This window comes from Haliotis asinina, chromosome 13 (assembly GCF_037392515.1).
Source record: "Haliotis asinina isolate JCU_RB_2024 chromosome 13, JCU_Hal_asi_v2, whole genome shotgun sequence".
Classification (NCBI taxonomy): domain Eukaryota; kingdom Metazoa; phylum Mollusca; class Gastropoda; order Lepetellida; family Haliotidae; genus Haliotis; species Haliotis asinina.
In genome coordinates, this window is record NC_090292.1 from 26,992,335 (window position 1) to 27,136,513 (window position 144,179).

General features: G+C 40.0%; 1 protein-coding gene across 2 annotated transcripts; it reads right to left on the bottom strand.

Moving 5' to 3' along the window:
• Nucleotides 1-50,371: 50,371 nt before the first annotated feature.
• Nucleotides 50,372-116,812, bottom strand: LOC137260339 (uncharacterized). 2 transcript variants are annotated; one of them, XM_067798017.1, is made up of 5 exons: nt 116,677-116,799; nt 96,161-96,253; nt 60,549-60,653; nt 58,958-59,015; nt 50,378-51,275 (listed from the first exon to the last, which is right to left on the bottom strand). In XM_067798017.1, exons 1-5 carry the CDS (start codon nt 116,723-116,725, stop codon nt 51,173-51,175), a joined length of 408 nt encoding a protein of 135 aa, XP_067654118.1. In that variant the 5' UTR covers nt 116,726-116,799; the 3' UTR covers nt 50,378-51,172. The 2 variants fall into 2 exon arrangements, with proteins under 2 accessions (XP_067654119.1, XP_067654118.1); XM_067798018.1 differs by lacking the exon at nt 96,161-96,253 and having other exon boundaries at nt 50,372-51,275; nt 116,677-116,812.
• Nucleotides 116,813-144,179: the final 27,367 nt, after the last annotated feature.

The following is a 144,179-nucleotide window of genomic DNA, read 5'->3' on the forward strand; positions in this document are numbered from 1 at the left end:
CGTAGGGAAATGGTTGCCGACGAGAAAAGAAACGTTGAACAATAACGTAACGATTCACTCATGAAGTGCACGTGCATCATGAAATTGTGTATCTCCGTGAGCTAAAGCCTATGACTGAATGCTTTAAAATGCTCCAATGCATTGCTGTAAGCCTGTATGGACGACAAGAAAATTAATAAAAATGTGGCAGAAACTCAACGATACAACTCCATCGGCCGTTTACAAGGACGGGCGTCACTGCATGAGGTGGTAAGGCACTTTAGCATGTCCAGACATACCATCTCAAACCTATGCAACGATGCTGTGAAATATTGCTTCCATATCGGCTACACTGCCGACCTCATCAACAATAGATCCAAGTACGTATATCTGGACCTTTGTCGTCACTGATAGCTGAAATATTGCCAAGATACCGTTAACGTTAACTCACTTGCTATTATTCTGCGAGGAATAAAGCGCTACACAAATGGACTAATATTATCAGGTCACTTTAAATGATTATCTTGATATCGTTTTTCAATGAGATGAGGCTAAGGGAACGTGATAACCATAACATATCATAACAATATATCATTACAATAACAAACAGAGGTGGTCACGGTTTTAAATAGTATAAGCATGTACGCTTACTATTATGAGATTTCATTTCTTTCGAAAATTGCGTTTCTTTTGCTGATCAGTGTAGTTTGCTTTGGAGGGGAAGAGATTTTCCTCCAGAAATCACTCCAAAGTTTATTGATATATAAATTCATTCAAACATATAACATTTCATTATTTACATACAGGACAATGCCATTCATAGTTGATATTTGATGTACAGAAATCAGACATAAAAATATAAAATCATCAAACATTCACAGAAGGATGGCGTCACTTGCACACGGATTGTCTCCAATACAATACAAACTCAAAACATGGTTTCAAACGATAGACATATGGTTGTAATTACAACATGATATGTGTCCCGGACGAGGGATCGTGTGAACTGTGTATCTGCAACGTGGAGTGTTGACAACATTTAGTCGTCTTCCAACATTTCAAAATTTACATAGGTTCAGCATCAAGTAGATCAATCAGAGATGAGAAGAAGTTATCTCGTAAATAATAATAATAAGTAATAATGTTTACTATGATAGCTGGCATAATCATAGGCGTGCTTGTTACAAAGCAAACATTCTTTTGAGACTTTATTTGATTGAAATTTTCAAACAGAATTGTAAGGTTGCTCTTTGTTCAGGGTAAAAAAGAATGCTAACTTCAAAAGTATGTGGCATGTAACGACACAGTCCTGTATTAAGTGATACTTTTGTCACTTTTGATAGTGTTTTTCAAAGATCCTTAGCACCTACAATCTTTGGTGATTCCAAAAGATCAAAAGTCTATCCTGTATGCCTCCCTGTGTATGTGCGATAAGTAGACACTTGATGCCGTGAATACACCAAAGCCTGATGACAGCGATGTCCATCTTGTTGCATTGCTGTAAAACACCTCAACCTCTGAGTGCCGAGTGTACTGTAGTTCCCGCCGGAGCTCAATCTACAACCAGGAAACATAACAACACCGTTTATGTAGTCCAGCATATCTTTGTTAAGAAAACAATAGTCTGTTTAAAATACTGGCCAATATAGGCCAATGATATCAATTTACATTGTCGATGAAGGCAGCTATGGTTTACATGGGAGCTGTAGGGAAGTATACTTTACATTAGGGCTGTAGGTGTGTGTGGTTTGCATAAGGGTTGTAGGTAAATGTGGCTTACAGTAGGGTTAAAGATAGTAATGGTTTCTATTGGGGGTGTAAGTAAGCATCAGTCAGTCAAGTTTATTTCGTACCTAGGCCTTAGGCCCACGTACAATAAAAAACAAAAAACAAAACAAACAAACAAACAAAAAACCCCACAAAAATACGCGTATGTACAACATAGTGGCATTTCACAGTTACATGTATATTCATGTGTATAAAGGACTCAATGTCAATGCTTCCTTAATGTAGCAACAGTTAGTTGATGTTGAACAGTTGCTGCGTGATAATGTATGAAGAAGATATTGATTTATGTAATGTGGTAATGTTTTAAAATACTTGCAGCGCAAATCGTGACATGCAAATAGGAAATGTAATTCATTTTCTACAAAACTATTAGTGCAAATATTACAAAGTCTTTGGTGCCTGAGAACCCTGTCAAATCTACCGGCATTTTTAAATATTGGAAGTGCACCTATTCGTAACATTGTTATATTACTCCTCACATCTTTAGATTTCAATCAAGGTAAATAATGGCTCATTGCGAAATACATTTTAATATTAGAGTAACGATGAACATTTGTGCATTCCTGAAAATATGAGTTGCTTTTGACAAACACCAACCCTTACATGAAAGAGTCTTTTAGAAACTGTTCCTCGTTGCCAACACCTTGAGCTTCCCACACAAAATCGGAACCATGATTGAACAAAGTATTCCGGACAAAATATACCAACATAAGTAAGCATGGTTTTATGGGCAAAGATAGTATATATTAGTACTCTATGTAAGTATGGTTTACATAAGGGGATGTAGGTAAGCATGGCTTATATTAAGGTTGTATGTAAGTATGGATTACACTAAGGCTCTAGGTAAGCATGGCTTATATTAGGGCTGTGTGTAAGTGTGAATTACACTAAGGCTCTAGGTAAGCATGGCTTATATAAGGGTTGCGTGTAAGTATGATTTACATAAGGGATGTAGACAAGCATGGTTTATATTAGGGTTGTATGTAAGTATGTATTACACTAAGGCTGTAGGTAAGCATGGATTTTATTAGGGTTGTTTGTAAGTATGATTAGGTGAGTGAGTGAGAGAGTGAGTTAATATTTAACGTCACATCGGCAATGTTTCAGCCATATCGTGAAGAGAACATTTAATACTGAAATGAAATAAATGTCTACTATAAAACCCCGTCGACAAAGGACAGCAAAAGAACTAGAATATCACGATTATTAAAACTAACGAGAAAAGTTATAACTAATATCATTATGTGGACAGTATACCATAAACACGGACTATAGTCGCCAACAACCAAAGGTAGATCACCATACTAGTTACCATGGGGACTTAGCTACCTGCATGGACCCAAGTTGGCAGTATGGTTTAGATGTAGGTAAGTAGGTTTTGCATTAGGGATGTAGGAAAGTATGGATTACACAAGGGTTGTTGGTAGGTTTGGTTTACGTTAGGGATGTACGTAATTATGGTCTATACAGTGGCTGTAGTTAAGTATGGTTTACATCAGGGCTTTTGGTAAGCATTGTTTTATGAAGGCGGTATGGTTTTCATGTAAGTAAGTAAGTATAGTTTTCATCAAGAAAGTAGGTAAGTATGGTTTTCATAAAGGCTGTAGGTAAGTATGGTTTTGATAAAGGCTGTAGGTAAGTATGGTTTTCATGAAGACTGTAGGTAAGTATGGTTTTCATAAAGGCTGTAGATAAGTATGGTTTTCATAAGGGCTGTTTGTAAGTATAGTTTTCATTGAGGTTGTAGGTAAGTATGGTTTTCATAAAGGCTGTAGGGAAGTATGGGTTTCATTAAGACTGAAGGTAAGTGTGGTTTTCATTAAGACTGCAGGTAAGTATAGTTTCCATAAGGGCTGTGAGTGAGTGAGTTAAATGTTTACATCGCATCGGCAATATTACAGCCATATAGCGATGAGAACAAGGTAATCAATCTAAAATATCCCTCGACAAAGGACAGTAAACTAGCTAGATTATCACAGATACATTGATGTTAAAGCTAGTCATGACACCTAAAATATGTTAACTAGAGAGGACGATGCAGTGTATAAAAACAGGCTATTCACCAACAACTGAAGGTAGATCACCATACGAGGGACCATAAGGACTGTGTGCAAGTGTGGTTTCATAAAGGCTGTAGGTAAGTATGATTTTCATAAAAGCTGTATGTAAGTATGGTTTTCATTAAAGCTGTAGGTAAGTATGGTTTTCATTAAGGTTGTAGGTATGTATGGTTGTCATTAAGACCGTAGGTAAGTATACTTTTCATAAGGTCTGCAGGTAAGTATGGTTTTCATAAGGTCTACAGGTAAGTATGGTTTTCATTTAAGGTGTAGGTAAGTATGGTTTTCATTGAGACTGTTGGCAAGTATGGTTTTCATAAATGTTGTAGGTAAGTATGGTTTTCATTAAGGCTGTAGGTAAGTCAGGTTTTCATTAAGGTTGTAGGTAAGTATGGTTTTCATTAAGGCTGTAGGTAAGTATGGTTGTCAATAAGGTTATAGGTAAGTAGTGCTAGGGCAGTGTTTCAGTATGGATTACATAAGGGCTTTAGTTATGTATTGTCATTAAGGCCCTATGTAAATATGTTGGTAACATGTTGTTTCGTAAGCGTTGTACGTATATGTTTTGTTTAGGAAATAACTATTTACATTTGGACTGTAGGTAAGTATGGGTTTGCATTAGAAATGTAGGTAAGTGTGGTTTACACTAGGACTGCAGGTAAGCATGGTTTACATTAGGGGTGTAGGTAAGCATGGTTTAATTTAAGGCTGTAGGTAAGCATGGTTTACATTAGGACTGTCGATAAGTACGGTTTACATTAGGGCTGTTTGTTTACATTAGGACTGTAGAAAAGTAAATCGCCCAAATCTACATTAGGGATGTAAGGGATAATGGCTTACATTAGAGATGTAGGCAGATATGGTTTACGTTAGGGCTATAGTTAAGTGTGATTTAGAAAAGGGTTGTACAGAAGTATGATTTACATAAACGTTGCTGGTAAGTTTGGCTGACAACTTAGCTGTAGGCAATAATGGTCGGCATTGGCGCCGTAGGTTAGTATGGCTTACGGTAGGGCTGTAGGTTAGTATGGTTTACATTAGGGCCTTAGGTAATCATGGTTTTATTAGGGTTGTAGCTATGGTTTTCATTCAGGCTGTATGTAAACATGGTTCACATCAGCAATGTAAGTAATGATAGTTTACATGTTGGAAGGAATGGTGTAAACTAGGGAAGCTTGTAGCTGTGGGTTTCATTAGAGTTGTAGGTAAGTGTGGTATACAAAGGGATGTGGTAGGTTTGATTTACATCGGGGTTGTGTGTAAAACTGGTAATATTATGTATGACGGCAAGTGTGGGTTACATTATAGTTGTAGTTAGTTTCCATTAGAGATGTAGGTAAGGTAAGATGGTTTTCATTTTGTATGTAGGTACGTTTGATGCAAAACCATACTCACGCTCTAAACAAAGCCATTGGAAGCCCTCTTTAAGCAGGGGTTTAAATTCACAACAATCGTCTATTCATGTCGGGATATTTTCGTTTCAGTGAGACTGCATGTGTGTGTTAAATGGCGGACAATGATTTTACCTTTTACGCGAACCCTCTGAGCGTCATACCCATCAGATACTAATGTTTCACTAATGTTACATTCAGTATCAGTTATTATAGGACAAATTATGTTACCCTAGAATTAGAGGCCGTGACTTAGAGATCGATTATAAATAATGTGATGAAGTCTTTTTAAGAATTGATCTTTCAGTAAAACACTGCGATTTGAACGACAAAATAAGTGATTGATTGAGAAAACGGCCCAGAAATGGGCGTCACACATTGCCCCATATAGGGAATCGAACCCTGGTCTACGGCGTGATCAACGGACCTACTCCAGGCTACTCTATCCCCCGACAAACTAAGGTCTTGTGCTAATGCATGATGAGTCACGCCGACAGTACTGAAAATCAGACAGTAAAGATCCGGGTTAAATTGATTTCCAATAACGCATGGATCGGGTGGTCAAGCTCGCAGTCTTGGTTAACACATGATATATTATCCCCGTTCCGGAGATCTACGGAGATCAATGCTCATGTTGTTCATCACTAGATTATCTGGCCCAGACTCGATTAATGTAAAAGGCAAATTATATGGATGACACATTTTTGTTTATTGTATGTCAAGACTCGGATTGTTTACAGACCGCCGCCATATAATCGGAATATTGCTGAGTGCAGGGTAAAACTAAACTCACTCACTCATATTTATGCATTTTGTTTACTTGCCAATGGAGGAAAATATATTATTCAAACCTAAAAACAAAAGAATGCCATGGAAGCTTTCAACCATTAGTTGCAGATTTCGTTAAACCGTTTTAAAACTGTCTTATCACGCATCTATTCAGAAACAAATTACCTTAGAGGAGTCTCTTCTCCCATCCATTCAGAAACAAGATACCCTAAAAGTGGCTTACCCCGCAACCGTTCAGAAATAAATTTCCTTAAAACTGTGAAATGAATTTCAGCTGGTAATTATGAGACCAAATGCGTAAGATCGAGTTATAGCTGAGCATCAAAACACCTCATTGTGTTACCTCAACTGTGTACCCTAGATACATAAAACAGATATAATGTTACACAAAAATTGCTGTACCACGTGATAGAAATAGTATGTTAACTTACCCCAGTGCAGAGCCAACGTGTCAACCCTACAACGGAGTTCACTTCCAGTTTTATTTCTGTAATGTTTCCAATGGTGCAAGGTGAGGTGAACTGGAAAAGTGAACCAACTGTGTTCATTTAAAGCCACACATGTGACATGTTTACATCGTTGTGGTACAAACGTGACATACGAAGTCTGCAAAAATAAAATGCCATTACACCGCATAATACAACGCTACTGCGCTTACTTGAAACGGGGCTATGGGGTAGCCTCGAGGTAAAAACAGTGGCTCGTCACTCCAAAAGCCCAGGTTCGATTCCCTACATGTGTTTGAAGCCCGTTCCTTGTATTCCCTGCCGTGATATAAGCCCGTTAAGCATCGCCAGATGCTAAAAGGGTGGTGTAAATCCACCTATGGCCCATGCATGTAGCAAAGTCCCGTTATTCCTAAGTATGCCGATCTGCCTTCAGTTGTTGGTGATCTAGAGCCCGCTTTCATATTGTCGAGTCGTGTATACTTCAAGTGTTTTAGACCCTAGAAGGTCCCAGGGGTAGAACAGGCCTTGAGCAACACGTTTGCCATAAAAGGAGACTATGTTTGTCGTAAGAGGCGACGGGATCGGGTGGTCAGGCGTGTCATCGGTTTCCAATGGCGCAGATCGATGCTCATGTTGTTGATCACTGGATTGTCTGGATCAGACTCTATTCTTTACAGACCGCCGCCATATAGCTTGAGTATTGGTGAGTGTGGCGTAAAACTAAACTCACTCACTCAAGCGTTGTAAGTTTAATTACTGGTTGTAAAAAATGTGATAATCTACTGTCCTTTGTTGACAAGTTTCTTATTATGTATCTATAATTGTTATTAAGATGTAACTTGATACAGCAGATGTGACTTAAACTTATAACTCACTTGCTCACCTTAAACGTATCGTTTTCTCCTTCTGACATTTCATCACCTGGGTTATTCAGGTACAACGAATGAGTAGCAGCTTCACCAGTCAGATAAAGGTACACGAAGTCATTCGTGCCGGCACCGGGTTCTGCTGCAGTCTGGGTGACTACTACATATTTGCTTTGAACAAAACCATCAACCGTCTCCTTCGATGGAACTGAAACAATAAATTGTAGAACCGAACAGAAACATTATTCGATGATGTCATAGAAGAAGTTGGAATATATACGCCAAAAGCATGTTAAGCACCAAGGAAGGATAACAATACATGGATCTTTAATTGCTACAAGAGCAACGTTTCTCTGTAGGTTCCAACACCCTTATCTTATCAAGCAAGTGATGAACTGAACATCAATCATCAATTTTGTGCTTTAGGAAGTCAGACAAAATCACAAAACATTGGCTTTGATAAAAGCGTAACAAATGAAGCCTGCAAAATACACAAGGGGGGGGGGGGGGGGGGGGGAGGTAAAGCTTGGGGGTGATTATCAACGATGAGGATGTGGTCGTAAGTGGGGAATTATCATTGCAGAGGATCTTTGATGAGGTGGTAGTATGCTGGAGGTATGTCATATTCTCAGTCACGGTTGATTGATGGTTGGAGTTTTAATGTAGATGGCTTCTTCAAGTTACCTGACGCTCTCTCGAAGAGCAACCTCCTCGTGGTGGGTGCTGGGTAACGCTATTGGCTCTTCACACCTGTGTAAACCCGGGGTGCTCACAGCACCCCATTGCTGGTCGTAAGAGGCGACCAAATTGGGCGACCCAAATTGCCGTGGGTTGCGCCCATGTGTCCCTGGAACCGATGTTCAATAATCCAACACACCACTTCGACCCTAACTTTGCCATACGGGTGGTAGAATAGGCCGAGTCTACTAATTCGGCTGGTCACACCATGTCCTATGCATGGAAAGTTTATAGAAAATTTGATATTGCTCAACACTCTTGGCATGTTCAAAGTGTTTGGTGTTGATAGAATATCAAAATCAATCACTTATGCAGATCCATGCACAGAAGGCTGTGGCACATGAGCCAATCTGGTGATGTTGTCCTCTGATATCTGTATGCCTCTAATTCATTGTCATTGACCGAACCATCCTGACCTTTAATCTGGTAGGCAGCTGCAGTATCTCATGTCAACTTCGCTGTAGTATTACACCCCCATATCCTCGGTCTTTGCTGCTTGGAGATCCGCTGCAGTACAAGATCATCCCTGGTGACACTCCATGGTGGATGGGGAGAGGGGGTGCTGAACCATAATCCTAATGACATGGTTACCCAATGCCACTTTCAAAAATGAAGACATATGGATTGGGACAACTCCTGGTCTGACGGGAGTATGCCAACTCGACTCGATTACTGGCCACGCTTTTTAATCACTGAAGCTTGTGACAGGCAACCCCTGTACGTGAATCCATTTGCAGTATCCAAGGCTATCGCTGATATCCTCGGAAAGGTTGCCAATGTCACAAAACTCCGATCTGGTTCTCGCCTTGTAGAATGTGCTCGAAGACAGCAATCACTGAATCTACAGAAATTACAAGTGTTTGCCATTGTCAAATTTGCTGTCTCAGCACACAAAACGCTAAACACGTGTAGGGGCATTGTGCGTGACAGAGCTCGATTCCTGTCCGACATGATAGAGAAACAAATTGTCCAGAAACTGCGCAAACTAAACCTGCTTGCAAACACCAAGCAACTCCCTAAAGCAAACTCCAAGACCACCTCTCCTTTAGAGGCCTCTATCAAGGTCCAACCCCCTCTGGCAATCTGGATGTGGAGGTTACTCCATCTCCACCTCAAACCAATAGGACCACTTAATGGCTTCCTCACGGTCACGTGACCGATCACCAGTGTAAGCACCATGAATCCACAAAACATGATTCAGTGGAACTGCAGAGGACTAAGGAATAATTCTAATGAACTGCAGTTACTGATCCATGATTTTAATCCATCTGCGTTTTGTCTCCAAGAAACCTACTTAAAAAGAACTGTTAAATTTGAAATCCACTCCTTTTCTCCTCCCGGTGTTAAAGCTACCAGAGGCCCTTCTATCCTGGTCAGACAAGGCATCCCCCACAGCCCTGTTCCACTAAACACCAACCTACAAATTGAGGCCATCCATCTGTTAACATCGATTAACCTAGCTGGCACTTGAAGACCAACAGCCCAAAAGAAAAGAACCCAAATACTATTGACCACCTAGTGCGCCTGGAACCATCTATCAAAAATTCCAACAAACAATATGCTGCATCTATCTTTCTCGACTTGATATGATACAACATGAAAACATGGTATCTTAAAGGATCTACATGAATTTGGATTGAGGGGCAGATAACCTCAGTTCATATATCCCAGGTTTTAAACAACCGACAATTTCAAGTACGGGTGGGTTCTACTTTTGTCTGCCTATTTCCACCAAGACCAGGGCGTCCTTCAAGGCAGCAACCTGTCTGTCACCCTTTTCAACATCACAATTAACAGCCACACTAAAATGTTAAATCGTTGTGTTGCTGGGTCCATTTTCACGCCGTTTTAAGAATATGCTATAGAAAGGCAGCTACAACTCTGTCGTATCCAAAAATGGGCCAATGAAAATGGCTTTAAGTTCTCAAAATCCAAACCAAACTGTATTCACTTCTGCCGTAAATACAAAGCGCATAAGGATCCAGACCTGTCTTTAGATGGTGCGCCTATGAAGGAAGAGGCTACATTCCATCGTCCCTTGACAGTCTTGCCACACATACAATATTTGAATAGGAAGTGCTCGAAGGCCCTTGGCTTACTAAAAGGGCATATACAGAATGGAGAGGGGATCAGACTACCCTCCCTCACCTGTACAGATCATTGGTGCGATCAAAACTAGATTATGCTTCCATTGTCCATGTTGAAACCTGCAAAAGCAATCTAGAAAAAATGGATTTCTATCCACCTTTAGTACCTCTCCGGCAGACAGTCTATATCAGGTGGCTAATGAACCCCCCCTCCAACAACGAGGTATTAAACTCGCACTGCAATATCTCACTGAAATACGTTCAAATGTGTCCAGTCCAGTGTGCAACTGTGTCTTCAACCCTCCATATGAAAACCCGTCTCCTTAGGTGCCAAGCCTGGTTCAATCACTTGGAATGAGAGTTCAACCACACAGCTACATGTCATAGCATCTTAAAGTCTTCTATCTTCACCATCCTTGGCAGATGGTGAAGCCACAGATCGATCTTACCCTCACCAAACTAAAACGTCAGAAACAAACCCTCTGGTGTTCCAACACCAAGAATGCAACCAGTTACCTTCCTAGTAGAACACCCATAGATCCATTTTTTGACCCAAGGATGATGGCCAAGTTGACAATGCTACAGTCATTGGATCCGAAACTGCCTCACCTAGAGTCCCAGACAACAGTTCCATCTTCACTGCCAAAGCCGAAGCTATCACCTATATAAAACACCAGACCCAATCGAAAACCTCCATCGTGTTTACAGATTCATTGTCCTGCCTTGAAGCACTTCAAAATGTTGCTTCCTATCATCCTGGACAGTTTAGACCTTTACAACGATCTTCCTACTGGCCAGTGTGACATCGTCCTCTGCTGGCTGCCGGGTCATGTCATGCAAAAAAGGTGGGACACCCAAGTAGGAAGAAATAAACTTCATGAACTGAAGCCAACAATTGTTTATGCCAACTTGGCTTGTCAATCAAGACGTGGTGAAGTAATTTTAAGACGCTGTCATATTGGACACAGCCGTTTTACTCATGAGTATGCGCTGAAAACGGAGGGTGATGAACCTCCCATATGTATCTCCTGCAATGAGGTGTCGACCATCAAGCATGTTTTGCTTGACTGTGTGGACGTTTCACCTGCATGGAACTCCCATTATGTTGGAAAAAATCTGAAAGATCTGTTTTTTCATATGAGCGGGCACCTGATCATAAATTACCCGAGGGAAGCTGACCCATATCACAATTGCAGTTTCAAAGGGAAAATAGCAAATTGCTTGTTTATGTATTCGATGCTATTACATCTTCTGTCTTTGAATGGTGGTGAAATGAAAGCCAAACACTTTGGGACGATGCACTTAAAATGATAATGGATGCAAACTGGATCTCGTCACTATACGGCCGGAATAATGTGACGTGATGTAAACCCCATCTCAACTCAAGTGTCCAGAGTTACAAATCTTTCAGGTTGGTTGTTAGGAATTGGGTTCTATCCCACTGGATACAATAGTCAATGTTGTCTTTGATGTGGTCTGATAGGGCTTATTTTGATGCAAGTTCGGATAATGAGGTGTGGTGCTCGTTGATTCGGGTTTTGAGAGGTCTTATGTAGAAGATATTCAAGCACCCCCTGCATTTTTGCAATGACAGATTTCCAAAGTGTGCATTTAACTTCTCGCTGTTCCCACGATGGTCCCACATGATCACTTGGCTCACATCAAACGACAAGATGATTGAAATGTATGTTGACCTCATGATAATAATTAAGGAGATTTTTCCTACAAAACCATGCTTGGTACAATTATGCTACTGAAATGTTTATTGGTAAGTGTGAATAATCCAAATGTCATATGCGCGTCTTACAAGACTGAAGGTCAATACCTATTGTAACCTCCATGTGACAGACTGCACTCTCTTCTTCATACCTCCTGTCAGCCTCATTATCCTCTGAAGGACCTGCCTAAGCCTTTCGCCGCGCAAAGTTGCCAAGCCCTGTACAGGAAGATCCCTTTGATGCACACGACGACCAATCATGTCCATGAAATGCTCCAGAGTCATTCAATCGTGAGAAATCGAGTGCTTGAGTTTTTGTTTATACTTGTGACCAGCATGAGGTACAACACTGGTTACAAATTTCACCAGAAAATGGAAAGCTAATAATGTGAGATCATGGATGCCTGTTCCAGGTTGTTGTTCAACGCTGCACTGCTGTATGACATGATGATAAATGACCCCGGTCTCCATTGCAGCGGATGATCCGTTTAGTCCCCTCTTACCACAAGTATTGCCCTTTTAACCCGGACCTGACCTGATGGAATGGGAATTGTTCCAAAGTCCACACATACTCAGTTCATATTGCACTCCAGACTTTGAAATGACCAAGACTCTCTGAATGACACTCGACTCCAAGCACATCCATTCAGACGCAAAAAAACATTACTCTGCAAATTCATTTGTTTTAAAATATATACAGCCATATATTATGTTCTAGTGATTGATCATTGCATGAATTGCGGTCTCTCTCTTTGCTATGCGATATACTGACGTACATGTACTTTTAGGACATGCATGGGTAATTCCAACCCAGATCTCGACGTTAGAAATATGGTTTGACAATACATCAATAGAAGCAAACAAGGCCTTGCTTACATTATTATGAAAACAACACTTACCTTCCAGGGATGACGAGACTTGGGTCGTAGGACCTACTGCATCGAGCATTTTGCTTCCCGTACACAGTTTATCATGTCCCATTTCAGCCCCGCCCCCTTGAAGCATGAAATTCGGTATGTTAGCCAAGCTCAGTATACTTCAAACACGTACACTCACCATAAAAATTGCAATATGCTAAAATGAGAAAAAAACATGCATTCAAGAGACCGACTTTCCTTTGCTGTCAAATCTGGAACAAATCAGAAACATATACATTGTTTTACTGTAGAAAGAGCTCACAAACTGATACAGAATATTTAAAGGTCACTTGCAACCAAAAAATCAAACATAATTAAAACACATTTATCACTTATTCATGACATTTAATATACATTGCTGCTTTAAAAAAACAAATAAACAAAATTATAAGCGCACAATCGCGATTCAAAAGTGCAATATTTTGTACTTCGGCTCACTTCTCCCGAAACGAAGCCCTCGGGAGACCGAAGCGTCATAGCGGGTGGATATGCACTCAAGTGTAACGACGGCTTCCGATTGGCTGTTTCATTTGCTGACATGCTGAGGGTTCATAGTGTGTACAGAAAGATGATCTGTTTGATGGGCATTTTAGAAGTATAGCCAGTCACAAGAAAGTAAGATTCTTTACGGATAACAACTTCATTTTGTGTAGTTGATGCGTCGTTTCAGTATGGATTCATATACCGGTGTCATACAAAATCATATGCACTAAAAGAAGTCGTTATCCATGAAGAATGTATATAGAGATATTGGGTTTGGTAAATACATGTTCTCTGAATTTGCGCTCGATCCAGTCAAATATCATGTCAGTAGGGATGGTAAACTAGTGCGTGGCTGGAATCTGTACAAGTACAAAGCAGGACTTGAAACCGACAAGAGTTTGCACCAGTTTCCGTCAGATCCAGTCATCCGAAAAAAATGAATGTACTTTGTTTGCAACCCATAGACATAAAAACATGTTATGTGTATCACACGTGCCTAATTACATAATGTGGCAGACACGGGACTCGGGTGCACGAGTCATAAATCGACTTATTTTCTTTTTGTCATATAGTCTGAAAGGTGCTAAGTTCAAATTGCACGTGGTCAATGATTGAAGCTGTGTATTGCATGTTGTCATTACGTAGACAGGCAGACAGACATATAGGTGTGAATAAACCAGACACTGAGCTTTCTCTGTGACAGAGACTGCTTACCACAATCAACAAGTTTTTTTTACATAACGAGTAGATTATTTACTTGTTTGTGTGCACAACCAAGATTAGACTACTGCTCACGACTTAACACGCTGGGCATGCATACTGTTTCAAGCTCCACGAACCTATTCACTGCGCATTTATGGACGCAGCGGAGCACAGCTGTTGAAACCAGGGGGGAATTTAGTGAAACGTTTGAACTCCGATTTCGCGGGCTTTTCTTTCATCGCGTTTTTTCATAGGTTGAATTGGCATCTTTTATGATTAGTTTCGGTAAGTGCATACCGAAAGGTACCAGAATCTGCAAAGTTGTGTTTTACGTTGCATGTGACCTTTAATGAAACTATCTTAAAACATCCGTGAAGTCAGTGTCACACAATAAGACAATGTGGCTTGTAATGTCTTAGCTTCTTATTCTGCCCAGTTTGTTTCAATCACAGCACAGCAAAAATAGCTTGGTTTCAGCAATGCGGAAACCTGAAGGAAACTGGACTGAAACTTAAGTTTCCACTTGGAATCCAGTAATTTACGCATAGTGCTCAAAACATATAACTGGATTAGAAATACTAATATGTTTGTTCTTTTCAGTTATACACCCAAATATACTATCCTTATCAACCCTTTAACTGAATGGATGACGAAAAATATTGTTATTATTATTACTGATATATTTTTGTGATGTTTCACAATATCTTTCACACCTAAATTCATTTGTCAATGTGAATGAAGAATGAAGCACAAAGGACACTTGTGCTGACCTTTGGCTATGATTTGTACATGCAAGCATTCATAATTTCTGTAGATTATTCGTGCTACTTTCTGCTACTGGAAGAAGTAATTGTCAAGAATGACAGCCTACAATCACAAGGAAAAGGTTCGGAAATATGGTTGGTTTCTTCAATATTCTTTTCACATGGGTACCCAGAAAAATTCCGTACATATAACTTCCTTATATCTATTCATACAATCTGTACTCCAGTAATATTTAAAACAAGTCACATCATAAATTCACAAGATTATCTAATCATCTAGTATCTTATGTTTTGTGTAAGTTCTATTTATTCAGTTATATCAGTTAAACAATTCGATGATTTAATATTTATTTTACAACCATTAAAACCACGTTCATCATTACATGTTACATTGCATGTGTTAGCCCTACAATACATTGACATTATCATCGCACCTCATGTTTTATATTTCTGAAAGAATCATCGTGTCAATTATTTGAATTACAGATACTGATTGTGGATTATGAAGAATGACAAGAGGCCTTCATTGGTATTTATAATTTACGCTATATTATCTGTGATATCTTTTTTATAACAATATTATTTATATAGCCTTTACAATGAAGCAAACACTGTAGATACACGTTTTTTTTGTAACTGTACATGGATTCAAGCGCAATATATATTCATATATTTTAAATTCCAGCTTTTCTGTCCTCTGCCAGAAGTTTGTTTCATGAAAAGCACGTTATCTCTATCTCCCTAACGACAAGCTGTTTATCTGTCTGCAAAGAGGTTTCGGATGGATGACAATTTTTCATCAGTTAAGTCATCAAAGAATTTTTAGATTTCACTAAAACGAGTTTGCACTGTCACTTTGCTATCCATGTTTAATATATTCAATGTATGTATCATACATGTAACTGTAACTGAAAGTGAGAAAGTTGTAATATGTATTTGATATTTTTAATATATTATCATATATATTGCTGTGAATTACGTTTCATTCATTGGAAATAGATTTTACAAGCTTTTTTTCAGTGATGTTTTTTCTCAGTTGAGTTGATTCAAATTGAGTGTCCTTTTCTTTTCCAGACAGTGACCAAGACATTAGCAGCGCATTCAAGGTTTGTGAGCTAACACCACCACAAAGTGTGACTGAGAGCCTGATTGATTCGGATTCAGATGTTTTTGCCAGATGTCAACCAGGACTCGCATACACCAACAAACATCTACAGAAGCACTTTGTGCACTGTCTCGCTGCAAAGTCAGTTGTCTTCAGTGTGCCTACCTACTGAGCAACGCATGTGTGGAGAGAATTCTGTTTCAGAATGCCTCAGAATTGTGTACTACTGCAGCTGCCCTGTTGCATTAAAATGTGAGCTATTCTAAGAAATGAAACAGTTGAATCATAACATTTCCAGAGTTTGTTTTTTTCTTCAAATAAATATGTAATAAATAAAACAGATAATACATCTCATAATAATAACTCTCATTGTCACTGTCATATTCCCTGTACAGAAACCTAGCGGAAACCTACATTATCCAGGATTCACAAGGTTTCCGCAAGACCATAAAATTACGTATTCTACCAATAAAAGTTTCAGTGAACTGAAACTAAAAGGAAACTCCCAACTACAGTTTCAGTTGACGGAAACGTGACGGAAACCAAGACTTGTTAATTTCAGTTGTGGAAACTATGCGGAAACTCCCATTGTGCGTTTCCTGAAACGGAAACCTAGCGGAAACCTACATTACCCAGTATCCATCAGGTGTCCGAAGTTATTTTTGCTGTGCAGGTTGTGCGTAGGATATTCGTAAAGAGCGCTCGAAAGGAGACAACTATTTTGGGTTTATTGAAATAATGTTTGGTCAGTAGAAGGCGCAAGAGTCGATTTAATGCAACCTTGCATTCTTTCATTCGAATATTTCAATTTTATATTGTAAAAAGCTAAGTGTGTAAGTTGAGGGCTGTGCGTTAGTACCATTGGGAGGTACGCATTATGTATAATTGTTAGAGATGTATGGTGTAATATAGTGCCTTTAAATAATAGCTGTGTGGGTTTTTTTCGTTATCATAGCTCATAGCTCATAGCTCATAGCAATCCAAACAAAAATAACCATACATATTGTCCTGTTTGGCCAATATCAACATTGCCTGAGAAACAACAGAAACAAGGGAGTATAAGCTTAAGATGTTTTCAAACACACGCAGCCGCTATCCACCTTCTGGTTTCACTATCCTGGGCTGCACGCAGGCGTCTAATTTAAATGCAACACTGAAAAAATGAATAGCATTTTGGAAATGGCATGCACTTCATAGTCGGAGTGACGTTAAATATTAACTCATTCACTCACTCTTCATAGTCGGAACACATTGGGTCAAAAACAAGAAAAGACTTTTAACCACCGCTGAGGTCAACTTTCCATTTACTTGCAATCGTTTCATTAAATATCTGGTCAACCCACTGCCACATGATAAAAAACATCCAAGTGCGGTTAAAAAGAAATATTTCTGTCTGCATTCTTTAAATCAGATCATCATTAGATGGAAACTGAGCGAACGTCATTGGAAATATCACAGATCTTGGCATATATCGTGGCTCAGGGTGTAGAGGCATTGTGACGTGGTGTCTCAACACGAAACTGTCAACAATCGGAACATCAACCTTGTCGACCAGTGAACAACTGGATAAAAGAAGGCAACTGACGGGATCGTATCCCAATCGTGTATAATGATGCTCGTCATGTTGACCACTGGTTTGTACTCGATTATGTAACGACCACCACCATATAGGTGACATTATGACAACCAACCAGCTTATCTTTGTTAGGACCTAACCACGTTACTATCACAACCATGGCAACTGAGGGGATTCGGTGGCCAGGCTCGCTGGCCTGGTTACCACATGTCATCCTATCCCAATTGTGTATAATGTTGGCCACTAGTTTGTACTCGATTATGAGAAAGTATGACAACCAATCTTTGTCAGGACCTGAGAGACTCACTTTGGGCACCATTTCAACTGCATCAGCAAGGCCATGGCTATATGATATATGTTGGGACGTCAACCTTATCAGATGGGTTCATCGTTTTGTTGAAATGTTCAACAATCTATAGAATCAGAAGTCTCACCTCCTTGACTCTGTACTGTTGACATGGGCTTCTTCGACGCGCTTGAAACTGATTTGTCTGACGTTTCTGCTGAGAGAAAGACATGGCACGGCTCAGGTTAGATATTGGTCACATGTAAACATTAAAACTTGAAATGACGATGAACAGTTCCATTCAATTTATGATGCATGATGTTATTTGAAAGTGTGATGTTATTCTTAAGAGTTGTCCAGGAAGGTTCAACCTTTAACATCAATGCATTTGAGTCGACTGAGCTCTCACGTTTGGAACACTATCACTATCTGTAGGAGAACTTTCAATTCAAAGTTATTTTTGTCGATGCAGGAAATTGATTAGTCAACTTGTAAACTATTGTAGCGTGTGCCTTTACCAAATTTTGACTGGATCCTTCTGCCTACATGGGTTGGCACTCTTATCGTCGTCTTGTCCATCATACGTGAAATAGTCTTTGTTAATTTGGTTGCTGAGGTAAAAAAAAACAACCCAAGAATGTATGACTTCATGTTACGGTGAATAATCTGTCGTGACAAAAGGTGTAAGAAGTCCCCTCAGAACCAGCAAACTACAACACTGAGAAGTCTGATATTCTAAAAACATTTGTATTCAGCAAAAGACAGCAAGGTTCAAAAGTACACAACAGAGGTCAATTCTAAAGTAATGGGTCACAAATATAATGTCAGCTCACCGAAGACTTGATGTGAGAGTGAGAAACGGTTATGCAGAATTAACACAGCGAGCGGTCAGGCAGCGGTTATGTAGGTCAAGCGTTGAGGAAGGCAGTTTGATGTTACTACTGTTAATCTGTGTGTGTCCGTGTCATGAACATGACAAGCAACCTTTATACTCGTATACAAAATCACTCATTCAAGAATTTTCGAGCACATGCGACCATTACCATCAACACAGAATTCTCTCGGTCAGCCTCGTGTTTACCTCAAAACATTTACAAAGGGAGGTAACTCTAGAAAATTACCTTAAAGGCCTGTCCATAAAATGCTAACACCGCTGAACATTTATGATACGAAATGTGACCCATAATGATTATCATTCAAAACACTAAACGTTGTGACCCAATAATAATTATTACTTAACTAATAATACACTTTACAGAAAATACACTCTTGTAACAATATCGAGCATTCTTTTTACTACTTCATAATCAGAAGAATGGGTCAGTCAGAAGAAAAGATATTTGACCAACGTGATGCTGTCGACATTCTTGACTGTAATATCATTGGACAATGGGAGTCGTTTAGGAGGCACAAATTAAGCTGAACTCGATAGATATGAACGGATAGGACATAGCTTTCATATGTCCACGCCAAATGATGATCTGGTGTAGTTTGAGTTTTGGTGAAGAACGACTTATATTCACATTTAAGGTGGCCCATGAAGGTCTGGGGTCTCCGCTTGTCGTAAGACATGCTTAATTCTTTCATCACAAGGGACACAAAACGGTGGCCACTCAGGTGGAATAATTACTTTTGTGTTGTTCTGCTTTAGTAAATCATCCGAGTATCCTTGGTGCTGTGGCTGGAAACCCGCCTACTCTTAGCATTGTCCTTGTGATACTCCGTGGCGGGTGGGGGAAAGAGTGTCTGATTTGGAAGTACCAGATGGAAATAAATATTAAGCTAAAAGTTACTCAAAATATTGGTTTTGCCGAAGTGAAACAACTTGTTCAAAGATGCGACCCACAAGAAACATATGTTTCTAAAACCAAAACATTATCTGAACCATCCTCTCAAGCTTTTAAATCTTCTTCAGCTGCTCAAACAAACTTGATTTGGGTGCACACTGATTCCCCAGAGATTTTTTCACCCGCTATATCCACTCAGGCTGCTGAGCCACTTCCCTGCATGTCACAAAGTCAATCAGGGTCGGCTTCGAATCATGATTAATCACAGCCACCTGCAAGGTCTCAATCGTTGTCCAATGTACAACAAAAACTAAACCTATGCCTGATTCTTCAAAACTGCACAGTGGCAGAACTCCAAAAGGATCTGAAAACAGATTTAAGCTCTTAACAAATACGGATCACTTGAGGACATGGACTTGTTAGAAAACGTCCAATCAAGGGCGCACAGCTTGTCGCCCTAAAAAAGTGCTGGGTAGATCCCCGATCAATCAGCCCAAACGATAATTCATTCCTAACACATTGTACAGTGGAAGGCTTAAGGACCAATTTCAACAGCTGTTTGTCCAGGATTTTGTCTCCAGTAAACCTATCAGTTCGTGAGTTAGTGAATCGGTTGGGTGAAGCGATGAACACTGTGGTATGATCACAATAGACGCCGGACACAATGATGGGTGTGGTTGTGATAAAACCAACATACGTGGTGGCAACAACGATTCGCCCGCATCCCCCGAGGCCTCCGAATTACTACGACAAAAGAATCATCTCAAATTCTCAGGCCTCATTTAAAAATAAAACAACTTCGAATCAAATCTGCTGATTTCGAAGACTACAGCAGTAGGGGTGCTTTGTTTCGAAGATGACCGTCTAGCAAGGAATTTGTGTCGTTATTTCCTCGGCTTTATAGGAGCAGATTGCCCATCTTCTGTTCACCGACGATCTCTATCAGAGGACCGTCTATTAGCTACCTGCCGATACAGAGAAAACTGACGTCTAGTTTCTGTTACATTAATTGCAACGTTATGCTTCTTAGATACCTTCTCTTTAGATCCACCCATATTTATTCACAATTCCAACTTATATCTTCACAGAGACAACACGCCTCCACTCTGTGGTGCGACAAGAAAGAGAATGACACGAAGAGGGCGTCACGTGAGGTGTCTATGGCAGGGGCAGAGGTCGGGCGGTCGGAGGCCAAGAAGATTTGGCTCAATTTAGCTGACAGCACGTTTCCACGCTGGGTCGAAGAGAGGAAGAGAGATGCATCACGCGAGATAGGATAAGTTTAAAAATTTGTAAAAATTATTGTCCTCCTGAGAGGGTACGTAAGTCCCAAAACATTCGATGGAAATTCAAGTCTACCGAGTTTTTAATCGTAGTATTCTTGTTGTTTTAATTTTGGCTAGCATTGCTTACTCTCGCCAGCGGCTGAGGGGATGGTGTAAATCCAACTAGGGTCCATGCAGGTAGCAAAGGTACTGTAGGTCCCCATGGTCCCTAGCATGGTGATCTATCTTCAGGTGTTGGTTCTTATATTGTATCGTCCTCTAGAGTTAAATTGTTTTATTGTTGGCGATCTATAGCCCATGTTTTATATGGCACTGACCTCTTTAATCACTAGAACATTTTACGTTTCCATGCTAGTTTTATATCCATATCGGTGATGCTCTAGTATTTTTATTGTCCATCGTGACAGGATATATTCTTCAAAATGATTGTTTTTTTCGCATATATGTTTTTGTCACGATATGGCTGAGACATTGCCGATGTGACGTTAAATAGTAACTCACTCACTAAATATCACAAAATATTCTTATAACAAGAGTCAGTCAAGATCCGTTTAGTCCTGATCAGGCGGTTTCATTATTAGAGTAGGGATGCACTGTTTCATCCCAATCAGTCAGCTTTGATTTTTGGGGCGATTGGAGACGTGAGTGAGTGAGTGAGTTTAGTGTTACGCCTTACTCAGCAAGTTTCCAGCTATATGGCGGTGGTCTGTAAATAATCGAGTCTGGACCAGACAATCCAGTGTTCAACAACATGAGCATCGATCTGCGCAGTTGGGACTCGATGACATGTGTCAACCAAGTCAGCGAGTCTGACCACCCGACCCCATTAGTCGCGTCTTATGACAAGCATAATCGCCTTTTATGGCAAGCATGGGTTGCTGAAAGCCTATTCTACCCCGGAACCTTCAGGGGATGATTGGAGAAGTAGGCGAATAGAGATGTAGGCGATTAGAGACTAAACCCACCTATCACCATTTTCAGTGTTCAAAGAACGTTGTACCTATCACCGTTTTAATACTCAAAGAACAGTTATACACATCACCGTTTTCAATCGGAGTGCATTTGAACATGTTATGGCTGGACCTCTCTTCACGATATGGCTGCAATAATCTTACGTAAAATAAAATATTAATTTACCACATTCTTAATAATACTTAAGTGATGAACAGATTGAACACTTTCATTTTCTGTTGTGACAAAAGCACGCACATCATTGAAAGGAAAGTACAGTAATGATTGATTAATGTCAGTAAATTGTCCTTGAAAGTAGAAGGTAATGTTCAAATCAAAATGTAAATGTATCCACTTTCGTTGAACATATAAAACGCACAAAGACCCAGAATGAATTTTAGATGACAACCATTAAAAGGAAACAAAGATCCCGAAGATTCCATGCCATAAACAATGTATGTTTGAAGGCACTTCATATATCAATAATTATGCATATTCAAAACATTTCAACAGTAAAATCCATTTGTTGTACTGTATGGTTGATGACCCGTGTGTCATCCTCTTAATATGATCACCCGCGTGTCATCCTCTTAATATGATGACCCGTGCGTTATCCTCTCAATATGACCCGTGTGTTATCCTCTCAATATGATGACCTGCGTGTCATCCTCTCAATATGATGACCCGTGTGTTATCTTCTCAATATGATGACCCGTGTGTCATCCTCTCAATATGATGACCCGTCTTATCCTCTCAATATGATGACCCGTGTGTCATCCTCTCAGCGTGATGACCAGCATGTTTGTCCGCTCAATTGAGATCAAGGTTAGTCAATCTCCCCTCGACATACAATGAATTCATCAATCAATCCTAACTGCTTGTGCATACATGTTCGATGTCTCCTGCGCTGTACGTTCCAAGGATTTATAGATGTAATCCATTGTCATCATTTTAATGTATTTCCCAGTTTCCTTCATCTGTGTTTCTTTGCTATTTATATATAACACTGCTTTCTAATTGATTTAAACGGTGTCGGTCTCATGAAGTCATTTTTTTTTATATTTTCATAAGAACCGTGATGTTGACAAGCGGTACGCTTTGAAGCTGGGTGTTATGATAGTAGTCGCAATAGCTGTGGGTCACAGAAGACTGTCGCTATGGCAATAGAATAGTAGTTGCAATAGCAGTGGGTCACAGTAGACTGTCGCTATGGCAATAGAATAGTAGTTGCAATAGCTGTGGGTCACAGAAGACTGTCGCTATGGCAATAGAATAGTAGTTGCAATAGCAGTGGGTCACAGTAGACTGTCGCTATGGCAATAGAATAGTAGTTGCAATAGCAGTGGGTCACAGTAGACTGTCGCTATGGCAATAGAATAGTAGTGGCAATAGTAGTTGTTCGCAATACACTATCGTCACGGCAATTTATGTTTACCCCTGAATAACCACAGCTAATAATAACGAACCATATGTAATTCTGTCCCTTTTGTCTGTTTATCAAATTCAGCAAATTCGGTTTATCTCGTCTTATCATAAACCCGCCTTAGTCTCAGAATGATGGGTAGGTGCCAACTAAGACTTCTGACGTCTTACGTACGTACAGACCCGTACCAGTTAAATTCGGACACTAAATTACATATGAATTTAGTGCAGCAAAAACAATTTTCAAGGATGTTTGTAAGACCCAAGTAAATATTTTGCACATTTATGAGGAATCATCTCAGACCAGAGATGTCTTTACATTTGTTTATCAAATTTTACAAAGATCCATCCCAAACTCACTTCATGAAAGATATTTTTCCTACGCTGAAATAACATGTAAGTCTATGGAAATTACGTCAAGTGTCCGAATATAATTGGCACCGGTCTGTACATGAGCATAACGTGTCGTAATGTCCTCATGTATAAATTTGGGCTTCACACTTTGTCCCTATGTGGGGAATTAACGATTTAAACATTAACACGATTTACACGTAAATGACAAAAGACAAAAATGTTCTCTTCACCACCTTAAAGATAGCGATACCATACGAAACTATGGTAATGACGAGTATTATAATGAAAGATTTCTTTGAATGAACTACACTTTTAGAACTCATTACGTTATCTGCATAGAGCTGATAACCTTCTTCATGTATTACTTTAGGATGTATTTTCAAAATGACAATCTTGTCCATGATTTTCCAAAGGATCAACTATGGTCCAGATAAGACCCAAAATCCAATATGGTCAAGAACATACATAGACTCTTCCGGAAAGGTAAACATGTCAGCTAGTCATTCTGACTAGAGACACAGACTCACCTCACCTCACCTCACAAACTCACCACTATCCACTCTGTAGATACGTCCTATCTGAACAGCTTCATCTATGATGGTGTTTGATCCGTCCCCAACAGATGCCGTCCAGCAGTCATTTCGAGATATCCTGACAAACATGCATTGACAATCACGAACGCACATCGTGAAACAATGAATTCTGGAGATACCCTCTCTTTTTCTCCACGCTGATGTTAAAGCATTGCGGGTGCAGAGTTTCAGATTACAAATAACTATGTGTCCCTCACACATGGCACCCACGCAAACTAACACTGTCAACAAAACGGCGAGAAAAGCCATGGTAAAGCCCTTCTGTCCTCCGTCCAACATCTAAATCTTCTTGGAAATTTTACAGTAATTCCATTTAATGCGTTCTAATTGTCAACCGATAAACTGATAGTTGAAACAAGCCAATGCTACATATACATGTATAATTGATATATAATAGACACCAACCATTATCTTTATTGTTGTGGAGAAACACGTGACAAGAGGTATTGCTGTACAGCTATTTGAGGTTTTGTAGTTTGATCATGGAGTTCACTTTTGCACATTTGCAAATGAGCATGATTTGTCAACAGTACATATATGTTTTGAAAGACACCACCTTAAATCTGAGTCATTTGGTGCCACATGATGAGCTTGATATATCATCTTAAATTTTTCAGATTCTCTGGTATGGTAACCTGTATCTAAGAGTATGTATGAATTATGTTTTTTCTATCGCCATTCGATCACCACCTTTCGACCTCATGTAATAAGTAAATGTTTGAGGACACTTGGTATATAGAAAATTGTGTCAATCTCAAAGTGGGGACGGGGTCTGAAAATCCTCATCGATTCGTGCAGTTAAACTAGATTACGATTAAATCACCAATCACTTATTGTGGGGCTTGTGAAAGCAGTTTTCAACTATTAGATTCAATCCACACCACGGAGTACGCTTTGCCTTTGAGTTTTAGAGCATCAGAAAGTATTTGTAGGGTAACCAGAAAATTTGAAATGGCCAACCATGTCTGGGTTAAAATCTTTCAGTAACCCATGCTTGTCGTAAGAGGCGACAACTGGGATGGATGGTCAGACTTTTGATGACTTGGTTGACGTGGATGGATGCTCTCGCTCTTGATCACTGGATTGTCTGGTCCATATTCCATTATATCAAGACCGCTGCTACATGGCTGACATATTGCTGAGTGCGGCGTTAAACAGCAAGCAGAGTATTTTGAAAGACAAGAAAGCACTTGTAAGCATTACAATGTACTCCGTGGTGTAGTGGTCAGTGCGTTCACCTCTAAAGCGAAAGGTCGCGGGTTCAAAGCCCGTCTGCGTCATACCAAAAGACGTTAAAACATGGAAATTCTTGGTCGGCATTAACGGGTACAACAAGGACTGGTGGGCTCGGAATCAGTTTAATGAGTGGAGTATTCATGTTATCTCAGTATGTTGACACGATAAAACCAGCATAAATCTGGTTAGTACAAACAGCTACACTTACACAGGCATGCACGTCGTCGTTTGAGCTAAATATTCTTAAGAACGTCGTGAAGCCCCACTTCACCCCAATATGAATTACTTTGAAAATTGCAAGGCGTCTCATTAAAATGGAGCTTTGTGGAACGTGTGAATTAATTAGCCTATCAGTTTCCCATTTCATCGTAAAGGCACGATAAAGATAATTCAAAATATCCGCTTTGGTTTTGTTTTCACTTGAACCCATATAATTAAGTTATGGTCGATTTCCGTAGATGTAGTCAGTACTGTCCATGTGTTACATATACAGCGAACTTGTACCGGGCAATGTGTATACATTTAAATCAAAGTAACTATTTGTTATGTGCAACGTAACTAACTCTTTGTTGTGAATGTCAGAATGAACTTAATATCATTGAAAGGGAAATTTATTGTTGTCAATTTCTGTATTATGCAGAACCTGGTTACTTGATAAGTATGTTCCCTTGGCTCAGTTTCGCAGAATATTTCGCTGGCAGTGGATGTTTAATGGATAGTATAAACATAAACAGAACTGAAAATTTAAATATCGACTAGCAACCCGTTCGTCCATCCAAATAGTACTTATAAAATGACATATACTAGAATCATTAACAAAACCTAACACAATCGGTATAGGACTCACACATATAACGAAATGACTCCAAATTATGCACAGTATATAGGGTTGAATCACTTAGTGTAACCTCTGTTAATCTGATGAAGAAGAAATATTGGGGAATGGAAGGAACTCTTTCCGAAAGGAATACACAAAGACATAAACCTCAAAACGCCAGAGATCATGGTCGTCACTACAACGGCACCAATATGATATCACACAGGTCTCAGACAATGTTTGTTTGATTGTATGAACTGTCAGCACTTTGTCTAGACAACCCTCTCAGTAGAAAGGTCTCCAACATGATATCACACAGGTCTCAGACAATGCTTGTTTGATTGTATGAACTGTCAGCACTTTGTGTAGACAACCCTCTCAGTAGAAAGGTCTCCAACATGATATCACACAGGTCTCAGACAATGCTTGTTTGATTGTATGAACTGTCAGCACTTTGTGTAGACAACCCTCTCAGTAGAAAGGTCTCCAACATGATATCACACAGGTCTCAGACAATGCTTGTTTGATTGTATGAACTGTCAGCACTTTGTGTAGACAACCCTCTCAGTAGAAAGGTCTCCAACATGATATCACACAGGTCTCAGACAATGCTTGTTTGATTGTATGAACTGTCAGCACTTTGTGTAGACAACCCTCTCAGTAGAAAGGTCTCCCACATGATATCACACAGGTCTCAGACAATGTCTGTTTGATTGTGTGAACTGTCAGCACTTTGTCCAGACAACCCTCTCAGTAGAAAGGTCTCCAACATGATATCACACAGGTCTCAGACAATGCCTGTTTGATTGTGTGAACTGTCAGCACTTTGTCTAGACAACCCTCTCAGTAGAAAGGCCTCCTCATACTGGCAATCAAGCGTTACATTCTGAGCATCGGAACTCTCTAAGTTCCATTTTTCATGGATTCAGATTCAGTTCCTTCAGATTGCGAACAGGAGAATGTTTATCTTGAGCATTGCATCCAAGATAGTCGCAAACACTTTTAACGTCTTTCTCTGCATCATGTTTATCTTGAACATTCCATCCAAGATAGTCCCAAAAACTCTTAACGTCTTTCTTTGCATCTTCCTTGCCATAGAAATGTTTCGACAGAGCTGTTCGTTGGCATTAGGATAAAGTTTAAACCATCATTCATGAAATGAGGGCAAAACAAAGTGATGGTTTTCAAAATATTTCTTTTCTAAATATTATTTTATCATTTTTCACTTATTTATAGGTAGAGCACGTGTAATCATTGTGTGACGTTGGTTGGTACAGTTGTGTTGATTTATAACCCAGCTGACACAGAAAGGTTTTGAAAACGTTTATACAGGTTTTGACGAAGGCTGGCGTGGTACATTAGAAACCTTCTGAAAACGTTTTGTAAACGTTGTTCCAGGGGGTTTCAAACACGAGTCAGAAACTTTAGGTTTGAAACTTCCTGTGACCGTAGAGATATCAGAATGATAGCATCATATGATATCATTGCAAGGCTACTTTACCAGCACTAAGAATCATGAGAAATGTGTTAATCATGTCATCCACTGTTATTAGTGAAACGGAAAACAAAACAATGATATGTTTTAATGATTACTTCATTTCATCAATACATATGGAAAATAACTGGTCATTTTCGACATTGGTCTTTTCCTGCGTCTCTGTTGGCGTCTTAAAGAAACATAAAGGAAGTCTGTAACAGGGAAGGCGACTCATACCAACATCGCAAGTGATGCACACAAGGAGTATCGCTATGGTCGAAGTTGGAGAATAAGATATGTTTCTTGTGCTTACAAACATCTTGGGTTTTCAGTATTACATATGCAACAGTGCAATACGTTCAGATTTGCACACCAAGTTTTCACGAAAGTGTATATTGTGTGTATATGTAAATGTATTTGCGTTATGTGTGTATATGAAAGAAGGTTGACACTGACAAAACTGTTCATCCCTGTCCTTGTTGTGCTCGAGGAGAGCATGTTGAGATGGCCAAAAGAATTTGTTAATACCACAAGTAGAGGAATAAGCATATTTTGTATTTAATTATCTCCCTTTTCACATGAATGTTAAATGTCAGTTGAATTTCTGCTGTGTAGAAAAATATCTAGCTTTACAACAGGTATTATGACATTAATCGGATCATTATTTTTCCTTTGATTTCACGTAGCCATTCTGCCCTGTGAAATGTGTCTTGTTTGCAGTATATGTAGTAATTGCTTGTTTGACCCCTTCAAAAGTCAGGAAATTATTTTTGAGTTAATATAAATCTATAATATCAGGAAAACCTTTTTGTTTTGCTGCCATCATCATCAAATATGTATGCCTGTCAATGTTTGTCTGTCTGCTGGTGAGTGTGGCGTTAAACGAGTAAACAAACACATCTTACGACAAGTCTACGTTGAATGTTCATGGGTTTGGGAATAATAGCTTTCAGGGCGTAGTCTCTCACAATATACACACATAACTGCCACAAAATTTCAGATCCATCAAAATACAGGTATTCCAACGACGCATTCACAAATCGCACTTCCTTTACTTTGGTTTTGTCTGCAGGTAAATATTGTATTGTAAATATTGACATTATTTTTTAAGGCCACGAAACCCTGTTCGTAGGTTCAAAGATGGTATCTGTCGTTCAGGGAATTATTTCAAACGTCATAATGTCTCAGAGAGAGACTTTTCCTAATTTTTCTTTTCAGAAAATCCTCTATGATAGACTTTATCCACATTTAAATACAGATAGTTTCTATGAAATAACACTATTGTTAAAGAGATGATATAGCTTTTTTATGTTAGCAGTGAAACCAGGCTATCTGTTGTTCACGGCTGGGAAGGTGAAGATCAACGTGAAGAGACACGTAACCCGACTGTTCAGTGTTCTGACAAAAGCAATGCCATACTACCGTCACCTCTTTTTCTAGAATACCAGCAGTGACACCGGGAACGAAACACAAAGGGGGGTAATCCCTCAGCTTACTCTTACCAGGTGAAAATGCTCAGCTTCAGCTCACCACAACCTGGTGGTTCAAATTCATATCCAGCGATCTAAACGTTTGTGACCAATGATACCTGACACTATAACTAACCGAAACACATCCGCATAACACCCTCCCCTTTGAGGAAAAGAAAAAATGTCACAGAATCTTCCACAATAATAGAAAGATAACTATTATAATCATAATATTTCAATATTAAATGTTCTCGTCACGATATGGCTGAGATATTGCTGATGTGACGTTAAATATTAACTCACTCACTCCACAATAACAAAATGACAACTAGCATAAACAAATGAAGATTATTGACAGATGTATTAAGTTCAATGTAGACGAGTTGGTGATGAACCGTCGATGAGAGCGGAAAGATGAATCTAAATGCCAAGTAGTCTTCCCACATTTCGACAGCCATCCCTTATGTATGTATGACACAGGTCTGGGGAATTCCAGCAGGAACCAGGCCACCACGCAATCATAAAGAAATTTCTCACAGCTTCTGCAACATCAGACGGAAGCAAATAAGCAACAACTGGGAGGTTAATTTTTAACAGGCGAAAAACACATTTGTCATTATGCAGCTGCTCAATATTTACCACAATAAGCAATGCATGAAGGTCATTATGAAACACAAGTTTTGTCCCGTCATTTTCTGCGCATCTGTTGTTGCATTCGTCACCACTCGACTCTTTCCGTGACTTCCTAGACGACTCGTCTTCCTTTCGATGCTTGTTATGTGCGAAAATATGTCACACCAATCTGAACGTACTTAATGAACTTGGATAAAACTTACTTAACTCGTGTGTGATTTCATGCGACTGCCGAAAAAAAACATGAAAAATATACATCATATTTAATGTACATAGCTACCAAAGTTGTGTTGCTAGTGTCAATTGTTTTAATAAAGGTGTCGTCATTAACGGTGAGCGATTCAAGTACAAGCACGTGATTGGTTTGCATAACGACTCCCATGGGCCCAAGTGAGTCTTTTTCAGACGAATTTGGCGATTGTACGTCCACGTTCTGGCCTTTGTACGAGTTATGAATCGCTACGAGTTTCAAAAAAATATTTCCATGTACAACTAATCAACATTTACTCTATAACATTGGGATAACATGTCACATCTCTGGTAATATGTTAGTCTGGGGTCATTCATGTTTTTAAGAGCTTTTATTGTAAAATTCCACCTTGGGTGTAGTAGCGGGGTTACACGAGTGATCACAAGTAATTTAAAGTGACGTTTGATTATCTGGGGTAGCTAAAAAAGCAACAGCAAATTCATTAAACATGTACTACTTCCTATTATGATTATGTTTGTGGAACCCATCATATGCCTGCATCTGATTTTGCTTATGATAATTATGTTTTTCACCAGTCAAATAAATCCCATCGCCTCGGATATTTGGATAAATGAAAGGAATGTGATCGTTTGAAAGTTATTTTGCTGGCGGAGGGCTGAGTGAGTGAGTGAGTGAGTGAGTGAGTGAGTGAGTTCATATTTAACGTTAAATATTTCAGCCATATCGTGACGAGAACATGTTTGATATTGAAATGAAATATGTTTACATTACAAAAACCTGTCGTGAAAGGATTGTCAAACAACTAGAATATCACAGTTACAATTAAAACTAATGTGGAAAACTAAGATCACTATTTTGACAATACAATATAAAATACGAGCTATACATCACCAACAACTGAAGGATGATCACCATACCAGGGACCATGGGGAGTTAGCCATACATTTAAGATGCACATAATCTACGATTACAAATGTGGAAAGTCTTAATTTACTTTGAATGTTTGTGGACTTACTTACCGTGTCGGGAGGACAATAATAATACAGTACTTTAACCCCCTTTGAGGATACAGTCACTAACAGCGAAGGGCTGGGAAATGAAGAGGGGTGCATTTGGGAGCATTTACGATCGTTTAGTTGTAACCCAGGTATATTATTGAAAGAGAATCTTATCAATATTTTTACTATGGACCGATACACACGACAGTTATTTCATTTTGCTTTCTGGTTAATTAATTGTCCTATCGTAATTCTTTACTCGTCTCTCTTGGATGGGCCTCAGATATTTCAAGGTAAAGCATGGGTTTCTGTGGACAGACAAGACTCCCCTAGTGTACGAAAACTGGGGCACCGGTGAACCAAGCCACGGCTGGAAGCATGATGATGGCACTCTAATCAGGGAGGACTGTGTGGCACCGGTGAACCAAGCCACGGCTGGAAGCATGATGATGGCACTCTAATCAGGGAGGACTGTGTGGCACCGGTGAACCAAGCCACGGCTGGAAGCACGATGATGGCACTCTAATCAGGGAGGACTGTGTGGCACCGGTGAACCAAGCCACGGCTGGAAGCATGATGATGGCACTCTAATCAGGGAGGACTGTGTGGCACCGGTGAACCAAGCCACGGCTGGAAGCACGATGATGGCACTCTAATCAGGGAGGACTGTGTGGCACCGGTGAACCAAGCCACGGCTGGAAGCACGGTGATGGCACTCTAATCAGGGAGGACTGTGTGGCACCGGTGAACCAAGCCACGGCTGGAAGCATGATGATGGCACTCTAATCAGGGAGGACTGTGTGGCACCGGTGAACCAAGCCACGGCTGGAAGCATGATGATGGCACTCTAATCAGGGAGGACTGTGTGGCACCGGTGAACCAAGCCACGGCTGGAAGCATGATGATGGCACTCTAATCAGGGAGGACTGTGTGGCACCGGTGAACCTAGCCACGGCTGGAAGCATGGTGATGGCACTCTAATCAGGGAGGACTGTGTGGCACCGGTGAACCAAGCCACGGCTGGAAGCATGATGATGGCACTCTAATCAGGGAGGACTGTGTGGCACCGGTGAACCAAGCCACGGCTGGAAGCATGATGATGGCACTCTAATCAGGGAGGACAGTGTGGCACCGGTGAACCAAGCCACGGCTGGAAGCATGGTGATGGCACTCTAATCAGGGAGGACTGTGTGGCACCGGTGAACCAAGCCACGGCTGGAAGCATGATGATGGCACTCTAATCAGGGAGGACTGTGTGGCACCGGTGAACCAAGCCACGGCTGGAAGCATGGTGATGGCACTCTAATCAGGGAGGACTGTGTGGCACCGGTGAACCAAGCCACGGCTGGAAGCATGGTGATGGCGCTCTAATCAGGGAGGACTGTGTGGCACCGGTGAACCAAGCCACGGCTGGAAGCATGGTGATGGCACTTTCATCAGGGAGGACTGTGTGGCATTGGCGAGTAACGTGTGTCTCGGCATCTACTGGAATGACCGTTCATGTAGGAAAACAAATACCTTCATATGTCAAGCACTTTGATTGAAATGAACCCTACATGCGGTCTGTTTGACAAGAAAGTGTCCCCATGAACTGCCAAATATATCAGTTTAGAAAGGTAGTTAATACATATTCCGTGTTCCCCACGCACACGTTGCATTGAACGCTACATATCGATACCAAAACAATATATTCACATCCTGATGCACACACGGGTAGTGTTTATTTGTTCAACAGTGCTATACATATATTATCGTTAGCATTGGAAACGTGAGCAGTTGAAAAACATGATGATTGTTTCATGAAGGAATGAATTTGAGTATGGGTTTTACGAGGACTGGTCAAAAAGTTCTACGCCTCCATAACTTCTAGATTGGTGACAGAAACTAATCCTTGGCGTGTTGTTGGGCATCAGCAACATGTTCATCCAGTTATTTTACTCAAATAGATGATCAACTGGTTCGAAAGCAACCGGTTCTTGAATAATCAGGGGGTTTACATACGAGTACAACGTGAGAGATGTTGAGGGCTGGAGTTCTGATTTTACATGACAATGCTTCGTCTCACACCTCTAGATTGACAAAATCTGCAGTACATCAATATGGCTCTGAAGACCTTCCTTATCCTCCATAATCACCTGACCTGGCCCCAAGCGACTTTCACTTGTTTCCAAAACTGAAGGAGAATATCCGTGGAAAACGCTATGCCGGTATTGGGGCGGTAAAATCTGCTGTACTCGTATGGTTACCCCAGTATGGTTCAAGGACCTGTTGATTTCGAACTATTTGCTCTATTTGAGTAAAACAACTGGCACTGCTGCTGAAGAACACTGTCCAACAACACTCCTAACATTTGTTTGTGTAGTGCCACAGATGTGCCTTCGTTTTCATACAAAAGTTCAAACCATGGTGTGTGCTTTACATTTTGGTATTCACGGTTGGAATACCCGTTCACGGTGACAATATGGCATTGATAGTACAGAAGAGAACTTGAATACCCGTTCACGGTGACAATATGGCATTGATAGTGCAGAAGAGAACTGGAATACCCGTTCACGGCGACAATATGGCATTGATAGTGCAAAGGAGAACTGTAATACCCGTTCACGGCGACAATATGGCATTGATAGTGCAGAGGAGAACTGGAATACCCGTTCACGGTGACAATATGGCATTGATAGTGCAGAAGAGAACTGGAATACCCGTTCACGGTGACAATATGGCATTAATAGTGCAGAAGAGAACTGGAATATCCGTTCACGGTGACAATATGTCAGTAATAGTGCAGAAGAGAACTGGAATACCCGTTCACGGTGACAGTAGGGCATTAATAGTGCAGAAGAGAACTGGAATACCCGTTCACGGCGACAATATGGCATTAATAGTGCAGAAGAGAACTGGAATATCCGTTCACGGTGGCAATATGGCATTGATATATCGATAGAGCAGAAGAGAACTGGGACATCCGTTCACGGTGGAAATATGACATTTATAGCACCGAGCAGAACTGAAACACCCGTTCACGGTGGCAATCTGACGAGAATGCCACGTTTCGATACAGATTCTTATACCATTGTCAACCAGCCACGTGACATTCCCGCTTGACAACGGTACAAAAACTTCGCATAATAAAGAAGTTCTTATCCATGAACTTTGTCGGATTCGTACCACAGAGGCAACCAAATTAAAGTGCGTCTGAAGTTAACGTAGGCTTCGTACTCTGCGCGAGATAGAGTCTAGAATGGCACAAACTTTCGGTTTCAATATCCTGGCTATGCCTCGTTTTTGAAACACAGAAAGAGCTGTGTGGTTATACTCTATGGGTAAAATCTGAATATTTTACGAGTGCTTCATATACTAATCCCTGCCAAATAATACATAGTGTTTTAATTGTTGAACTTATATGAATATTTCTTTAAATTTATTTAATTTATTTTATTTCTTTAAATCGTTTTGAAATCTGGAAATGCTGAACGAAGGAGGTGAAGTTGTTAGTTGAACTTGAGTCTTCAACAGAATAGGTCTTCAGCAATAGATCTGTATGTGTTACAACTGTCACTTGTCATAAACGGTAAGAATAGACAGAAAAGGATATGTTGTAATACATCGTTATAAATTCAGACCACAAATCCATCACAGATCTTAATCATCAACATACTGCTCAGCGACACGGTTCTAGATTGGCAACAAATCGGTCAGCATTTGGGTTGTCACTAAGGGGAGATAATCCATGTCTTCTCCTCCAACATTAATTCGTCAGCCTGACCGATGTGCTACTCCAGACGACAGCGTAAACAGTCGACTCGGTTTCGTCTCTCGTCTACACGCTATGTGGGGGCTATTTAAACGTCATTTCAAGCTACATTTGACCGAGTAATGTTGGACACGATGATTACACGATGCCACGTTGTGTTTTTCAGGAATTCTATAACTAAACATGGTGGCCTGGTGAGTTAGGTAGGGTTCTACTTGCAGTATTTCGCTCATATAACATCCACTGATCGATATTTCTAACTAGGAAAACATACAGCTCTATGACAACTTATACACTTGTAGTTTGTTTAATTCATCAGTCAAGGCCTTTGGTGGCGAACTACTTAAGGTGTCAGGCTAGTGATCCAGCTAGCTTGAGGTGCCTAAATCGAACCCCCCCTGTGACTGGGTGTATAAAACATGGAGTCAATTTTGTGTATAGACTCTTTAAGATGGGTCACAACAAAGTGTACAGTCCCCAACCACGTGCTCTTCAAAGAACCCACAAATCCTTTGGTAAATGACCAGATGGTGGTCACATGAATACGTATGAACTCCTAAATCCGGGTACAGCAACGTGCAGTACATCTGGAAAATGTACTGTGACTTTTTTAGGGCGTCAGTCTGGACCAGACAATCCAGGGATTAATGAGCATGAGTATCGATCTAGCAAGTTGGGATAAACTAAAACTAACTACTGGGCTACCCCAGAGTTCATGATAAAGTCAGATTTTAATCAATGTACTGACTGTTATTGGATGTACTTAACATTTGTTGATTTCTGATCAGAAAAGTATAAGACGATTTGAGTGGAAGAAATTCTAATTGGATTTAAAGGTTAAATGGAATCTCACATATTATATCAAAGTGATAGTTTTACACTAGATATGAAGATTAGATTTCACCCTGAGTAATATGAGCTTATCAAAAGACCAGTTAATAATTATGATATTATGATAATCTTGTTTGGAATTATGTCACATGTCAAATACTGAATCATGATTTGAGAGATTCAACTGGTTAATATGCGCTAATCCAAAGACCAGTTAATATGTAATCATAATCTTGCTTGGAATCATGCCGCATGTTTAATACCGAATCATGATTGGAGGAACACAGATTCTGTTGTACATGTTTCAGTTTCCTGTTCAAAAACAAAACATTAATATGATCCTCCGTTAATCAGACTTATGCTGTATATATACACATGAGCATTAATTAGGCACCACCATGAATAATTGTCGATTGTAACAAAATGGAATCAAAACAGAGAAGTCAACCAGTTATATCGAAATACACATACACTTAGCGTGAAATTCACGTTCTGACTCAAATGCATGCTTTTCATGCTAAGGTTCTGTCATGGTAAGAGCGCCTGAGGGGTACAAAAAGATGAAATGAAGTATTCTCGTTGCTTTCTGTCGCGTCTGGAGAAGGAGTAATGATGCTTATCAAAAGGGGATGATCCATGCAGCTGAACCCTTTGGCGGTGACCCTGTAATGGTGTGGGGGTGTATCTCCTATGACTGTAAATTGAATCTTATCACCATTCAAGGGACACTCAATGGTCAGAGATGCCAACAGGAAGAACTGGAAACTGCTGTAGTCCCGCATTTTAATAACCACCCCCTCGCCAGTCGGCCAGTATTTATGGGCGATAATGCTAGGCCCCATTGTTCCAGGGCTGTTATCGCATACTTGTGGAACAACGCAGTTGACATATTACCTTGGCCTGCGAGGGGAGGATACACCAAATACTGATGTCACTATTACTGTTGGCTTCGGATTGAACAGTGAACGTTTTTTGAGAACTTTGTGTACGTGGAACCACAGACATTGTCTGTGTGACCGTAGTTTTGGACATGATTATTGTCCAATATGACCGTCAATAAATTACAGCCGAAAGTAGCAGCAGTGTTGGTAGTTGATGGATTGACACTTTAGATAGTTCAGTTAACAAAATTATAACCATGTGTTTGGTTTCCATATCATGATTGACCAGTGTGTTCTGTTGAACACAATCCTATAGTACGAAAATGGAAGGTGCTTAATTAATGCTTATGTGTATACGTTGCGAGTGTTTTTAGTTAGTACCATTGTTAATTTGAAGAATAAAATATTATGGTATGATGGTTAAACATGTGCTGAAGCAAAGAGGCAGTTCAGGACGTTTATGCAAGGTAATAAACGATAATTTTGGTTGGTTTAAAAATACATATTAACGATTTGTTAGCCACTGATAGAATTATTTGTTGACTGGAGCACGGGAGGTAAAAGCTGGTTTCAATATGTTGCTTCATGGCATCGTAATTGACTTGTGTTTCTAAATTCTAAGGATGCTCTGTATTTTAAGAGCTTAACTCTCAGGCCCAGTGCGACTTTGCACAAATACATTCAGACTTAATATATATTCATTACAAGCATACTGTACAAAATAGTTAGGGATATTTGTAAATTTTGAGATTATGAATGACAAGCTATTTATTCATTGACAATCTGATGAAATGCCAACATACAAATACCAATATCCCTAGATTATTTTGTCCAGTATAAATCCATACAGATACTGCAAACTCTCGAGATAAGAAACCATAGTGTTTTGGGTGAAGTTTCTTTGCTATTAAAAGCCGCCGTTGTTGAAATAACAGGGTCTGGACAGGACAATCCAGTGATCAGAATCATGAGCATCGATCTATGCAATTGAGATATAACATTTAGTAACATGTGACCACCTGATCCGTTATTCTCCTCTTACGACAACCACAGATGAGTGCTTAAGACAAATTTCAACCCGGAATTGCAGGGTCTTTGAATGATGTGAAATTAGCTTTTGTTGACGTGAAAAGTGTTTCCTTCACAATGCTGACACTGTTGTACTGGATTTTAAGAACGATTAAAATTGCAAACAATGTAGTCTGTGCCTTCATTTACAACAAAATGGAACCCCACCACCTTCTAACCAACCCCCCCCCTCCCCCCATAAAAAGGAAATAATAAACAACAAAAATAAATAAATAAATAAATAAATAAATAAATAAATAAATAAATAAATAAATAAATTGTCTCTGCTGACAATTGTATGAAACCGGCTTTAAACAACAGTTGCACTTCTGTTATTTTGCAACATTATATTAACATACTCGTTAAGCTATTTCTCTTGTGTTTGAACTATTGGACACGAGGCCTCCAGGAATACTGAACAACGAGCTGTGATGTGATAGCGTAATCCAGCTTAGATGGTTCTGTCCCTTCTGAAGTTAAAAATACAAAGGGACATAGCTCTTTAGAATGTTGTCTGAAGCTAACATTTACAACTGATAATATTTCACAGACTGAAATACGATAATGACGCAGTGGAATTTTTACAGATATTACTTTTATTTCTGATGAAGTAATATGTTGCAATAGGTCCTTTTGTATGGATTGTAAACTTCCTTACAGATGAAACGTTTCGTTGTCCAGTCGAAACATTATACCTATTGAAATAAGGTAGTTGTTAATCCATAAAATGTGCTCATGTTCATAATACCGGTACCAGCTTCTGTATCCCACTTAAAGAAGACCAATGCTTTGTATCAATGATACCTGGACGGTGGATGAAAGTATTTATATGTAAAGAAAGCGCATTACCAACTGGCAGTTGATTACGAGCGATTTACATCGATTCGCTTTACACAGGGATGTGAGTTTTCATTCGCTTGCGAACGCTTTCTGATTTGGCTTTGTTCTCGGATCAGATGGCAAATAAATTGAGTTTTACAACAGAGACAAATTCATGACTCAGTCAACAGACATTTGAAGAAAAGATGACATATTCCAACCCCGCCAGTTCAAACTATTCAATAGACACAAATTCATCGGCTGTTCATTGACCTTCTGCTATTACTTCCTTCATTTGGGTGTGGAAACCAAGCGGTACATGCGACGCCCGTATGGAAGAGGCCACACATTTAAACCAATGAATAAATATAAATATGGAATTTGATGCGCAAGTCATTCGAACTTGTCGCGTCCAACGAGTGCAAAATCTCTAACAAGGAACGGTAGTGTCTGTGCTAGAGTGAACAACTTTCAACTTACTCAACAATGTGGTCAGTTTGGACTGGAGTCGGGACCAGACAGTCCAGTGATCAACGGCATGAGCACCCCTCTACCCAACTGGGATACAATAAAGCGTTCATGAAGTCAGCGACTCTGTCTGTCCATCCGATCCCCTTAAAGGCCTCATACGACGAACCTGGGTTGCTAAAGACAAGTTCTGACTCTGATCTTCAATGGTTGGAACATGACCTGTGTTGAACTGCGTATATCTTCACACAGGAAGCCGTCATCTTACAAGGATTATACGGGTGATTTGACAGTTGAAGGAAGATAAGTACATCTTCTGAAGTGCACAGTTTGTTTGTAGATTGTTCATAGTTTTATGTCGATGACGGAGTTCTCTAGTTGTCTGACATAAGGGTAACATACTCGATCTTCAATGAAAGATGTTTTCACAGCAGGGAGGGTTTTTGACATGGTATAAAATGTACATTTGAAGATCTTCAATTGCATCCATTGAATGGTTCACTGGTGCGATTCATATACACTGCCTATTCACTTTTGTGTATGAATCGGTGTGTGACAGTAAGTTTGAATCAAAATTAATATTTAATATTTCTTGTATCCATGGTTAAAATTCCGTATGCACGAAGAAAAGCAAGGTTAATCGTACATTTTATGGCCAAATAGTACGCAGTTTCAAAAGTTGAAATTTCAAGTGGGAGAGAGACTGTATGGAACACAACGTCTTTATTTAGACAGACACACACCGGTTAGGAGTATTCTGTTACTCTTTCATCAAATGTGGGAGTAATGAATACGAATGAGTAAGAACATACTCCGACATGCTGTGTCCATCAAAATGAAGAAGTTGTCACCCAAACATCCTTGCCTTTATGGTAGGTACAGTTGTGACAAAACACAGTCAAAATCTGTTCCAAGTCACCAGATTCAAAATGAAAGGATCGTGATTCTGCAAAAGGAATTCAGATCCCTAAGACAAACAGGAAGTTGTACTCTGTGAAGTAAACAGGCATTTTAGGCTACACATGATATAGAAGGTCAAATAAGGTCAGATGATAACGAGAATTTGGTACTTTTAGATGTCGGATCAGACTGATTGAACGTATAAACACATACAATGATTCATCATCGTGGCTCATGTTTTATTGCTTATGTCAGTGATGAATTTTGAGTAACTATCTGGCATTTTAGCAGTTGTAGAAATAGGCGGAGCTCCAAGTTATTGAGGTCATCTACAATTTGCTTTTGAATCTGTAACTGCATCTATTAACTTGTCATTAACAAGAATAACAAGTAAGTAATTTAGGTGTCACATAATATCGCCACCAGCCAATTATTTATGGTGATACATCAATAAGTTATCGCTTTGTGAACCTGAGACTTCTAAACAGTATTTGTAATTGAAAAAGAACGTCTTGATTCCCTGGTTCATTGAACATTTGATTGTTGGGGTTGTTTGTTGGCAGACGTCACACTGTGTGAGTACAGCTGTGTGATACTATTCAGGGTACGAAAGACTGCAAGAGATGAATACTCCCCACGGAGTTGAGTTGGTTAAAAAGGCCCCCCAAAGAAGACATCCGTTGTTGTCCAGTGATCTGATTATGTAATGTGAAGAAATACAATTTGGCGGTTTAAGCTACTGAAATGTCGAAAGACTTGAATTGAAGATGGTCATAGGTCTATAATTGGTGATGCTCATAATACCGAACTCTGTGTGACACTTAAAGAAGCCCTGAACCTATGCTTTAGAGGAATAATATGGCAAAATTCAGGTAAGGTATTCTCGGAAAATGTGCTATGATGTAACAAGAATTCATTGAAGACAATGGGTTTTTCAACCAATGTCGAAATTTTGATTGTAACTCTCAAATGGCTCGCATTATTTGTTGTTTTTAAAAATCACCTTGCCGGCTCGTGTCCCCAATACACTATACACTATTTCAGTTCATGTCAAAATGTTCTACTGAGGGGAACTCAAAATATGTCATATGTTCTAAATACGTTATACCATGTTATACACCCATCAACTTTGGAATATAGCTTACTGTCCATCATTTCACAGAAAGCCTTCCCTTGCAAAGCAGTGTTGTCCAAAGCAACCTATTGCTTTCCAGTGCGACAAGGCCTTGGTGCCATTCCAGGTTGTGCACACATGTAAAGGTTCCTAGAAAACACTTTCGTGTTCAAATGTCCCGTTCATGATCATTTCACACAAAGAATCTTTGAAATATTGTTCCAGATTTTCTCGCCAGTGCAAATTCCCCAAGTGAAATGGGGGAACATCTGTGGGAGTCTTGCATATGTTCATGAGAGTTTTCTGAAGGAGACGCGCCGTTGATGCTAACGAAAGAAGGAATGACGAGTATGACTGAGTAGTTATCACTGCAAATTACCGCTGGCATCAGTGATTACAGTGTTGCTGTTCGTTATACCTTGCGATCTGGACCCACTAAGTGCAAGTCCAGTACTGAAACAGACTGGCATCTATCTCTACCATCAGCACTAGGACCAAAGTGTATATAATGAGTCTCTGAAAGTACGTGTATCTACAATCATTATGCTACTGCGTTGTGATTGATGATTCTGCATTTGTACACTGTCTGAAACAGACGAATATGCCAAGAAGAAAAATATTACGTTTAACATATTGAAATTTGACGGGAGCACTCATATAACATCATTTATTTATTTATTTATTTATTTATTTATTTATTTGTTTGTTTATTTATTTATTTATCGGGAGTGTTATTTTTGCTGTATGGTTTTAATGTTTTTTTTATTATTTATTTATTTAAGTGGTTACAGTTAGGTACCTGCTTCATTTCAAGGTTTCCAAGGAAGCCTTTGTGTCATGTAAAAATAATAGTGTGTTCAAGGTGGGGTCAAGCCAATCTAAATCTGTGATATCGATTATCACGACCTAAATTAAAATAATTTAGTGATACACACATACGAGACAACGGGGCTGATTAATTTAAATAAGCATTTAGTGTATCTGCATTCTCAAAACCTGACCACCAGGTAACGATCGAGACGATTTTTTCTTTGTCGAAACTGTATGATTGTATTCTTCTGAGCTGGGATTGAAAGGAGTTTGACGAGCTGGTAATTAATAATCAAACATTTATAAATGTGCAGGGTTTTTTCAACGTGAGTTGTGGCAGTATCGAATGTCTTTGGAATATATCTTAAATGAAAATGCATGTTCAAAACACTTAACATCACTTAAGGGTAGTAGCCCGCGTGTTAAGATGCTATAATTACCCCAGTCATTAATACTAGGGCATTAATGACACCATTTCCGTAAGAATACATGCAGTTACACTCTGTCACTTACGTTAGCCACATTGATTTTAATTTAATTCAATTGCAGCAGTCTGATGCTGATCGATTGCAATTCTCTAGCAGATCTTCTTGGTGTACTCTTGAATAATGCTGCAATGAACTAAATATCTCCACTTCCGACAAAATTATCTGTCCGTTCAGAATCGATTTTTGAGGTTGAAGGAGGCATTTTTCAGGACGCAACCTTATTTCCTCAATATATACGAGCTATTTTGCTGGAAGAGTGTTTCTGATCTCTTCTGAAGACGTGTTTGTTCAAATGGTTGATATTGGAGGACAACGTGGCAGGAACCGGTGATGAAGTTGGCTATCTGGTTTCGTTTAAGTCGGGATTTGATATTTATTACCTGGGTGTAGTACCTTTGCAGTAGTTCCTGTAGTTCTGATAAGGGCGTACTAGACTGATCAGCTACTGTATAACCTGTGGTGACGTGGTGGTGTAGTCGGGCTCATAGACTCGTGATGTCAGACCCTGGTGTGTCTGGAACTGCTTCCATGAGTCCTGGAGCAGCCAACAGCCAACGATGAAACAGGACCACCCGTCTCACTGGGGTGAGTTACATGGAACCGGTTGTATCATGAACGTAAGGTCAGAAACATCTGCTACATGCACATTCCTGAGTACGGTAAATACTGGTATTTAAGTGTCTGTTTGGCAAAGGATAACTTGAGAATGATCACCTTATATTTACGTATTCCAACGACATTCTAGGAAAGCAAGTGTTTATAAGAATGAAAAATGAATACATCATTTCTGACAAAAACATTTCATGGAATTAAAGACAAAAAGGTTAGGTCACAAATGACTAGCGATATTGTGGCCTTTTGTCCACTGGGAAAGTCATACATGTTGTACGCTTATCATTGGAAAGGACCAATATATTGGACCAAGTATATTTGGATAAACACATAGACCGTTAGATTTCTCAGCTACTAATATGAGTGTGTGACTTAGAAAGTTGGATAATATAAGTTAATACTTATCCTGTGTGTTGTGAGTATATTTATGACTGCTTTGAACACTGTTTCATTGATTGTTTCATTGTGAAACTAAGATTCATCATTTCGACGTTGTCACCTCCTAGTTTTCAGAGTTCAGTGTTCAGTACACAACCCTTTGCACTTAACAGAACCTATTCAGTTGATGGCAGCAGACAATACGGTGGACACCAGAACATGTGCTGGCACCTAGTTCCATGTATAGTAACATGCAGTAGTACTGGACAAAATGTTCTGACTGTGTTTCCTAGTTCATCAAGGTGCAAATAGGTACCTTGTGTGGATGGAACCTGACAGACTGCATGAGATGAATACTCCCCGCGAGGTCGTTGAAGACAACACCCGAGAAAAGACATCCACTGGTCAAGGGAACTCTTGGGCACTATATAAATGTCTCGGGATAATGTTAAACAATGGTAATAATAATAATACTGATATTAAGACGCGGCAAATGCAGTACTCTTCATCTGAAACGTGGCATGGAGATTAATGATAGATCGTTCTTCTCTTAATCGTCTATATCTGCCCATCAGGTCGGGGGTCGGAAGCTCTTCATGATGGAACGTTATTATGTACTGTTGCACATATGTATTTATCGGATCAGGTGCTGGTGGTGCATATTAAGACCCAGGGTGAAAACAAGATACATTCCAACTCTCATGAAAACTATCAAACAACCGTCTTAATATATTCAATTTGGTTTTGATACGTAGGTTTTATTGCCTTTGATTGATTCAGTAGGTTCAAGGCACTCCAAATGTGATTCAGTTTTCAATGGAATGTTTGTTGGTCTTGTTTATAAAATTATGATGCTTGTTCCATCAGCACTATATCTGTATTGAAATACAAATAGAATATTACATGCTGTGGCGAATTCAGGAATGCTCATTGCAATAGCCCACATGCTGTTTTATAATCTTTGAGCATGTTTGGTGATTTGATTACGTGATGTGAAGAAATACAAGTAGGCGGTTTAAGCTGTTGAAACATCGGAAGACTTGAATTGAAGATGGCCTCAGGTCTTTCTGTGTTTATCCCATCACAATTATAATTGGTTTATCAGAAAAAAGTTGCAATCGATTTTTTTCTCATTGTGCTTTGATGCAACAAGGGTTCATTCAGGGTAACGGGGTTCTTTCAACCAATGTTCGCTTGTGATTCTCAAACGGCTCGCGTTATATGTTGTTCGTAAGAAGCGTCTCCCCAGCTCGAGTCTACAATACACTACACTATTTCAGTTCATGCCACAATACTCTGTACCAGTTCTACTGAGGGGAACTCAAAATATTTAATATATATTCTAAACATGAAGTACCATGTTAATATATATTCTCGTGTATCAACTGTGCACTACTCTATTTATAGAGTGTTAAGTATAGCGAAATCCAATACTATACGGTATTATTCTCACAAAAATTGCCCACATCAAAAAGTGACTAACTTGGTATATATTTCACTGAGGATCATTTGACAGAAAGCCCGCCCATGTAAAGCAGTGTTGTCCAAAGCAACAAATTGCTTTCCAGTGTGACTATATGTTTGCCATAAAAAGCCACTATGCTTGTCGTAAGAGGTGAATAACGGGATCGGGTGGTCAGGCTCGTTGACTTGGTTGACACGTGTCATTGGTTTCCAGTTGCGCAGATCCATGCTCATGCTGTTGATCACTGGATTGTCTAATCCAGACGCGATTATTCACTGACCGCCGTCATATAGCTGGAATAATTTTTAGTGCAGCGTAAACTAAACTCACTCACTGACTCAAGTGCGACTAGACTTGGGTGCTATTCCAGGCTGTGCACATAAGGGAAGGTTCCTGGAAAAGACATTCGTGTTGAAACATTCCAGTACATAGGTACTCCAAATACGGAATGTTTGAAATACATTTGAGATTTTCTCGCCAGTGCAAAATCCCAAAACGAAATGGGGGAACATCTGTGGGAGTCTTGCATATGTTCATGAGAGTTTTCTGAAGGAGACGCGCCGTTGATGCTAACGAAAGAAGGAATGACGAGTATGACTGAGTAGTAATCACTGCAAATTACCGCTGGCATCAGTGATTACAGTGTTGCTGTTCGTTATGCCTTGCAGTCTGGATCCACTAAGTGCAAGTTCAGACTTAAGTGTTGCTGTTCGTTATGCCTTGCGATCTGGATCCACTAAGTGCAAGTTCAGACCTAAGTGTTGCTGTTCGTTATGTCTTGCGATCTGGATCCACTAAGTGCAAGTTCAGACCTAAGTGTTGCTGTTCGTTATGCCTTGCGATCTGGATCCACTAAGTGCAAGTTCAGACCTAAGTGTTGCTGTTCGTTATGCCTTGCGATCTGGATCCACTAAGTGCAAGTTCAGACCTAAGTGTTGCTGTTCGTTATGTCTTGCGATCTGGATCCACTAAGTGCAAGTTCAGACGTAAGTGCTGCTGTTCGTTATGCCTTGCGATCTGGATCCACTAAGTGCAAGTTCAGACCTAAGTGTTGCTGTTCGTTATGTCTTGCGATCTGGATCCACTAAGTGCAAGTTCAGACGTAAGTGCTGCTGTTCGTTATGCCTTGCGATCTGGATCCACTAAGTGCAAGTTCAGACTTAAGTGTTGCTGTTCGTTATGCCTTGCGATCTGGATCCACCAAGTGCAAGTTCAGACCTAAGTGTTGCTGTTCGTTATGCCTTGCGATCTGGATCCACTAAGTGCAAGTTCAGACCTAAGTGTTGCTGTTCGTTATGCCTTGCGATCTGGATCCACTAAGTGCAAGTTCAGACCTAAGTGTTGCTGTTCGTTATGCCTTGCGATCAGGACCCACTAAGTGCAAGTTCAGACCTAAGTGTTGCTGTTCGTTATGCCTTGCAGTCTGGATTCACTAAGTGCAAGTTCAGACCTAAGTGTTGCTGTTCGTTATGCCTTGCGATCTGGATCCACCACGTGCAAGTTCAGACCTAAGTGTTGCTGTTCGTTATGCCTTGCAGTCTGGATCCACCAAGTGCAAGTTCAGACCTAAGTGTTGCTGTTCGTTATGCCTTGCGATCTGGATCCACCAAGTGCAAGTTCAGACCTAAGTGTTGCTGTTCGTTATGCCTTGCGATCTGGATCCACCAAGTGCAAGTTCAGACCTACAAAAGATTAAAAACCATACATTCAGCCGGCACAAATACTTTTATCAAGAATTATTATCCCCCTTCCTTGTGACTGATGTTTCCGTGTTTGGTAGAATGTTTCAAACCGACGTTTATTTGCAAAGAAATAAATACATTTATCACATTTGGAATCTGCGGAGTCATTCAATTCACATCACCGTTATTCATGTTTTTTTTGCTTGTTTTTGTTTTGTTTTGGATTACTCTAATTTGCTGTCGGGGTTTCCTGTTTCTTGTTTGTGTGAGTTACTTATGTTTGTTCGTTTGTTCGTTTATCTGTTTCCTCTTTAGTGATTTCGATTGCTTGTGTTTAGTGCATCAATGAGTTTGTCAGTAAACAAGGTTTGGGGCGCCATTCGAACTATAACATCAGAACATCAACATGTGTTTATGAATCATTACGAAATAGTTGTGATACTAGGTGATTGCCAATTAGGTGAACAAATTGTGCCTGACGGGCGTCATAAATTATGCAGTCATGTCAGCTGTTCACCAAAAACAAACGAGAACAAATGGATTGCTGTGTGCTGCAATTCCCACCTGCCATAAAAGATCAGTTTTAGTTATAAAAAAGGAAAGGATATATTTTTAACTACTTTTGAATGGCACATATCTAGGCCTAAGCAAGGTGGTTCTTGAGAATAATCGATCTTAATCAATATAAGTGGTATGCTTCTCTGAAGGATACAACGGACTGGTGTACACATTTTTTAGCAGCGTCACCCGATCCAGTAGAGCAAGGGAGAAATATTCATCTTAACGCCATATTGAATGTACATTATATATATTTTGAAGATCGGTAAGCTCGTTGCTGACTATATCACATGTTAACGTTAACAAAATGACGTCTGCCTCTCGGCTGAATTCTTTAAAAATCATTGTGACAAGTTGAAAATTGCTATAAATGGTGAATCATATCTAAGGGAGCACCTTTAGAATTCATCACCAAAATTTCTCGTGATGACGTTCCCAGCCGTAGGTCACATTTCAGTGAGACAGGCAACCAGTTTGTGAGAACCCGTCGGACGCGAGCCTGCGACCTTCGGATTGTTAGCCCGACAGCTAACCGACTGAGCTACGTCCACATTGTTGCACGATGTGCAAATTTAGCTAATCATTCCTGTGACGTCACGGAAATGAACGGAAAGAGTCGAATTGGTTGTGGACAACTACGAAGGTTACGGGTAGACTTGGAGCCTCGAGCTTTCAATCTACTGACGGTTGCCGAATGGTCCCGATATCATTTCGCACGATCGTCCTATTCCGTAATCTACAAGATACCATGCTGTGTTGAATGAGCCGATGAGGTTCGAACTGAAAACGATTGTGACGTCAGGCGTCATACGTTGATTTCATGGTGCATACATGAATGGCATGCTTGTATAAAAAACATTGTGTGCTTTCGTGACGGAAAACAGGGAACACAGTCGGGATAATGTGGATCGCGCTAAGGAATGAGTGTGTTTTTTTGTGAACAAAGTATTAAAAATGGAAAAGGAAAACAACTGGTACTCATGCACTTACCAACTACATTGGATTAGGTCCCTTACCCTAACTCTAAACCCTAACCCTAACCCTTGGAATAATTATAAATAGAATACGCTCACCGAACCGGCACGAAAATGGCTGGCGTATTCAGTGTAATGAATTCTTACTGCTTCGACAAATAAATATTTCCTTATAATGGCGCAAATTACTGAATGACAAAGATATATAAGTATATTAGTTTACAGTTATAATTAATTGGATCCAAATAGTTACGTTTGAAACCGAAATATAGAATGTATTTAGAATATTTTACATTGACCAAAACTGCGAATAATAAAACATGGCACGATGTGACCAATGTAAGTCATTCTTACTAAATTTAAAAATAGAAAATATATAAATACTCAAAATATAATACCTCAGCACCTCTTAATACCAAGAAATATGAGCATATTAGTCAAAAAAGAAAAAAGATATTTAAAACTGGTGCTTGCGAAAAATTGCTCATCCGCCGGGAACTACTACTGGAAACTCTCAACATCGTTGGGTTTCTGTAATGCCATGGTTGGTAGAGATGAAACGTCAGTGAGCGGTGCTTATACGCACTCGATGAGCTTGACGACCTTGTTGCTATGCCATCGTCATAGGGCATTGTTTCAAGAACGTGCTTTTTCAACAAAATCACTTGCAATTACGTAAAATAGTACTATGACGTGTCTTTAAAGTTTGTGGTGCTGTATTCTAAAGGTATAAACCTAAAGGTTTAACTAAAGGTTGAGTGTGCATACGATTCAATGGATGAAGTAAATAAAACAGTGAATTAAATGTGAACATAATGAACACCTAATGGAACGTGCAGTGCATACGTCATATTATGACGTCATACGATTGTAAGCGATCAGCTACTCGACTGAGCGCTTGACTGTTACCGTTATACTTTTACCAGTTCTCACCCTCTACCCAGTGTCGGCCCTTAGTGGAGAAGCTTTCTGAGAAGGCATTGCATCATATGTACATACAGTGTGTTAAACAGAATACCGACTCCTTCGCCTGTATAAAGTCGGTTGGTCTCAAACTGATGGCTTATATTTTGCTTCGTTGACCAGTGATGTCATTTTTGAACAAAATATCACAACCAGACTCGCGTGATTTTAGCTTGATCTCTATAAACAGAATGGACAAATTAATTTGTTCCATGATTCGGGAATAAGAGGCCAGCGGGACATGTGAATTAGACAATTACTGATATTTCCTGATATTAAAAGGCAAACATAATTTATATTGGAAGTAAAGGCATACTAAGACCTCCAAATGAAGATTAGATTTTCCACGTTATAAAACTCGAGCTGTGATGAGTTCCCCTATGATGCGTTCCCCTTTGATGCGTTCCCCGTTCCCCTATGATGCGCTTTCGCCTTTGATGCGTTCCCCTATGATGCGTTCCCCTATGCAGAAGAAAACTGCCGAGAATATTTGACTTGATCAAACGAGAACAGGTCTCGCTTAAACGTTCAGGATCAGAGCAATTGTCAAAGTATTGGAAGAACCAAACATTTGTAAGACATATATGAAATACTAAACTTCAGAATAACAATGCCTCTTTTTGTTTTGGCATTTTTTGTTTTCGTAGTCAACAGTTGTATCTTTCATTTTGTTTTGTTTTTGTTTTGTTTTTTTACCTGGACCAAAACCACGAAGTGTCTCTGCGTACGTGCGTATGTGCGCATGTGCGCATGTGCGCATGTAGCGATTGTGTACTAACCGTTTCTATTGGTCGTTTTATAGCGCTATCAAATGAAGATACCGTGCCACAGTGTATGATAAGGATAGCCCGCATATGTCCGTTCGTGCGCCTGTGTGCGTGTGCATGTGCGTCTGATGATGCATTGTACTGATCAGGACTAGTTGTTGTTGTATAGTACTACGCGTGAAGATGCTATGTACAACAAGGTTAAAACACAAACGTCCGCCCGTGAAGGGCTAGTGTTCGTTTTATAGAGCTCACCTATTAAGACACCATGCCAAATGTATGAAGAGGCTAAACCACATGCATCAGTGCGTCTCCGTTTGTATTGGTGTATCCATGGTAACCAGTCCATATTTCATTCCCTAATGCTCGAATGCCTACCTTCCGTTCTTTGGGCAAACATTCCTTCTGTGGTGTTTTTAGAGTTTTATTCACTTTTGGTCACGTCACAGACCCCCCGGAGAGGGTAGTTTACTGTCAGAACCATAAAATAAACATTCGAAAAATATGGATTTTGCATAAAATTATAAATCTGACATGGTTTAGGCTTTAAATGATAGAAAATAGCACGACACTGATGAGATGGGAAGAATAATTACTTACATAATTGTGATTAACTTGGATGTCGCCAGATTGAAGACTATGAAGAAGTTCTGATGTTTAGACACGTATTTTTGTAAAGGGAGGTAACTCTAAAACTATCATCTTGAGCTACCAGCGTGGCAAAACAACAGGAAAGGAGGGTGGTTCAAAACTGTTGAACCGCTAACTAGGCAAATTGAGCGGTTTTGTTTGTTTGTTTGTTTGTTTGTTTGTTGGGGTTTTTTTTGTTTTTGATGAGTTCCTTCACACAGTCCACTAGACCACTTCTGTGGTCCGTTTGATCTGTGATGACACCACGAACAAACACAGTATTGGGTTTGAAATCCTTTATGTTTCCACTCTCACCAACATGACCATCTTCAGAAGACAGGAAAACTGAAATAGGAGACTTTATTTAGAAAACAGAGCGTCGTACATCTTATAAAGGATAGATAGGAATTGTAGGTGCATGATAAAGTCTTACTTTAAGGAACAGAACTGGGGTCGTGTTATCATTATTAAAGGATTATGTATCAACTTCATGACATAGCTAGCGACACAAGTTCGTATGTCTACAAATGTTTTCTTCTAAAATTGTCTATATGATGTTACCAGCACTTGATCCTTTCTTAACTAAATAGTTCAGACGCGTCTGAATGGGTACACATACTCTCTTTACATGCTTCTTGTATAGTTATGTTTGACATAAATGTTAAGATTCACTTGAATTACCAAACAAAATACATACAAGCCTAAACAAAGTTTAACGTGTCACAAGTTGCAATAAACATTGTCTAGAAAAATATTAGTTAGAGAATTAAGATTGACGGAAAGGTTGAGGTACACATATGCAAAACGAAACAAAAATAACCCTTTCTTAACGAAATAGATCTGGCATGTCCAAATTGTCCATGAAACTCTTCGGAACAGAGTTGTATAAGAGTCACTCTCAGGCACTGTTGAAAACGGGGTTCGAAAGTGTTCAAATTCCGAAAAAAAATATTGCATCATTTCATATCATGAAATGATTGCCTTCTCCTCCATGCGGCATGTAGGTTCTGTACCAGGCTCAAACCAGCGATATCACTTAAAGGTGGCGAGTCCATGACGTCACTTCCGTAGCGATTGTGTAATCACCAGTTGCTATAGAAACCTGATGTATCCTCTCGTCGTCGTTTCGCTGGAAGAGCGAGCTTGTCGGGCCTGGATGGGGATTTTGATCGAGAGTCTCCCAACCTGAAACATGCACAGAAGATGGCTCACACAAAGAGATACGCTGGTGTTTCGGTCAGTCTAAGATCTAGTCTCGGGAATGAACAATCTGTACGACAAGATCAGAGTGTTCCTAATTGTAGCCTTGCATGAATGGGGATGAATAAATGAATGAATTGTACTCGTCACAATACAAATGATTATCAGCTCGATGCTTCTTTCAGGCCTCAGGTTTCAAGGGCTGGGCATTTTGTACATGTTAAACATAATGCTAAATTTCATATTAGATTTGCAATGATTCAGATGTCGAACTACTTCGAACATGATCTTTGTTTACTAATTATGGTTGCAGAAACTTTCCCTGAGGTGTCACCCAAGATCCTTCAATCATTCGATAAACGTCTAGTTTCCAAGGTCCCCATGTTCATAATCCAGTTGGGATAGGATAGGACAAGTTCAACGTTCAACTGGATATAACGCTATAGAGACCGTTACAAAGGAAGGAGGAGCTTGTCCACATCCCGAAATGGCGGAAGGTTCTTGTACAGAACCATTCTCATTTCGGAAAGTAGTTTGATCGTTAAGCAGAAAACCCGGGTTCGTTGTCCAGTTCATGAAATATGGTCGTATACCTACATGTAAGTAGTACTGCATTGGACATCGTTTACAACAGGTTCACCTTAATCATACAGAGTTGCAACCATACAGCATCAGTGTAAAACACACACCAGTAGAGTGATCTCTGACTGCTGTGTAATGGCCAGCCATGCTGACCACGTGACCTTGAAATAAATGACCCTTTTAACCAGTCCAGTGCAGAGACTATTACATCCCTCTCATCAACAAATATTCCAGTATAATACATGGGGTAGAATAACGGCTATGTACAGTATGCAACAGATAAATACAACAAGGACCTTAGCACTGGCTGTTAGTTCAAACACATCATCAGCTCATGGCTCTTGCATGTTTTACACAAAGTCCAGGCAGCGAATGGAAAGGATTCACTGAAGAAGTGAGTTGTCATTACCCAGACTACAAACTGAAGGCACAAAGGAAAATGAGGAGGAGGATTATTTGGCACAGGGGATTCAAACGTGACATTTCGGGAAGCAAACGTGATGTTTGCATATACAAACGTGAACACGCACATTTTCCGTGTTTTGTTGAATCTTTTCAATCATATTTGTGTCAAAAGGGGCAAAAAATTCCAATGATCCCTAAAATGTCATTATTTGTAGAAAAGTACCAAGGACGGACATTTTTCCGAAGCCGTTTATGGGAATATTATTATTGAGGATTTTTATTATTGCAATTTTCCATGACACTAATCTGGTTCACACCATGAAGGGACCTTTGGGAAGCGGGAAGTACCCCAGAAAGCATAAAACATAAAACAAGCATAAAGCATAAAACAAGCATAAATGTGGATTGACATAATGTTTCAGATGTTGTATTTTTATGTTTCCATTCTTTAAGAAAACTGATTGTCTATGTTGAGTGAGCGTTGGTATGACCAGGCAGTTCAAGCGTCAGATTAGTGTCCATTCCCAGCACAATTTCTGATATCCATTCTGGTAAAAATGGATTATTGGTAACGATGTAATACCATTGTCATTCACACTTTTGTGCTCTCCTTAAGACTTATTCGTGGGGACATCCCGATATACAAGCCAATTTAACTAAAAAGCGCTGTCGTTTATTTGAGGAATTTTCTTTCATGTTAGAAAATCTATATTTTCCATTTTGATTTATTACATTCCAGCCGTAGCGTATAGCTGCGAATTTGCTTTTGGTTGTGGATATCGTCTTCACCGTTGATGGCAAAGAAAGCAGCTGGCGATGAAAGCCTTTCAGTGCTAATTATTCCTAAACTGAACGCAAGCCGTTTCTTTTGATGCATCACTCTTAATGTAGGCTTTTAAGTATATAACATATGAGGTTTTCCTTGGGCTCTTTTTCAAATCGATCAAGTTACATAGTTTCATATGTCACAGTATGAAGAAACAGAATATTTGTCATGACATATTAATGCTCGTTTAATCATAATACATCGACGCTATTCCATAACGTCATCATGATGACATTTACTTGATGACATTTACATGGCACACTGTTGCTAAAGGGACTGTTTAATCATTCTGTTCACGTGTTTGTATTCATATGTTTTCATATGTTAAAGTCACACTTGCCTGCCCTTCAACAGAATGATCGATGTAAATGATAAAATCGCACGAGATAAACCAGTGATTGATATTATGAGCTACTTTCCTTTCAATGACAGACAGTCGCCGATCACCCTGTCCTCTTTGCTGAGGCCTATCGTATAATAAAGAACTCTTTCTGATCAACGCAATGATGCTTTCAGCATCCAAGAACCTCTGAATATGGGCAAATGGTTTTTTATCGCTATAATAGTAAATTGTAGTAAGGTTTACATCGCTCACGTATTACAGATACAATGCTCGTACATACAGGAGAGAAATCGCTGATTATCTTCCCTTACAAAGCAAGTATAGCCTGTCTTGGAATCCCGCTTTCCCCTGATTATGCTGCTGAATGTCTCATCATTATTTGTTTCAGTCCTCCTGTTAAGCCACCCGTTAAGATCAGGGTTAAAATTGGTCTTCAGCAACCAGTGCTTGTCTCTAGAGGCGACTAATGGGATCGGGTGGTCAGGCTCGCTAGCTTGGATGAGTTATCTCAGTTGTGTAGATCGATGCTCATGCTGTTCATCACAGGACTGTCTGGTCCAGATTCGATTATTCACAGACAGCCGTCATATAGTAGGAATGTTGCTGCATGTGGCGTTAAACAACGAACTAATTCTCAAACAAGAGGGCGGCTCCAAAAATAAAGCAAAACAGTTTTAATCTCAACGGTTATTTTCGTACTGCATAATCGATGAAGGTTGTGTCAATGGAATTAAGTCCTGTCCTAATTATCGATCACATGATGTCTTGGTAGAATTACTAGTGCATTAAAGACCGGACTCGTCTTGGGAAAATGTAGGGTAACTCGCTTAAAAAATCGTTTATTCAATGCGCCGAAGATGCGGGTTCGATAACCAGCTTCGTTATATTGTCAATGCTATGGACTAGCATATTGCCCGAAGATTCAACCCAAACTCACTCACTCACACGCTCCAGCTACTTCTGATCTACGTGACTGATTTATCAGAGGGGTACAAAAGGTCTGCAGTCTACACTACTTGTTTTCCTACTTCTATTTTTGTGGAGGCCGGGTTAGATGGCTGAGCGGGTTAGATGGCTGACTTTGTGTGTTGGCTATTAGGTGGAAAAAATTCCAGTGATCCCTAAAATGTTTAACTTATCATTTGCCGAAAACTTCCCAAAGGAACGACACTTTCCGAAGCCGTTTATGGGAGTATTATGATTGAGGATTTTTGTTATTGCCATTTTCCAGGACACTAATCTGGTTCACACCAAGAAGGGACGTTTGGGAAGAGGGAAACTTATCATGGCTCTTTCTCAAAGCAACCATGTAAGTATTTCGAACTTGACTTAGCCATTGAAAAGCCCCTTAGTGAATCTCCTTGTTCTGCATAATGTGAATTTCCATTAGATAGAAACTGGAATAAAATGGATGGATCGTTCACAGATGTGCCCAAAATGAATGGTCACGTGATGATAGTGTTAACACCGAGTGGTTTGTTTTGTGGAAATATTCCTATTTAAATACTATTTGCCTAAAAGTGTGAATGAATAGATTGTTTCAATTGTGTTGAATAATTGAATAAACTATGATTCAGCTGCAAATGGATTGTAATGAATAGGTTATAAAACCATGGTGCTTTGTGCTAATTTCTTTATGCATCGCGTGTACATAATATCTTTAATAGTTCCATGAATATTTTCTAATGTTAATTATTTAGTGTGCGCCTTTGACCCAGGGGTGGATGTGAGTAAATATATTGATCTGATTCTGCTCTGCTTATTCTGTAACCCTTGAAGATCCCGGTTAGAACTGAGTTGGATGGTCACAGACGTGGTTAACACATGTCATCAGTACCCATTTGCGTAGATCGATGCTCATCCTGTTGATCACTGGATTGTGTGGTCCAGACTCGATTATTTTCAGACCGCCACCATATAGCTGGAACACTGCTGAGTGCGGTGTAAAAGTAAACTCACCCACTTTTTTCTTTAACTGTTCTTCACCCTGGCATGGTCGCGGTCCAATATGCCTTTAACACGAGCTGCATCTAATTTGGTCATACACTCTTTTACCTCTATACCTATCTCAATTTGGAAATCATTTTTTCATCTTCACATGCTGCAACCTCCGACCGCGATCTTATATACCTTTAACACGAACTGCTTCTAATTTGGTCATTCACACTTTTACCTGTATATCCATTTCAATTTGAACATTTCGCTTTTTCATTTTGACAAGTTACAACTTCTACTTACGGTCCAATATACCTTTAACACGAACTGCTTCTAATTTGGTCATATACTCATAGACCTGTTTATCTATCAGAATTTGAACATTTCGTTTCTTATTTATCACGTGCCATAAATGATAATGTCTGTGCGGAAATATTTGCAAAGGAAAAAGAAACGGACCAAGACGGATGGCCTAAATGAGGTGATATAATTAGAAACACTTTTATACTGAATGTTTTCAGAACACCACTGAGACCCGCCACGTCAGAGATTGATCTATAGCCAAGGCATTCACCCAATATCTGATGACGTAGAATGCGCCCCGTAACTTAAACATAACGTTCATGTGTAGAAAGACATATAGAAATAAATAACATCCCCTGTATGTTGAACGAGATCCACAATAATCCACCTCGCGTGTAAGAAGAAGATAAGTGTCTCACTGTGATGAAAAACAATCAATTATGATAAAACACCTTCCTTATTCGCCCTCGAACGATTTACACGAGGACACATCCCCGTCCTGTCGGAGTTAGCAAAATCTGTATTTCTAAGATATGGGCTCGCGTGATAAAATGCATCCAAAGAACCCGAGACATAAAAAGCAATCGTGCCTTAATTGGCTACAACTGTATTCCGTCTATATTAAGTTAGGCTCTAATCGTATAATTATAGCTTTTCTATCGAAGGTATCGCTGTCGAGTACCGTCATGAGTGGACCCAATCTCCCAAGTGACGATCAGCTCATTCCACCCGTGAGTAATAAGCAATTAAACAGCCGAACCCCTGGCTTTGTTAGGGTAGGGCAATCAATTAACGGCTTTCGGCGTCTTGACATGAACCCCCTAAGGTATCAGGTTTCGTATAGGGTCTTCACACAGCTTCAAACCTCCTTCGCTAGCTCATTAAGAGACATACAGAACACCAGCTAATTTCAACAGGCGCTCAGCTATAACAGGGTCTGGTTACAGGAACAAGAATTGTCCCTTGGGGAGATTATATCTTGGTCTTGTGGGCGTATAGGCATTGCGATTTGCCCATCAATGTTTTGGAAGACAACGAATGCGACCTGCTGGACATCTCTTGACATTGGGCTATGGTGTCATGAGATCCCAAAGTACAAGAAGAAGGGTCTCGGGACAAACCTTGCACTTCCCATGTTCTGTTTGAGCGAAGAGTTGCATCCCGTTTTGTTTGCTCTCTTATTTGGAAAGCGATTTCGCATCCAATGTCGTGTTAACAGAGACAGTGGAACAGAGGCCATTAACAGGCTAAACATTTGCATTCAGAATGTCATTATGTTATCAGTTTTCAAAAGAAAGTGATTGGGTATTTATAGAACGTTAAATGCTATTTCAGACTGGCCAGTAATGGACTTTGTCCAGGAATGTTTGACATGACATTGTTCTTCAAGAGGGACCACCTTCTCTGTGGTCAGCCTTAACACAACCTGTGGTCAAAATCGACTGAAAGAGAGTTTACGATAATGCTGTTTTCGAAGTAAATACATATAATTAGCAGCGGTCATTGTATTTCCGATTACTTTGATGTTCATGATATTTCAACATAGGTTTTCGGCTCCGATGTCTGACGTATAGAGAAGGTGCTCTGTTTGCAAGATGACAAAGCACTCTTGTACATGGGGGTCTTAGTGAGTGTGCATAATGGATGACACTGGAGTGGACCAGAGAGTGTCAGTATCTGAGCGGTAATGTGTCCGCATTTGTGTGTTGGTGAGTCGATGTTGGTGAGGTAGTGTGTTGATGTCTGTTGTGTATATATCTGTGTTGTATTGTATGTGTGTCGATATCAATATGGTAGTGTGACGATACACACACACATGCATGCATGCATGTATACATACATACATACATGCATGTATGCATACATACATACATACGTACGTACGTACATTCATATATATATATATACACACACAGAGATATATATATAGAGAGAGAGAGTGAGAGAGAGAGTGAGAGAGAGACATCACACAGACATGTATGTGCCAGCTATATGTATATTAGTGTGTCAACTGGACGTCATAACAATCTTTAACTGTAATCACTTTTGGTTGAAGGTAAAAGTGAATCATGTTAAGGAAGATCCGTGTCATGTAAGTATTTCAGCAAGTACTTGTTACATATGTACTACTGTACGTTCGGTATTCTCATCACTTACTTACATGAATTTCTGCACTAACTTGGGGAAACCAAATGCAAAATTTATGCAGATGAATTGTGCGAGGATCATGCATCAAATTGCTAAAAGCATATGCAAATATTGTGCATATGAATTGTGGCGTTTTGATGTAGGGTTTTTGTGAAGAATTTGTCAATATGACTGATTTTCATCATTTACTGACCTCACGACAATAATCTTTTTCGAACGTATTTGTTGTATGACACACCAGTCCATGTGTGAACAGTACCTTGGTATATTTTGCAAAATCTGGTGTTAGAACATTTACACGAGTGAGTCTGAACTTTTTATGGGTAGTATATTTGTGATACAATGTCGTCAGTTTTGTTGTAGCGTGTCAGTATCTGTATGGTAGTGTGTCGATATATGTGTTGTAGTGTGTCAATATTTGTGTGGTTGTGTGATGATATCTGTGTGGTAGTGTGTCAATATTTTGCAGTGTGACGATATCTGCGTGGTGGTGTATCGATACTGGAGTGTTAGTCTGACGGCGTCTGTATGGCATTGTGACGATATGTGTGTGGTAGTGTGCCGATATAATTGCGGTAGTGTGGTGATATATGTGTGGTAGAATTTCAATATTTGTGTGGTAGTGTGATGATTTCTGTGTGGTAGTGTGATGATTTCTGTGTGGTAGTGTGACAGTTTTTGCGTGGCAGTGTGTGAATATCTCTGTGGTAGTGCGAAGATATCTGAGCGGTAGTGTGACGTTATGTGTGTGGTAGTGTGACGTTATCTGTGTGGTAGAGTGACGTTACCTATGTGGTAGTGTGACGTCATCTGTGTGGTAGTGTGACGTAATCTGTGTGGTAGTGTGACGTCATCTGTGTGGTAGTGTGACGTTAACTATGCGGTAGTGTGACGGTACCTGTGTGATAGAGTGACCTTATCTGTGTGGTAATGTGATGACATCTCCTTTGGAGCGCGTCGATATCTGTCAGGCAATGTATGAACACAAGCTGCCATTCACTATCACCGATCCAAAGACTCTCCGCATCGGACGTACCTTAGCTGCAACTGATATGTGACCTGAGATTTGAACACAAAACCACACTATCTGGCTCTTTTTAATTAGTGTAAGTTAATGAGACTCACCTAGGTGGAGACGCCAATGCGGCATATAAAGTCCTGTATAGATTCCGTGATGTCAATCCTGTAAAAGAAATGAGTTCTGATTAACCGCTAGACATATAGCTATGACACGTGAATGACCTTCTACCATGCCTGTCACAAAAAACGACTATGCTTGTCGTAAGAGGCGACTAACGGGATCGAATGGTCAGTCTCGTTGACTTGGTTGACACATGTCATCGCGTTCCATTTGCGTAGATCGATGCTCATGCTGTTGGTCACTGGATTATCTGGTCCAAACTTGATTATTCACAGACCGCCGCCATATAGCTGGAATGTTGCTGAGTGCAGTGTAAACGTCAACTCATGATCCTACCGACCTTCAAATAATCCATTGCCTTTATCAAGTGGAGTGTTAACATTTTAACGTGATGCTTCACTAATAATTCTTTACTTCCAAATTCAAATAAATATTTAAACAATAAATCGATAGTGATATCTATAGATCGAAGTATCCGTACTGATATCCCAAAGGTTCTACATTACGTAGGTCGATGTTCATGGTGCCGACATTGCACTAACATCGTGTTAATCAACAGACAGACAACTTGTAACATTGATCACTGGATTGTCCAGTCTGATCCATGTTTACAGACCCCGTAATGTGGCTGAAATATTGATGAGTGCAGCGCTATATAACTAACCAATGGAATTATTCCACGTATAAACCGTCTGAGATGTGCATGGTCGAAAGTGTTCCCTTTAATAAGTTGCACACGCAACTTTAACTGAGTACTGATCAAATACCGTCACAGTGCTATCATACTTACTGATATGACGCCACCGCTACGTGTTGAACAGTTGGTGTTATCACAGCGCAGTTCAAAACAGTAACAATGAACACTAGTATTCTCTTTTGGCCTTTCATATCGCAGACCCGTGAAGCAACCCACGCTTGCCATAAAAGGCGACTATGCTTGTCTTATGATTCAACTAAAGGTATCGGGTGGTCAGGCTCGCTGACTTGGTTGACACATGTCATCGATTCCCAGTTGCGCAGATCGATGCTCATGCTGTTGTTCACTGGATTGTCTTGTCCTGACTCTATTATTTACAGACCGCTGCCATATAGCTGGAATATTGTTGAGTGCGGCGTCAAACTAAATTCACTCATTTTTTTCTAAAAAAATATGAACAGTGCCTCGATTATTTACGGACCGCCGCCATATAGCTGCAACATTGCTGAATGCGGCGTAAAACTAAACTTACTCATTTTATATCTCATTGTAAGTAAATAACGTGTCGAACTGGGTAGGTTCCAGACATAGGATTTTCACTGTATAAGACAGCGTATTTAATGAACCTGAGAAAACCAGGCCCCCATTTCTCAAAACAAACTTTTGATTTGGATAGTTTAAGTTAAGCTGTTTGGGCTTTTTAATGCTAAAATGTAGTTGAGTTGAAATTCAGCTGTTTCAAATTGTCAAACTGTGTTTGAAATTTGAGTAAAGACTTAAGTTTGTTTCGAGAAGTCGGGACCAGGTGTTCCCCTACCTCAACGATGTCGCCAAGGTCATTACCGTTCCAGCAAGCCACAGAAAATCGTTATATTTACCATTTAAACATTCTTCACTAATCTGCCCGTTCTCTTCCACGCAGAGTGCAGACAGGATTAAGTTGGTTCGATCGTTTTCTGTTCCCATTTCCTGACTGACTGTCACTGAAAAAGACAGCAGCACATTCAAATATCATCGTTTACATTAAATCAGGTTTCTCCTCGGGTAGAAACATCCAGCGTTGCCCTGAAGGAAAGGTTGTAACAAAATCCCTCTTTTGTAGTGTTATGTTGTCACGGTTTGAAGTTGTGATAATAATAATAATCGTCGTGTGATCCAAGCATTATTATAGTAATATTTTGTTAATAATAATAACAATAATAATAATATTGTGTTGATGGCGATGTACTGCTGGACGGTACAGTGATGGGAGTAAACCAGGTGAAGTCCTTTGCCCAGAGTCGGTCCTTTGTGGAGAAGCTGTCTGAGAAGCCATTGCATCATGTGTATATGCAGTGTGTGGAACAGAACAGCAATCCAAGCGACTCCTTCGCCTGGATGAAGTCGGCTGGTCTCAAATGTGAAACTTAGGGCTTCCTTTTAGCTCCTCAGGACCAGTCACTTCCCACTTGCAATCGTCAAAATGTGAACATGAAATGTCGTCTTTGCAATGAATTCAGAGAGACAGTGGATGCCCTTCCTTGGCACAAACAGCATATCTTAAAAGCCATGATGGCTGCGTGTAGAGAGGGCGAAGGCCCTGAGCTGATGATGTGCTTTACCAGCCTGACTGTGCCAGGATCACCCGAACCCTCTCTGCTGCATTCTATCCTAATCTGTGAAACATATTAATAAAAAAGAAGAATGAGAATAGAAGTAAAACATCATATAAGTATTATAATACAACCGGGATTACCCGAACCCTCTCTGCTGCATTTCTAAAGTAGTGTCCAAAAGAAACGGTACCACTTGTTTGCAACGACATAAAATGAATAAAAAACAATAGACACGGTTAAGATTAGTGTTATTCTTTTGATAAATCATTTCTCAATATCTGTTAAGGCCTTGTTAAGGAAGTCCTGTGTCAATCTTGCTGTATGTGGCCTTGCATTGTCCTGTTGGAAAACGAATCCACGAGGTTGTTGCTGAAGAAAGGGCACCACAACAGGTCCTAAGATGTCATCACGATAACGTTGCGCATTCAAATTTCCACGAATTACGGCAAGCCGTGCCTTGACGTCGCGTCCACCTCCAAACGGCCGGACTTAATGAACACAGTTAGGCGGCAAACAAGCTGCCGTCCATCGTTTCTGAAGATGAGGAATCTGCTTTCATCCGAGAACATAGCACGTGCCCAGTTACGACGTTGCCATCGACGGACTAGCCTGGCCCACGTCAATCTGTCGTGCCGATGTCGAGGCGTAAGGAGCGGTCCACAGTAGGGATGACGGGGCCGGATTCCATACTGCCGTAGTCTCCTGTAGACAGTCTGTCGACTGATCCGGTGACCCAGTGCTGCAACCACCGTGGACGTCACTGTTGCGGTGTAGTTCCTCAGGTGAATTACTCGGATCTTCACCGAGTGTGGTTACTCGTGGTCTTCCACTTCTGGGCCTGTCTGTCTGTCGTTGCCGCGGCATCAATCTGGTGATGGTGATGCGTAGCTGCCAAACCTTCTGGCGACGTCGACGTGTGTCGCTCCTTGTTGGATCATTCCAGAGTCTCTCTCTCTCTTGTGGTTTTTTTTGTTGCTGTGATATCAGCGGGAAGACCCATCCGTTTTATACAGTTTTAATGCACGTGCAGAACATGCTAGAGCGTGAAACGTCACTTTCAGGAAATGTACGTTTTCCCCAGAAGTATTAAAGTCTTCCCAATATTTTCCATCAAATACGCTTTGTTTGGGATATGTAATACGGATTGGCACGTTTTCGTACAAAAAATCACTTAGTAATAAACTCATTTGAAAAACAGTTGGTATCGTTTCTTTTGGACACTAGTTTATGTTGATATGTAAAATATTATAATACCTGTACTATACTGCCCGACAAAGGAATTCTTTTTAAAACAGTGACACATGCAGTATAGTTAAAACAAATTATTTAAAGGTCACATGTAACTAAAACATCATACATAATTAATACACAATTTTCACTTATTCATGACGTATAATATACATTGCTGCTTGTGAAAAAACAAATAAACAAAATTATAAGTGTACAATCCCGAATCAAAAGTGCAGTACTTTGTACTTGGGCTTACTTTCCTCGAAACGAAGCCCTCGGGAGACCGAACCCAGTCATACCGGGTGGTTGTGCACTCAAGTGTAACGATAGATTCCGATTGGCTGGTTCATTTCCTGATACGTCGAGGGCTCATTGTGTGTACAAAAAGATGATCTGTTTGATGATCATTTTAGAAGTATTGCGAGTCACGAGAAAGTAAGATTCTTTATGGATAACACCTTCTCTTATTGTACCTGATGCGTCGTTTCAGTATGGACTTATATACCATTGTCAAAAAAAGCATATACACTAGAAGAAGGTGTTATCTATAAATACTGTATATAGAGATGTTGGGTTTTGTAAATATATGTTCTCTGGATATTCAGTCAAAAATCATCTCAGTAGAGATGGTGAACTACAGAGTGGCTGGAAACTGCCATTCGTCCTAGTACAAAGCAGGACTTGAAACTGACAAGAATTTGCACCAGTTTCCTTCAAATCCAGTCATCCGAGAAAAATGGATATAGTTTGTTTGCAGCCTACAGACAGAACTCCCTCATAATATGTTATATTTGGAATTGTATTTTCTTAGTACAGATTCTAGTACTGTCTAGCTGAATCCCATCTCGGATTCGAAGCTACTCTCTCAAAGCCAGGCACCTGATCACCATTAAACACAGACAGTCATCTAGCCCGCTCAGCCAACGCGGCTTCCACTTTAGTTTAAGCAATAGAGCTAGCAATGACGAACAACAGAAAACCTGCGGAAATTATTAGGTTCCGTGAGATACTCTAGGGTTCGAATATCAGCGTCAAGGCATGGCGTGAGATTAATCACATTATCCAACTCCGCCATGAAAAACAGGAAAAAGTACCTAATTCTCTCCTTGATGTCATTCAATTACCAACTTCAACAGCAATTCAATGGGGGCAAGATCGCCATAAACATCTCTGAACAGTCATATTGCAGTCGCGCTGAACACAAAGCTCAGCACAAACCTGTCACCTTGCTGCAAATCGTTGTGGCAGCAGCGGGCAATGCCCCAGTGAGATCCAGTGTGAAGCAAGTAGTGTTAACTCAATTAAGCCGGCCGCTTGAGTGCCTCGAGGCATGTTTTAGTGGCACATGGTTGTATTAGTTCGGGTTATTTCTGGTTACAGGGATTTATGCTAAATATGAAATGGATAACAGCAATGGTTTAAATTATTATGTTTTCACTCTAAATGCTGACAGGTATCTTTTCAGTTGAACTTCTATGACGACTGATTACAGATTATTTTCTTTTCAGAAAAATCTATCTATATATCTATCTATCTATCTATCTATCTGTCTGTCTGTCTGTCTGTCTGTTGGTGCCTGTCTGTCTGTCTTGTGCTTATTGAGACCGGCTGGTTGTTTTTTATTCGTTCTTTGCTTTCTTTGTCCTTTGTTTCCTTTGCCGAAAACTTGAATATTGTGAATTGCAACGTAATTCGGTAATATGATGTGTGTTTAATTGGATCACGATAGCTCTAATGTAAAGTATTCGATATTTGTGCCTTGAACAGATCCAACAAAATATGTCAAAACTGACTAGAAACAGAAATAGAAACTGCTGAAAGTATGTTCAGAAAATAACTTGAGAAAAAACATCGATTATCGATTACAGGACCCATGAAGACGGGTTTGTCTGTTTAACAGCGATTATTTTTGTGTTTCATTAAAAAAAGTGATATGCATTCCGTATCAAATGTTTTAGAGAAAAAAAGATTCTGTATTCAGATTTACGGCTTGTTTAGTTTATCGTTTATAGCTAGCTATATGTGACCGCGGTAGGTAAATAATGAAGTCCGGACCAGCTAATCCAGTGATTAACATAATCAGTATCGACCTAAGCATTTGGGAAACAATGACATGTGCCAACCAAGTCAGTAAACCTCGTCATTCGATCTCGTTCCTCACGGTAAGACGACGAACGAGGGATCGGGTAGTCAGACTCGCCGACTTCGTTGACAAATGTCATCGTATCCCATTTGTGTAGATGGATGCTCATTATGTCAGTCACTAGTTTGTCTCGCCTAGACTGTTCCAGACTCTGGAAATTTCCCAACATTCAACACCAAACAGACCACGAAGTGTGCGGTGATTAAAGTCTATCGACGAGCTTGCCAACACGACACCATCTACATTGCATTATCATCCTACATTAAACGTGAAAAACAAGCAGTTGTTTTGAAAGAAGCTGATATATTCTATGTTTAGAAAAAAAAAAATCTTCCCCAAGGCCAAAAGGCGTCTGGAACTAAACGTGACGATTTGAAATGACATACACTTTGTTTCAAAAGTTTAGACTCACTCAAAACACTCACTATACTGTTACATCGAAGATGGATTTCTTTACTAACCTGGGTGAACCTTATGTGGATGAGAATCAAGCCTCAAACTGCTGAAAAGCAGTTCATGTGTAAAAAGTACTTTTTAACATTGTAGAATATTTTTGCAAAATTTAGTTTAGAACAGGTGGTTGAAGTAAGTGTCCGTATTTAAAGTAGTGCGTCTAAACGTTTGTTGGGAAGTGTGTATCCTCTGCACGAGCTTCTCAAGGCAAGGGGTAAATGATGTTTTGAAAACAAGCATCATGATACCAAAAACAAAAACCCAAAACAAAACAAAACAAACATGAAAAGACCCAAAACTTTAAACCCCCCAAAAAACCCATACAAACAACCAAACACACATACACCCGAGTATGGGACGCAACTCTGTCCCAGACATCTCTTGAGAGATATAGTTATCTACTCGTATGTATTTTCTTTCCATTTGATATGTTTTCAGAAAGTTTTTTGAAAAAAAACCCCAAAACATAATAGCCAATAATTTAACCGGTACCAGCGTTACTCCGTGTTTTTTTTTTTGTTGTTGTTTTTTGTTGTTGTTGTTGTTGTTTTTGTTTGCTATTTCCCTAGTCTGTGTACTTTAGCTCTGCGTACTTTAGCTATCGTCCAACATATGACTGTACAAATATGCTTATTTCCTGTATTCTTTTTTTCTTCTTGGTGCCCGATATTCACAGAATTGTTGAACTAGATGCAGCTACAGTAAAAACTGATCATTGATCGCGTGAAATTGTCGTACAAGGAAAATGAAATTGATTTTATATTGAAACCAGTTGCTTTTTCTCTCTTCTTTTGAAGTCTTCTTTTCACCGAAAAATGGAAATAGATTTGTCCAGAAGACAAATAGACTGTTCTAACAGCTTAACAGTTATTCCGAATTGAAATTACTGGATTGAAGCAATTAAAATGGTGGGTGCGAGTGTGTTTACACCGTGTTTGCCAATATTGCAGCAAGTACACAATAGGTTAGACCAAAACTGGGTTTCAGACATTGTGCCCTCATGGGGAATCGAACCAGGGCCTTCGGCGTGACGAACGCACTCGCTCGCTCGCTCGCTCGCTCGCTCGCTGACCTACCCACTTACTTAATGACTCACTCACAGAAAACTGTTCTTACTCCTATATTAAACATGGATTTGTGTTATTATTATATTATTTCGGGAGATAGCAATTAATAATTGATAATGCCTATATCTCTGAAAACTTTACCCAAATACAAATATTACCAGACCCAAACACAAGAAAAGCTTGAAAATCGGATTTCATATGGTCTCAGACATAGTGACATACGCGACAGAAACACCACTATCAAACAATCTTTGTTATATTCCATACACATAGACACGTGTATGCTTTCGTTAGACAAGCAGTGCAGTAACTACGAAAGTATATTCCAAATAAAAACATTGATGTTGATAGATTGACATGCACGCATAACTGACTAGAAAAAGCCAGTTGCATAATTGATAACTTGCGCCCCTAAAGTCAGACAGCAATTTGATATCGCGGACAGGTATAATTTATATAGACCGCAATATTATTTCAAGGCTGTCGGAGCTCTGCGGTATCCAAGTACGTTAAGGCTAACAGGATTTACGACAAGCTGTTCTCCAGGCTTCATGTTTGAAGACATTTCCCAATATTGACGTACGATCACACTCTGCTGGTTTACTAATGTGTTTAGGTCCCTGTTCTAACCTCCCTAGTCGACCTGTATCAATATGGGTGTTTGACAACAAACAACAGAACATTTGATGGACATTATTCGTCTTCCCCGGCGGTGCTCTTAATTGATTTCCACTGCTTCCCGCACCGTTAAAGTGATTTAGAAACTAAACTAGGTTTTCTCTTTGATAAACCGGCTGGGCAACAAGTGAAAAGTTTTCACGTGCCTTAATCTCTGAGGTTACGAGCGTGGGGGAGGCGTGAATTTTTTTTTCTTAATCACGGAAGATTTTCGCAATCGTAAATCATCCGATGTGATGTGGCTTGCTTTTCATTATCGCTCGTGTTCATGATTGCGTCTAGAATACGTTGCTGTGGCAGTAGGTATTTATTGAGTGGACCCTGTGAAGCAACGTAATAAAACAATGTGTGTTGACAGGTTTAGGTGTAGGACAAACCAATCATGAATTATCACACCACTGTAAATCAAATACGCGTTTCTGATATAAGCCTATTACCAAATATTGTGAGTCAGGTTCAAAGCTTTGATCAGTTATGTGTGCGGATATGGACTGGGTGACTGGATGAGTACAATTTTAGCCGGTTTTAGCGATATTCCAGCAATATACCGGCGGGGAACTCCACAAATGGGCTTCACATACTGTACTCAGATGGAGAATCGAACCTTCAGCGTTACGAGTTAACGCTTTAACCACCGGGCTACCCCGTCGCCATGAATAAGAAGAGAAAAGATGAGGCTTAATTGGCGAATTGACCTTGCGAAATTTACGAATGGTATGGGTGAATATTCATGACCATAGCGAATTCGGGATTCATTGATCGGATCCTGTCAACGTACAAGGGAAGTAACAAAAGAAATTTCTCGCTATAATAGTATAGCAGAGCCGTTGATGGTTGGAGGGAATGGGGGAGTTGGGTTTTAAGCCATTTTCAGCAATACTCCAACAATATAACGGCGGGGGTGGAAACCAGAAATGGGCTTGAGGCATAGGATCCTTATGGGGAATCGGACCTGGGTCTTCGACGTGTCGAGGCAGCGCTTTAACCACTAGGCTAGCCCACCACCTCGTGGATAGTTGGATATATATCAGGCTTAGAAACTGTTAGCACCTGTATCACGAAGACTTCTGATCGAAATGAACTGGGATGCATATACACAATCGGAAAAGCACTACACGAAGTCGACCACATCCTTTGTAATCTAGTAAAGAATCGGTGTTTTAAGTGACAAACTCATACTGTCCTGTCCCTTCGCGTGTTATGTTAAAAATCCGCTAGTCCAGACCTGGGTAATCCAGACACCGCTCTTTCGGGACGAATGACACAGCAGGGAGTTCACACCATGACAGGGATTGATCTGGGAATGGTATTACCCGAGTAATAATTTAAAGTCTTCTAATTTATTGACATATATGCTATGCATCTGTCCTTTTCGTAACACGTGAAACGTGTTTGGAGTGTTGACTGGGCGATAGCAAGCTGGAGGCAGAACAAAACAGAAAGAAATTTCAGGACGAGCACCATGCTTGTACTTTCAGTGTGAAATAAAGACGTATGGTCAGTAAATGATTTGGCCATCTGTCCTCATGCTGACTTTGCACAGACGCAACTCAGATTTTGAAATTCATTTTCACTTTTAAAACAATGTAATCGAGCAAAAGTCATGAAAAGGTGGCAAATGAGGCACTGTTCATATTTTTTTAGAAAAAAATGAGTGAATTTAGTTTGACGCCGCACTCAACAATATTCCAGCTATATGGCAGCGTTCTGTAAATAATAGAGTCAGGACCAGAAAATCAGGTGATCAACAGCATGAACATCGATCTGCGCAACTGGGAACCGATGACATGTGTCAACCAAGCCAGCGAGCCTAACCACCCGATCCCTTTAGTCTCCTCTTACGACAGGCATAGTGGCCTTTAATGGCAAGCATGGGTTACTGAAGACCTGTTCTACCCCGAGGCCTTCACGGGTCTATAAAAAAACTATTTCACTGTCATTGAAGCATGTTAATGAATCCCAAAAAGCATCCAGTAAACACACTTATCGATGCATGTTAATGAATCCATTAAACACTGTTATCGAAACATGTTAATGGATCCCATGGAGCATCCAGTAAACACACTTATCGATGCATGTTAATGAATCCATTAAACACTGTTATCGAAACATGTTAATGGATCCCATGGAGCATCCAGTAAACACACTTATCGATGCATGTTAATGAATCCATTAAACACTGTTATCGAAACATGTTAATGGATCCCATGGAGCATCCAGTAAACACACTTATCGATGCATGTTAATGAATCCCAGGGAGCATCCAGTAAACACTCTTATCGATGCATGTTAATGAATCCCAGGGAGCATCCAGTAAACACTCTTATCGATGCATGTTAATGAATCCCAGGGAGCATCCAGTAAACACTCTTATCGATGCATGTTAATGAATCCATTAAACACTCTCACACCAAGGAGCATAAGCATCCATTAAACCACGAACACACAGGGTGCGGCAAACTTTAATTTGTAATGTTCCTGACTTGGTCTTGAATCCTACATCAAACGCTGGATTATCGTGACAAAAATACTTTGAATATTTTTGCCACATTTTCCACAATAATACCCACAAGCACCTGCTGGAAGCATTCATTTAGTTTCACACTTTTTTATCTTCGTAACTGACATGTTGTCCCGTTGGGAAGCACAAGCTGTTAGTTCCCAGCCCAAACTCGTTACATCTTCCAAGATGCCACAAGTGGCACTTGTAAGCAAATGAACATGTTCACAAACACAACCGTTGACAGACGGTCCATCATACGCCCAAAGGGTGGTCTTTTAGCATTACCGAGTTACACTTGAAACCTTCGTGTTAACAACAGCGGTTCGAGGTAATAGCTTGGCGTTGCATTACATGTGCGCAGAAGCCAAAAGTGTAACGATTTGTCATAGTTCATATGGCATACATTAGCGGTGGAGAGTAGGTGATGGGTGTAGGTGAACGGCACGAAAGTTTGGCGCCAAGTGCATCATAATATCAGGCTTTGGTCTTGGTTTATTGAAACGTGGTGATGTTATAAAAGGCACATTCTCGAACAGCAGTAGATGGGTACCAGATAGTATGGTAATCTGATGGTAATTAACAGCAATGGTTGGTGTGTGGAGCAATGGGTTGATGGGAATAGTAATGTCAATGCGTACCTGTCAGAAGGTGCGGTGGGGTAGTCAAGTGGATAAAGTGTTCGGTCGCCACGTTCATGTTTAATTCCCACATAGGCACAATGTGTGAAGCCCATCTCTGGTATATATATATATATATATATATATATATATATATATATATATACACACAGAGAGATAGATAGAGATAGATAGATAGATAGATAGATAGAGATAGATAGATAGATAGATAGATAGATAGATAGATAGATAGATAGATAGATAGATATAATATTCATATTCCAGTACAATATATGCGACACGTCAACATCATGCTTGTGACTGCCTATAGCACATGGGTACAATGTGAGAAGTCCATTCCTGGTGTCCCTGTCGTGATGTTACTGAAATATTGCTAAAAGTTTCGTAAAACCACCATTCACTCACTCACTCACTCTCTCAATGGCTATTAACACTCTGCAAAGGTCAGTTAAATGACATGAGGAAATTATAGACCATAACAGGTAACAAAACAGATGTATATATAATTAATTATACAAAAACGGGACCGAATACTACAGGTCCTAGACCTCATTGTATCATCGATGAGTCAAACCTCAATTTGTTCATGAAAATCCCTTGAAGGTCCTGGTTTCCCAACTACTCAGATCGATGTTCATGCTGTTGATCACCGGATTGTCTGGTCCTGACTCGATTATCTACAGACCGATACAGACTAATTATATAGCTGGAATATTGCTGAGTGTTGCGTTACGCCTAAACCCACTCCCTGCTCCTCTCGTTCATGAGAAGCTCACCTAGCAGTTGTTTGTATATATATATATATATATATGGTCTTCAGCAACCCTTGCTTGTCGTAAAAGGTGACTAACGAGATCGGGTGGTCAGGCCATAGCTGACAGGCGTCATCGTATCCCAAGTGCTTAGATTGATGCTCATGCTGCCGATCACTGGATTATCTGGTCCTGACTCCAGTAGTTACAGACCGTCGCCGACAACACGATGTCCAAGAGTCACCATGACAGCCACTCCGTCACAACCACTGGACACATGTCCAGCATATTGCCTTACTCTGTTAATAAATGCCAACGATCAATCCATCACTGGCAGAACCCTTGACACGCTTCCCTAAAGGGTTTCATTACAGTGAGACTCGTATAACAGATATGGTCTTAACTGTTCTACCATTATTTTACAGAAATACTTCTTCGCGAAAACAGAATCCACCGTAGGGGTTCGCGAACTCGGTGCCAGAATCCTTCGTTGGGCTTGCGAACTCGGTGGCAGAATCTTTCATTGGGTGCGCGAAGCTGGTACCAGAATCCTCCTTAGGGGTTAGCCATGTTAGGAATCGAAGCGAGTCTTCTTCGTGAAGGGCTAAATCTTTAACCACTTGACCACCCCACCATTATAATATGGACTTTATTGCGGTCTATTGTAGTGTATAGGTAACCTTTGCCAGTACACAGACCAGGTTGCCGTTGTTCAAAATAACCTTAGCACTAAGACTACCTTACGCCTATGTTAAGGTATGAATGCTAAAGTCACTTTAGTGCTAAGATCGCTTTGTACAACGATATCCTGGGGTTCCTTTCACGAAGCAGCCTTTACTTAGGTTTCTCCATAGCGCCCATTCTTTAACATTGCACTAAGGTTACCTTAGTGCCTTACGATCACCTTAGTGCTTTGTACCTTGAAGGTCCGGCGTAGAATAGGCCTCCAGCAACACATGCTTGCCATAAGAGGCCGCTATGCTTGTCGTAAGAGACGACTAAAGGGATTAGGCTAGCTGACTTGGTTGACACATGGCATCGGTTCCCAACTGCGCAGATCGCTGCTTATGTTGTTGATCACTTGATTGTCTGGTCCAGACTTGATTATTTACGGACCGCCGCCATATATTTGGAATATTGCTGAGTGCGGCGTAAAACTAAACTCACTCTCTTGGTGCTTTGTGAAGAGAGACCCTGAAGCATAACCCAGCGTGACTTTTATTTGGACAACGTTATACAATTTTTGTGTTTCTTTCAAATACGTGAATGTTCCACTACATTCTCTTTGCTTCAGTTTTATATCCGTTGTTTCGATTAATTCTCTTGTGTTAGTTTTTAATTTTAATGCTCGTCGGTACTCTGATTATCTCTTGGCATTTCAAATTTCTTTCAAAACCGCGTTGCGCCATTTCTTAAATCTAACAACAAGACATTTCGCTAAACTAATTATGCTACTAAAATACAAGCTTAGAGTTTAAGCTTGATTCGGCACAGAATCACACATAGCCATTTACAGATGATGAAATCAAATCATGTAACGTCCTTGAGGTTATTCTATTCTACTCATACAGAAACACTAAACCAAATCCCTTTCTCATTTGTCTTCAATAGTTTACATATAAGCCATTACATGAATATTCTCCATTAGCTAGACATTGCCGCGATGCACTAGCTTAGGTATATCCTCCGCGGGAATAGAAGAGCCAGTAAACATATAAATACTTAACAAGGAACACATGTACATGAAACCAGATATGCAGGTGTCACTACAGTCGTAACATCAAACTCCTTAATACTTGGCAATTGGGCATAAAATTCCCATAGAAATGACATGTCATTATGATCTGAATAACACGTAAATGAGCCATTTCCTGCATGTCAAGTCTGATTGGGCTCTTGGGACACAACGATAATGTGGAATGGCATGTAACTCTTCTATTATTAAAAAGGTTCATAAACATGTAAATATGACTGACACATTTGTTATTAGAAACTGTACAGAAGAGACAGGAAAATCCGAAAATCCTCAACGCATTTATCCAATGTTCTGAAAAAAATGCGATTAATCCAAGACATAAATACAACTAACGTATTGTCTCTTGGGGGCATTTTACTAATACGATTACCTTTCAGGTACCCATGTTATTAGCGTCGACAAAAAAGTTTGAAACCATATTGGAAAATGACACACATGCTATTTGAAACAATTAGTTATGAACACAGCCTGCTATTTTATTGTTCCTAGAATGCCTGGCTTATTTTTTACACTTCCAAAGCAATAACTGCGAGTTTACAGATAGAATCCAGTCCCGGTTCTTCGATGTATCTAATGTGCCCGCAGCAAAATTAATGTTCTTCAATATTTATAGAAATTAGACTCTGGTAAACATTAGGATTTGATTGTTGATTACACGTATACTTCAGTTTCATTGCTGTGAGCAATCTGCCGGTATCAAAGGAACGCAGGTTATTAATGTTCTTTAAATGTGATCCATTCCTGCTCAGTTATTGCGAAAGTAGATCCTGACAATCGATTGCAAATCACAAGCTGCAATACGCTAGCGAAGATGACACCGGACCAACATAAAAGAACACAAACCAGTGGAAGTCAATGTATGCTACGATAAGCCAGGTTTTAAGAACACCAGCACAGTTGATATTGGTTGGTTGGTTTGTTCGTTGTTTAACGCCACACTCAGGAATATTCCAGCTATATCGCGGCGGTTTATAAATCTGGACCAGATAATCCAATGATCATCATAGGAATGGAGAATTATCTTGGCAAACCCAAGTCTGTGCGGAACTGTAAACACCCATAAGAAATAGATTCATGTTACATGTATATGGCTTCGGAATATGGAATATAAAGCCGCGATACAAATTCTACATGGAATCTGTTAAAATGTATATTCATTCCTGGAAACCTATCGGCACTTTTCACTCTAGCCAATACAAAGCCAACGTTACACGCCGGCACTAAACAGGCCAACATAACTGCCTAGGACATCACTGGCCAACAGTTACCATCACAAGCCAATAAAAGTTCTGTAAACGTAATATATTTTATCTACTGATACTGAATATGTTTGTGTCTTTAAGCTTACCACTCATCTGTTGTTATTTATGTGTCGCTGACAAAATGGCTGTAGTGTATACACCGTGCGTGCTGATATATCTTTGCCTTCTGATTTTTGTACCAGCGAGTGAGACACTCAACACGTCGGTAGTGCTTCTTTCTCAGTCCGCTGTAGGGTTTTTCGAATCAGCAAAACCCAACAAGACCTCACACGAACAAACGAAAGCTAACACTCTCACGAACTGTCAAATTCCACCGCTATCCCGAACATAAGTCACCTCTCTCCCACTCGTGTCAGTGTTAGCCACCAGAATTCAGCTCAGTGCCACTCAAGTCAACGCAAGCTATTTTAGCACACTAAAAGCCCATAAAACCCACCACAACAAATCGCAAGCTAACAAAATCCATTTAAAGCCACAAACGCCATGGCAGACAGGCAGACAGACAGACAGACAGACAGATTGTTTATGAAAGTCTCACCTCAATATAAAATAGATACAACATAACAATGCAAAAAGTTAAGCCACCCCTACTAAGAATTATGCGAGATTAGGTTCTTTAGAGTGTACACTAATATAATATATAAATTATCGTATTAAATGATAAACCTTATAACAAATAAATATACATATTCATGTTTTGCATTGCAATCCACCGCCATCTGCCAAAAGCCATCACATTACAATCTCAATCCCAAAGAGCAAAGACAAGTCAACGCAACCCAAAATAGGACGCAGGGCAACAGCCGATATTACAAGGATAAAATATCAGCTTTTTTAAAAGTCTATATGACAGTCTTATTAGGGGGCGAACTTTAATTAAATAACCACAGACTCTGTTTCAGACGCGTAACCAAAAATGGTAAATATTAATCCGTAATTCCTGGTGTAACCGGGGAAGAGTATCATTTGACAGCATCGTGGTTTGCTTTGTAATAAAGACACACACTTGGGTATTATGTGGGATTTTAGTTTTATTGTCAACGTCATTGTAAATGCTCATTTCAGTTGCCGTGCCTCTCGGTCTGATAGCCATGCCAGCTCAAGCCAACACAAGCCATCGCAATCCCACACGACTTTACGCAAACCAATCTTTCTTACAGGATTTTGATTTCATTTTAAGCGGCATTGTATTCGTTCATTCCAGCCTATCAGCTTGAGCGTTAGTTTTCATTTCGCTGCATTTACACAAAGAAATGTGGGGTTACCAGAGTATTATCTTGAAACGTATTGCAAGAAATGCCAGATGTTACATGCATCACGATTGTAGCACATGATCTTCCTGATGCGTGTCATCAGTACTGTGGTGATGTAGGACATAGAATCTAACCCGATGTACTTCCTGATACCTGTTTCCATAGAAAGACAATATAGAGTAACACAGAGGTTAGGTGATCATGTGCGTGCATGCGTGTGCCTGCGTCTATATGGTTAAACGTATGTGTGACGAGTGTGTGTGTGTGTGTGTGTGTGTGTGTTTGTTTGTGTATGGTGTGACTGTGAGGCGTGTGTGTTACGTGTGGTTGGTGTGTGGCGTGAGAGTGTGAATGTATGGCGTGAGAGCGTGAGTGTGTGGTGTGTGCGCGTGTGTGACGTATGTGTACTTCGTGGTGTGTGTGTGTGTGTGTGTGTGTGTGTGTGTGTGTGATCGCTAAAGTCTGGCAGTTTTTTTTGAGGGAGCTAAGACTATATATGTTACCTCACATTCTAGTATCGTAATATCAATCTCAACTCCCTAGGAATCATACAACTCTTGCATCCACTAGGCGCACCGAGTTAATGTGCCTTTCCCATCCTGACGAGGTACCCATTCACACCTGGGTGGACTTGGACACATAGTCGGGGTACTTATAGGTTTGCTGGACTCGATTCTAGGTGTAGCACGTATTCGTGTGGCCACCATCTGGTCATCTACCAACGGATTCGTGGGTTCTTCTAAGTGCACATGTTTGCGTACTGCACACTAGGGTTTGTGACAACACTGAAAGAGTCTGCACACAAAGTTGACTCCAAGGTTTTTTACACCCGGTCACAGGTGGGCTCGATCCCGACACCTCAACCTGGCTGGATCACTAGCCTGGCGCCTAAGACAGCTCGCCTACCACACTCCCATTGATGTTACTCACACTAGTTCATAGTGATTCATAAAAAAACATCCTTATGCCATAATCAAACTCGTGCAATGCACTCTGTTTTTAGAAGTGATGACTAAAGTGTAGTGACGGGTTTTCTTTTCTAACATAAGGTAATATCCTGTATCGTAACACCTGGTGTTTATTTTAGAGGATTTACAGTACAAGTAACGTCCTTGAGGTCGAGAGTCAATACACAACCCACAACCCATCTCCTGTACAAGAAACATGATAAATTGGTTTGTTACTTCTCAGAATTTACTCTGGCCAAGTGGAGACTGTATTTAAAGTCAATGATATCTTTCACAACAATCCTATTGAAAAAAAGACGTGGGCAGAATCCTATATCAGCTGCAAGTAATAAATGTCAATCTCTAATTGGAAAGCTAATGAGACAAAACTGTCTCATTCACAGGTTTCATTACAACGCATTTTTTGGTCAGGAGTGCTTGCATGTGCAGAACGTGTTGCAATTAGCCAATCAAAAGCATTCGTGCCAGTGGTTCATTCTGCGGCGCTGGTCGATACGGCGGTGAATAAACCAAACAGCGATTACTGGTGTTTATTAGCCTAATAATTTCCATCGTGTTGAATTAGACAATTGATTCGGAACACAGGCCGTCGGAACAGAGACAGTATTGTGAATTTATTTACGAACTCGTAGAGCTTGCCGCGCTTCTGGTGATAATGATATCATGATATACACAGGTCTCCTTTGCGAACTAATAAGGTCAAATGACCCAGTCACAGCATATTAAAAACTGGAGACTTGATACTCTATATGGCTATGGCAATGCTTTTTTCAGCACGATCTTCTTCTTCTCAAATTTTTTTTCTTGTCACCTTTATTTAGTGTTGATTTCCTTCAATTGGGTGTTGCGGCGGTGGACAAATTTCACGCTTTTTCACAAATCAGACTATTTTGGTATTCAAGAAGAGATAATCTCTGTCTGAAATCTTAAGCCAGGAAGCCCAATTTTACACACGAGCATGTACTCGTTCCGCATTCAGTTTTGAGATCAATTTTATTACAAATTGGTTTCTTTATCAGGAAAATGATGCTGATTAGACAAAACCGGCGTTTTACAAGAACATTTAAAGGAAAAAGGCGGGAATGTTAACAAATATAGCAGGATTCAAGAGTTGTGACTTTATGAGATTATCTTCCTTAAATATGCCTCAATACAATACCTTTTTCTGCTTCTTGATTTTCAAGGGTTTAAAGTTTTCGTGTACAAGTGTTACAAAATGCACATTGTACAGAAAAGGTAGTTTTCCCTGACGATGGATACAGGGAAGCAGGCCATTACACAGTGTGAAGAACCCAATCAATATCTTTTCAATGTGGCGAACCCGATCAATGTATTTTAGTAGGGTAGGGAATGTGCTGTTATTTAGTGTTTTAAAGTATTACCAGCAAATGCTGGAATATAAAAAGGTTTTCCTGTGTATATTAACTCAGAAACATACCGGTAAGTCTGATACTATGGAAGTTCTCATTTCACGACACAAACTCTTCGTGCTGTACTCGACCCGTCACATTAGACTCTCATATTCATTCTGTGTGACTTGTACCACATGCTCCTGTGATGTGAAGAATTGCATTGCCTTTATATGTGTTTCTGACGGGTGGTATCGTCGGTGGGTGGATACTCTGTCCTCGCGAACATCTCGTGTCATTACTGCTATATGTTCTTTTTACATACCCGGGATCGCACGATACATACAGTGGAAATCTGATAAGTAAGCTTTCAAGGGACTCCTCAAAATTGTATACTTATCAGGTTTCTTACTTATCCAAACATATCAATATCTGCAAATGACAGAGTAACGGACAAGATTTGTAAGTAATATAACATGTCTTATTGCACCGGTCTACTCACTGATACTCCCAAGCTACACGTAACAATGAACAACTCATCAGGGCTGGCCTCCAGTTGTCAGTGTATTGTAAACTGCTTACGCCAGAGCAAGATGTAAGTGGGATGTTTATTTACCTGGTGACTGACACATGTCCCTCAGGTCAGATTATGTGGTGATCGCTAATTTAGTTATGAGGTCTCGTTTGGTCAGTAATTTACTTCCAGGGACCATGTAAAAACGTTTACGTAAGCGGTATTGTTTACTTATTGAACTTTTGTTAACAGGACTCAAATAGTGATCATTAATGAAGACGTTTGCCGGGAACAAAGAATAGTGTCTACTTATCCGATATATTTAGTTAAGCGGTTTTTACTTTGGTGGTTTCCACTGTATATTGAATGACGTACACAATGTATACAAAATGCAGCAAAATTATCATTTTCATGATATTCAACTAACAATACCTTAAAACAAAAGCATGGTGTTTTGGCAACAAGTAGGTCACAATCAAGCACTTACCAAAATATTTTCACTCGCGTAACCTTAATTCGTGGATATTATAGAAGTGCGGCTAAATTCATATTTCAAATGCATGATTTCATTTTGTATAAGTTTGTTGAAGCAACCCATTTCCAATCATCACGCATTCATGTTCTCACAAAATGTGACGTCGCCTTGTTTCGTTTACCTGGTTACATTAGACCACTATAACACCCAACAGTAAGTATTGACACCAAGGAAAGTAGACGGCGAGACGTTAGAGCTAAGAGTGTCTTTCTACTTGAAATTTTGTATTAGTGACCTGGGGCTATTTATCTCAATGATGGAAATTATATTTAGTGTACTTGTGTGTAATGCACATGAAACATGAGATTCGGAACTTTTTCGCCAGCGAGGCATTGTTTCCACGATCCACGAATCAAGGTTATCCACGAATTTAGGTTACAGTTCTGTAATTGAATTTTGGTTGGACTTTTAAAACCATATATAATTATGTGTACCATTCATTAGGCTATAATCTGAGAATAGTTCACTTTTATCGAGAGAGACATATAACATCGTAGTTGGCTTTGAAGATTGGAATTGGAAGCCTCTAAGTGACTGAGAAAAGAACCACAAGACTTGGAAAGACGTCACGCCCCTCCAGAGAGAAATGAGCCCTCAGCACAAATGCTTGACGTAACCTATGAAGATCTGAGAGAGAATTGGTCTTCTTAGGCATAACCTATGAATTGGGCCGTCTTTAGCAGCCCATACTCATCGTAACCGTGAAGATCCAAGATGGAACTGGTCTTTAGCAGCCCATACTCATCGTAGCCGTGAAGATCCAAGATGGAACTGGTCTTTAGCAGTCCATGCTCGTCGTAACCGTGAAGATCCAAGATGGAACTGGTCTTCAGCAGCCCATGCTCGTCGTAACCGGGAAGATCCAAGGTGGAACTGGTCTTTAGCAACCCATACTCATCGTAGCCGTGAAGTTCCAAGATGGAACTGGTCTTCAGCAGTCCATACTCATCGTAGTCGTGAAGATCCAAGATGGAACTGGTCTTCAGCAGTCCATACTCATCGTACTCGTGAAGATCCGAGATGGAACTGGTCTTTAGCAGCCCATACTCATCGTAGCCGTGAAGATCCAAGATGGAACTGGTCTACAGCAGCCCATGCTCGTCGTAACCGGGAAGATCCAAGGTGGAACTGGTCTTTAGCAACCCATACTCATCGTAGCCGTGAAGATCCAAGATGGAACTGGTCTTTAGCAGCCCATACTCGTCGTAGCCGTGAAGATCCAAGATGTAACTGGTCTTTAGCAACGCATATTCATCGTAGTCGTGAAGATTCAAGATGGAACTGTTCTTTAGCACGGCATACTCATCGTAGCCGTGAAGATCCAAGATGGAACTGGTCTTTAGCAGTCCATACTCATCGTAGTCGTGAAGATCCAAGATGGAACTGGTCTTTAGCAGCCCATACTCACCGTAGCCGTGACGATCCAAGATGGACCTGGTCTTTAGCAACCCATACTCATCGTAGCCGTGACGATCCAAGATGGAACTGGTCTTTAGCAACCCATACTCATCGTAGCCGTGAAGATCAGAGATGGAACTGATCTTCAGCAGCCCATGCTCGTCGTAACCGGGAAGATCCAAGATGGAACTGGTCTTGAGCAGTCCATACTCATCGTAGCCGTGAAGATTCAAGATGGACCTGGTCTTTAGCAACCCATACTCATCGTAGCCGTGAAGATTCAAGATGGAACTGGTCTTTAGCATCCCATACTCATCGTAGTCGTGAAGACCCAAGATGGAACTGGTCTTTAGCAGCCCATACTCATTGTACTCGTGAAGATCCAAGATGGAACTGGTCTTTAGCAGCCTATACTCATCGCAGTCGTGAAGACCCAAGATGGAACTGGTCTTCAGCAGTCCATACTCATCGTAGCCGTGAAGATTCAAGATGGAACTGGTCTTTAGCAGCCCATACTCATCGTAGCCTTGAAGATTCAAGATGGAACTGGTCTTTAGCAACCCATACTCATCGTAGTCGTGAAGACCCAAGATGGAACTGGTCTTTAGCAGCCCATACTCATTGTACTCGTGAAGATCCAAGATGGAACTGGTCTTTAGCAGCCTATACTCATCGTAGTCGTGAAGACCCAAGATGGAACTGGTCTTCAGCACTCCATACTCATCGTAGCCGTGAAGATTCAAGATGGAACTGGTCTTTAGCAGCCCATACTCATCGTAGCCGTGTAGATCCAAGATGGAACTGGTCTTTAGCAGCCCATACTCATCGTAGTCGTGAAGACCCAAGATGGAACTGGTCTTTAGCAGCCCATACTCATCGTAGTCGTGAAGATCCAAGATGGAACTGGTCTTTAGCAGCCCATACTCACCGTAGCCGTGACGATCCAAGATGGACCTGGTCTTTAGCAACCCATACTCATAGTAGCCGTGAAGATCCAAGATGGAACTGGTCTTTAGCAACCCATACTCATCGTAGCCGTGAAGATCCGAGATGGAACTGATCTTCAGCAGCCCATGCTCGTCGTAACCGGGAGGATCAAAGGTGGAACTGGTCTTTACCAACCCATACTCATCGTAGCCGTGAAGATCCAAGATGGAACTGGTCTTTAGCAACTAATACTCATCGTAGTCGTGTAGATCCAAGATGGAACTGGTCTTTAGCAGCCCATACTCATCGTAGCCGTGTAGATCCAAGATGGAACTGGTCTTTAGCAACCCATGCTCATCGTAGTCGTGAAGATCCAAGATGGAACTGGTCTTTAGCAGCCCATACTCATCGTAGCCGTGTAGATCCAAGATGGAACTGGTCTTTAGCAGCCCATACTCATCGTAGTCGTGAAGACTCAAGATGGAACTGGTCTTTAGCAGCCCATATTCATCGTAGCCGTGAAGATCCAAGATGTAACTGGTCTTTAGCAACCCATACTCATCGTAGTCGTGAAGATTCAAGATGGAACTGGTCTTCAGCAGCCCATACTCATCGTAGCCGTGAAGATTCAAGATGGAACTGGTCTTTAGCAGCCCATACTCATCGTAGCCGTGAAGATCCAAGATGGAACTGGTCTTTAGCAACCCATACTCATCGTAGCCGTGAAGATGCAAGATGGAACTGGTCTTCAGCAGCCCATACTCATTGTACTCGTGAAGACCCAAGATGGAACTGGTCTTAAGCAGCCCATACTCATCGTAGTCGTGAAGATCCAAGATGGAACTGGTCTTTAGCAGCCCATACTCACCGTAGCCGTGACGATCCAAGATGGACCTGGTCTTTAGCAACCCATACTCATAGTAGCCGTGAAGATCCAAGATGGAACTGGTCTTTAGCAGCCCATACTCATCGTAGCCGTGAAGATCCGAGATGGAACTGATCTTCAGCAGCCCATGCTCGTCGTAACCGGGAGGATCAAAGGTGGAACTGGTCTTTACCAACCCATACTCATCGTAGCCGTGAAGATCCAAGATGGAACTGGTCTTTAGCAACTAATACTCATCGTAGTCGTGTAGATCCAAGATGGAACTGGTCTTTAGCAGCCCATACTCATCGTAGCCGTGTAGATCCAAGATGGAACTGGTCTTTAGCAACCCATGCTCATCGTAGTCGTGAAGATCCAAGATGGAACTGGTCTTTAGCAGCCCATACTCATCGTAGCCGTGTAGATCCAAGATGGAACTGGTCTTTAGCAGCCCATACTCATCGTAGTCGTGAAGACTCAAGATGGAACTGGTCTTTAGCACGGCATACTCATCGTAGCCGTGAAGATTCAAGATGGAACTGGTCTTTAGCAACCCATACTCATCTTAGCCGTGTAGATCCAAGATGGACCTGGTCTTTAGCAACCCATGCTTGTAGCCGTGTAGATCCATGATGAAATTGGTCTTCAGCAACATATGCTTGTCATAGCCAGTGAAGCTCGGAGGTGGAGTTGGTCGTCTTCAACAACCCATACCTGTCGCAGCCCATGAGAATCCGGGTTAAAATTCCTGACTTCAAAGTAAGGGCTGGAACAGATTCTAATACCACTTTGATGTGTTACCAAGTTACGGTTGTATAGAAGCAAAATCTTGGCACCCGAATATTCATTCTCTTTTCATCATTTTGCGGTTCTTTTTAATGTCGGATAACTCGAAGTATTTATGAAAGGTGTTTGATTGTACTGTTAAATGTGCGTTTGGCATCCAGTGGGCCAGGCAAGCATGGACAGGGCAACATAAATTAGCCGGTTAATGGAGAGTTTAAGAACGGCATTTAACACATGATTTACACACGTTGTGAAGACTGAAACGTTTATAACTGCATCAAAGTCATTACCATTGAATATCTCGTTTATTTAACTGTCCACTGTTACATATGTTGTTTTCGTTTGGCGTATATATTCTTTGCTCAGCAGTGTATTCATAAATCCGATAAATATTTGTGTGTTCATGATTACTCTATGTTTAAAACTGAAGCCGTCGACGTCCTCCTCCTCCTCCTCCTCCTCCTCATCATCATCATCATCATCATCATCATCATCATCTTCAGCATCATCATTGTCAGCATCATCGTCAGCAACATCATCACCACTATCATGTAACAATAGGTTCTGTAAGAGCAGCGCATTGATTACTATACAGTGAAAGCGCAATTTGACCAAGATGGTTTCCATTACCAATGACACTCTTATAAACTGCACGCCGTTGTATTTCACAGTGGTAGAGATTCAACAACCAGACTTTGTTTTTGCCACTTGCCATTGTATACCTTCTGCGTAGATCGATGTTCACGCTGCTGATCAGAGGATTGTCTGGTCCAGACTCGACTATGTACATGCAATCTGGAATATTGTGTTAGTGAGTGTGGCGTTGAACAACAAAACAAACAAATACAATTAAAGATTTAGACTCTAAGAAACGAACCTGCAAAAGATAAATGAAAGACATAAAACCCTCTCAAAAAGCAATTCAAAGAAATGTCTGCCAACAGCATAGTACCTTTACGACTGTGATCGTTTTAGGAGCACGTTTTTGATATGACGCTCACAGTGAGTGAGTGAGTGAGTGATAGCATTTATTTCTATTAGCCCTGTTAGTTGTATCCACTGACCTCCATATGCTGTGCGTCGTCATAGCATTGTGACGTCATTGTGACGAGTTAACCGTTACTGTTCAGGTGTACCTGATGATGGGGCCAAGAAAAGCCTGGGAACGTTGTATTCAAAGAATAAAAGAAGATGAAACCCAGAAAAATACACTGTGATCGTTTCTAAAACCAGCGTACAGCTCCCATTCTTACGAAAATCGTCATATTTTCAGAAACGTTTCCGTTCAAGAAATTTTCTTCTCACAGTTAGTCATACACGCACCATACATCTTAACAACTAAACATCTCCTGTCATCGATTTTGCACTACCGCGTCAAAGAAATGCGTACGCGATGTATCCTGAAGACCAAGTGCCACAAAATGCCCAGAGTACAGGGTACTCGATGAAGCTCTGACAAACTCGACGCTGATGAATTGAGACCACTGTCATTAGTTATAGTTTCCGACAAAGCCACACCATCTGTTCAATAGATGAAACATTATAAGCCTCTGCCGGAGCCCTTGTTGGGTACTTACAACCAATTGCAGATCAAATTTGGCATAGTTTGTCAAAGCAGTTGTTTAAGTACGTGTCCGTATCGATTGGCTATTCGTCGCTGTCCTGGCTTATCGTGATAAGAAGCTTCAGAGGACGATCTATCATGGAAGGACCAGCGTACAAACACTTGCTACTTCCGGGACCGTGGTGCATTGTGGGAGGAGTACTGCTGTGTCAGTATCTGATGTATGTGTTAGTTAGGAGTCCATGAATAACTGCGCCCGACGATGAGTAGACGCGAGCGGCAGCAGTATTGGGATGTGTGGGTGGAAACTCGCAGGTGGTTTCATACGTATCTGCAGGATTAGAGAGCCGAGTGAGTAAGCGAGTTTAGTTTTACCCCGCACTCCGCTAAAAACGGTATTCAATATATAATGTTCAGTTATGTAGTTATTTTGAATTAAAGGTTTCACTGCGATATTAGCAATGTCCCTTTAATATAATGCGGTGGGGACACTAGAAATTGGCTTCACGCATTGAACCCATGTAGGGAATCCGGAACACCGGCGGGACAAGAGAACGCTTTACTTACTGGGCCACCCCTACCACCCATTATGTATTCTATTAGATACACATTCCAGGGAACATAAATATATTGTCAGTTAAAGGAGAAAACCACCCGGATGTCGAAATAAATAGATCACTGAAATTCCTGATGGCACCGGGTGTTCGTAGAGGTTAGACGTGTCCTCCCTGTCGATCGAGGCATGCCAAACACCGGGTGTCCGCCGCCGTGCTGCTGCTGCTGCTGGAACAATGCTAAAAGCGGTGCAAAACTAAACTGACCCACTATCAGCCAGTTTAAAAACAAATATGAAATAAGCGGTTTGTTCGTGTTACATGTAGTAGAAGCCGCCTTATAACCTACGATTGTCATTTGAAGGAGCTTTGGGGATTGGGCCGTCAAGAGCGATATTTAGCTAGGGGTAACACGATGATGTGGGTGTACGTCACACATCAAAAACACGTGTACTCTTATAGCAAAGTATATTGCTGACTGTGACATTTTTTAATATGATATCTAACAATTATTAACGTTCATAAAAGTGAAAGAATGTACGGTTACTTTTATTCTCAGCAGCCCCCGGCTAAACACATGATACCGATCTAGGTTGCAATCTGTACGACATAGTGATACATATATTATTCTTTATAGAAAATATAGCTCAGCCTTTGTTGGATTCAATAAAAACAAGGCAAGTTACAGATGCACACATCGGAATACCACCACGACAGGTTCTTGGCGTGTGCAACGTATGCATTCTAGTAGTCGTGGCAGTGTCTCCATGACAATAAACGATTAAAAAAAAAACGGCATCTATTTGAAGTTCCCATTCCTCCCATTCTTCAAGAGTGAGTGAGTGAATATGGTTTTACGCCGTTTGTCAATATCACGGCAGGGTACATTAGAAATGGGCGTCACACATTTTACCCGTGAGGGGAATCAAACGTGGGGCTTCATCGTGACTAGGGAACGTTTCAAACGTATTTCCCTTTCTTAAGAGCTTAAAACACGTTTTCGCCATGGAATAACTACCGTCGGTGATCTGCAGAAACAAATTCATTCTGACAAGTGAGTGAGTGAGTTTTAAGCCGCACTCAGCAATATTCCAGCTATATACCAGCGGTCCGTAAATAATCGAGTTTTGACCAGACAATCCACTGATCAATAGCATGAGCATCGATTTGCTCAAATGGGAATCGATGACATGTGTCAACCAAGCCAGCAAGCCTGACCACCCTATCCCGTTAGTCGCCTCTTACGATAAGTATAGTCGCCTTTTATGGCAAGCATGGGTTGCTGAAGGCCTATTCTACCCGGACCTTTACGGGTCCATTCCTAGAAGAAAGCTAAAAGGTGTTGTACACAATATACACGGACCAGCGATGACCACATATGTTTAGGCTCAAAAATCGGCGAGAACGAGTGGTGAGTGAGTTAAAATTCTAAGTCACAGTGACAGTACGCCAGCTATTCGTTCAGAGTTTAAAACCTGTCGATAAAGTGAAGTTAGACACTAGAATACCACAGACCCAAACTAGTATCTATCTCCAAAAGTAGAAAAAATAGGGATCACTTGAAACCACGAGCGTTCCCTTATTTTCTTCCTGTTTTTTTCACAGCCTATGCGAAACAAAACTTGTACACAAACCTTAAGAAAAGTAAAGGAACACTTGTCCTTTCATGTGACCCCTAATTTTTGTCCCTCAGTATATATTGGGCACGTACGTGTTTGACAGCTAGGGACACTAATCGTAAATGCTGATCCTGTTTTCTACACTTAAATCCCCAAACATTGATGCTGTGGTTCTGATATCAGGAATCTCAAATGTGGTTGCATATTCAGGGATTCTAATTTTCTTACACATTTTATTGTATTACAGTATGTTTCTTTGTCATTGAAAAAAGAAGATAGATATCTGTTGTGAATGAAAGCATGTGTAGACTTTAAATGTATGTGTGTGTGTGTGTGTGTGTGTGTGTGTGTGTATATATATATATATATATATATAGATAGATAGATAGATAGATAGATAGATATAGATATAGATATGCATACACACACACACACACATATATATATATATATATATATATATATGTAATTCTTCGAATGAAATCAAACTTGCGTACGCTAAAGACGTAATATTCTGTTTATAGCATACTTTGACAGGAACAATAGATTTATCGGTAGCAGGGATACTTGTGTGAGAAGCCTGTTGCAATTAATTGGTCTGTAGTGATAGACGGAACATCGGGGAAAGGATGAATGATCACGCCGAGAAAAATGATTATGCCGATAGAAAAAACAGCTTCGTTTAGTTTAAAGCTTAATGAGTTGCACATACTTGATTTCTCAAGATATTCTTAACGACCACAATGAGGAAGTACATGTTCTCAAGGATTAAACTTACAAACTGACGAGTGCTAATAATTACAAATGAATTGAGAACAAAACTGCCTAAAAACATGCATTTTCATACATTTCCGTTTGTTATTATGCAGTTGCTTTCTTCTTGTTTTCTGACGAAAGAAAGAGAAAATCTGAAGGATCGTTAAGGCGGAAGTGACAATGTCGTCGAGTTATCCGCATTTCGTGACAAGTGGATTGTGACCCCGATTTCTGATCGATGAGTTAGTAAGTACTGGTTTCACGCTGGTTTTAGAATATTCCAGCAATATCACAGCGGTGGGCACCAGAAATGGACTTTACGCATTCTACCCATGGTGGGATCGAACACGGATATACGGCGTGATGAGCGAACGCTTTAACCACTGGGCTAAAGACTCGGGTTCCGATCCAAATAAACGTGTACTATGTGTGAAACCCATTTCTGGAGCGATCTCGCCGTGATATTGTTGGGATATTGCTAAATGGGGCTTAAAACCAAACTCACTGACTCATACCCATGTTTGTGGGTCTCTCAGAAGAGATATTCATCTGTGACCTGAAGCACTTCGGGGTAACGTCCCAAATTTTGCAGACCTCGATACTGGAATGCTGTGGAAGGGTGCGTTATATCCAAGGCGTTCACAAACTACCTCACACCCATCCGTGTGTTATGATTATCTTCTGTTAACTGTCACATGCAAGCTCAATTTGGAAACATACATAACAAGTTGAATGCACAATGCCATTTAGAAGGTGGCAAAATGTAACACATGATATATTTGGGGTTGTACATTCTAAATAATTCTAGTACATTTCTTTTGTCAGGAATCCGCGGTGGCTAAGTGGGTGTTAATTAGATGGCTGACACTGAGAGTGTCGGTTCGGACCCGGATATCAAAGGAAATGTTACTCGCTTGTAATCGGGGTACATTGACTGACTCAGACGATCAGAACTCGGCATAGTAATAGACATAGCATTGGCGACTTGAGTGAGTGAGTGAGTGAGTGAGTGAGTGAGTGAGTGAGTGAGTATGGTTTTACGTCGCCTTCAGCAATAGTCCAGCAATATCAAGGTGGAGTACACCAGAAATAGGCCTTAAATACTGTACCCATGTTTGGAATCGAACCGGGACTCGGCATGACGAGTGAACGCTGTAACCACTAGGCTACCCCACAACCCCTTTGCAAACTGGACAGTAATGACGTCAACATCCTCTTCCTCAATGTGGACGTCTGCAATCCAACTTGAGCATTTTGAAAGAACCAGATACAGTTACCAGCCTGCGTATATCAATTCCATATAATACCAGCAGACGCATGATTGAACCTTGCAGGACCACCTCATTCATATTCAATGCCAACGTGATCAACTCCAAGCCACGCAATAACACCACTCCAATGACACGTGGTTATTGATTAATTCGGAAAACGTCTCTATCTCATGTTACCTGCAAATGGATTAGTTTGTGTACCGATATGCAAATGGTTGATAATTATAGGATTGCGTCAAATTAAAAAGTGACAACAACAGTGAAGGCACGGGTGATCACGTGTACAGCAATATTCACGCGGGGGACTCCAGAAATGGGCTTCACACATTGTACACATATGGGGGATCGAACCCGGGTCTTCGGCGTGAATAACGAACTCTTTAACCTCTAAGCAAACGATTGATTACTTTAAGCGTTTAGCTCATTAAAATGTTCAGAACACGATTTGAAACTCAGACGAGCGAGTGAGTTAATTTAGTTGCACGCCACATTTAGAAATAATAGCAATATCACGGAAGAGGACGCCAGAAATGGGCTTTGATCTTTGTACCCATGTCAGGATCAAACACCAGTTTTCGGCGTGACGAGCGAACGCTTTTACCTCTAGGCTAACCAGCCAAATAAATCAGCAAAAGTTGGTGGCGAAGAGTGCTTGGATGGGTATGGGTTTATGAGCTTGACTCTTAGTTTCTTGGGCTTTGGAGTTGTTTTACACTCGTACATATCTTGCATATCATGATCCGTCTAGCCAGTGTATGGGTACCAGGTTGGAGATGACGTGACTGTAATACTTCATGCACCTAAAGGATGATCAACATGAATTTCACTCTAAACAAAAATGTAAATAAGAATAAAGTTAAACTAGGATTGGGAATCCTCCAAATTTAACCAACTGAACATTGAAATTTATTCATTTCAGGATAAAAGTTGTTGGTTAAAAATTTAGGATTAAATGAAACACCGCGAAAAAGTAGAGTTGGTCTGAGGTAATGCTCAATACCGCAGGTGTGTTTCTTTCGCTGTTCCAACTACTGCACTAACAATGCAAACTAAAAGTGGCGACTTATGATAGTTTGTTAAAGAGCTTTGATATTATGACTATTGTTAAATAAAATTCTGAGATTTTAATGTTCAATCTTATTTAGTGTTTTGTTTAAGGTGAAATTCAGCGGTAGGCTTTCACTGCAGACATACTGTACATTTGAAATAACATATTTCATTTAAAAAATTATTGGAAAATCTTGTTATAGGAACAGTCTTTGGCAGCATCAGCACAACGTGTTTTCTCCGCGATCACTGAGCGTGATTAGCTACAATACGTGATCGACACACACATATGGCATCACTATTACACCTGCGGAACGCCAGTTGTTAACGGTCCTATTTTCACAGTTCTTACACGCTGTTCTCAGATACCCCAATAAATCAATGACCACCAACCACGCCACGCACAGCACACGACATATAGTAGACCGTTACATCCAAACCGATGAATTTCCCTATATCGTACAACATTAAGCTATATCCGTTTTCTTACGAATTAACTGACCCTATCCCACCGGGTATCCATTTACTGCTGGTTACACACAGACGAATGTAAATAAACCGGCATGCCTAAGGCGAGACCACGTATGTCAAGAGTGCCATAGTCACCAATCAAAGGTCTCTCCGCGCTCAGTACTGCTCAGCTTCAACCGCTTTATGACCCGGGCGATCACTTCAAGACCACACACATCACTTCAAGATATCCTTTTCATTAATCTTACCCTGATGGGTTGGGGGCCCCAGACAGCACTTAATCATTTGTTGTATTAAATATATCGGTTTACCTGCATGTACAATGATAGTATTGAATCAAGGACCTTTCAGTTAATTGTTTCTGTCCCGGAGATATATATATAGTATATAGTTCATAACTTACTATCTCCATCAGATACTGGTTTCAGGGAATACCGTAGAACCTCAGTTTGTCGACAATGTTTAAGACAGGTTCTATCCATGGTGCGTGAAAATCATGATTAGCAACTGGATAAAAGTGATAAGTTTTCAATACAATCCTTTAGTGCATGGATATAACCAGTACAGTGGAAGCTGTCAAACCCGGCATCTGTCCAATACGGCAAGTTGTCGACACTGGCATAAAATCTCAGTCCAGTCTGCGGCATTTATCATCAGCTCTACATGTCGGCACGTGGTCTAAACCGGATTAATTCTTCAGTCCCAATGAGTGCCGGTTTAGACAGCTTTGATTTGGTAGAAACAAACAAACAAAAATCTCTTCATTATCCGGGAGGTTGATGAGAATTTATAGATGGCAGATCACTGTATGAATCCCACACTGATTGAGTTTACTTTAACGCAGGTTTTTTGGACATTTTGCCGATCTATGTGAGACCCAATTAAGTGATAATCAGCTGTACATGCGACACCACTCGGTCGAATTATCACACCAGACCAATTATCACATATTTGGTATCGATTACATATGGCTGCGTGCTGCTCATTGGGAGACCAGGCAACACATGCGTCTACACATGAGTGTTGTTTTATGCCGATCTTAGGAAAATTATCGGAACGGAGGATAGCAGAAATAACTTTGAGTATGGCAACATTCGTCCAAAGGGTGTATTGAATATATTGTATATTTGTTTTCCGTCCCCGACAAATATCCCCACTTGAGGACCCGGGTTAGAAGTGGTTTTCAACAGCCCATGCATCTTAAAAGTGGCCGGAAGTATCGGGTGGTCACACTCGCTTGACTTTGTTGATGCATATCATTCACTGTCAATAACTACACTGTTCGCTCCGGATTCAGTAAACTGAAGACTGACGGTACAGCTCGACTATTGAAGAATGCCGCACATAATAAACAAACAGGTAAACAAAGGAAAGAATGAACGAAGAAATGAACGAACGATAGAACCAACCAGCGAACAATCCACTTTTTTAGGTTCACGTCGCACTCAACAATAGTCAACCTGTAAATAGCTTGGGCAGGACGATCCATTGATCAACACCACGAGCATCAATCTACACAACTGGGATACGGTAACACATGTCAACCAAGCCAGTGAGGCTGACCACCCGATCCCGTTCCGTTAGTCACCGTTAGTCACCTCTAAACCGACACTCATCCGGATTGGAGAAGTAATCCAGTTTAAACAACATGCCGGGTTGTAGAGATGATGATAAATGTACACGTCATGGACGACCCTGACATTGTATGCCCGCTTTATAAAGTTGCCGGATTGGACAGATACCGGGTACTTTTCCACCTGCGTACTTGGGCTGCGTTTTAACCTGCGTACTTGGGCTACCTTATCTTGAAGGCCCCTTCTAATTAGATTACCACGTGTACGTACTTGACAGCCTTAATGAGTAACATAACTGATGATCAAAAGGCTCAAACCTCTCAACTGATTTTATCATATATTTGAGTAGTTGAGTATTAAAACAAAGCTACCGTTGTTATGTATCAAAAGACGTTTTTATGCACTCACTCATTGCCAAAAGAGTAAAAGATTCCGTCTTGTTTGTGTTTTTTATATTTCAAATATAATCTTATTTCAAAACGTATGAAAATGATGAAAGGGAGCAGTTTCTTATACAGCATAACTTTCATCTCCTTAAAAATAAAATAATTCTCTTACTTCTCACATGTACGTTTCAAACGTTAAAGGCGTCTTGTTGTAGATGTATTTGGACAAAAATCACCAAATCAGGACAACAATAACAATATATAACAATCTGTTGCGAAATGGGAGATGGTTAAATATATGCTGTATAAATTAATCATTTATTTGAATCTAGTTGAAAAATACATAACTGGTGCATCATCATCTGAACCTTTGCAAAGCATACTAATAACACATTTTAGGTTCAGACAACTGCTTTCAAGTAGAAGATGTTTAGACAGTATTGAAGCCACAGACCATTGTACATTACATCAGAAACATAAACGTATATGCACCTTGTTGATGGAATAAAAGCTGTACATTTGAGGGATATACCATCATAATAGTGAGGAGCGTGTAGATAAAGCTTCCTTGATATATCTTGAAAACATGGGTCTTTGAATCTTCAGAATTGAAAAAGGAGGTAATCTGTATCTATTATATAGATATCTCAGTCAAATCACGATTATTAGGAGATTTAGACGTTTTATAATATCCATCTTCGATCACAATTTTAGACAAAATGTGCAAATTCTCAACTTTCTGACACTAGCCATCTTCTATTTTGTATAAAATTGTATGAATCGGTGTTTACCTGTTCTTAACAATGGTAAAATGCACTAGAGATCTGGTTGATGTACGTTCATTAAATATGCTACTAAGGCAAAAGTAGACATTATAGATGCATAAACATCAGACTTCGAGTAAACACTGACTTTTAAAAGATATATTTGGATATATCAGTCTGTATAAAAGTCACTGATGAACAGCTCATCATCCCTTACACCTTGATTCTTGCGATCAGAACAAAACCGTGAGTGTAGAGGCTTGACTTGTTAGCATCTCAACAAATGTGCATACGTGAGAAAACTCGAGACTTATACAAGAGACCGGTGAAGATCCAGTGTATTGTCCGTTCGTTACTATCCGTTATTCTAACGAGATCAGATGGTTTAGTCGGTGACTTCGGGCAAAATATGCTTGTAGAGCAGATTGTTTTAGAGAATATATTCTATTGTGGAGGTCAACGCTCATGATGTGATGCACTGGCTTGTTCAGTCAAGACTCAGCTATTTAGAGACCTCAGTCATATAACACTGGGGTCTAGTTGTCGGTTCTTCTGGCATGGATGATTGTGAGTCACTAGGACAACATTTACTGACTGGATGTCATATAAATATGTAAAAATATTGCATAAAACTAGATCCACACAGTGGGTCAATATCTACGTTCAAATCCAACTTTTTAGTCCAATATTACTGATGAATATACTTTGCAATAAATATCCAACTCCATGTTCCTCGTTAACCTGAGCACTGAAATGAGAGAGGCGCTAGATCATGTTTCCAAAGCTATCGCCTTCTGAACTTTTGAAAGACAAATGTCACAAACCTTCCTCAGTGCTTTCTGTAAGACATTACCCCGTCTGTTTGTTTCTAAAATTTACTGATGCCGGTAAATGCCATATCTTAATGCACGTGAGGACCTTAAAGAATCTCACAAAGAATTAAACATTTTAGGAGTGTTTCGATGTTACATTTGTTTTTTATCGACGAAACAATAAATGTTTCAAACGTACGAGGAATGTCAATAGGCAGAGGTTATTCGCGTGAGAGTGTGGCGCGTTGGGGTTGTGAAGTGTAAACTGTCATAGGCGTCAAAGCCGTCAAACTAAGGGATGAGTAAAAGATCCTTGAAACTGATGTTGGTTTTAAGATCCATCAAATGAGGAATGATTGTAACATCCATCACGAAACAAAGAGCGTAAGAACAATCGAAATGGGTATTGAATATAAAATCCATCAAATTGATGGTTGATTGTAAGATCCCTCAAACTGAGGGCTGATTGTAAAATCCGTCAAATGAGAAACGGTTGTAACAATCATCAAAGAAAAGTGAGAGTAAGAAACAGTCAAAATGAGCATTGATTGTAAGATCTTTCAAAATGAGGGCTGATTGTAAGATCTTTCAAAATGAGGGTTGATTGTAAGATCCGTCAGATGAAGAATGGTTGTTAGAACCGTCAACATGAATATTAGTTGTAAGGGTGAAGATAGGTATAAGATCCGTTGCGGATATAAATTGAGTAGCGGTAATAATATCTAGTGCAGATGTGATACATACTCAGTTCATACCTAACTTTTACACTGATATTTCCTGGATTACGAAATCAAATCGCTTTCCAAATAATATTTCCGTTTCAGTTCTTGGACTAAGCAAGGATCAAGAAACTATTTCTGCCTGCTTGACCCAGGCTGATGATCATATATACCAGTAGAATTTGAAAGACATGAACCATTTAGCCTAAACACAGAACTGTTAGGAGCACTGTAAGATTACCTTAATACACCAAGCCTGATGATCTTTAGGTGTGAAGATCGTTGACCATTAACACACAAGAAATGGAAAGCCATAGCGATGGTGAACATCACACAATCAATGATGGCAGAGATAGCTTTCCTACACCAATAAAGATCAGTCTGGATTGGTTCTACATGTGTACAAGACTATACTGAACACTCCAGTCGAGCTAAAGTTTATATTTTTCTGATACTGGACATAAGGTTCTTTTAACAAACAATGGACACGGACAATGTAAACAGTACTGGCTGACCATCACCATCAAGCACAGAACAAGCCCTACACCATATGTGTGGCATGCTACGACGCCTTGCAGTCTTCAACGCCCGACGTTAGTTATATCCTCTAAAAAACAGAGAAAAAATGTTGTGTGAAGTAAGGTTTCTAATTAATTGTGTTTGGAATTAGTATTTCATTTCCCAAATCTTTCTCTGACTAGCAGTCCTAAATTGTTCAAACACAAACGGCAGCCTAAACTCCAGGGTGGCTATAATTAAGGCTGTGTTGTGACACTGAAGGGTTATTGCTTCGACATGAGCTAGCACTTGCTTTTGTGCAACCACAGAGACATTGCAAAACTGTTAGGAAATGTGCACTTTCATCGCAATAGGTCGGATATTAGGTGAAATATTTCCGCTATGACTTAATTCTTTAGAAACCGCACTTCCATGTGTTCTACAAACAAAAATAATGTTATTAGAGGACTGCCTCAGCTGACTGACTTTTGCGCGAATTCTTTTCAGAAGAACGTTGTAATTTTTTTGTAAATGTTTGCCCACATTTTCGGTACTTTCATGTAAATTTCGAAGTTTTCTTAACAAAAGCATTATATCTGTACCCTACAATAATGCAACACATTTTTTTTTCATTTCAAGACTCATACTAAACTCTGCATGTTTTGATATACCTTTTGCAGTATACCTAACTCTGAACATTGAGAAATTTCAGTTTAAATGTATTAAATAATTTAAATAATTAAATTATTCAAATAATTTAAATTTTTTAAAAATTAAATAATTTACAGAGATAACTAATTTCATTATTTGTAGCTCCTTACACCCGCAATTCGTAACACGCTTGTCCAATAGGACTTGTAGCTAGTGACCAGGACCAACCCAACAGATCATTATATGAAACAGCGCGTTATATGCATCAGTTCGTTATATGCGTCAGCTCTTTATATGCACCAGTTCGTTATATGCATTATATGGTGGTAAATGGCCAGATCGTTATTAGGGCTGGGACGAGTCCAAATTTTCTACCCGGGTACCCCACCATCTATTACCCGACCCTGCCCGGATACACGTTCTGTTAATTTCTGACATTAAATTTGTAAGAAATGTCAATACAGTCATCTACGTTCATCTACAGATATTCCCAACTGTTTCGCCAGATCAGATTATGTACGTTCTTTAACCTACAGTATATAGCGCTCAATATGCACTGTACATATTATGGGTATATGATGACTGTATGTCCATACACGTAAGCATGAAAACATAATCTACATGTATTTTCGCCAGATCAGATTATGTACCTTCTAACATGTCGTACCACCTGTTCACAATACACTCGGGTCAGAAAATGAAAACAAAAACTCAATCAGGATTCACAAATTCAAACAAAAAAACCCGAATAGTTGAAATGGGTTTATAAGATGTCATCAAGAACTCAATGGACCTCATAACAAAGCTTTTACATGCCTATCGATGTCAGTCCACTGTTGCAATGACGTTTTCTGAAACTCTTACGTGATTCCTGCATCAAAATAGAGATAGCAGAGTTTCTCTGGATGTAGGAAGTGCAGATCATACCAGTATCCAAGGACTGTATATTTCCCTTTCACACATGCTGTCAGTCTCACAGTGCGCACGTTGCAGGTATCAAAGAAAAATCCCTCCCGCTGAGCTCCGTTATTGCCGAAATGGATTGTTAATTGCTCAGACAATAAGAGGAGTTTCTAGTTTCGAGGGGTAAGGGAGGACACGGAGATCGATGGATGCTAAAAGCTATACTTACACACATGTCGAGGGGAGCTTGCCGGTACACGGGTATTGAACTGTCGAACGGGGTTGTCCGCTAAGGTTGCCACAGTTTCCAGACTGGGTATGCCTGGACGAGTGTGTGGAAGGTGGATATTGTTCTAAGCCGCTTTTAGCAAATATGCCGTAACGAAATGATGGAAATTGATGCCATGTATGGAATCGAACCAGAGTATCTATACCTGAACGAGGGTGTGGTGTAGAGAATATTGTTTTACGACGCCTTAGCAGCATATGGGGCTGGAGGAGAGTGATGTTCGAAGCTCTCATAGCTCCGACTGATCACAAGAGCCTACACCAGAAGTTACGATAATCGTAGACATAAGATAAGACATAGTTTCGAAGCTCTCGTAAAGCTGTCGCAAGTTTTTCGCGACATTGCCGTTTTCTTCGGAACTCTTTTTTCAATGAAGTTAAAATTAGAGGGGATATCCCAATGACGTCACGGAATTCCCTTGAAACAGTGAGGTTCATGGCGAGGGACACCATAAATGGACCTTAGACTTTGTACCCATGTGGGGAATCGAACCCGTGTATTCGACGTGATGAGCGATCGATTTTGCCACATGGCTACTTTATCGCCACTCTCTATACTTCGGGTAGGGAGAGTGGGGGTTATTGTACGACAATTTTAGAAATATTGAAGGGAGGGAAGTAAATAAATAAAAGAAATAGAAATATATACACTAAAAATGTTTTATTCACACTGTTGGGAGTGAGTTTAGTTTTGCGCACTTTACGTGGGCATCGAACCCGGGTATTCGGCGTGACGAGCGAACGCTCTGCCCTGTAGGCTACATGTCATCAGAGAGGAAAGCCGGGTCGTAGGCATGTTCATTCTGGATGATTAGTGCTTTCATCCAATGACAATGCGTGATGACGTTTTAACCACTAGACTACCGCACGCAAACAATGTTGATTAACACTTGCGGATTTGGAGTCATGAGCGAAGCTCGACTTTGAGACAATAGGTAACACTAGTATGCTATGATCGCAATACCCAATATCATGTTATGAGACACATGTACAAAGTAATTGGCATACGATGTAACAGAAATGACGACCATTACCTATAACAACAGGACAGATACCGTTGGCACGTGAGCATCCACGTAATTAATTACGGTGTCTTGCCGGGAGGGCTAAAATTTATTTTACAGATGTCAGGGTATCTATATTTCTGATTTCACGGGAGAGCTAACTTAGGCAAGTTAGACGAACTAGCAACAAGCTAGAAATTGTGCTGCATTGCGTAATACCGATGGGTCTCACGTTGACTCTCGATAATAGCAACCTTTGACAAGGTGGGAAATACGAAACACTGTCTCCATGTCCTTTACAGTGTCCTTGATTGAGCGAATACTTGAGTTCCTTACACAGTGTCCTTGATTGAGCGAATACGTGAGTCAGTGAGCTTTGTTATATAGCTTATACATAACACCATCTTTAATCAATAACATTAACTAAAATATATAGGATGAATTATTTTGACCTTATAATATAATATTGAATACAATATCAAGGACGAAGTATTTTAATTGAAGCATTGCACTATCGTGCTTGTGTCTTGTTCTATTTACCCGGGAAACATTGTAGATGCCAGCTATAGAGTTCCACTCAGTTCGTCTATAAATTGTCATTTATATCAGCTGTTGGCAATCCATTTTCAAACGAACGGTATAAAGCTCGTTCGTTGGTAAAAGTAATAATTATTGATTTGTGAAACTAACCGTCAACGTTTTGAGAAGTAAAGGTGAAATAAGGTGTCAATAATTTCTCTTGGTACTTCAGTGGAAAGCCGTTAATGTATTCTCTGGTGGTTGTAAAAAGTGGGGTTTTTTTTGTTTTGAGAATGTTCAGAATTGTGCGTTTGTTTGTTGTTTAAAGTCAAACTCAGCAATATTCTATCACGGCGGTAAATGATCGACACTGTAAGAATGGGTTACTGAATACCAGACCCGTGAATATCCGGGATAGAATTAATCTCCAGTATCCCAAGCTTGACGTAATATGCCTGCTTTGTCATCGTATCCCAATTGCGAAGATCAGAGATCGTGCTGAATATTGTTGAGTGCAACTTAAACCTAAAATAGTGGGTTGTTGGCTGGTTGGTTCTATCGTTCGTCCATTACTCCGTTCATCCGTTCCTTTGTTTTTCAGTTTGTTTGTTTATTTAGTGCAGCATTCTTCTTTCGTTCAGCTGCATACTGGAAAGTTTTCAGTTTACCGAATCCAGAACGAACAATTCACTTTCTTAGTAAAGTACAAATTCTAGTACTTTTTCTAGCACACAAAGTCAGCCGCCTAGCCCGCTGAGCCACCGCGACTTCCAAGGTGCCTGACTCTGAGGATGCGGGTTCGAATCCCGCATGGGACTCAACCGAAAAAAGTACTAGAATTTGTACTTTACTAAGAAAGTGAAATCCCTGAGCGGGCTAGGCGGCTGACTTTGTGTGCTGGCGATTAGGTGCCTGACTCTGAGGGTGCGGGTTCGAATCCCGTATGGGACTCAACCGAAAGAAGTACTAGAATTTGTACTTTACTAAGAAAGTGAAATCCCAAATATGACATATGGTTTAGAGGGGGGATGGAGCAATTTTTTAAAACGCAAGCCAAACAAATACACACGCACGCGCTCTTGCACTCGCACATACAAAAGAAAAGGCGCAAGCACTCACACAACTCACACAACAGGCACGTTTAATTTTAATGCACCTAAAATGGCAATGCAAAATAATGCCTTTCCTTGATCATACACGATAAAAAACATATTTTTTAAACCCAAAAACAGCTATGGAAATGGTTTGAATGGATCACCGAAACTTATACGATGTGCCACTGAGGACATAAACAGGCATGCTTAACAAAGCATTGTAGTCAGTAAGAAGAGAGAAGGGGACAAATGCACGATACATTTCATATGTTCCTTTGCCCTTTACAGACGCATCAGAAAGAGTGCACGATCAGGTTCTAACAAAAGAAATATTTTACATACAATGTTACATTTGAACGAGCAAACGATTTTTTTGTGATCTCCAGCATGTAAGAACAGCCATACCTTAATGTCAACAAGCGAAGCAAACAAACGAAGACACGACTACACTTTATCCCTAATCAATAACGAGAAGCTAATTTTAATTTTCTTCATGTCTTCTGTGCAGTAAATGTCAATTCTGTGATCCGAGTAGTTGAATATAGACTCAGTGACATACACGATGACTAAGGATTAACGTTCCATTTCTGAAATAGACTGGAACTTCCCTCATTAAACACTCTGAAACAATGGTGACTATGCTAATTGTGACATCAGACGTTGGGAATACTTTCAAACTTTTTTTCAAATCAACAAATTACCCAGTACACAATGTTACAGTCTTTGAACGTTGTTGCTTCGTATACTCCCAGTCCTAATTGCAATGCAGTAGGACATAAATAAAACAAGCCAATATTTTACCAGGTTCTGAATGTGACAGCTCAGTCTTGCTCTTTCAGATAGCGTTCTTTGTTTAATTACTTTTACATATATTCAGAAACTATCGATATATATTTCAGAATAGGGACTGCAAATGTTATTTTTGTGTATTATTCTAACAATAAAAGTTGTATCCTGAAAAATTGAGTGAGTGTTGTTCTTTCAACAAAAAATGTGTCATTTGGCATAGTTACAACGTCATTTTCGCGATCATCAAAGAGAAAAGTTTATTAATTTTTGAAAGTATGTACCTGACTGGTCGTACCTGCATATCAGTGGCTAAAACCACACATTGGTTTTAAGAAGGTGTGTGAACAGAGGTGCCAGTACTCAATTGAGAAAATAGGTTTCTCTAGCAGAAATAAACTCAATACGCTTTACACAAAGTGGGGATTTTATCTTGCATTTTTCTGTTAATCTAGCGTAAGTATAAGTAAAAAACACACACATAGTAAAAGATAACAGTATGTTTTAAACCCGCAACAGTATGAGTGTGAATGTGAGTGTGAATAGACTTAATAATTTTTATTTTATTTTACTAAGAATTCATACCTTGCAAATGAGACACATCCTTTCCCTGCAGGTGATTCTCATTCCTTTAACACGGACCCTCGGAACATAAAAACCGTTGAAATTAAAAAAAAGAGAATATACGAGAATAAATGCGCAAGGTGATTGAGTATTGTTTAACTCCTCTTTAGGACTAGTAGAGCAATATCAACAAATAGATTTTAAAAAATGCATTTATGTTGTTCTTTGGAATCGAACCCTGGGCTTCACCCTGCAAAGTCAAACCAATCAACCACCAAACTTCCATAACTGCTTATAAAAGTGCCTAAAACATGTATACCACAAAATCAGTTCCTTGGTGGTGTAGTGGTTAGCACGCTAGCCTCTCACGACAGAGGCCCGGGTTCGAATGCCGGTGGAGACACCAAAATTTGTGACCTGGGTTTAATACTATGTTGAGTCCTTGGACAAGGCGCTTTGTCCACATTGCATTCGGTTCACCCAACTGTTTAAAATGGGTACCCGTGAAAGCGGATTTACGGACCAGTACGATTGCACTTAGCGCTCAGTAGGAACTTTGAAAGTACAATTCAGTGAGGTAATAATGTGTAGCGCATTGAGCATGCTTGGTTTAGCGGCCATTGCGTATTATACGTATCCACATTATTATTCGATTTTCATTCTCAACATCCTGAGGATATTGCAACCCAGACTTCTCAATCGAGGCTCTAATCAGCTGCATAACCGGGAAAAGACCTTATCTTTCAAACCAAGCCATGAAATCCTGCTAGCGTCTGGATGCATGACTATCTTGATGCAGTAATTATTTCTTTTCATTACAGCATACCTCGTTGCAGCCTACTGGTTCAAGCGTCCGCTCGTCCCACCGCACTCCTGGCTTCGATTCCCAAAATGGGTACAATGTGTAAAATTTTGGTGCCCAGAGTCGTGATATTGCTGGAATATTGCTAAGAAGGGCATAAAACTATACTCACCCAGTCTAAATATGCATTATCAAAAAACATGTTGCGTTAATTTCTCTACTTCTGCTGTATGTGTACATAAATAACACTCGTTTTTGACGCTTTGCCGATTGTGCCGCTGACACAAAAATAATGAATAAACACATGTCAAACATACATTATATCATACCGATGCTAATGCAGAAAGGACCATTTGGCAATGATGAAGTGTCTGGGAGAAAAGTCTATTGCCGTACTGGGAGATGGGTCATCTGTATGATGTCCTAATGGGTTGCAATTACCATAGTAGTTGTTTGATATTCAGCTAAAGGACAATTTCGAGAAGTGCGCCCTCTATATTTTATCTACAACTCCCAAAAAAAATCACAATAATCGTGCAAATGACACAGGTATTGTTAGTATAGTGTGTGCATCCTTAATCATGTGTTACATAGACTGAAACTATACATCTCAGTTGATTTGTATTTTATGAAATACTCTTTTTCCAAAAGAACATATATGTCAGCTATATGGCATCTAAACAGTAACTGCAATGGCGCCTAGTTTTTAAGAGTATCATTCCACATAGGTTCGTTTTCTGAAAAACTAGGTTATTCAAAAATCTTTCTAAACTAAAACTGAAAGAAAAAATACAAAACTGCTAATTGGTATCACAGGCATTCCCTGCTTTTTTTAAATTAACAAATTTGTATAAAATATAAAACTTTGTATCATTCCAACGACGCAGAAGATCATGTGGATGCAAATACACTTTTATCCAAGTATTATTCAAATAAATAAACAAACAAACAAACAAACAAATAAATAAATAAATAAATAAATAAATAAATAAATAAATAAATAAATAAATAAATAAATAAATAAATAAATAAATGTAGAATACCAACAGCTTCCCCACGTGTCCACCCCACCCCCGTTCCCCACTTCCCCACCCCTTCCCATTAATCCACGCGCTCACTCACTAACTCTCTCCCCTCCACCCCAATTCACCCACAACCATACCCCTGTCCGCCCACTCAGAAACCTTCGCTTTTAAACCTATCAGTATTTGCAGAGTTGGTCATTTTACGAATAGAATGCCCCACACTTAATTAACCCGCTATGTGATACACAAGTTGTTTATTATCAAACGATACAATATAATCCACAACCATGGCTTTCTTCCAACGGCCAAGCATATCTTCTTAAACCATTCTAAGTGTAGATGTGGCTGTTAAATATCCAACGCGTCTACATCAAAGGCACACTCACGAGGACACAGCATTGTCGATGTTTACCGTTGTTTTGAAAGCAAGATATTACTGGATTATAAATTAGTTGACACACCTGTCATGGACGTGATAAGTTTCACATAAATGGCATATGAATTCTAACGGGACCGACACGCGTGGCAAGTTAATACTTGTACACGCTATTACGTATTCATTGAGCAAACAAGATGGTTTTACGTCAATGGTTCGGGATCATGGTGAGCACAATCCTGAAGTGAGACCACTGATAAGATGCTGGCAGGTCGAAACTGATTAGGGTGAATAAAAAGAAAACGGTCATCAGATCCTGCCATGACTAAGAAGTGCAACTCAGTAGGCCACGAATCGTAGTTGCAGGGATTATAAATAAACTGAGTAGATTTTAGAAAGATCAGTGATAAGAATAGAAATTTGTGGTTTAAAATATACATCTCAACAATCAAGAAAGAAAAATCAAACAAATGTCACCCTTTATGTTTAAAGCCATTTTACAAATATTTTGTCAGTTTAGTATCATGCAAATATCAAAACACAATCTGTGACTAAGGGTGTTTTGAAATGTTAGCAAGCCCTCTTACACATCGCACTTCACTATCAACAGTTGGGTCTTTCCATACGTCTAGAGCTCACAGAACCTAGCAATATAAATAGATGAGGACTTCTCAGAAAAAGGAAAAGCCAATTCCAACTGTGGCAAGAATTTCAACTTGTATACGTAAAGGAGGTGTACTGGAGGTCCAGGGTGATAACTTTCCAGCTAACTTTTGATAACTGATAACTGATAACTTTTGGTCAGCAAAAACGCTTGAAAGATTTAGTGGAAACAATGCGCTAAAATAATCTCCTTGTAATATACCTCTTTACATAGAAATGGGCTTTGAGGTAACCGCATGTCAACACGAATTCATCTCAGGTTACAGGAATTCTGCAAGTCTTAAGAAACAAATGAACGTAACTGAGACGTTCAGTAGATTCTAGTGACCTCAAAATAAATAAATAAATAAATAAATAAATAAATAAATAAATAAATCCGGTCTGATCCGTTTTTGACTGACTTCCCACATTCTCTTGACAGGGAGGAGTCAATTATCACGACTTATCCAAGCTTACCATCATCGTCATCACCAACATTCTCCTCATCGTCATAGTGACTAGTACAAGGTAGATGATGATTACCATTTTTGTATCACCAATACACAGATACTTTTACACGATGTCCACAGATTGGATAATAAGCGACTTTCCAATCAAGCCCCAAACCAAATAATCACTCAAACCAACAGCTGGGTATATGTTTTTCATATTGACGTAAAACGCGAACAGTAATGGCGTATAAACGTAATGGCGTGCTAAGTACATTATAGAGTGCATTATCGTGCTATACGTCACCCAAGTGACGCTTCCTACTAGGATCAGAGCCTTTAAAAGGGGAACTGTCGGTTTCATCAGAAGCGTTTGAAGGACTTGAACCAATCTTGCTGGGCCTCACATTTGGCCTGAACAGAGCACTGTAAGATCACAGTAATACACCAAGCCTGATGATCTTTAGGTGTGAAGAGCGATGACCATTAACACACAACGGGTAGAAGGTCATAGCAACGGTGAACATTCGTGCAATCAATGATGGCAGAGATAGACATCCCTATGCCAATAAAGATCAGTATGGATTGGTTCTATATGTGTGTGAGAATGTAGGAATTACTCCAGCCGAGCTAAACATAACCACTTGCTGAGAGTTTATTTTCCTGATGCTGGACGTAAGTTGTTTTTTTTCAACGTGCATGAACTGACAAAGTAAATGTTTCTGTAAATGTAAATCATCGTCGTCGTCATCATCATCATCATCATCATCATCATCATCATCATCATCATCATCATCATCACCACCAACCACCACCACCATCATCATCACCATCATCATCATCATCATCATCACCATCATCATCATCATCATCATCATCATCCTCATCATCCTCATCCTCATCTTCCTCATCATCCTCCTCCTCCTCATCCTCATCCTCATCCTCATCCTCATCCTCATCATCCTCATCATCATCATCACCATCATCATCATCATCACCATCATCATCAACAACAACCGCAGAAAACAAAAGTACCGCAGCTACCGTCATCGTCGTTATCAGCATCAACATCAGCATCATCATCATTATCGTCATCGTCATCATCATCATCATCATCATTATCATCTTTATTCCACTTGTTTAGACTGAACGTGCCATGGAGAACGGACATCGTTTGAAGCTCGGTTGTCTCGGCATAATCCAGGAGCATTATGTCACAGCTGTCTCGTTAAATAATGCTGGCAGGAAGAAGGAGAGTTACGGATGCCTCTTCGTCAATCAATACAACACCGCGGAGACACACACTCAGATGTCAGCTCGTACCATTATTTATACCATAATAATCACATCCTCTTTAATCAATCATGGCAGGGAATTTGAAAAGATAACACTCAATCTGTGAAAATATATAATACATGTAGGCGGCCTGTCTGAGCTCGAAATGTTCGGTTTGAAAACACTTACAAAAATAAAAAAATAATTTAGGGATTGTGTCGGTTGTAGCAGATATAACAAAGACGATGTTAAATAACCATATTCGTTCGTTCGTTCTTTCGTTCGTGCCATCTTTGTCAAAGAAGTGTGTAATAACAGAAAATGAGGTAAAAGGAAACTGGGGTTTATGGAATATGTAATCGTGCATAATCCAGACTGGTTATTTACTGGCTTTGAAATTCTATATTACCCTCGCGCTCACGGTTATTGTATCCACATTTACATGCACCTGTTGTGCAGTCATAATTCTTAAATGGGAACGTCCTTATGTGAATAAATCCTGATCCAAATTCTCCGACATTGAATAGTAGGAACACAGGAAAGTCCCAAGTGGTATGGAGATTTAGGCAATGCGTTCCACGTCGTTGGAGATGAACAACACAGAGATCGCCGTAGGAATATGACAATTTGTTTCATTTATGGTATATCCTCAGCCATTATACATATGATCAGCCATTACGTACATGTTCAGCTCATACATATGATCAGCCATTACGTACATGCTCAGCTCATACATATGATCAGCCATTACGTACATGTTCAGCTCATACATATGATCAGACATTACGTACATGCTCAGCTCATACATATGATCAGCCATTACGTATACATGTTCAGCTCATACATATGATCAGCCATTACGTACATGCTCAGCTCATACATATGATCAGCCATTACGTACATGTTCAGCTCATACATATGATCAGCCATTACGTACATGTTCAGCTCATACATATGATCAGCCATTACGTACATGCTCAGCTCATACATGTGATCAGCCATTACGTATACATGTTCAGCTCATACATATGATCAGCCATTACGTACATGCTCAGCTCATACATGTGATCAGCCATTACGTATACATGTTCAGCTCATACATATGATCAGCCATTACGTACATGTTCAGCTAAAACATGCATGCTCACCTGGGACATACATATTCAACGACAACATGCACCATTAAACATGTCGTGAAAATTGTTTTAGCAACATTCACTATTACCCATCGTATACACATCACCCAAACCTTACTATTATTAATACTAATACAATTGTCTAAAAGTGATTCTGAAAGAAATCATTTTCATGAAATGCCGATTATGTAATGACTTTACAGAGACTATCCAAAAAACATTGTCAGTGGATGCCCTTCCTTGGCACAAACAGGATATCTTAAAGGAAATTATGTCATGGCTCGTTGCTCCTATCATCTGTTCACATTTTCTTACCTCACACATAAATGTATTGGAGTACTCTCCTATTATTTTCAATGTACCCCGCTTACAAGCGAGTGACATTTCACACATAGTACCTACAACACCAAAAATGTTGATGGGATATTTGCTGTTACATATATTAATCGCAAGAGCAACAACTGTTGTTGGGATTTTCTGTTACACATAGTATCATTAACAGTAAAACTGAGGTTGGGACCTCTGTTTGGTACCTGCAAAACCAAAACTGTGGTTGGGATACTTTTACGGGTCTTGTGCATGCCTTTCCAGATGTTGCAGTCAGTCCCACATCTTCACCTATACGGTTTGTTGAAGGCAAGTACATAGAACACAGATCAATATTGTCGACACTGACGAATCCATATACTCTTAAGATAACGTATTCACAAGTTGGACAAGTACACTCATGCCAATAATGGTTGCCCCCACCCCCCCCACCCCCCCCACCCCCAGCAAATAGTCGAAAACTGTCCAGGAGACGGTACAAAATGTTCCATTTTTTTCTCATGCATGTAAGTTCATTCAACATTCATTCAAATACAACTTGTCAACACAGCAGCATGTAAAGCACGTGATACCCGTGTGTGCTTTGATACACACGAACCGCACTGAAAATAAACAATGCTGCTGCGCGACCGTAAATCCTCTGCCTGTGCCTTTAGGGGTTGAAACGTTATGTCCCTGCAATGCCGAAGCCAACGTCTACTGACATACAGAATCAAATCATTGGAATGAGTCGAGCAGGTGCTACAAATCGCATGATCAGTCTGCAACGTAACGTAAGCAAAAGAACTGTTGAGAGAATAAAGAACTCTGTCGAACAAAACAGTCACAAGCTCCTAGGAAATTCCTCCAAGGTCGTCCTCTGAAAACCACGCGACGTGATGACCCTGTTCTCTACGTCTGGTACATCGCAACCGGAGTTTGTCTTCAGCGTCACTGAGGGACAGATGGGACAAACTTATTAACGTCCGTCTTAGCTGTCAAACTGTGAACAACAGACTGCTTGAAAGAGGCTACAGAGCTAGAAGACCTCTGCGTCAACTATTCCTGACTGCAGAACACAAGCGGTTATGTGTTCAATGGGCCAGGCAGCACAGGAACATCAGACTGCATCATTGGCGTCACGTCATCTTTACGGACGTATCACGTTTCTTGTTAAACAGGACCGATAGACGGGTCCGAGTATGTCCACTAAAAGGAGAAAGGTCCAGGGATGACTGTCTTGAGGCTTTCATTCATGGTGGAGGTGGACGCGTATTTGTGTGGGGGTACATTCACTATAATGGTAAAACGAGTTCTACAGGAGAACGTGAGTCAGCGGACCTACCGACACGTCCTTGAACACACTTGCCTGCCACATGGTCGCCGTGTTTGTGGCAATAATTGTTTGCTACAAGACGATAATGCTCGTCCTCATCGTGCTCAAGCAGTTGATGATTTCCTAGCGACGGAAGGTGTGTACAGACTACCCTGACCTGCCAAAAGCCTAGGCATGAATCCCATCGAGCACATATGGGACCGTATCTTCAAATAAGAAGAATGATCAGACTCACTTTCTGTCAGTGCCTTGACAGTACACGTTTCATTTTGTAAAGTCCACATTGAACCCAAACTGTCGGCATTACGTCTTGGCAATTAGCAATTCTATACGTATTTTTCATTTAACGTAAAAAATCTGTGCTTTTCTATCATTTCTTCTGTTCCTTTTTGTACATTTTCCAGTCCTAATAACAAAATGAAAGGAGATGACACCCTTCACTGGCATTAGCATACATGTAAGTCACCAAAACAAAAATTACATTCACACTTGCTCGACTAACGTCCTCACATTTTGTAAGTAAAATGTTAGTAAAAGATTTCCTTGATTTCAGTTTCGTAACGTTAGATCTTCGACCCTATGACATTTCATCTCATACAAATGAGCTTATTTTGCAATGAATTCAAGAATTATACGTGAAGATCACATTTCCAACGACAAAACTGCAGAACTATTAATATATATGTTTTGGGGGAATGATTTTATTTGCTGCAAGATACTATTTCCCTTTTACTAGGCACTGACGACAGGGAATACTTATGCATTACGGTAACGTTAAGCAACTTCATAACATATGCAGCTTGACGCACATTTTATGTGGAGCACAAGACAGGAAACCAGTCACAGAATGCATGACAATGTGATTACACACAGGTGGCTTCAATTACATGGCTGTATCTTGAATTCCAAATCTGTAAGCATTGATTTAAAGCTGTCATTGTAATTTGACGTATGATGCTGTATAAATAACTGTATGATGCTGATAGTAAACAGCTGTATGGTGTTGATATTAACAGCTGTGTGATGTTGATTGTAAATAGCTGCATGATATTGATAGTAAATAGCTTCGTTCGAAATCCGTTCAAAATCAGACAATTCCGTTATTGCCATTATGCAATACGATGACGGGGCATCTGTTTACGAATCACTATGAAATAGGAATGATAGCAGGTGTTCGCCTGAGGTAGATATGGAAATGACATAATTGTAAGCTGCGGTAGATATAGAACTGGCATCTGTATCAGTTGAGGAAGAAATAAACAAAAGTCATCTATGAGAGTTGTAGTAACAAAGACATATATTCCAGTGGTGATGGGAATTCCAGTGAGATCTGTGTCAGTCATGAAAGACATACACCTGAAAGTATCACAATTATGGTAGCTATAAAACTGATATTATCACAATTGTGATAGATATAGAACTGATGTTATCACAGTTGTGGTAGATATAGAACTGATATTATCACAATTGTGGTAGATATAGAACTGATGTTATCACAATTGTGGTAGATATAGAACTGATGTTATCACAATTGTGGTAGATATAGAACTGATGTTATCACAATTGTGGTAGATGTACAGCTGACATTATTACAGCTGTAGCAGATAAAGAACTCACATTATCACAGCTGTGGTAGATATACAACTGACATTATCACAGCTGTGGTAGATATAGAACTCACATTATCACAGCTGTGGTAGATGTAGAACTGATGTTATCACAGCTGTGGTAGATGTACAGCTGACATTATCACAGCTGTGGTAATGTCAGTTCTTTATCTGCCACAACTGACTGATGTACAACTGGCATTATCACAGCTGTGGTAGATATAGAACTCACATTATCACAGCTGTGGTAGATATAGAACTGACATTTGTCTCAAATGAGGTAGATACAGACCTCATCTATACTTAGGTTACTAGGTTACGACCTGAACATTAGTAGTGACGTCAGCAACAAGAGAAACAAGGGATCTGTTGAAGAGTTTTAACATGAGTATGTTCCCTATAAGAACAAGTATTAAACGTATACTATTTTACGAAGACTAATTACCCACAACACATCCAATCTTCTCTACACATTCAGTCAAACACATTGTTATTTCCCATGTGCGTAAATAATGTAAACGATATACAAAAATAATTAAGCCTTTAATATTCACAATAATATATTTCTAATACCCTATAAAATAATATCGCTACAAAGCTTATGGCGAAACAAAGAAAGATGACAAAAGTCGTCGATATCAAATACCCGTGGGAAAATCTGGTGATTCTACTCATTAATATTGATGATTCGTTAAATAGATTTCGTGAAAAATGTGTACATTTCTTAAACTGGGTAATTACTTCGTGGTTATTTGGAAGAGGGGAGAATTTATGTAAAGGTTGAAACAAGGATTGTTAACACCAGACACGGAATGTAATCACGGTTCCAAAGCATAGATAAATTTATTCGACACACTATGCTGAAGCATTCTGAAATTAATCGTTTTATGGTTGTACACAGCATCCCAACCTTATTGCGTATATACATGACACTTACGTACGTCAGCAATAGGACAGTGGGTAGCCTTGTGGTCAAAGTGTTTGCTCGTCACACTAAAGACCCGGGTTCGATTCTGTAAATTGTCGAATATGTAAAGATCTGTTGCTTTCGAGTGCCACCACAGTAATATTCCTGGACCCTTGCTAACAACGGTGTAAAACAGTATTCATGCACTCACTTCTAAATCCTAACAGCGACAAATGCTTTACAACATAAAGGTAGGTATATGTCGGAAACAGAGCCCATTGTGCGATTATCAGTCGTATGTTTATGATTCATAATCAAAGATAGATAATAACATGTGTTCGCGGAAAGGTTATCGGAAAATATGTACTTTACATACAAGATGTAATCCTTGTAACATGTATTTCATTTGACGTATTTTAATGGCATTGGTTGGTCACAGCTTAGCCAAGCATAGCATCTGGACATTTCTCTCAAGATGCATCTTTGCAAGTAATAATGTAATGAATACATATATACGCGCGCGCGCACACACACGGAGGGGGGGAGATGTAATTCTTATAACCAATGTTTCATTTGACCTATTTTAATGGCATCGTTTGGTCAAAGCTCAGCACAGTATAGCATCTGGACATTTCTCTTCACATGACCATTTGCAAGTAATAATGTACTGAATACACACACAGAGACATAGACTCACAGACACAAACATATATAAAAACATATATATATCGTAGTGTATCCCGGGGCTATGCTTGAATATATGCTTGGCGATAATAATCAGATAATATCAACACCTGACATGTCTGAACCAAGCGACCAGTTGTTAGCTGGAGATTTGTTCTAACACAGATCAAACAATGTTTGATAAAAGTCCATGTCGACGAAAATATTTTACGATGATGCACTTTCCCCTTGAAAATAGAACAACAGTATAAGCTGATTAACATTTCAAGTTACACATTTTATAGCTTGATTATAACCCACAAAAATATCATCATGACACTCGAGCTAGATTTGAACCACTGTTTTCCTCGAGTATCAGATGAAATTGAATTAATAACCAAACGAAGCTCAGTGACATGAATGACACTGACAGTTGTGCAGCATTGATGCAGGTTTTATGAAGACGTATTGCAAGTAAAACTTCGAGCAGCAAATTATAATCATTTTGTATCGGGACTAGAGAAATACGGAGCGAGCAGTGGGCCCGGGGATATCCCAAGTTTGAATAAAACACTGGAAAATTGTGAAAGGTAAGAATTTAGTAATTCTGTTTAAATTCATTAACGATATGACTTTTCGCATATTAAATATAAACAGATAAAATTATGTGATGCTATTGCAAATACTAAAGGTCGAATTCTCCCCGGGGAGCTGAGAATACGCATGAGATGACTTTGTTCATAAAGTGTAGCTCTTTGAACACAGAAACTGTCGCGGCTTACTGCGGACACGTGAAGATCCGTTTAGAATTGATCTTCAACAACCCATGCTTGTCGTACGAGCGATTAACGGGATCGGGGATTCAGGCCCTTTTTTTCTGTCGTATTCCATCTGGGTGTGTGTGTGTGTGTGTGTGTGTTGGGGGGGGCGGGGGTTGGGGTTGGGGGCGGGGTATGTTTGGGGGGAGGGGGGAGAGGGAGGCGTCTGCTATAACTCCCAAACTCCCAACTACATGATGTCTATAGAAGTCTCGGTCGGAAAGGGGCTGTTTTGCTTGAATCCCAATGCGACAGCTCTTTCCACGAAACAGGTTTTGTGCTAAGGCATTGGGGTAGCCTTGTGGTAAAAGTGTTTGCTCGTCACGCTGAAGACACGGGTTCGATTCCCCACAAGCTACAATGTGTGCCTCACACGAATGGACAGTCATATCGCTAAGATAAGTTTGTGTGAGTAAGTATAGTTTAGCCGGTTAGCAATATTCAAGCAATGTCACGTTACAGAAACTTTCTGTGTGAACGTTTTAACCACGAGTTTACTTCTCAAATGCTAATCGGGATCACAAGAAAAGTTGCTGCTTCTAGGGTTTATTGTGGTTTCCCAATCCTGTCGAGGCACCCATTCACAGTTGGATGGACTGGGACACTTGGCCACAATACTTTGACCACGTCCACAACACGTTGCTGTAACCGCAACTAGATTATGTGGCCCCCATCTGACCATATACTAATGGATTCGTGGTTTCTTTTAAGTGTACAGGGTTGAGTACTGTACAGTACAGGTTGTTACAACATGGAAAGAGTCAGGCACCATCTAAATATACACCGCAAAGATATACCACTGGAAATTTCTATAGAAATTTCAACATGAATAGACTTAGCTCCAATATGGCGGCCCCCATGGAGTTGGTTCATCAACGTGCCATGGAAAGATTCGGTATTTCATGTTTAACTGAAAATCAGACACTGGCAATAGAGAGTGCAGGGATCAATCGCCAGGATGTGTTTGTAGAAACAAAAACTGGTAGTGGCAAGTTTTCCCGATGCATTCGGAAAATACCGAGATCTTGCGAATGATCACTCTTGAAAGAACGTCTCTGATTGCACAACTGAATCTGAACGCCTCCAATCGCGAGTCTTGAACACTCGCACCATGAAAGGGTCGTATTAGAACAGAGGTTACGTAGGAAGATATGACAGGAGTAACCTCTGTGGGAAGAGAATGGGGGTGTGATGAGATACGTCCGATATGATAATTAATCCATGCAGTATTAATTCATCCAAGGGTCCGTCCAGTGTACGGCCCACAGTGGATATACATAACGAGCGACCTGAGTATATTTCTTGTCGGTGTTCCAGGTCGTATTGCTGGAAGAGACACTTTGCTTATAATGATCCATTATATAGCGCCTCAAGGCCAGTCCACGACGTGCCGTCACCGCTACACAACAACGAAATGCGTCACAGTCTTTGCTTAACCAATAATTTAAAACTAAATAACAACTGCGCCCAGATGAGCTGTACATGAAACTCGAAATGATGGTAAAACAATTTTGATATATTATATATCACATTAAGTTTCTTATGGATTTGTATTCTGTGCCATTCGATTGCCAAAAATAGCTGCAACTTTAATGTAAACCCTCTAATGTAGGTTTAATGAATGTTATCTCTTACAGTAGAACCGTCGCGAGGAGCGTCATTTATTTTGTGGCTGAAAACATTAATAATTACTTATGTTTCTTATGGAATAGAACTGGCTCATTACTGTCCAGAGAAGGCGAGCTGTTTTCTGTTACTTGAACAGGGAGTGTTGTGTTAGATTTCAAATTCTCCTGAGAAATTCCTGTGGCGCTTATCTATCTGCGTGCGTGCGTACGTGAGTGAGTGTTATATTTCCATTTTGGACATTATGCCACACGCAGATCAGGCTGTTACGTGAGAAAATCTGAAAGCTAAGTTCTGCCTAGGCATTAAACAAACGCACGTGATTAGTGCCGACACACCTGAAAATGTAGTCAGTCAGATTATGCATTCGAACAGAATTTCTGGAAGTGAAACGTTGTCAAGATATACAGATCTAATTACCGTGCCTTGGATGACTTGTGCTCGTTGATATTACAACTGAATATTTGCGGATCCTGCTCGCGTTGATGGTCATGATATCAGTCACTGGGTTGTCTGGTTCTGACTCGATGATTTGCAAACTACTGTTATGCGGATGGATAATATCTCACAAATAGATAGAAACATAAATAGACAGATAGTAACGTTGCAATAGTGTTTGATGAGATTTACACGAGGCAGGTGTTAAGGAATCTGGAAATCAGACAATGGAAACTAGACGGACAGACAGACAGAAAATATTAAATAACGTTTCGGTTGTGTTGGGACAGACACGTTTACGCGAGAAAGGTCCTGAGAAATCAGGGAACATGATAAATTGCTATCCATCGTAATACCCTTGCGTGGAGTTATTGCTGATGAGATTTCAGTGAGCGTCTAGGTCTCAGGTGTTTTTTTTCGCAGGGGATGGTCAAGCAATTGGTGATTGTCTCGGAGAGTTTTGTGGTGTACACACAGGGACATTGTCATGAACGCTTACTGCGTCGTGTAATGATGATTCTACTCTTCTGCTGAGGAGGAGGGAGTAGGAAGCTACTTGTTAAGTTAATTATCGGATATTTTTTTCAATGGAATACGCCATCATTTCGTGTTTTGAATGCGGAACAACTGACCTGCCCCTGCATGTGTTTGTGATGGGTGACAGCAGTTGCTTATGCACTCTCCTTTCCGGTATTGTCAGTTTCATAGTGATTCATAAACACATCGAAACCTACGACCAATCGACAATATTCTTTAAAATGAGATTTCCCCGTGAATGACTTAGTTTTACGCCGCTTTTAGAAACAATTCAGCAGCATCACGGCAGGAGACACCAGAAATGGGCGTCGCACATTGTTCCCATGTGGGGAACCAAACCCTGGTATTCGGCGTGACGAGCAAACACTTTACCTACTAGGATACTTAACCGCCCAAGGTTTCTTATGAATATAGAAAGGGTGAATGCCACAAACTACCGTCATGACCAACTCAAAAGGATCAAATAGTTTCGTTCGTTATACCTGCAATAATCACCTCAAAGGGATAAAATACTTTAGTTCTTTTTAACGTGCCATAACCACCTCAAAGGGGTCAAATAGTTTAGTTTGGTTTTACCTGCCATAAACAACTCAAAGGGATGAAATATTTTATTACGTTCTAACCATACTTTGTTACATGTATGTGGAGAGTAAGAAAAATTGGCCAAGAGTAGTTCCAATAAATTGGAAACACAAGATCTATATTTTGAACCTCGATATTTCGGATCAAAGGTGTGATGTAGCGCTGATAAAGGATACGCGTGTAACCGGCTTTTGGATATAACGATCTGTTTTTACATGATAAATATCTGCAAGTCTTAATATGTGATGGTACCTTCTGTCGTTCATATTCCTGAAAATTAATTCGTATGACGTGTATTTGGCACTTAAAGACCACCCGATCCCATTATTCGCCTCTCACAAGTATGGGTTACTGAACATCAGATCTAACCCGGATCTTCACGGGTCGCATATGTATAGTAAATTAGTGCCCGTGTACATGATCGTGCCGAGTTTCTACACCGGCTGTTATATTTGTCCGTTTACGTTCGAATGTTCCTAATCGTTTTAAAAGAAAATGTCTTAATACCGGTTAATGGATGGATGGATGGATGGATGGATGGGTGGGTGGATGTGTGAAGATCATTTCTAACCCAGACTGGTACAGTATAAGGAACTATTTCACCGCTACATCATGACTTTGGTAATGGGAGAACCCTTTCCAGAGAACACAAATATATTCACATGTATATCATCCATATGACAACGATAAGTGAAGTGCTTGTACATTCGTTTAGCAGGCAAACCGTCACATGTGTCGGAAATGTGTAAAAGGTTTTCATCATTAAGTTACAACTTGCACTTGATAATCTATACATACATCTCAGTACAAATACGTGTATTTTTCGTATATATAAAGTAACGGATCGATGATAAGTGAGACGAAACCATTTCTCGATTCCATATAAATGGAAAATGTGGCATGGGTGTTAATGCATTTGAACAACATTCACCCTTATATCTTGAAGTTAACAATATGTACAATTTGCTTGGATAAAACAATGCTTTCAGCGATAATTATGTAAGGGGTACGAATAGTAAGTAAGAAGAAATGGTGATTGTAAAAACTTTACACGGAAAAGGCGTGATTGGTGCGGTAAATACACGCATCTGAAAATATTTCACCGTTATAATTTGCACTCTTCCAGTTAGCAAGAATGTTGTGAGTTTTTTTTCATTTGTTTAATGGCTAGCAATGATACGCGAGAAGAAATGGTGTCAGTGCAGTTTTACAGTTTCACCTTTACAGCCTGAATTTGATATTTCGAAATCTCTCCTCACTTTGCACACATTCTGTTACTTCTATGTCATGTATGTAACGACTAGGAAAAAAGTCACGTTTGTACTTATTCACAAAGTCAAACCATGACAGCTGTGGAACTACTGTTTATTCTGAACTATTTCACCGTTACAACTTGAAGTAGAGTCCGTGCACACCCAGAACACTAATGGTGTTCGTTGTATGTCATTTTACTTACGGCTAGCATGATAAGTGAGACGAAATCATGTTTGTGAATTCTTTATAAACTATTTATCTATATGAGAACAAAATGTTTGTGCATTCCTTACAACGGCAAGACGTAACAGGTGTTGCCAATATATAACTATTTCACCGTTACAACTCGAAGCTGGTAATACATGACAAATGGCACAACTAATACAATGAAAACACTTCTCAGATAACAAAATACTGTCACAGATAATGTAATGTGAATATCATTTTAGTAACGGTTAGTAACGATACGCGAGAAGAATCATGTCTGTATACTTTTTATAAACCCCACAAATTGTGAAAGGAGCGGAAATACATGAAACTATTCCACTGTTGAATTTGACAGTAGAATTTCCTCAGTAAACCTAAAGCTGACACAGATAATGCATTGATAAAACGGGTAACAATGCTCAGTGAGAAACAACAAATTGTCAATGAAATTAGTTTTACGCATCTGCAGTATATCAGAGGTGTTGCAAAGGAAGAATATCCTACCTTGAATGGACACTACAATGACGAGAAGCACTACCGACAAGTTAGTCATGTTGCTGTTGGTCCCCGTGATGGTCAGCTATGCTCAGAGTATTCCCACCCCTCACTAGTTGTGCTTTCTCCTTCCCAGTTGTCAGTGAACGAGCGTATAGGACGAGCTCTTTATATGGCACCGCCACACATCAATAATGCACGCAATTCAATAATACCACGCCAGCCGCTGGAGTCGAGGAAACTCGCCAGGGAGACCTTTGCCGCAAGGGTCAGCTCACTAAACAATCCGGGTGCCGTATTTTGACGTTGACGATGCCACCCCCGATATTTCTATTCAATAGGAAGACTGGCTCCGCCCATTAGGTCACATGATCTGCACTGATTTGAGATGCAGGCTTCGAGGTGGGTCTTCCCACGTTGTACTGAACAGTGTCTAAATCGAGAGGAAATACGTTCTAGGTTTCAGGATGATAATAGAAACGGGATCTAATAGTAGTAACGTTTTCCTTACACAAGCGTGATAAGGTGGGCCATTACGCAGCAACGCGTAATCCTTTGTCACGGCTTATGGCGTTTATGATAGTTCTTTTCATAAATCGTCGGTGAGAAAACAATTGTCACTCGAATGATGCAATGTCTAAGCACTACAACGGCTAAGCACTACATTACTCTCACAAGAACCCTGTTCCACTGTTTCTCTTCAAGTCTAGTTGATATCTATAGTACAACAAAACCTCACAGCAATGCATCCAGAAAATACTCATTTTGACACCAATTAATGTCCCTGTAATTATTTAACGAAAACTAATTAATCGCGGAATAGTTTTCCCAATCAAAGCGCACATACTTGGATTAGTCAAGTCTGCGTCATGACGATAAGACACAATTTCGTCGGGTCTGGTTCACATTACACAGTGTCCGGATTATCTAGGATTGTATTGTATTATCACGTCGTTTCTTGTAGATTTGACTTAAATCTATGCAAAAAAGCAACAATTAACTATGACTGACTACTAATTAAGACCCTCATACCTACGTGCCTTTGACGAGATTGGAATGCCTCTAGTCACTACAGAGATCTTACCATTACCGACTTAACTCTGTTCATAATAAGCAGTTATTTTCACACATGGATAAGTTTCCGATGTCCATGGGCATTTCATATCTAAAAAGTGTCCTTTCAACATGGCCATCATTGCTTGCAGGGGAATACACGTGTGCTTATTTGACTGAAATAATCAGTGAATAAAAATATGTACATTAAAAAAGCACATCTACAACCCAAAGTAACTGTTTTAAAGGTTTAATCCGTTATGTTATTTAATTTAGGTAAAAAACACTCGATCAATATTCATTAGGTAAAAAAGTAAGATCTTACGTACACTTATGACTCCAGGGACAAGTTATGATTGTTTCATAAAGTCCAGAATACCTAATCTCGAAGGTAGAGAACAGCCAATCCCTGTTATCAGTCGAGAGAGATTTAATAGCGTAAATATGTCCTGCCCTACTCCCTGATTCCACTTAAACATGTCCTATTTGGAGTAATCACAGAGTTATATTTGTCCAAAACTGTGTTCCACAGGAAATATCACTTGTATGAGTTCAGACGATATCCGCTGAGATATCGCTTTGACACAATCGTTTTTTGTACAATGCCCTGACAATGCTGTGACGTCATGAAATTGATGACGTCACAATGCTATGACATCGTTGCATTGCAAATCTAATGCCAGTGATGTGTTTAGAGATGTACATTTTTCATTGAAAACTAATGAACAATGACTTTGGATGATAAATAGAATCTTACCCGCATGTCTGCTGACATCAATTATATCAACACTCGTTGATAAAGGTAAAAGTATCCTCGGCAAGCCTCGGAAATTTGTTACTTTATCAACTGGTGCTGATATATTTGATATCAGTAGACACTTGGGTGAGATTCTCTATATCTTTAATTTTGAATAACAGGTCAATGCATGGTTTATATTCATGAAAGAAAGCACAAAATGGAGGTCTGTGTTGGTAAATCATACACTGAGCATTTTCCTAGCGTCTACGGCAAACCTGTGGACTATATTAATGAAACAATGACGGTCACATAAGTGTCACTTGCCAATGCATTATAAACAGTGCCAGCTTCAATATATGGACACAATGTTTGTGAAAGATCAAAATGGGATTGTCCTTAGAAAACAGCCCCTGTATAAATCCGAACCAAACAATCCAAATATTTGGCTGTTGATTGTGACGGCAATTCATCCAAGACAATTGTGAACATATTTCATATGATATTATCTGAAGACATACCATTATCCAAGGGGTGCCAGATGACGTTTTCATTTTCTGCAGTTATTATACCTCAGATTATAAGAATATACCCTAATATGTTGTGATGACTCATATCTCGTGAACCACATTACCCACATATGTGAAACTTTGGATCTGGCTTTGCTAATGGTCCTGTCAGAATAAACTGGAAACCTTACAAACATTGGACATCGGAAATATAGTTAGGCTCACTACTTTTTAACATCCCCTCGTATGCGCTGACGGTGACGTCTGTACATAACGATCCTCTTTGGGGGTAGTGACGTCCAGTCCACCGCTCCCAGGCGGAGATAGATAGATAGATAGATAGATAGATAGATAGATAGATAGATGAACGAACGAACGGACAGATAGACAGAGAGATTATGACATATATATGGTTATTAAATTCATTGTGCGTATACAGAATTCACAGACGTAAACTGACACCACTGTTCTAACTCTGGTTTAAACTGAATATATACACACACTGGAAGTACTCCAACACGGCATGTCATGAATTTCGGCACCAGAATTTGTTCAGCTTGTTCAGCTTGACCTGATCAAGTGAATACTAAATTAATGCATTGCATGACCGTGTCACAACTGGTTGGGTCTATTATTGTGAAGGGGTGCACCTTTGTCAAATGATTGTCAACATGTCCGAGTCGCCGTTTGACATCGTACTCGTCAGCAAAGTCATACCTTTGTTTGTAGAAGAAGCTACAAATGGTTTAATGCTTTTAGGCAGCGAGTAGCAGTGTAAAGAATGATGGAGAGAGTGAATCAGATTGCGAAAGTAATATTCTCTGCTCCTTCACTTAATGACGTTAGTTCGCCGTGACGTCTGTGCCATTTGACCACCAGTTCAGGTGAAGGTAAACTAGATGCAGTTAATTTATTTTAATTCACACCTCCCCTAGTCCGGCGTCAGTCTATTCCGTATTTCGGCACAACCAAGACTGTCTGTACCGTATTTAACGCTGTCCGAAACGGTATCCGGTATCTCAGCTCTCCTGTTGATTGGTTGATTGGATGATTGGATGAACATATATTAACAATACAGATTACCATCGGCATTAAGGTCACTGATGTTGCAAATTGGCGAGCGACACGTGCCACTTGTATTACTAATTAATTCAAAGTGCTAAACTGGCAAGCAAACAGTTTTAGATATTTTAGGAAAGCGGAGAAATAACTTGCACACTGAAGATCATTCTCATGCTGAAAACAGAAAAGTACTCTGAACCTACAATGAATCATCAATGGTTTTAACTGGCTTATATACTGGTTGCATACATCATCCTGTGTATACAAAATAGCACAAACGTAAGCCTCCCGTACAAAGTGTCTATACTACTGCTTGACACGTATTAGTTGACCCTGCGCAGTAAACGCATTTGTGACAAGTAGGCGGGGCAGGTAATGTAGACGAATACACTGGTTGCTACAGGTACATGAGGTAGATCGGGGATTAAGCACGTGCAATACACGGCTGACCGTGGCGTGAAATCAACGGCGCTTCTGTTTAACACGTGTCCAGTAATATGATATAACAATCAAAACATGATTCCCACGGGGAAATGGAACTTTTCAATATGTAGACGACAACCCGCTTCCCTCTTATCTCAAATGGAATGTTCGGGGGGGGGGGGGGGAGGGGGCGTTCCATATATGCAGATTGGGGTCATTTGTCAGGTCGTTGTTCATCTAATACTTGTCAAGCAGTATTTCATCCTCTGTAAACATATATACCCTAACAAATATATTATGATCGTTATTCTCTGACTGACTCTATAAGTCGAATTCAAATGGAAAACGCCCATATAGTGATGAGTCTGGCATAATCATGACAATGTCTAAATAAACGCCTACTTCAGCTACTTAAGCAGCATGTGCTGATGTCAGACAGAGAGCTCAGGTCACTAGTCAGTTGAAGGAGAGCCTGTGGCTGGGTGACAGTGCTTGTCAGCTTGACTACTGGGAGTGTCGAGGACTGCAGTCTGCCTCACAGTAAAGCACACGTGATAAAGATGGTCTCAACTTAGGTAACTGAGTTTGTTCGAAATTGCCTCTGTTCACCACCAAAAACGGATACCCGGTAGTATAAGGCATGTGACTATTAACTTTCTAGCGCATCAGGTGCAGGTTGGGTTATCCGGTGTAATAATAATCAGACTGTTGCTTGTGCGTATAGAACGTGCAATTAACGTGAAGTGTGGCGCAATATGAATGCACTGTCATTATTTTGTTTGACAGATTAAAAGTAATATGCAGCAGCGAAGGTTCGGGTGATCCTGGCACAGTCAGGGCCTAGATTTTCGAAGCTCTTTTAGTGCTAAGATGGTCGCAAGTTAATGTTAATGTATGCCACTTACGATGTATGCCTGGCCGGTAAGGCTCATCATCAGCTCAAGGACCTCGCCCCTCCACACGCAGACCAGACAGCGAATGGGACCCCTCCCAAGAAACGCTGCCCAGTTGAACACAAAAAGAACTTTCCAGGGAGTGTGTAGGCCCCCTAACACTGCAGCCTGCTGCATTTCCTAGATTGTCAGAAGGGTTGTGCTCCCGGTGGAGAACCCGGGCACTCTCCTGATCTGCGCCAAGAGATCAGGAGGTACCAAACCAAGCGTACCGAGAACAATGGGGAGTCTCACAACAGTGTACTGGGGATGCAAGCAAGACATTTCAAATTCGAGGTCCGCATACGTATCATGCTTTTCCCGAATCTTACTTATCACGCTGCTGTCAAAAGAGACAGAAATCGCAAACATATAACTAAATTCAATCCACAATGCTGTCAAAAGGGACTGAAATTCAAAGATAATAAATTCACTGGCTTTATCAAAAAGGACAAGATCGGGTTTGTTGGCTGGAATTCGTCTCGGGCTTTATATGTATGTCTATTCCAGAGAAGTTTAATAGCATCATCTTCTATGACACCCTGGACATGTTCAGGGTCGTACCATGAATGGACATCGGGTTCAAAGCCACAGGCATGGCAGTGACGAGCCATGCCATCATGTCTTTTCAGATATGCTGTTTTCTTCTCGTGGGATTCTGAAACATGAATTTACGAGTGTAGGCTATGGTATATACTCACTGAAATTCGTTTGTGTAGAAACGCAATAACTGGAAACAATGGACTGATAAATCATGAAGTGTAATTCATGCTTCAGTTATGTCTTGTTGTTGTACAACATAGTACCGAAGCTTTGGACTTAATAAAAATCCTATTTTGTAAAAGTGTGGTTGTCGACCATAGTAGTGGTCATTTGTTTGTTTGTTTGTTTATTTGATAGCTCTTTCACGGTGAGGTGGGTAGCTTTGTGGCAGGGGTTCAATTGTTTTTCTTTTTATAAGTCACTTGCCACATGGTTTGTCCTGACTAATTTTCCACTGGTCCTGATTTTTAGGAAACAATCATGATAAGATAATTGTGAAAGAATAAATCAACATGGATAATTTGACGTGGCCTGTTTATTGAGAAGTGATAAATAGCAAAGAATTGTAACATTATCAATTATCATGGTGAAATCAATAGCTACATTTTCAGCAGACATGAAATGAAATCCAAGTTTATTTGCAGCTTGAAACCATAAGGAGAAATTGCCTAGTAGCCCACGGACAAGATTAGTAATTTACCATTACTTGATTGCCAGAAATGAAAACAGACTTGCGCTTGTCGTCGGGATATGGGATTTTTTAACCGCAGCTCGTGTTTAATGCGTTCGCTCGTCACGCCGCAGACCCGTGTTCGATTCCTCACGGGATACAATATGTGAAGCCAATCTCCACGTCGTGATACTGTTGGAAGAAAACTAATAATTATTATCAGCATATATGTCTGACTGTAAGTATTAAGTTTGTACTGCATACACACACACACACACACACACACACACACACAAAGAACAAACATCCAAGATTGCTGGTTCTTTCGCAGCAATGCAGCTAAGCCGTCAAGGATCAATTAGAGAAACCAAGGTAATATGAAAGTAATCGAGTGTTAAAATTAAGATATGTGCGGATTTCCGTTTCTGCTATAGCGACAGCGGGCAGACATTAAGTTTGGCTGTGGAGACAACATCTGACATTCCAGGAATATGAAGGCGGGGGACTATGGAATCCGAGACGGGACATTGTCGCGTTGTTGCACTGTCGCGTTGTCACCCTCTCAAAAACAGGCAAAATGAGGCAAAAATTAACCAAAGCGCGACATTGCGACAATGCGGCAACGCGACATTTCACCCATTTGTTTCATGGTACAGTCATGTCCGACGCTGATGAATTTGTTCGAGATCTGCCTCTGTCAGCCAGCAGTTAATGGATACCAGGTAGAATGAGATATCACTTAACCATCCAACACCTCAAAGACAGTTATGGTCAGCTTTGAAAGTGATACTGGGAAAACGTCATACAAATTGAGTGTTATCATTATGATATACTATCCAAAACAAGAAACGCATAGACTAGAAACCTGTTGCGAAAATTTTCAAACATGTATAGTTCGTCCACAAATAGACTTTAGTGCACGAAATTTTACATGAGTAGCGAGTGCATGAATTTAGAAGAAGGTAATGTCTATACAACAAAGAGGGTACTTCGAAGCGAAGACGTTGAGCGAGATGGTGACTGCGTAGCGCGACCCCGACGTCAGCTTTTCTGGCTCTCAAACCAATCTCTTTCAGTCTGTTCCGTACAGTCTGACCGGATATCCTCTGAAGCCCATGTACCCTGGTTGTTGTGCTCTCACCCATGGGAGTACGATCTGGCAACTGCAGTACCCGGACGTGCCGATCTTGGGCTGCTCGAGGTCTGCCTGTACGGGGACGGTGATTTGTTATACCTGTTTGGTTGCAACGATCTGCAAGTCATTATATCTTACTCTGACGTCTACTAACATTCACACGCCTGGCAACAGAAGATTAGTAACCTCCACCATGCATTCTTTCAATAGCGATGTTCCGTGTCTAGTCAAGACGTGACGTGGTGACTTGACCGTGAAACGCTTTCCAAACGAATGACAAGTAATGTGGATTTTTATTGCCAGACAGTGAATGTTTTTATTGATAGACAGTAAGTTGTGTAAAATCATGTTATTGACAATTTTGTTACATATTTTGAGGATTTTGTTAAAACAAACGGTAATTACTAGATTTTATGAAATGCAAATCGCCTGTGCGTTTCTTTTTTTTGGAGAAGCATATTAGAAACGATGAAATAGCTCGGGGGGGTTGCGTATCCTTGCAGTGCCAGAAACCAACTCTCCCTCCCTCCTCTCACTCTGCACCGCTCCACTTCACTCCACAGCACTCCGCTCCCCTCTCGTCCTCTTCACTCCTCCAGCGCTCCGTTCCACTTCCCTCCAGTTCAATCAACCCTTGCCCATCCCGCTCCGCACCAAACGACTCCGCTCCATTCCACTCCCATTCACTCCTCCGCCGCTCCACTCCACTCCATTCTCTCAAGGTTTAGGGAGCTTGGTAAATTACAGAGATATTTCATTACAATAATGTGTTGTGATGTCTGTTTTTTAGTTCTATTTGAATCCTATATTATTAACCCTGCACATGCCATGATGCACAATGTATGGATAAGTTTCTCATACGGATACAATATCCAGCGATGCTTATATACTTGTATCGTTTCAAACATGGACTTACTCAATCATAATACTTTTCAGCAAAATGGGCAGTTTGAATGCGTCCATTTCATTAACCAAGCACTCTTAACCCACAGACTTCACGGCCACATGGACGTTCATTTATTATTGCTCCTAGTTCGATCCCTGGGTATCTCTGCTTTCAAAAAGCCTATGAAAATAATCATACTTGACTTTCCGCCATAACTAATAAACCGCGACACGCGACAATGCGACAACGCGACATTTTGATTTTGTCGCATTGTCGCGCGTTGCGGTTTGTTGAAATATTGACTATAGTTTGCATTAAGACCGCACGATTTCGATCACTGTTTGGACAATATTTTTTTAAAAATAAAAATCAAGAAATATTGGGTTTTTTTATTTTATGCGTAACCTATTAACATTTCAATTGTGAATTAGATGGGGTAAGAAAAGAGGTTTTAAGAAAATTCTACACTCATTTCATAAAACACACAAGGAGTGACGGTCGCGCTGCTCAAATCTGATCGAGAACCGAACATCCCGACCATTTTAACGTGCGAGCGAATCAGAATTTGCGTTATTCACATTTTTTTGTGCTTGTAGGTTGTTCTTTAACTTTCTGCTCATTGTATTTAATTTGTCTTCCTGCTTTGGATATTTGAACACTGTCCCTCACATTAACACTACCTCTAGCTTTGAATAAACGTCTAGCGTCTTCGGTAAACATTGACTGTAAATCTTTCAGTGTACGAACACGTGAGTTATGCACCTTCGAGACACGAAAATCGTTACATGTACATAATGTAGACAATAAAAAATATCCCATCTTCAACATTTGCATTGATATTTCATGTCAGCTCGAAATCTTAAAACATGGATCTGATCGACCACACTGATTGAATATAGTTAGCATCCTTATTTTAGCATGCTTGCCATGAAAGGCGACTGTGATTGTTGTAAGAGGCGACTAACGGGATCGGGTGGTCAGACTCGGTGACTTGGTTCACACATGTCATCGCTTCCCAATTGCGCAGATCGATGCTCATGATGTTGATCACTGGATTGTCTGGTCCAAACTCGATTATTTACAGATCGCTGCCTCACTCACTCACTCTTTAGTTTAGCATATCTGATGGCATATAATTTGATGATTTCGTCTCATTTTCTCCTGTTGTATGCTGGAAATATACTGAACACCCAGTAACAGTAGCTAGAAAATTGTGGTTTACCACATTATCTAATTAATAATGAACAGATTTAATACGTGTGTAACACATAAAACAGATTAAGTCAACCATGTATTTTAGACAATGTATGTGACTTCAAAAAGGGAATAATAATAAAGAAGAATATATTTAGGACTCCGTGCTTTTAGTCAGGAGACCTATTGTAATTATTATCACTACTATTATTATTATTATTTTACAGACTGAGAGAGAAAGAGAGAGGGTTCGGGTGATCCTGGCACAGTCAGGCCGGAAAGGTTCATCATCAGCTCAGGGCCTTCACCCACTCTACACGCAGACCAGACAGCGAATTCGAATGGGACCAGAAAACAAAATACAAGCATTTATCGCTTGTGCACCTGGGTTCTCTCTGTCACGTTATTTGATTACATAGACAGGCACGGTGTGTTATTATGTCTGTGGGTAGCAAGCAAAAGGGCATCTATTTTTCTCAGATGACTGGATCGGACGGAAACCGGTGCAAACTCAGATTGTCAATTTCAAGTTCTACTTTGTATTTGGACAAACAACTGTTTCCAGCCACGTAGTAGTTTACCATTTCAGTATTTGTCGCCTGCGTCGAACACAAATACAAATGTATTTAAAAAACTAAAATTTCTATATACACTATTTATAAAGAACAGCTTATGATGCGACGTCCTAGTACCGTTATCACTCTTGCTTAACAACGGTATATGAATCCATACCGAAACGTCGCTTCAGTGAACAGATTAGCTTCTACCTGTTGCCTACTCATTGAAAAAGAAAACCGAAACTATATTCTGTACTTTGAAAGATAACCGAAAAGACAATAATTTAAATTTGGATTGCTGGAATGTACAAAGAGTTCATTTTCATATCCGTTTTGGTTTAACTTTCTCGTCAAACGGAAGCTGGCATCAGCATGCTGAAACCACTGTTAATATGACATCTAAAATTATTAGAACAAGGAACCGGACAGGCTCTTCCATTCTTATTTAAAATATCGAATAATACTGTCACAGGTATAAGAAACTGTGACTCTGTTTCATCATTTAAGTTTCACATCCACGTGAAAGAAAAATGTGCACCTGAATATTATTCATAGGGACTAAGAAATTTAATGTTTTGCACACAAGAATAGGATATATGATGGTTACGCTTAATTATGATGTTTTTAAAATGAATATAAAACTGACGCATCATGTCAATGTGGCTATTGATGTGAGAATGTTTTTCATTACTTCCTTGAATGGCCATTGCATACTAATCAAAGGAACCTGTTACAATCTTTAAAAAGTCTTGATAAAATTAGGATATTGACTAGTATTAATCTTATCATATATGCCATTGCAGGCCCCTCGGTTACTGAAGAGTAGAATGTTTTCAAATATGAAAATATATATATCTATGATTACGCAATGCCAGCTATCTGTATCTCTCAAGCAAAACGTTTTTAATCACAAGATGCTATTTACACACAATTACTTTTCAGCAACGAACCTCTTTAACTCTTACACCCTAATTTGGTATGGCGCAGTTTCCATTCTGTCGTGTAAATTCTATGGTTTTTTCCCACAAAATACGAAATGCAAGTGCACGTGTTCACTCAATAATGTTGAGTTCCAGAGATGGGCATTTAGCTATTGTCAAACAGACTGACAATTATTTTGACCATTTGTCATATGTATTTAGGTGGTATTTTTTGTCTTTTGGTCGCTAGTTTATCTATAAAAAGACACGCTGTCTAGTTTTAATACCATGCAATTTTATTTTTGAAAAAAATATCAATAATGCACTGGTCAACAAATTTAGAGCACTGTCACTCACAAAACTTCAGAATAAAATGATTGATTATGTGTTGAACTGTTTATATGCACAGCCCTAAAGTATAATAAATTAAACAAAATTAAAAGACTCCATTGCATTAAATCATCTAATCAAACTTGCTGACTGCTTAATAATTGCTGATATCAGATTATAGGATTATTAACAATAACGTATTAGATCTATTCCAATATCATGCTAAAAATATCAACATAAATGTATAGCAAATGTGCACCCTGATACTGGTATCAAGCCATAAAAAGACTACAGTACTCAGGACGAGTTTTAAGGCATTGCATTTATTTTTATGGTAGTATCTTAACATGCTGATCATACTGTCTATTCATGAATACATGAATTCATTTTAGTGAAAGAGTATGTAAGCTTCATTGTATTCAGCAGTATAATTGTGCTCAGATCGTGTGATTCCCAGTGTTTGCTATAATCATATATATTTCCTAACAGTATTAGTAAAAGTTTTCATGATGATTTGCAAACTGATCCAGACAAAATTCTTCGAAAAGAAGTGTGTACATTGATGGATCTATCAGATCTTATTACAGTTTTTTGTACCAACGTAACTCCAGATAAGGAATATATATGTCGGTATTATATTACTGAAAGCCGACAGTTTTACAAGTACACCCCCAGGTAAAAAAACAATGGTTTTGAACTCTATCAGTTATTTCCTTATAATACAGTCAAAAATGAGATAATAAATGCCTTCTTCAGTGTCGAAGCGTTGCGCAGCAGACACTCGGAACCAGACTGAGCCTTTTTCTGTTTCCGAGTCATTAGAAAATCCACGGAAACTCTCGATGTTTATCGAAGAGACCAAACACTGATTCTTACCCCGGTGGTTATAATACACTCCTGCAGTCGATATTTTAACAATCCGAGACGCGCGACAATGCTGCAGTGCGACATTTCATCGAAATGACGATTTCATCGAAATGTCGCCTTGTCGCATTGTCGCGCGTGGCGTTTTAATCAGTACGTTATCATACACTACTATAGTCAATATAGACAATGCGACGTTTCATCAAAATATTGCATTGCTGCGTGTCGCTTGTCGGGTTTTAGTCAGTACATTATAATACACTATTGTAGTCAATATTTTACACAGCGCGACCCGCGACAATGCGACATTTCATCAAAATGTACTGTACAGACAATTCCTGTGTTAGAATCCGTTAATCATGCCGTTGTTCTGGAGAACTGTGCGCAAACAAAAACCTAAATGTGTTTGTAAACGTTTGTCTTTCAACACGAAAACGATACATGTACATTAAAAGTGCAAAATATGTTTTCCTCTCAGTGCATGTGCGATATGTCCACACGTGAGTAGAGAGATCTACTATAAATTGCCAAACCAACTTCATCAGTTGATTGCGAAAATTACGACGTAAACGAAGATATAATATGCTAAATTGTTGTTACTGATCGAATTATCGCCATTGATCGTTGTAAGCAGGGGAGCCCCAGCCTGCCCTTGAAAGACACTTCAGTGTCCACCATAGTACCATATCTTGGGGATGACATGCATACAGTGATAGATGTGGTTTGGGTGTTCCGGTGGTGTAGTGGTAGATGTAGTTGTGTCGTAATTAGTGGTGTCTCTGTTACGTCGGATGTTGTGTCGGTGGCTGTGGTGTCTATATGTAGTGGTGTATGTGGTGGCGGTGCGCCATGTATTGGTGGATGTTGTGGGGTCCATATGCAATGCCGGTTGTGGTGCGCCATGTATTGATGAATGTGATGGTGGTGTCTGATGTTGAGATGATTTTTCACTTTAAACAAAAAGTAAACTATACATAGTGAAATCAATATCGAAAAATGAATTGAAAATTTAAGTTTTAGAATTTTATTCAACTTAGGATAAAACTCGTTTGACAAATGATCATAGATTGAAATCGTTATTAATGGTTTGTATTGCAAGGGGGTAAGCCCAGTGTAAAAAGAGCACGTGCGGTGCGTGATGATAACTTAGACCAACCCAGCTTCTTCTCTGCGTTATATATAATGAACATACCCCCTTGTAATACAAACAAAGAAAGTGATTTGAAATTATGATTGTTTGTTAAACAGCTTTCCTCATAAGTAATAAAATTCTGATTATTAGATACTCAATTGAAAAGGTAAAATTGTGAGAATTTGCAATCTTAATTTCACTTTATTCGATTTACTCTTTTGTTTAAAGAGACATTTATCGGTACGTTTACACGACAAACACACTATAGTGGCAGACACGAGTGAGTCACGAATGCGATGAACAGTGATAAGCACATCATAATTTACAACATTCCCACCCACTAACGACAGTTTATTTTAATTCATTTGTATTGAATGAGCCATACACCTATGCCACTTTGGGTTTAACTTGTAATTTTAAATTTACAATGCGTCATACCTGTATTGTATTAGCTGTTGATTAAGTTTTAATTATATTGTCTTACATAAATAAATCTGTAATTAATGAAAGAAAATTTTGTTTCACTTTGTTTCAATAAAGATTACCGGGTCTTACTTGGCTCACACTAAATAAAAAAAAACATGTCTCTGTGCAAACATTTGTGATTGATGTGTTTTCATTAGCTTTAAACCACTCTTTCGGGTTCGGCGACTGGAATTAGGTTACGTAAGGTTTCTGGTTTGCCCTTTGTCGTTTCCAGCTGCACACTTTAAGCGAGCGGCGGAAGCGAGCGACTGAAGCCCGCTTGGAATCTGATCACCGACTCACCGTCATGTGAAATATTCGAAAAGGTGGCAGAAAGTCTGGAAGTCCTTTAGAGGCAGGACGACAGCAAGGAAGCCGACAGAAGACCGGGCAGGCAAGTTTTTCCAACTTTACTTTCAAGAAAACATACTTGTTTACGATAATGTCTCATAACTGTATAGTGCACACAGATGTCCTTAAAGTATCCAGCCAAGTAGATAGATAAAATATGATAATATTTTCGACACGGAAACGGAGAGGTAGTGTGGCCTAGTTGTTTAAGTGTTCGCTCGCCATGCTGAGTGCCAGTGTTCGAGTCCCCAGTTAGGTACCATGTGTGACGTCCGCTGCAAAGACATCCGAATGGATCCGCCTTGAATTTCGTTCAAGTCAAATCTTTTGCCAACTTATGATCCCACCTTTGGAATATTGCTAAAAGGGGCACAAAACCACACTTACTCTCGCTGTTATTAAATCTTCATAGCTTATGCATGACTCTTTTCTTTTCAGATGCAGGAACTTTGGCACTTTCTGGATTTGTTATATATACAGTGCACACTCATTCTCTCATAGTATACAACCATTTAGGTATACATGGGAAAGGTTGATACCGGTTTCTGCATGTAAACGGAGTGTAGTGTAGCCTAGTAGTTCAAGTGTTGGCACGCCATGTTGAGTGCCAGTGTTCGAGTCCCCACTTAAATGCTATGTCTCACATCCACTTCTGATGCCCGTTGTTGGAATATTGCCAAAAGCGGCTTAAAACCACACATACTCGCTGTTGTTAAATCAAACTACATACGCGAGAAATGTGATTCCTGGTGTTTATGCATGACTCATTTCTTTCAGGAACCCTGGCACATTCTGTATTTGGTGTTCTCCCTACACCCCCTTCTACACGGACTTCAGTACACTGATTTTTTGGGGGAGACTGATGGGATGAGCTTTTGTCTGATGGTGCCTCCATAGTACGTCCGCTCTCCGCGTAGCCCCCTGCCGACTGTACATGGAGTAGGTTCGGTGCTAGGGCCTGATGGTACAGTCAGGATGTTTGTTACAGCAACCCAGCTAGTTTAGGGTTGGCACACTCAGTGACCCCAATCTTTTCAGCATCCCCAGTACACCCAATGGTGACTGCACTTGACTGGTAGATGTAGGTGGTAGTGTAGATAGGCCCCCCTCGTGCATGCCCTGCAAGATGCTATCTATAGATGGTATAACTTAGCGTTAACCCACCATTCCGTCCTTCAGTAGGTAGTTTCCAGACAAAGCAAGTCCCGAATGGTCACTTTGAGGGTCAGTGTACTGGCAGACTGCGCGACCACCTGCTGATGAAGTATTTCAATATTTAAGTTTTATATTCAGATTAAATCTTGTTTTTCACGACCCGACAAATTTGTTTTGCACATATTTGTTTTGCACATACATGTATTTGTTTTGCACATATTTGTTTTGCATTTAAATCTGTGGGGATCGTCGAATAGCCGAATGGTTACAGCGTTCGCTCATGACACTCCAAACAATCCTAATTCAATTTCCTATATGGGTACGATGTGTAAAGCCGATATTTGTTGCTTCCCTCTGTGATATAGCTGGAATATTGCTAAAAGCAGTGTATGAACTACACTCACGAAGTCATAATCTGTGTGGGAAGCATACATCATGGAAAGTGTTCTTTGCCTTTTTAGTACAACCGACGCTTACCCAAGCAACTGTTTCTTTCAATCAATCTTTTGAAGAAAGCATAAAATGCAAAGCATCCTTGTTTACAATGACCTCGACTGCAAAGTTACAACTTGACATTCAGGTTTGAGCCTTTTTAACGCGAAGGCATATATCTTGCATTTATATACACAGTAAGTACCAGTGACGTAAAATATATTCACTTTACTATTAGGAGCATGGATGACATCGTCCTGGGGGCAGAAATGGACCCGGAAGTGCCCCAGAAGTAAGCCAACTGCCAGGAAGACATTCCATGGGCAGAAGTGGACGAAGGACTCTTCTGGCAGCAGGACGAAACAGGACCAGGCCGGCATATGTTTACAAGCATTCTGATAAAGAAACCACAAACAATGTCCTTTTTCACCATGACATCATGTGCAAGTTACAGCTTATTTTCAGGTTGCAACGTATTTCTCAAGAATAAACATACGCTTTTGACATGCATTATCTGTAGAGTGAGTATCGCTGATGTGAAACATGCACCTTTTCGCCATTTATATTATTAGGAACGTGGAAACTATCGTCCTGGGGGCAGAAGTGGACCCTGAAGTCCCCCAGAGGCAGGACGACTGCCAAGAAGGTATTCCATGGACAGAAGTGGATCAAAGACTCTCCTGGAGCAGGGCCACTGCCACTGATGTGGATGTTTAACTGTTCGTACATTCTGTGACAATGTATTTTGCGTGTCTACTACTGTAAACCCTCCAGTAGAATAGGTAGTACTGCATACGTTGTGTTTTTTTTTTAAAAACAGTGGGGTGGTTTTATCTCTGGTTTTACATGTCGGGCTTCAGTTACCGATGACCTTGTTCAAATCTCAAATTTGAATCAGGTGAAAAATTTAGACACATATTATGCGGGAACAATGTTGGTGTTTTTGTTCGAGAATTTGGTATTCTTCCATGGTGGGAATGATGACAATAAAAAACGTAATCCGCACAGCTGTTCCACTTGTACTTGTTTTTGTTTTGTTCTTTGTTTTTGAAAGTTGTGAACTCGAGAAGAAATGTTCTTGTCCATGGAAATCGGATGTGCCTGACTTTGTCGCCCTGTAGGGGTGCTTGTTTTTGCCATACGCTGCCATACCCTGCTAAACACTGCCAACATAGTAAGACATCCCACTTTTGTTGCAATATTGTAACCATTTAATATTCAGGTTTTTATACAAGGTGGTATATGTTCTTTACAGAAAAGAGAAATCGTACATCCATGGAAAACATTCTACCCAACTTCTAGAATGTGAATTAAAGACGTCAGGGAGAATGACGTAAATATACTGCTGCTAACGTTAAAATGGTCAACTGGACAATTCCTTCCAACTAACTTACCCACCGAAAGAAAAATAGGACAAGTCCAGTATTATAACAAAAATACATCAGCACACGGGCGTATTATAATATCTACAAACCAAACAAAAGGCTATCAACATTACCACATCACATAGCACAGACGCATGTCCTCTTCGATTTGTGGAACCACCTCACTCTCAACTGATGTTTATGCCTGTACTGTCTTCTTTATACATTGTTCAAACGTTAGATACCATATCACGTCATGGGGAGGGCGGGGACGACTCGGTTAACGGCGTGTTAGGCTCGCTAATTACTATGTATGTTGCTCCTACTGCGAAATTTTAACCATATATTAACCTACATTAACCACGTATTAACCTACATTAATGTAACCCCGTAATCCAATGTAGTAGACTAGAACACCTTGTATAAAAAAGGGGGAAAAATCTGAACGATTATGCCATGTAGTCATATATCCGTATCGTTATCATGTTTATGTAAAGTGCCATTACAGCGCAGTGACTTGGGAAATCAATAGATTAGATTTTGAAAGGCAACCTCTCTCCTCAACTGACAACTCCTCAAAGATTTCCATTTTGTTGACAACCGCTTGAACACACATGGCCAGTCTTCGTGGATGACAATAGAAGCCCACATCGCGCTGGCACCATTGGTGATTTCGTACATCAAAACTCAGTAGAAACTCCTCGCACCGTCAGGAGTCAAGATATCAATCCCATGGAACATGTCTGCGGCATTATGGCTTGCCGAATACCCCTGAGAGGTGTTCGAGTATATGATCATGACATTGCCCTCAAGAATCAAACGCAATGCCTCAACGTCAAATTCAACGTAAAGTCTGTGGACGTCGTTACGGTTGAAAGTCGTTACCACATGCATTGACATTGTTCTCGGTGTTTGGTGCGTATGTGACTTGCCGAGGAATGTATGCCAAAATCTTTAAGATGACTGGATGACTGCTGCACTTGCCATACAACCGCACGTACCAGAACCAGAAAATGTCTAAAAGTTTATTTGTCATGTATACTGCTATAAATAAACTACGGGTTTTCGTTCTTTGCGTTTACATTTGCCTTTTTATTAGTCCCTGTGTGTCAATATATCCTTTAGCTTAAATTGAGTCTTCGACCTATTTCTTTGGTATGATTATTTCACTATGAAAAAATGAGGGTGTTGCGATATTTCTTTCCACGTGTAAATATGGGGCACGGAGGCTCTCCTATTACCGTCGCGCTCAACGTCTTCACTATCTAGAAGTACCCTCTTTCTTGTATAGACATTACCGTCTTCTAAATTCATGCACTCATTACTCATGTAAACTTTCGCGCACTAAAGTCTATTTGTGGACGAACTATACATGTTTGAAAATTTTCGCAACAGGTTTCTAGTCTATGCGTTTCTTGTTTTGGATAGTATATCATAATGATAACACTCAATTTGTATGGCGTTTTCCCAATATCACTTTCAAAGCTGACCATAACTGTCTTTGAGGTGTTGGATGGTTAAGTGATATCTCATTCTACCTGGTATCCATCCACTGCTGGCTGACAGAGGCAGATCTCGAACAAATTCATCGGCGTCGGACAGGACTGTACCATGAGACTGTGTCAACAGTCACACTATCGAACATAGTGACCCATTCGAGGATATCACCTGATGTTTCTGCCGATGTGGCCTGAATTTCAACAATATTTCATTTTTTTACAGCCTGTGTCCAGATGTCCAAAAGTGATTAATGTGTATGGTGCTGGGATTAGAACTTGTGAGCACAGTCATCTGGACTGACTAAGAGACATAACTCTGCACAGCAAATTATCCCGCCTTGAATAGCAGGCTCACAATGTGTCGTGATTACGCTGAATAGTTGGGCTAATGATTTGTTTTGCTGCTAGAACACACTTGACTGCCTAAGTACATATACAATATATAAAACAATAAAGCAACAAAGAAACATTTGCATTAAGATCAAGAAGAGCAGCCCCATTGCCATTTCCAGCAATACTTCATTTAAAAAAAAACATTGTGTGTGTGGGTGCGCACGCGCGCGCGCGCGTGTGTGTCTGTATGTGTGGTAGTGATGGATATAGTAATTTCATGATGTTGATGATGATCTTGTTCCTCTCTAAAATTATTACATGTAGAAAATGTCTCTTTGCCCCAGGATAAGTGTATATATTAAAATGTTTATACAGTGGAAACCGCCTAAGTAAAAACCGCTTAACTAAACATATCGGATGAGTAAACACTATTCTTTGGTCCCGGCAAACTTCTTCATTAATCATCACTGTTTGAGTCCTGTTAACTAAAATTGGATAAGTAAACGATACCGCATAAGTAAACGATACCGCATAGTTAAACGTTTTTACATGGTAAAAATAGCGATCACCACATAATCCGACATGAGGGACATGTGTCAGTCACCAGGTAAATAAACATCCCACTTGCTCTGGCGTAAGCAGTTTACAATACACTGATAACTGGAGGCCAGCCCTGATGGGTTGTTCATTCTTATATGTATCTTGGGAATATCAGTGAGTCGGTAAAACATGTTGTAATACTTACAAATCTTGTCCGTTACTCTATCATTTGCAGATATTGATAAGTTTGGATAAGTAAAAAACCTGATAAGTAAACAATTTTGACGAGTCCCTTGCAAGTTTCCACTGTATTTAATAAACTTCTTTAGACGGACAAATATTAATACCTCTCGTTTAAGGTGCTGAATACTTTGATTTTGTGAACATTGTGAACAGTTAATCCTTATTGTCGGTCGATATTTTCAATTTTGACATCTGCGGTTCAGTGCCATGAAACAGTACACTAGATTCAAAAATCACTAACCCACAACCTTCAATATAGCCTTTTACATAACCTTGATAATATGCACCGTCAATCAGACTATCTAATACCAGTTGTTGCAACCGATTATATTGCCTCTGGGACTCTCAATGTAAATGAAGAAGAAGAAGAATTTAAGAAACCATTATTTTGTTTGAGCACACAGAGTAAGAAGAAAGTAACGTCTTATAAAGAATGCTTTTTTCCTCTTTTTTCTTTTCTTTCTTTTTTGCAATATTATTAATGTGCTGCCGCAGTTTTGGGGGTTTTTTTTTGCTTTTTTTTTGGTTCTTTCGTTTTGTTTAGTTTGGGTGGTTGGGAATTGAGAATGATAATACTATGTGCCGTTACGACTGACATTCATTCATCGGGGGAACTCCCCCGGGGGAAATACCAGCATGTTTTTGTGCGCCATATAAATATCCTATAATGATAGTATGATGACATGGTCGGCTAATTGCGTGCTCTAACACCATTAACAAAAGAGCGATTGAGCTACGATTTCGTAAACCCGTCGTACTGGTGATTCTGAGGTCATAGCTAATTCCCACTCGATATCTTGACTGTGACTGTAAAGCTGCCAATTACGGGTTGTGAGTTCATAGTTTCGAGTTAATGCCAAAATTCATTGCTTTGTTCCAACTTTCAACTTACCGGTTGCTTTAAGCCATTCCTAAGGTTACAGGCGCCAAATTTAGTGTCGTTTTTTGTCCGTGAAATGATTGAAAATGTTTCCACCAAATTAGTGACGGTATATAAAATCACATCGTTTACTGAATGATCATTTAGCCTGGCCCTTTTCAGCCAGTGCCAAAACATCGCCTTTAAGCTGCACATTTTTAAAACATTCAGCTGTATATATTTCAAACAAAATATAACCAGCTTTGGTTATCCAGGGTAAAAGAGTCAGGTCATGATTAGGCGTACAGAAACCACGAACTTTGTTGGAAACTAAACCAGAACTATAAGAACATGGCTGCTGATAGCTCTATAGTTCGGTTTGCAGCATTTCATTTACTTTGGGAGTGTTTTCAGACACATAGTCCAAGTTATAGCTTTTGATATCGTCGTTTAAATGCAGAGGGATTGCTTTCACATTTTTCCACTGATGCCGGCGTTTTTCACATTTATAATGTACATGATATAATATACTGACACTAAAAACAATTAATAAGAGTTAGAAAATTCTAAACTCTAGTTTATTGTACGTTTTTCATACGAAACTGTGGGTGATTAAATACCAGAACGAACTGTCTTACTAATGTATTGCTCTTCAGCTTTAAATGTACTGATGCATGTGTATTGATGACTCTCATGATTCCTCCTTGAGACGTTTGGCTCACTAAACGTACTTAAACTCCTACGAATGGTGTTAATACACATTTCACGTTTTTCTCATATCACGAAACTAGATGACAGATGCAATATCATTCACTCGCCACATGAAATACCAAATTTTTACATTGTTTCAGTTTTTGTCTGATTAAATGTAAATATTAATCCGAGAAAATATCTGTTAACAATATCTATCAACTACATGCTAGTTTGCATTTCGAAAATTAAATCAAAATTGAAAAAAAAGCAATATAAAGCAACACAAAGTTAACATATTTTATACTATAAAATTATTAATCCTTACAACAGTGTCCGTCAAACAATCCTTCAGGTCTTAGCGTAAACGTCAAATTCAGTACTGGCTCAGGAACACATGAGGACCACAAACATGGCGGGCAGAGAGAAATAGCAGAGGGCCAAAAGAATTAAACTACATACAGTGTTTAGTGAGGTTAAAACAGATAACACCCTTTGCAAATCAAGTGGAAGAAAGTCGGATGGAAAGCTGCCATGCGTTCTGAATAAAATAGCACGCCACGAGGCGTTGACTGGACGCTCACAGGCGTTATTTTCATTGGGAACCTGGAATTTGTATGTATTCCCTGCTATGTAAAGAGAAATTGTTACTTAACATCTGTGACTGATCTATGTGTTCACAATGTAAGCATTAGGATTTCAAACTTGTCATTGTACATGTTGAGATCTGAGACTTAATCACAAATTTCTCGACCTGCAGAAATTGTAAATCTCTGGTTAATTAACCACACTTTTGTAAACTTGAGGCCTTATCCGCTTTCTAAGCTAACCCTGGCTAAGCATTGTGGATTATCCTTTTCCCAATCACATCCAAACAGTATCTTTAGCACCTCTGTACATCGTTCCCTACTGTTTGTCCGTCTTATGTATACTATACAACCGTGTGAATCTGCAATCAACCTACTTAATTCTGTATACCACATGTGCAATCAGCCTCTTCTATTCTATGTATAAACAACTCATTTTCGCCTCATCCCTCATCTATTGTCCAAACATCTCATATATATATATATACTCATCTAAAAAGTAGGGGAACTGTATTTTCAATGTACGGCTGTCGACATTGGGAGATATATGGGATTGAATCAATGTTGATACAATAATAATGGATGTTTTGAGAATGCATCACCACATGGATTTCATTCAGAGCAAAGCTGTTTGTTCAGTTATCCCCCTTGTCAGAAAACTGGAGTATGACATGAAAATTTCAGGTTTACAATTTTCAGTCATGCACAGATGCAACAAAATTGTCGGAAGAAATGGTCTACACTGATATATGTACTTCGTTGTGGGGGAGGATTGAAGTGCTAGAAACGCTCAGGAGTCACACTGCCAAATATGGCCACCCATTCAAAAATCTCTCCGGGACCATCCTTGCTTAACTTCAACTACTTAGTAAACCGAGTTCTACGCAGTGTGTGATGGATCCATCGAGCGAAGCATTGACAGAAAGATGTCAGATTCACGTCTGCTTGTTTACAGAATCTGATAGACACGTGATGTAAGGTTTCGCCTCCAAGCCGGGAGAGTGCTTTAAGTTCTTAAAATAGCACACGCTCAGCTTTCTTTTGTCCCTGGCTAATAGTTACTCTCACAGAGACATGAATGAGCTGGAGTTGAAATTTGGTACTCATTTCGTGCACTTTTTTCGTGCATATATTTTGTATTTGGTGTTTTGTCAAGTGTTTCTTTATTTTTTTAATGAAAATGTAGATTAGTCAACACGATAGGTGTGTACCCAGTACACATACAGCGGGTATAACTCAGTTCAAGTCTTTGTATGGGGTTTGATAACGTGATATTAGTGAATACAGCGTCGCACGTCAACTCACGGGCGTAATTTATGATAAACAGAAAAATAATTGTGTGCCCCAGTGAGGGTTTCATTGTCTCAGCATTTGCTATTTTATATTTTTCATCCAGTGCTGGTTTCCAGAGGCTGCTTGCAAACAATCATGAACGTTGTAATATCAGCTGACTTTCAGGAAGTAACTTGTCCTGACTAACTTTCCACTTGCCCTGATTTTATGACATAATCATGAGTGATAAATAGAAACGAAAGATAACTCTACGTTATTATTATTGCCAAAATCAATAGCTACATTTTGAGCAGATATGAAATAAGATCCAAGTTTATTTGCAGTTTGAAACCATTAGTGAAAATAATCTAGTAGTCCGTGGACAAGTAAGATATCATTATTTGATGGCCCGAAATTAAAACTGACCAGTCCCGGGCGGTATAAACGGTTTAATATACTAGTCGATGTAGACACTCAATTCACACATGCATTCACATCATATATGTGAATCTTGCAATAGTTTGGATTTCTGTTACAGTTATTGGAGGTGAATGTGGAGTCATTGAAAGTTTCACATTTAAGTCAACACGTAGTGGAATTCACTGGCTGCAGGTGGATACATACATAGTTTACATGTGGTGAATTCTCTTCATGCCAAACACCAATAAATACAAATTGTGGTAACCGTTACAATTTCTGTAGAACAGAGTGAGAAAGCCCACAACGTCACAAGCTTCAAGTAAGTATTCCAACGGTACATAATAATTTCTACATTTACATGAGACGAACGTATAAACGGCAGAAACGACTTTTGATCCCGCTACTAAAAACCCACCCGCCATATTGCTTGAATATTGCTGAGAGAAGCGTAAATTCACTGGATATTTTAATATTTCTAATCACTGGACAGACTTTGGTAGAAATACAACAATATCAAATTGAGAGAATATACATTCAAGCAAAATCCTGCAAGCTTAGGTACTTAGAAATGTCAACATTTAACCCATTTTCTTACGTTTGTCTGATGTCCAGGTAAGAATAAGGTAGATGTTCGAAAAAAGATGACACATACGTCGGACGCGTAAGTAGAACACGGTACCTTGAGAGGTCTGAGTACTGAGTACAACGTTTCATAACTTTTCGAACGGTCTAATGTTTTCAGTTAACAGTAAGGAACCGATGATCCTTGTAGGATTTCCTATTTAATCATTCTCAAATTAGTAAACTATTACTTCTGTCAGCAGTTGTGACAACCAAGCATGGCTGTAAACTTGGTCCGGTCTAGTAAGGTCATATTTAGCGATCGCACAATTTGGAAAAGGAACTGATTTTGAATATGCTTATAACCGAAAATCAGGTAGCAGAAGTAAGTTGGATCCAGTCTCGCTTATCGCAAGTTGGTCGGAGCCATGAACCAGTTTAGTATCTGGACTCGCACCAACTGACATAGAAACCACCTAATATTCGGCTTATTTGACGTTCACCTTAACGTGTTGGCTCATTTTGTCGCCAAACCCACTAACAAGCCCGTGGAACTACTCACGATGTGTACACGGTATTTTCGTTGTAATATAATGAGATCCCGGTCGTCATCAAGACAGTTTATTACGTAATGACATACTAATAAGTCATCGAGAAAGATAGAGGAGGACTGAGAGGGAGAGGTAGATAGAGAGAATAGGAGAGAGGGGCAGAGAGAACAATATTAAACGTGACCTGCTTAGTGACCTGCTACTCCACTCATGGGAGAGAGATACAGCAACATGATATTTTCCTTTACCTTTACTTTATAGTCTGTTACTGACATATTTGGTGGAGAGAGATACAGCAACATGATATTTTCCTTTACCTTTACTTTATAGTCTGTTACTGACATATTTGGTGGAGAGAGATACAGCAACATGATATTTTCCTTTACCTTTACTTTATAGTCTGTTACTGACATATTTGGTGGAGAGAGATACAGCAACATGATATTTTCCTTTACCTTTACTTTATAGTCTGTTACTGACATATTTGGTGGAGAGAGATACAGCAACATGATATTTTCCTTTACCTTTACTTTATAGTCTGTTACTGACATATTTGGTGGAGAGAGATACAGCAACATGATATTTTCCTTTACCTTTACTTTATAGTCTGTTACTGACATATTTGGTGGAGAGAGATACAGCAACATGATATTTTCCTTTACCTTTACTTTATAGTCTGTTACTGACATATTTGGTGGAGAGAGATACAGCAACATGATATTTTCCTTTACCTTTACTTTATAGTCTGTTACTGACATATTTGGTGGAGAGAGATACAGCAACATGATATTTTCCTTTACCTTTACTTTATAGTCTGTTACTGACATATTTGGTGGAGAGAGATACAGCAACATGATATTTTCCTTTACCTTTACTTTATAGTCTGTTACTGACATATTTGGTGGAGAGAGATACAGCAACATGATATTTTCCTTTACCTTTACTTTATAGTCTGTTACTGACATATTTGGTGGAGAGAGATACAGCAAAATGATATTTTCCTTTACCTTTACTTTATAGTCTGTTACTGACATATTTGGTGGAGAGTGATAGGTAGAGAGAGAGTGAGTGAAAGAGAGGAGGAAAAAGAGTGAGAGACAGGATAATATTTTACAATGTATACTATTAATTGACACATGAAATTTACTAATATGGCAAAGACTATACAATACCATATAGGAGGAAGGGAGGGAGAGAGAGAAAGAGAGAGAGAGAGACAGAGTCCGACCATTTTGGAGAAGAGAGACGGAAGCATATTGGAATAATGCATCAAATCTTAAAGATTTTCTTTCAATCATCGGAACGTGATTGGAAGTTCACGATGGGCTGATATGTAAGAGGCGACTAACAGGATCGTGTGGTCAGACACGTGGACTTGGTTGACACATGTCATCGTATCCCAAAATGCGTAGACCGCTGTCCATGCTTTTGATCAAAGGATTGTTTGGTTCAGACTGGATTATTTACAAATAGGTGGAGCATACCGGTTTTAAACAACAACCATCCAATCAACCTAAGAAGTAGGAGCAACCGCTCTGGCAACACGAGACACACCTTTGACCACTGATGTAATACTTCAGACAATGTGTAAATACTGCAAAGACTATGTGATTGCTTTATCAGCTTAGTCTCGCTCAACTCTCGTGGGCAGAACGTGACAATGTGTGTGACCTTATACTAATATGATTACGACTGCTACACACACAGACCTACAGTAGTGAGGTAATGGGTTTGATGCCTAGTGTAAGTAGTATTTAACACTATTTCAGAAATCAATTACAGTGTGTGTCTGACATACGGTCACTGATGTTCGCGGCGTATACTGTTTATCGTTTGGGATTGAAGGGGTTATGATAGAATGATCTCTCTCAAACTCAGCCGAATCTCCATCGTGCGGTGTTTATCGTCCACATAACACCTATTACCGTGTGTGCGTTTTGTTTACAGGAGTCCAGGCCTTGGCAGAGGAGGGAATTTATTTAGAGATCGTAATTGAACATTGTCCAAAACATCTGCAAAATCTTTTAAATATTAATAAGACTGTTGAACCAACACTGACATTGCCGTAATGTTATTTGTTCAGATAGACAATCAGGGTAATTGCTTTCACTGCAAGACGTAGTTGCAGAATAAACACACACACGCACGCGGGCGCACGTGCACCCACACCCATCCCCACACCCATCCCCACACCCATCCCCACACCACATCCGCATCCGCATCCGCACCCGCACCACACACCACACATCACACACCACAACACCACACACCACACACCACACACCACACACCACACACCACCACGCCACAACACCACCACACCACAACACCACACACCACAACACCACAACACCACAACGCCACAACACCACACACCACAACGCCACAACGCCACAACACCACAACACCACAGCACCACACAACACAACACCACAACACAACACCACAACACCACACATCACACACCACAACACCACAACACCACACACCTCAACACCACACACCACAACACAACACCACAACAACACAACACCACAACACCACAACACCACAACACCACAACACCACAACACCCACACTCCTACAACATCCGCCCATCACGCCCATGTCAACACTCACACCATCTCCCTATAGCTGCACCCATACCCACATATACACCCACACAAACACCCACACCCACACCCACACCCACACCCACACCCACAACCACAACCACACAAACACCCACACCCACACCCACACCCACACCCACATACACACAAACACCCACACCCACACCCACATCCACCCACACAACCACACCCACATCCATACACACACACACACACACAAATTAAACCCAATACACCCACACCCCTAACCTACACCCACATGCTCCGCCGAACACGCACACAAGGATCTCGTATGTTTGCAGGGAAAGATTAGACTCCATTGTTGAAAATAGTGCTGTAGTTAAACAATGCCTAGAATCAATTTTCGTCAATCTGGAGAAAGAGTATGATACTATTTAGGAGCAGGGCAGTTTAAAGAACTTACATGGTTTGGTTTGAGAAGTCGTTTGTTTCACTGTATCACTGGGTAAGTGAGTGGGCGAGTGAGCATTTTTTTCCCCAGCACTCCGCAATATTCCAGCCAGATGTCGTTGTCCTGCAAGTACATATCTACCGTCACTGGCTCTCATACTTACTGGTCTTTCTTAACTTACGCTACGTCGAAAACCGACTGTGAATAAAACTAAAAATTG

What these genes read in the sequence shown, in the direction of transcription:
- LOC137260339 (XM_067798017.1), bottom strand. Translation starts at nt 116,725, where the DNA reads ATGACTAACTTGTCGGTAGTGCTTCTCGTCATTGTAGTGTCCATTCAA. An exon ending in CATTGTAGTGTCCATTCAAG is followed by an intron (nt 96,254 to 116,676) that starts GTAGGATATTCT and finishes ACACTCGTCCAG; the next exon opens with GCATACCCAGTCTGGAAACT. An exon ending in AAGCTCCCCTCGACATGTGT is followed by an intron (nt 60,654 to 96,160) that starts GTAAGTATAGCT and finishes TGTCTTTTTCAG; the next exon opens with TGACAGTCAGTCAGGAAATG.